Source organism: Tamandua tetradactyla, chromosome 11 (genome assembly GCF_023851605.1).
Source record: "Tamandua tetradactyla isolate mTamTet1 chromosome 11, mTamTet1.pri, whole genome shotgun sequence".
Lineage (NCBI taxonomy): Eukaryota > Metazoa > Chordata > Mammalia > Pilosa > Myrmecophagidae > Tamandua > Tamandua tetradactyla.
In genome coordinates, this window is record NC_135337.1 from 75,522,588 (window position 1) to 75,659,191 (window position 136,604).

General features: G+C 49.9%; 9 protein-coding genes, 2 long non-coding RNA genes and 1 pseudogene across 27 annotated transcripts in view; 7 read left to right on the plus strand and 5 right to left on the minus strand.

Moving 5' to 3' along the window:
- Positions 1–18,994: 18,994 nt before the first annotated feature.
- On the minus strand, positions 18,995–22,645 carry TNFSF9 (TNF superfamily member 9). The gene is made up of 3 exons (XM_077119532.1): positions 22,385–22,645; positions 21,622–21,652; positions 18,995–20,929 (listed from the first exon to the last, which is right to left on the minus strand). Exons 1-3 carry the CDS (start codon positions 22,643–22,645, stop codon positions 20,421–20,423), a joined length of 801 nt encoding a protein of 266 aa, XP_076975647.1. The 3' UTR covers positions 18,995–20,420.
- Positions 22,646–32,768: 10,123 nt separating this feature from the next.
- Positions 32,769–36,201, plus strand: LOC143649594 (uncharacterized). Its single transcript, XM_077119533.1, has 4 exons — positions 32,769–32,823; positions 33,197–33,499; positions 35,389–35,633; positions 35,807–36,201. Exons 2-4 carry the CDS (start codon positions 33,275–33,277, stop codon positions 35,970–35,972), a joined length of 636 nt encoding a protein of 211 aa, XP_076975648.1. The 5' UTR covers positions 32,769–32,823; positions 33,197–33,274; the 3' UTR covers positions 35,973–36,201.
- An 859-nt stretch (positions 36,202–37,060) lies between these two features.
- Positions 37,061–42,915, plus strand: TUBB4A (tubulin beta 4A class IVa). 2 transcript variants are annotated; one of them, XM_077120939.1, is made up of 4 exons: positions 37,061–37,191; positions 37,722–37,830; positions 37,960–38,070; positions 41,288–42,915. In XM_077120939.1, exons 1-4 carry the CDS (start codon positions 37,135–37,137, stop codon positions 42,343–42,345), a joined length of 1,335 nt encoding a protein of 444 aa, XP_076977054.1. In that variant the 5' UTR covers positions 37,061–37,134; the 3' UTR covers positions 42,346–42,915. The 2 variants fall into 2 exon arrangements, with proteins under 2 accessions (XP_076977054.1, XP_076977053.1); XM_077120938.1 differs by having other exon boundaries at positions 37,075–37,191; positions 37,691–37,830.
- A 608-nt stretch (positions 42,916–43,523) lies between these two features.
- Positions 43,524–49,551, minus strand: LOC143650324 (uncharacterized). Its single transcript, XR_013159525.1, has 3 exons — positions 48,682–49,551; positions 48,312–48,399; positions 43,524–44,602 (listed from the first exon to the last, which is right to left on the minus strand). It is a non-coding gene; the product is annotated as an uncharacterized LOC143650324 (long non-coding RNA).
- DENND1C (DENN domain containing 1C) lies at positions 46,600–54,926 on the plus strand. Of its 3 annotated transcripts, none has more exons than XM_077120945.1 (23): positions 46,600–46,707; positions 47,703–47,767; positions 47,856–47,899; positions 48,017–48,066; positions 48,263–48,382; positions 48,472–48,541; positions 48,692–48,772; positions 48,868–48,939; positions 49,026–49,079; positions 49,202–49,312; positions 49,932–50,032; positions 50,140–50,185; positions 50,266–50,367; positions 50,459–50,584; positions 51,521–51,625; positions 51,917–52,007; positions 52,104–52,144; positions 52,362–52,433; positions 53,082–53,126; positions 53,201–53,308; positions 53,539–53,606; positions 53,743–53,950; positions 54,028–54,887. In XM_077120945.1, the coding sequence occupies exons 1-23, from the start codon at positions 46,691–46,693 to the stop codon at positions 54,646–54,648; spliced, it is 2,418 nt and encodes an 805-aa protein (XP_076977060.1). In that variant the 5' UTR covers positions 46,600–46,690; the 3' UTR covers positions 54,649–54,887. The 3 variants fall into 3 exon arrangements, with proteins under 3 accessions (XP_076977060.1, XP_076977059.1, XP_076977061.1); XM_077120946.1 differs by having other exon boundaries at positions 46,689–46,707; positions 53,743–53,974; positions 54,028–54,926; XM_077120944.1 differs by having other exon boundaries at positions 48,017–48,382; positions 54,028–54,924.
- Positions 52,165–57,294, minus strand: CRB3 (crumbs cell polarity complex component 3). Its single transcript, XM_077120961.1, has 5 exons — positions 57,107–57,294; positions 56,720–56,894; positions 55,876–55,943; positions 55,540–55,683; positions 52,165–55,200 (listed from the first exon to the last, which is right to left on the minus strand). The coding sequence occupies exons 2-5, from the start codon at positions 56,799–56,801 to the stop codon at positions 55,129–55,131; spliced, it is 366 nt and encodes a 121-aa protein (XP_076977076.1). The 5' UTR covers positions 56,802–56,894; positions 57,107–57,294; the 3' UTR covers positions 52,165–55,128.
- A 2,182-nt stretch (positions 57,295–59,476) lies between these two features.
- Positions 59,477–70,997, plus strand: SLC25A23 (solute carrier family 25 member 23). Of its 2 annotated transcripts, XM_077120947.1 has the most exons (12): positions 59,477–59,808; positions 60,944–61,070; positions 61,607–61,694; positions 62,040–62,151; positions 63,126–63,284; positions 63,373–63,525; positions 63,809–63,916; positions 64,933–65,100; positions 67,757–67,907; positions 68,489–68,621; positions 68,885–69,065; positions 69,593–70,997. In XM_077120947.1, exons 1-12 carry the CDS (start codon positions 59,653–59,655, stop codon positions 69,683–69,685), a joined length of 1,629 nt encoding a protein of 542 aa, XP_076977062.1. In that variant the 5' UTR covers positions 59,477–59,652; the 3' UTR covers positions 69,686–70,997. The 2 variants fall into 2 exon arrangements, with proteins under 2 accessions (XP_076977062.1, XP_076977063.1); XM_077120948.1 differs by lacking the exon at positions 68,489–68,621 and having other exon boundaries at positions 59,482–59,808.
- On the minus strand, positions 63,726–77,450 carry LOC143650323 (uncharacterized). Of its 4 annotated transcripts, XR_013159524.1 has the most exons (5): positions 77,086–77,450; positions 76,762–76,843; positions 68,073–68,215; positions 67,428–67,848; positions 63,726–67,171 (listed from the first exon to the last, which is right to left on the minus strand). It is a non-coding gene; the product is annotated as an uncharacterized LOC143650323 (long non-coding RNA). The 4 variants fall into 4 exon arrangements; XR_013159523.1 differs by lacking the exon at positions 68,073–68,215; XR_013159522.1 differs by lacking the exon at positions 76,762–76,843 and having other exon boundaries at positions 76,867–77,450.
- On the plus strand, positions 77,255–82,737 carry SLC25A41 (solute carrier family 25 member 41). 2 transcript variants are annotated; one of them, XM_077120956.1, is made up of 7 exons: positions 77,255–77,607; positions 77,810–77,965; positions 78,593–78,745; positions 79,403–79,510; positions 81,050–81,217; positions 81,329–81,476; positions 82,262–82,720. In XM_077120956.1, exons 1-7 carry the CDS (start codon positions 77,323–77,325, stop codon positions 82,444–82,446), a joined length of 1,203 nt encoding a protein of 400 aa, XP_076977071.1. In that variant the 5' UTR covers positions 77,255–77,322; the 3' UTR covers positions 82,447–82,720. The 2 variants fall into 2 exon arrangements, with proteins under 2 accessions (XP_076977071.1, XP_076977072.1); XM_077120957.1 differs by having other exon boundaries at positions 77,505–77,607; positions 82,593–82,737.
- A 1,240-nt stretch (positions 82,738–83,977) lies between these two features.
- KHSRP (KH-type splicing regulatory protein) lies at positions 83,978–101,425 on the plus strand. 3 transcript variants are annotated; one of them, XM_077120940.1, is made up of 20 exons: positions 83,978–84,347; positions 86,024–86,120; positions 86,766–86,804; positions 87,108–87,147; positions 87,974–88,023; positions 88,335–88,406; positions 89,178–89,235; positions 89,532–89,706; positions 89,892–89,990; positions 90,324–90,422; positions 90,523–90,625; positions 91,222–91,322; positions 91,445–91,589; positions 91,667–91,827; positions 91,913–92,022; positions 92,406–92,494; positions 92,604–92,804; positions 92,914–92,991; positions 93,083–93,243; positions 101,265–101,425. In XM_077120940.1, exons 1-20 carry the CDS (start codon positions 84,099–84,101, stop codon positions 101,385–101,387), a joined length of 2,250 nt encoding a protein of 749 aa, XP_076977055.1. In that variant the 5' UTR covers positions 83,978–84,098; the 3' UTR covers positions 101,388–101,425. The 3 variants fall into 3 exon arrangements, with proteins under 3 accessions (XP_076977055.1, XP_076977058.1, XP_076977057.1); XM_077120943.1 differs by lacking the exon at positions 101,265–101,425 and adding an exon at positions 94,323–95,105; XM_077120942.1 differs by lacking the exon at positions 101,265–101,425 and having other exon boundaries at positions 93,083–95,105.
- LOC143650318 (adenylate kinase isoenzyme 1-like) lies at positions 94,393–123,574 on the minus strand (annotated as a pseudogene). Its single transcript, XR_013159519.1, has 7 exons — positions 123,335–123,574; positions 122,784–122,882; positions 122,017–122,215; positions 121,384–121,497; positions 96,535–96,696; positions 96,152–96,196; positions 94,393–94,582 (listed from the first exon to the last, which is right to left on the minus strand). The product of XR_013159519.1 is annotated as an adenylate kinase isoenzyme 1-like (transcript).
- The window catches only part of GTF2F1 (general transcription factor IIF subunit 1), a 14,988-nt gene continuing 1,610 nt past the window's right edge, over positions 123,227–136,604 (plus strand). For 2 of the 6 annotated variants that reach the window (XM_077120949.1, XM_077120951.1), the window contains exons 1-7: positions 124,137–124,183; positions 124,268–124,422; positions 124,774–124,846; positions 129,613–129,806; positions 130,851–131,021; positions 136,253–136,437; positions 136,526–136,604. The exon at positions 136,526–136,604 is cut by the window's right edge and continues 75 nt beyond it. In XM_077120949.1, coding sequence (XP_076977064.1) covers positions 124,328–124,422; positions 124,774–124,846; positions 129,613–129,806; positions 130,851–131,021; positions 136,253–136,437; positions 136,526–136,604 — 797 coding nt within the window. In that variant the 5' untranslated portion in view covers positions 124,137–124,183; positions 124,268–124,327. Of the gene's footprint in view, positions 124,053–124,136; positions 124,184–124,267; positions 124,423–124,773; positions 124,847–129,612; positions 129,807–130,850; positions 131,022–136,252; positions 136,438–136,525 lie in introns of those variants that run through there. The other 4 variants (XM_077120952.1, XM_077120955.1, XM_077120953.1 and 1 more) reach the window with 4 other exon arrangements.

Below are 136,604 nucleotides of genomic sequence, written 5' to 3' on the forward strand. Positions count from 1 at the left end.
ATTTCTCTCTGCTAAGGGTGCTTAAATCCCATCAAAATGATCAGATATCATGCAAATGAATTATCAGTGCATCCTTATTTGGTTTCATTTGAAGCCATTGGGTGTTATTTACTTATTTTACGAACAAGCTATGAAAACCACCACTGTGCAATGTTATTTGGTAACAAGATTTTATGCAGAGCTCACATTGAGAATAATAAGTTATCTAAGTTATCAAAAGGAATGTTGCATCAAAATCTCTCATGTTGTGTGTCAGAAATGTTCAAAGTAATTGTAAATACAACAAAATCTAAATGGCACATTTCACAGGAAAATGGCACTAAAATTTCCTGCTTGACGTTCAGATAATAAGAGCTACTGCTAAGCCACTGTATTTCAGTTCTCCGTGTTGTAATGTTAGAAACACCCCAAAGTCATGGATTATTTATAAAACACAGATCAAAAATGTGAAGAACGAAGTTACACTTTTTCATCTTTTTTTACCAAAAAAAATAATTAATGAGTTATTGCTACACCCAACATAGATGCACCTCAAAAACATTGGCATGGTTTCATTTATAAGACATTCAGGAACAGGTTGTCATATAAAAGTAAGAACATTGGTTAGATTTGGGGGTGGTATATAAGGAGAACAAAGGAACTTGCTGGAGTAATGGAAATGTCTACATCTTGATAAGAATCTGGGCTACCAGGTGAATGCATTGAGCTGTGCCTCATACTGTATGTAAATTACATCTCAATTTTTTTTAATCTTTGTGGTTTGGGTTCTGCAGTTAGTTTCATTTCTCTCACATGCACTCACTTAGCTTTCCAACACTTCAAATATGTTTCTTCTAAAGTATTGGAAGCCATATGGTCCCCCATGCAAAATGGGGGGTGCTCAAAGAGAAAAATAATACCTGAAACCCCAAATGCTAAGCTGCTGGGTTTGAAGAATAACAAAACATCCTGCTGGAAGGTAGTCAGATAAAGTGCCAAGTGGGTGGGGGAAAACCCTTCTTAAGGCCAGGGATCCTGCATTTCAGAAAGTGGTCTGTGCTCAGAACCCACAATCGATACATCGATACCTGCCACCAAATATCTCAGCTCCCAGTCATTCAAAACGACTGCAATCGTTTGAGTCTTACCAGTGAACCCTAGTTGTCATAGAGGAGAAAATGAGTCATCCCACTGTACCTGTCCACTTCCTGACCACTGAATCTATGAGAATAAAGAAGATAGTGTTTGTTTTATACCACTATGTTTAGGGGAATGGTGGGGTTGTTTCACAGGCTTGGATAACTGGTGCATGCCTCCAAGAAACTAAAACAGCAATAAATACTGAATTAATAGAGAAGGGCTCTTGGCGTGTGTGTGCGCTGGAATTCTCATGCGTGGACTGTACTGAGCTAGAAATCCAAGGGGCAAATCCCTATTCTACCCTTTTTATGGTCAACTGATTTTTTTTTTATTGAGATATATTCACACACCATAAAATCCAGTCAAAGTATATGGTCAGTGATTCACGGTATCACATAATTGTGCATTCATCACCACAGTCAATTTTACAACCTTTTCATTGTTCCGATAAAAAAAATTAAAAATAAGAAAAGAGAAAACGCAAAACATCCCATACCTCTTATCTCCCATGTTACTGATCCCTATTAAAGCTGTGGTACATTTGTTACTGCAGATGAAAGAATATTAAGATATTACTGTTAACTACAGTCCATACTTTGCAATAGGCACATTTTTTCCATATACCACTATAAACTCCTTGTAATAGTATCATTACTTTGTTCTAGTTCATGAAAGATCTTTTTGTATATTTGTCAATTAATCACAGACATTGTCCACCAACAAGACTCACTGTGTCCTACAGTCCCATGTGTTAATTTCTAGCTTTCCTTAGGATGACATACATGACTCTAAACTACCACTTTCAACCACATTCACACACAATTCAACACTGTTAGTCATACTCACAATACCGGGCTACCATCACCTCTATTCATTTTCAAACATTTAAATTAAACCTAGTTAAACATTCTGCACGTATTAAGCAAACACTGCCCATTCTCTAACCTCATTCTATCTTGTGGTAGCCTTTTCCACATTTTATGTCTATGAGTTTAAATACTGTAATTAACTCATCTAGTGGAATCATAAAATATCTGTCTTTTTGTGTCTGACTTATTCAACTCAACATAATGTCCTCAAGGTTCACCCATGTTGTCATATGCTTCAGGACTTCATTCTTTCTTCCTGCAGCATAATATTCCATCATATGAAGAGAGCACCCTCTGTGTATCCATTCCTCTGTTGATGGACATTTGGACTGTGTCCATCGTTTAGCAACTGTGAATAATGCCACTATGAACATCGGTGTGCAGATGTCTACTCATGTCCCTGCTTTCAGCTCTTTTGGGTATATACCGAGTAGCAGGATTGCCAATCATAAGGCAATTCTATACTTAACTTTCTGAGGAACAACCAAACCGTCCTCCATAGTGGCTGCACCATTTTAGATTCCCACCAGCAGTGAATAAGTGTTCCTATTTCTCCACATGCTCTCCAACACTTGGTGTTTCCTATTTGTTTAATATCATCCATTCTAGCAGGTATAAGATGATATCTTGTGGTTTTGATTTGCATTTCCCTAATAGCTGGTGAAGATGAACATGTTTTCATGTGCTTTTTAGTCATTTGTATTTCCTCTTTGGAAAAATGCCTACTCATGTCTTTTGTACATTTTTAATAGGGTTGTTGGTCTTTTTATTTGTTGAGTTGTAGGATTTCTTTATGTATTCTGGATATCAAACCCTTATGAGAAATTTGGTCTCCAAATATTTCCTCCCATCGAGTTGGCTGCCTTTTGACAAAGTCCTTTGAAGCACTGAAGTGTTCAACTTTTAGGAGCTTCCATTTATCTATTTTTCCTTTTGTTGCTTGTTCTTTGGATGTAAAGTCTAAGAAACTGCCATCTATTCCTAGATCTGAAGATGTTTGCCTACATTTTCTTCTAAGATTTTTATGGTACTGGCTCTTCTATTTAGGTCTTTGATCTATTTTGAGTTAACTTCTATATAGGGTGTGAGGTAGGGGTCCTCTTGCATTATTTTGGATATAGTTATCCAGTTCTCCCAGCACTATTTATTCCACACACTGTTCTGTCCCAGTTGAGTGGACTTAGGAGATGTGTCAATAATCAAATGACCTTACATCTGAAGGTCTAGTGCTGAACTCTCATTTCAATTCCATTAATAAATACATCTATCTTTATGCAAGTGTCATGCTGTTTGACCACTACAGACTTCTACTTTCAAGTCAGGACGCATGAGTCCTCCCACTTCATTCTTCTTTTTCAAGATCACTTTGGCTATTCGAGGGCCCTCACCCTTCAAGAAAAAACACTGATAGTTAGCTTTTCCATTCCTGCCAAGTGGGGCTGTTGGAATTTTGGTTGATATTGCATTGAATTTGTAGATCAATTTGAGTAGAATTGACATGTTAATGACGTTTAACCTTCCAATCTATGAAGGTCTTCTCTGATTTCTTTTAGTAATGTTTTGTAGTTTTCTGTGTACAGGTCTCATATATCCTTGGTTAAGTTTATTCTCAGATCTTTTATTATTATTATTATTATTATTATTTCAGTTGTTATGGTAAATGGAATTTTTTTCTTGATTTCCTGCTTGGATAGCTCATTAGTAGTGTATGGATACACTGTTGATTTTTGCATGTTGATTTTGTATCCCGCCACTTTGGTGAACTCATTTATTAGCTTTAGTAACTTTGTCGTAGCTTTTTCAGGGATTTCTAAATATAGGATAATGTTGAATGCAAATAGTGAAAGTTTTACTTCTTCCTTTCTTTTTTGGATACTTTTTATTTCTTTTTCTTGCATAATTGCTCTAGCTAGAACTGTAGCACAATGTTGAATAACAGTGGTGACAGCGGGCATCCTTGTCTTGTTCCTGATCTTAGAGGGAAGATTTCAGTCTCTCAACATTGAGTATGATGCTAGCAGTGGGGTTTTCTTATATGCCTTTTATCATGTTGAGAAAATTTCCTTCACTTCCTGCTTTTGAAGTGTTTTTATCAAGAAAGGATGCTGGATTTTGTCAGCATGACAAAATGTCAAATGCCTTCCTGCATCAATTAAGATATCACGTGTTTTTTTCCCTTTCAGTTTGTTAATGTGGTGTATTACAGTAATTGATTTTTTTGTGCTGAACCATCCTTACATACCTAGAATGAAATCTACTTGATCATTCTTTTCATGTGCTGTTGGATTCGATTTGCAAGTATTTTCTTGAGGATTTTTGCATCTGTATTCATTAGAGAGATTGGTATGTAGTTTTCTTGCAGCATCTTTTTTTTCTTGTAGTATCTTTAACAGCTTTGTTATTAGTGTAATGTTAGCTTCATAGAATGAGTTAGATAGTGTTCCCTCTTCAATTTTTCAGAAAAGTTGAAGAATGATTCATATTAATTGTCTTAGAATCCTTGGTAAAATTTGCTTGTGAAGCCAACTCATCCTGGGCTTAACTTTGTTGGGAGGTATGATGACTTATTCAATCTCATTACTTTTGATTTGTTGATTGAGGTCTTCTATTTCTTCTCAAGTCAGTGTAGGCTGTTTGTGTGCTTCTAGGTAATTGTCCATTTCATCTAAATTGTCTAATTTTTGGCACGTAGTTGTTCCTAGCATCCTCTTATGATCTTTTTTAAATTTTTATTTCTTCAGAGTCTGTGTTAATGACCTCCTTCTCATTTCTGATTTTATTTATTTGCATCTTCTCTCTTTTTTGTCTTTGTCAATCTAGCTGAAGTTTTGTCCATATTATTGATCTTCTCAAAGAACCAATTTTGGTTTCACTGATTTGTTCTATTGGTTTTTTGCTCTCCATTTCATTTATTTCTGCTCTAATCTTTGTTATTTCTTTTCTTATGCTTGCTTGGGGATTAGTCCACTGTTTTTTTGTCTCCACTTGGTCCATTAGGACTTTGATTTTAGGTCTTTCTTCCTTTTTAATGTGAGTGTTTAGGGTTATGAATTTTCCTCACAACACTATCTTTTCTGCATCCCATAAGTTTTAATACGTTGTGTTCTCATTTTCATTATCTCAAGAGATTTACTGATTTCTCTTGTAATTTCTGATTTGACCAATTAATTGCTTGAGAGTGTGTTTTTCCATTGATTTCACACTTTGGATATTTACATGGTTTGTGAATATATAATGTATATCAATAAAAAATTTTTAAAGTGTGTGTTTTGAACCTCCAAATATTTGTGAAATTTCCAATTTTCAAGCTGTTTGATTTCCAGCTTCATTCCATTGTGAAAAGAGAAAGCACTTTGTATAATTTCTATCTCTTTAAATGTATTAAGGCCTGATTTGCGCCACACGTGGTCTACCTTGGAGAATGTTTCATGAGCACTTAAGAGGAATGTATATCCTGCTGTTTTGGAGTGCAAAGTTCTATATAAGTCTATTAGGTCTAGTTTATTTATCATATTATTTAGATTCTGTTTCCTTATTGATCCTTTGTTTAGATTTTCTATCTATTGAAGAGAGTAATGTGCTGAATTATCCCACTATTAGTGTAGAGATATCTACTACTCCTTTCAGTTTTGTTAGTGTCTGGCACATACACTTTGGAGCACCTTGATAAGGTGAATAAATATTTATTATTGTTATTTCTTCTTGGTGACCTATCTCTTTTTTTAATTTATTTATTTATTAATTAAAAAAAATTAACAAACGAACTAAAACATTAACATGTGATCATTCCGTTCTACATATATAATCAGTAATTCACAACATCATCACTTAGTTGCATATTCATCATTTTTTAGAACATTTGCATCAATTCAGAAAAAGAAATAAAAAGAGACCAGAAAAAGAAATAAAATGAAAACAGAAAAAAAAAAGATTATACATACCATACCCCTTACCCCTCACTTTCATTGATCACTAGCATTTAAAACTAAATTTATTTTAACATTTGTTCCCCCTATTATTCATTTTTATTCCATATGTTCTACTCGTCTGTGACAAGGTAGATAAAAGGAGCATCAGACACAAGGTTTTCACAATCACACAGTCACATTGTAAAAGCCATATAGTCATCTTCAAGAATCAAGGCTACTGGAACACAGCTCAACAGTTTCAGGTACTTCCCTCCAGCCACTCCACTACATCATAAACTAAAAAGGGGTATCTATATAATACATAAGAATAACCTCCAGGATAATCTCTCAACTCTGTTTGAAATCTCTCAGCCATTGAACCTTTATTTTGTCTCATTTCTCTCTTCCCCTTTTTGGTCAAGAAGGTTTTCTCAGTCGCATGACCCTGGGTCCCTGCTCTTACCCGGGGTTCTGTCCCACATTGCCAGGGAGATTTACAACCCTGAGAGTCATGTCCCATGTAGGGGAGAGGGCAGAGGGTTCACCTGCCAACTTCGCTTAAAGAAAGAAACCACATCTGAGCAACCAAAGAGGTTCTCTGGGGGTGACTCTTAGGCATAAGCATAAGTAGGGTAAGCTTCTACTTTGCAGGAATAAGCTTCACAAGGGCAAGTCCCAAGATCGAGGGCTCAGCCCATCGAATTGGTTGTCCCCACTGCTTGGAAGAATATCAGAAATTCTCCAAATGGGGAGGTTTAATATTTCCTCCTTTCTCCCCAGCCCCCAAAGGGGACTTTGCAAATGCTTTCTTATTCTTTGGTCAAATTACTCTGGGATACAGGGGTGTGGAACTTCCTGGTAACGTGGGACAAAGATCCTGGAATGAGCTGAGACTCAGCATCAAGGGACTGAGAATAACCCTAGAATGAGCTGAGAATTAACATCAAGGGATTGAGAAAACCTTCTCGACCAAAAGGGAGAAGAGTGAAATGAGACCAAGTGTCAATGGCTGAGAGATTCCAAACAGAGTGGAGAGGTTATCCTGGAGGTTATTCTTACGCATTAAGTAGATATCACCTTGTTGTTCAAGATGTAATGGAGAGGCTGGAGGGAACTGCCTGAAAATGTAGAGCTGTGTTCCAGTAGCCATGTTTCTTGATGATGATTGAACAATGATGTAGCTTTCACAGTGTGACTCTGTGAATGTGAAAACCTTGTGGCTGATGCTCCTTTTATCTACCACATCAACAAAAGAGTAGAACATATGGAATAAAAATAAATAATAGAGGGAACAAATGTTAAAATAAATTTAGTTGGAAATGCTAGTGGTAAATGAAAGCGAGGGGTAAGGGGTATGGTATGTATAACTTTTTTTCTCTATTATCGTTTTATTTCTTTTTCTGTTGTCTTTTTATTTCTTTTTCTAAATCAATGCAGATGTTCTAAGAAATTATGAATATGCAACTATATGATGATATTAAGAATTACTGATTATCGGGGGACTTCCGGAGAAGATGGCGGCTTAGTAAGACGCGCCGGTCTTAGATCCTCCTCCAGAAAAGCAACTTAAGAAACAGAAACAATACGAAACAGCTCCCGGAGTCACGACAGAGACCAAAAAAGACAGCGTACCCCACTCTGGAACAGCTGAACGGGTAGGGAGAATCCACTGCTGTGAGATACCCGAGGGGTGCACGTTTTCCCGGCTGGGGTGGCTGGCGTCTGGGGTCCCCTCCACGCACGTGGCTCCCCGGTCTGACTGGGAACATTGGATAGCGGGGCCCTCCCGTCACGCTTGGCGTCTCGGGCCAGCTGGGCAATTTGGACCAGCACTCCCCCAAGCCACGGCCAGCGACCCCCGCCTCCACGCGCGGTTTCCCGGGCCGACTGCCCCGCAGACAAACGACCGCCACGAGCGCCACCTACTGGGCAGGAAAAGAAAAACAGAGCCCAGAGATTCCACAGAAAAACCTTTCAACCAGCTGGGTCCCACACCCAGGGAGATCTGATCAAATGCCCAGACACCAGCAGAAAATAATGGATGACGCTCGGAAAATTGAAGATATGGCCCAATCAAAGGAACAAACCAATAGTTCAAATGAGATACAGGAGCTGAGACAACTAATGCTGAATATACGAACAGAAATGGAAAAACTCTTCAAAAACCAAATCAATAAATTGAGGGAGGACATGAAGAAGATATGGGCTGAACAAAAAGAAGAAATAGAAAATCTGAAAAAACAAATCACAGAACTTGTGGGAGTGAAGGACAAAGAAGAAAAAATGGAAAAAACAATGGATACCTACAATGGTAGATCTAAAGAGACAGAAGCTACAATTAGTGAACTGGAGGAGGGAACAACTGAATTCCAAAAAGAAACAGAAACTATAGGGAAAAGAATGGAAAAACTTGAGCAGGGAATCAGGGAACTGAATGACAATATGAAGCGCACAAATATACGTGTTGTGGGTGTCCCAGAAGGAGAAGAGAAGGGAAAAGGAGGAGAAAAACTAATGGAAGAAATTATCACTGAAAATTTCCCAACTCTTATGAAAGACCTAAATATACAGATCCAAGAAGTGCAGCGCACCCCAAAGAGAATAGACCCAAATAGGCGTTCTCCAAGACACTTACTAGTTAGAATGTCAGAGGTCAAAGAGAAAGAGAGGATCTTGAAAGCAGCAAGAGAAAAACAATCTGTCACATACAAGGGAAACCCAATAAGACTATGTGTAGATTTCTCAGCAGAAACCATGGAAGCTAGAAGACAGTGGGATGATATATTTAAATCACTAAAAGAGAAAAACTGCCAACCAAGACTCCTATATCCAGCAAAATTGTCCTTCAAAAATGAAGGAGAAATTAAAACATTTATAGACAAAAAGTCACTGAGAGAATTTGTGACCAAGAGACCAGCTCTGCAAGAAATACTAAAGGGAGCACTAGAGTCAGATACGAAAAGACAGAAGAGAGAGGTATGGAGTAAAGTGTAGAAAGAAGGAAAATCAGATATGATATATATAATACAAAAGCCAAAATGGTAGAGGAAAATATTATCCAAACAGTAATAACACTAAAAGTTAATGGACTGAATTTCCCAATCAAAAGACATAGAATGGCAGAATGGATTACGACCCAGCAATACCACTGCTAGGTATCTACTCAAAGGACTTAAGGGCAAAGACACAGACGGACATTTGCACACCAGTGTTTATAGCAGCACTATCTACAACTTCAAAGAGATGGAAATAGCCAAAATGCCCATCAACAGACGAGTGGCTAAACAAACTGTGGCGTATACCTACGATGGAATATTATGCAGCTTTAAGACAGACTAAACTTATGAAGCATGTAATAACATAGATGGACCTAGAGAACATTATGCTGAGTGAGTCTAGCCAAAAACTAAAGGACAAATACTGTATGGTCCCACTGATGTGAACCGACATTCGAGAATCAGCTTGGACTATATCATTGGTAACAGAGACCAGCAGGAGTTAGAAAGAGGGTAAGATAATGGGTAATTGGAGCTGAAGGGATACAGACTGTGCAACAGGACTAGATACAAAAACTCAAAAATGGACAGCACAATAATACCTAAGTGTAATGTAACTAGGTTGGAACACTGAATGAAGCTGCACCTGAAATATGGTTTTTTGTTTGTTTGTTTGTGTGTTTGTATCTTTTGTTTTTGTTTTTTCTTTTTCCTTTTTATATATATATATATTATTAGTATTATTATTTTAATTCTCTTCTCTATATTAACATTCTATATCTTTTTCTGCTGTTTTGCTAGTTCTTTTCCTAAATCGATGCAAATGTACTAAGAAATGATGATCATACATCTATGTGATGATACTAAGAATTACTGAGTGCATGTGTAGAATGGAATGATTTCTAAATGTTGTGTTAATTTCTTTTCTTTTTTTGATTAATAAAAAAATTTAAAAAAAAAAAAAGAATTACTGATTATCTATGTAGAATGGAACGATTAAAAAAAATTACTCTGGGATACATCAGGGCATTACACTAACCTGTACAAGCCAACAAGATCTCACACCCTATTTAAGATTTCATGTAATTATGGTGTTCAAGTAAATCAACCATACAAGTTCAATTAGATAATGCGCTACCCAGAATATGAATTTTGCACCAAATAAACACTTCTCCCTTTGGTCTCATGCAGAATTTGAAGTTTGAAAATATGGCCATATCATCCTTGACCCTATATTCTGATTTACTTTAGTCCTATCCAGATCAACTTCATTCATATCTCTCATCAAAGTCTGATCACCTTCTCAGCTTTTTAAACCGTTGCTGAATAGGGTAATGCTGCAGAGTCCAAACTGTTTACACTGCGCCATGCAGTGTAGAGGACCACATATCTACCCCCTGCACCAATTCCTGGATGGGGAGAGGAGGAGAGGTTAACGCTTCCATTGGTCTCTCAGTCGTCCCATGAACGCCACGTGCTGACAGATAAGCATGGTAGCAGTGCCAGAGTTGGAAAATCACCATTTTACAACCATGCAAGTGAAAGCTGGATTGGGCAAGGATCATGAAAGGATGTCAGTTCCAGGAAGAAATTGTGATAAAGGGAAATGCATTCGCATGGCTTTCAAGGGTCTCCCCATTGCTTGCATGTTAGTTATATCTGGGGTAGTGGGGAGCACCGAAGACTTGGAAATAGGAAGACTGACCTTTCAGTGGGGCACTGAGAATTGTCTAGTGGCCTCTCAGAGTTCCAGGAGATTATCTGATTCTGTGGAGGTGTATGTGTTTGATTGTCTTTCCATTGTTTGGTTTTTAAGAACTCTAGAGGGGCAGAAGCTAACTTGTAATAGGTCATGTTCCTTGTTCATAGTATTGCAGAGGAATTTGTACAGTAGTGAACTGACTGATGCCTGCTATGAAGAAAAGATAATTCCAACATTATGTTTTATGGCTCTATAGGAACATATCAACCAACCTTGCATCTGTTGGAAAACTCAATTTGGCATCGCTATGATGTTGTATCCATTTCCTAAGGCAGCTGAAACTAATTTTCACAAACTGGGTGACTGAAAACAACAGAAATTTATTCCCTCACAGTTCTGCAGCCCAGAATTCCAAAATTAAAGTGCTGGCAGTGTTGGTTCCTTCTGTAAACTCAGAGGGACAGTCTGTTCCATTGCTCTCTCCTGGCTCCTTGTGGATGCCACCAATTCTTGGCACTCTTTGTGGTTGTATATCTCTGATCTCTTCCTCCATTTTCATATGATCTTCCTCTCTGTGTTTGTGTATCTTCTCTTCCTGTGATGACACTTGTCTTTGGCACCCTTTTTCCAAATAAGGTCACATTCACAGGAAGCAAGATTTAGGATTAGAACATGTCTTTTTAGGGACCACTATTCAATCTGCTTACATATGTGTGTGGGTGTGTGGGTGTGTGTGCTTCAGATTCTTCTTCTAATCAGTTCTAACACTTCACGTCACCAGTTAGTGAGTCAAATAAAATGTTCGATTTGTGTTTATTTTATTGTTGCATGAGAGTCATGAGGTTACATTTTAAAAATCCTATTTTTGCACTATACAGGGGAAAGCCTTTACTACATTAGTGGAAAAATTGAGCAACATCTTGACTGGATGACCAAAATTAATATCATGAAGAAGAGCCAGATGGAGAGTGCTTGCCTCCAGATGGTGATGCAAATTTACTGAACTGGTTAACTGCACTGGGTTATGTAAGAGACTACTCTTATTCTTAGGAAATACACTGTGTACACAAAGAAGTATTTATAGGTAAATGAAAGAGAAAGAGCATGCCACAAAGCAAATAGGACAAAATGTTAACAACTGGTGGATCTAGATAAAGTATATATAGTTGTTCTTTGCATTCTTTGGTTCATATAACTTTTCTTTAAAATTGAATTTATAGTGAAATGAGCCAGACACAAAAGGACAAACACTATATTTTTCCACTCATAGGAAATACCTAGAAGCGGCCAATTCTCAGAGACAGAATGCAGATTCAAGGTTACCAGGGACTGGGGACACAGGAAATGGAGAGATATTGCTTGAAGAGTGCACAGTTTCTGTTTGGGGTGATGAAAAAGTTTTGGTGATGGATACTGGTGATCTTAGCAGAATATTAATAATGTAATTAATATCACCGTATTGCACACACAAAAGGGGCTCAAGTGGGAAATTTTGTTGTTTACATTTACCACCAAAAAAAAATTCTTTTTCAGTTGAAATTATTTTTAGAAAAAAAAATAGAGGCTGTCTATAAAAGCCGTGTCGAATTCTGCACTTCTCACTAATTCCTCAGGCCACACTGATGCAAGTTGATCCATCACCACCAAAAAAATAACCTTTGTAAAACCACCGGTGAACCTAATGATTCAAAATCCGGTAAGTGTTTTCACTTCTGATGTTAACTGATTCTGGGCAAAATTAGACGCTGCTGACCACTACTTCCTTCTTGAAACACTTTCCTTGGAAACTTCATTTTCCTTGTTGCCGTCTGGCCACTCCTCGGCCTTTTCTTGCACTTAATTTCCTGCACTGAACCATACTCCATCAGAGTTCCTCAATGCATGATCTTAGCTCTCTTTTCCTCTACTTTTTTTTTCTCTTAGATCTCTCATCCTTGCCCAAAACTAGTTCCAATACACACACACACCAACTCTCAAATTTACATCCCAGACAAAGAACTCACCTATAGCTACAAAAGCCACTCGACATCTTCACTCGGCCATTCTCAAAGGTACCTGGGATCCAATATACTCCAACGTGCTCCATGGTCTCCCAGCACCCGTATATACAAATATATATATAAATGCCTCCACCATTTAATTCAGTTGCACAAACCAAAAGTCATGACTTCTCCTTTTCCTCCATCTCATCCATATTCAGAGGGAAAGGGTTACCAACTCTTATTCCTTTTAATATCTATCTCATTATAATTATTTATATTTTGGTCACATATGTATCAACACAAAACTTCCCATTTTAACCATTTTTAAGTTCACTATTCAGCAGTATCAATTACCTCCAATGGATAGTGGTGATGTTGTGCTACCATCACCACTATCCATTACCAAAACTGTTTCATCACCCCTAACAGAAACTCTGCACTCATTAAGCAATAGCTCTCAATTCCCCTTGCCCCAGCTCTTGATAACCTCAAGTCTGCTGTCTCTGTGAATGTGCATATTCCAGGTATTTCATAGAAGTGAGAGCATTTCATAATTAACTTTTTTTTGTCTGTATCATTGAACGTGATGATTTCAAAGTTCATCACTGCTGTGGCAAGTATCAGCCCTTCAATTCTTTTTAACGGCTGACTGATACCCCATTGCACATGTATGCCTATCGTGTAACTATCTGTTGTATCCATTCATCATCTCTCCATCTTCACAGGCACCACTCCAGCCCAACCCTCCCACATTCTCACCTGGGTGGTTTACACTAGCCTTCTTGCTAATCTCTCTGTGTGTCCAATCCAAACTTTACTCTCCCGCCAGAGTGGTCTTCTGACAAGCTCGTCTGACCACTCTTCTACCTACTACTCCACTGCCTTCAGGATAAAGTTTTGGCCTGGTATCCACGAGCTGGCACAGTCCAGCCCTTGGGGCCCATCTCATCCTTATCTCAAGCCACTGCAGCACCCTTCTACCACAGGCCCTTTGCACATGTTCTCTCCCTTAATAAAACTCTCTTTCCCATCTCCCTCTTTATCTGATGCACTTCTCCCCAAAATTCATGTCCACCCAGCAGCTGGAAATGTGACCTTATTTGGAAATAGGGGCTTTGTAAGTTGTGATCAATTAAGAGGAGGTCACACTGGACTAGTGTGGAACTTAATTCAGTATGACTGGCTTCTTATAAGAAAAGGAAATTCAGGCACCAAGACCCAGACATGGAGAGACAATGTCCTTGGAAAGATGGAGGAAGAGACTGGAGAGATGCACCACCAACCAAGGAACCCCTGGGGCCTCCAGAAGCTGGAGGAAGCAAGGAATGGTTCTTCTTTAGGGCCTTTGAGGGGGAGGGCATGGCCCCCATTTGCAATGCTTTGTTACAGCAACCACAGGAAACTAATAGAGATGTCATCTCCTCTTGTAACCATCGCTGACTCCTCACGATGCAACTGATAAAATAACAACAGCTTTCACATACTGAATCAAGAGCCAGGCGCCATGCTATTCAACCCAACAGTTCAGTTAAAACTCCCAAGAGACCATGAGATACATATCATTTTCAGGTTTTACAAGTGAAGACACCAGACCTAGAACGGCCCATATTCTGCAAAGCCACCCTGACCATGTCCACTCCTTCCTTACCAGACTGACCCCAGCACACCCACCTGCCCAGGAGCAGCTGGTTGGAAGATTAGGGTCTTTCCACTCTGCCATCATTGGAGAGTCTTACCCTACAGGGAGGCTGCAGTGAGAAGAGCTCAGGACCTCATTTTAGTGGCCTCAGATCCACCCCCGTATTAGCTGCCGGGGGTTTCCCGAGCAAACCAAGTCAGAGTCTGCTGGCAGCAAGAGAACTGAAAAGCAACTTCGGGCCTCCATTGAAAGGCTGGAAAGAGAAACTTGAGAGAAGGAATGAAGTTCTGATGCATATGACAACAAGGATGAACTCTGATGACATTACGCTGGGTGGAATAAGCCAGACACGAAAGGACAAATATTGTATGGCTTCACTAACACGAAGTAATTATAATAAGCAAACTCTTGGAGTTAAAATCTAGTGTATAGGTTGCCATCTCCAGGTGGGTCCCTGGACCAGAGAAGTCCTGAAGCCTAGAGGGCCCAGCCTCTCCAGAACATCAGATAGTTCCATCTCCCTACCCTATATTATTGACAGCCCCTTCCAACATGAAAATTAGAATGGCCACAGCCCAAATACCCCTAAAAAGAGGGATAGAAAGATCAAAGGTGATTGTGGAGTTATACAGAGAAGGTAGGGTTTAACAAACAAATATGATTGCTGAATTATTACATTGATAATTCTTTTAGTCTCCAATACCTTAGAGCAACTAGAAGTAAAAAGCTAAAATTGTGGAACTGTACCCCATACCAAACTCTGAAATCTGATGTACATCTAATTGTTGGGCTGTGCTTTGAAAGTTATTGCTTTTTCTTATATATGTAATTTTTCACACAAAAAAAATGTCGATTGTGATAATAAAAAATTATTTATTCCTTCTAGCCTCCTATATTCTGGATCAGCTAGACGGAGAAATCTGAGAGAATGGTATGGTAGCCCATGACAAACTCTGGGATCTGTCCTGTAACTACTTGTTGAAGAGTGCTTTGAAAACTATTGCTTTTTTTTTTGTATATATGTTTTTTGTACAATTTTATAAAATTTTCTTTGTATATATGTCATATTATACAATTTTAAAAGTTTTTTAAACCATCTAGTATATAATTACCAGGAGACAGAATAAGAGTAGAGGAGGGGGGGCGGGCCGCGGTGGCTCAGCGGGCAAAGTGCTTGCCTGCTATGCCGGAGGACCTCGGTTCGATTCCCGGCCCCAGCCCATGTAACAAAAACGGAGAAACAGAATACAAGAAAATGTTTAAAAATGTTTCCCTTTCTTCCTTCCTTCCTTCCTTCTCTCTGTCTTTCCTTTAAAAAAAAAAAAAAAAAAAAGAGTAGAGGAGGGGAACGGGTCTTAATTTGTACACGTTGACTGTGAACACATGGAAACGGATAGAGGTGATGGGAATACACTGTAAGTGTAATTAACAGTGCTGAATCATGGGCGTGATTATGGTTGAAAGGGGAAGTTTAGGGCCCTGGATGTCGCTAAAAGGAAAGTTCGAGGATAAAACACGGAGCTGTATAACATATGAACCCTGTTGTAGATGCTGATTGTGGGAAAAATCCAACTGAATGCAAACTATGGGCTACAGTTAACACTGAGATTGTAATATTCTTTCCTCAGTTGTAGCAAAGGCACTATGCCAATGCTAAGTGTCAACAATAGGGGAGGATAAGGGGTTGGGGATTTTTCTTTTTGGAACAATTAGAATGTTCTCAAGTTGATTGTGGTCATGAATGCACAATGCCATGGTTATACTGAGAGCTATTGATCCTACACTTTGCATGGATTGTATGGCATGTGAATAAAACTGTTCAAAACGGAGAGAGACTTCAAACTCCACCCTCAGAAACCTCAAACTGAAAAGTTCTCCTACCTCTTGATGGCAAAATCCACTTCTTATAAATGGTCATGGAACACATCCTAATCCTACAAACAGATCCACACTCCCTTATTCCAACTATGTTTTGGAATCCAGAATTTAGAAAGGTAAGATAATGTATGTTCACCACCCTCCCCCTGTCTACGTGGAACATGACTCCCAGGTGTGTGGACCTTCCTGGCAAAGTGGGACAGAAATCCTAGAATGAGCTGAAACCGAGCATCAAGTGATTGAGAAAACCTTCTGGACGAAAAGGGGGAAGAGTGAAATGAGACAAAATATTAATGGTTGAGAGATTCCAAACACAGTTGAGAGGTTATCCTGGAGGTTATTCTTATGCATTAAGTAGATATCACCTTGTTATTCAAGATGTAATGGAGAGGCTAGAGGGAACTGCCTGAAAATGTAGAGCTGCGTTCCAGTAACCATGTTTCTTGAAGATGATTGAATGATGATACAGCTTTCACAATGTGAATGTGTGATTGTGAAAACCTTGTGTCTGATGCTCCTTTTATCTACCTTGTCAACAGACGAGTAGAACATATGGAATAAAAATAAATAATAGGGGGAACAAATGTTAAAATAAATTTAGTTTTAAATGCTAGTGATCAATGAAAACGAGGGTTAAGGGGTATGGTATGTATAATCTTTTTTTTTCTGTTTTTGTTTTATTTCTTTTCTATTGTCTTTTTATTTCTTTTTCTGAATGGACGCAAATGTTCTAAGAAATGATGATATGCAACTAAGTGATGATATTGTGAATTACTGATTATGTATGTTAATTTTTATTTCATTTGTTAATTTTTTTAATAAATAAATTTTTAAAAAAAGATAATGTATGTAGCATATATTATTCCCTCCAGGGGATTCCAATCTGGCTCTCAATAATCAAGCATACATGCCTCCCTGGAGGGAAATGTGTGACTATTCAGGCTCTGAGCATAAATAAAAATCCAAAACACATTCACCTGGGCTTGTGACCAGTTGGGCTGCCAAGTGATTGGTGAAAATCTTTCCACGCGGATTTGGGTGTTGTGGGTAAGGGATGTTGGACTTGTCCTTAACAATAGCCCATCTTTGTGTAATTGCCTTTGTAGCTTTCCACCCATCTCCGCAGCATCACCTTAAGCCCCACCCCTGACGTAAGTCTTTGTTCTCAACATGCCCAAGCATCCTTGCAGAATTCCATCTGTGCATGAGTATGTCGCGACTTGAGGATTCCGCCTTTATATTGTCTCATCATCGTTTTATCCTCTGTTGGCCTCATCTATCAGCTTTGAAACATCTCCCTCTTTTGTATCGCTGTGTTTTTGTAACATCGTTTCTGTTTGAGTGTCCTTCTAGTAGCAGCTGATATTTATTGCGCATGTATCAAGAGCCAGGGACTGTGCACTGAACATGTGTTAAATGTATCATCTGGCGTCATCCTAAATATTCTGAGTTCACCATGGAAGAGGTAGGTTCAGGGACTGGTTCTGGAACTTGCCCTCTCGCCCTTTATTAGCTGTACGACCTTGGGCAAACCTCCCTGGGCCTTAAGATGAAAATAAAAATAGAATAGTACCTTCCTCCTGGATTACTGCAAAGATGAAACGCGTTGATATTTAGGAAACAATTGGAGCCTGGGAGCAGTGAGCGCTACTAAATGTCAACAGCGGTGGTTGATGCTGTAGAGTTACATCTGCAAAGCCTTGGGGCCAAGACAGCCTGACTATGGGGCACCCCCAGAACCACTGTAACCCAGACAGCAAAATGATCTCTCTTATTCCAAGGACACTGTGAAGACGCTGAGGGGCCCTAGGGCTACAGCCTTGGGGGCTGCTGTCTTAGAGGCGAGCAGAATCTACTCCAGAAGGAAATTCACGGGAAAGCACCCAGTTGTGCCAGGGAAAGAGACCAGGTGTTTTTATGTTCTCATTGCTCAAGCCAGTACTATACAATGCGCTGGCTTTACGCAGTGGGAATTTATCGGCTCACAGTTTAAGGCTGGGAGAATTCCAACATTGAGGCATCAGTAAGGCGATGCTTTCTTTCTGAAGACTGGTGTTCCGGGACTCGTTGCTGGCAAGTCTTGGTTCTGAGGTCCTCCATTGGCAACGCAGATGGTGGCCTCTCCTGGCCTCTCCCTTGTCATCTAGGTCCTGCAGACTCTCAGCTTCTGGCTACTCCCTCTGTGGCTTTCCCTCTACCTGTCTGAATTTCATTCTATTTATAAAAGACTCCAGCAAGAAGATTAAGACCCATCCTGATGGAGTGAGGCAACACCTTAATCTAAATAATTTCATCAGAAAGTTTGGCTTACAATGGGTTCATGCGCACAAGAACGGGGTAAGTTTGAGAACATGTATTTCTGGGGTACCTAGCTCCAAGCCACCATACTGGGGTGTTCCATGACATAAGAAGGGGCAGGTAGGAAACCAAGGTCACCCCTGTGTCTCTCTGGAGGTCTTTGGACTCATCTGAATACTGTCTTCCTTCCCCCTCCCCTTCTCTCTGTGCACATGGGCCTTTCCAGCCTAACACAGCCTTGAGCCAGACACACCCACCTTTCTGGAGAGGAGATTGGGTTGGTCCAGTGTGAGTCAGGTATCCACCAAGGCTCAGTCCAGCCCAGGTACTCAATCATATCTGATTCTGGGGGCCCCTCCCAACCTCTGTGCACCTGGTACCATCCCAGGGTTCTTAAAGGAAGCTTCTGGGCATCTGAGGGTGGTACTCACGGAACTTGGGGCAATACCAATTTACCAATTAATATGGAATTATTTCAATAATCTAATGTCCCCTCAATGACCCTCTGCCCACCCACTCAGGTCTTGGGGACGAGTTCTTCACTGCCCACCCCGACCCGCCTCTCCTGTCTGACCAGACCCTCCCACCTCCTGCCTCGCACAATTTCCCATCCCGTCTTAGTTCCCATCAAGGCCACGTCCTCCAAAGAGACTTCTCTGTTCATTCCATCCCCTTTTGTTCTATGTCCATAGAAACCAAGACCCGGCTGGTTTATATGGACCAGTAGGAAGATCTGCACAGAGGGGAAATTATGGGCATGGGAGACCAAACAGGACAGGTTAGAAATGAAAGTGGTTTATGCTGTTGGATGTTTAACAATCAACTGTCCAGAGAAAAAAGATGAGTATATACATGTGTACATGTGTTTGTTATAACTGCTACTGGTATAAACAATGTGGCACAATTTGAAAATGTTTATGAAATATAAAATACTCTTCACTGCAAATTCCACAGTCAATGGACTTTAGAATACCTTCCCTGGTTTTACACAAACTCTCCTATTGTAGTCAATGTACAGCTGCAACTGACAAACAAATGGAGTTCCAACATTGTGAATGAAGGTTGATACTCTCCTATTTTAAAAAGTAAACTGAAATGAAACAAAGACTCATAGCTTCGTTTCACTTGTTCGTCCATGATGCAACCCCTTGGCTAAATCATGTCGTGGTTTACAAATGCTGGAGGAATACTTCCTCAATTTGGGGGTGTTTGTTAGTCACAGTGTAACAGCTACAGCCAGGACATTTTTAAATTGAAGCTATATTTTTAGCATTATCATTTCCTCCACTTAAAGAATTATCATTTTCTTAAGTCTGGAAGACAATCCATCAAGTCCAGATTTAATTGTCGTATTTGCTGATTTCCCTCCCACTATGGCCAATTTCATGCTGGAGGAAGTCAGAGAAGAAGGAATTGGGAAGAGATGGGCAGCAAGAGGCCATGATACCTTCTCTTCACCACGCAGTTGCAATAGATGAAAAAAAACAAAAAAACCCTCAAGATCAGCTTTGTGAAATCTTGGAATTTTATTCCTCTTGCTCTCTGCTGTATCCTCAGCACCTAAAATAGTAGGTATTTAATAAATATGTGTTGGATGAATGAATGACACACGGTTACAAGTACACCAAAAACTAGCCCCACATGGGGGACTCTAGATGAGTCTATTTCTTTGATAATAACATAAATAAGGATTGGGGGGGAGGGGGGGCTTGGACTGTTTTGTTTGCTGAGGTGTCCCCATCACCTGCCCAGTACCTGGTACAGAGCTGGGGGTCAATAAATATAAATTGAAAGAATTCATATAAAGTACACCATCTGAGCTCGAGCCCAGTATAAATACCAAAAGTTCCAGCTGGAGCAGGGATAGGTGGAGAGACGGAATCGGAATTCCTGACCCTCCTTGAGGCCAGGCGAGCAGCAGGGACGCCCTGCCCAGCCCGGTGAGGTAGAGCGCCGGGCCCCAGCACCAGGGGCCCGAACAAAATGAAGGCAGGATCCAGTCTCTGTACAGGGGACAAGGGGGGATGCTTCAGGTGGGCCGCGGTGAGGGGAGTACAGAGGGGTCTTCTGCTGCCACTCGGAAGAGTCCCAAGGTCGTGGCACCCTGGGTGAGCTGCCAGGCTTCTCTGGCCGCAGCCGTGGCCAAGGCGCTCAGGTGGACGCTCAGGCGCTGACCGGCGCCCAGGTGCAGCAGGCGGTCCCGGGAGCCAACCGCCAAGTTCGCAGCCTCCGAGGCGGAGGCGGAGGTGGAGGAGAGGGAGGAAGAGGAGGGCGGCAGGGCCACTGTCAGCACCAGCGCTGCGGCGTCGGAAGGCGGCTGCTGCAAGTGCAGGGCGAGGGACACCGAGCCCGCGTCCGTGTCCACGCCGTCGCTGACCACCACGCGCTGCAGCTCCAGGCGCAAGAAGACATAGTAGACGCCGGCCGCGGCTACCACCAGCTCCTGGGTGTCCGCGTCGTAGCGCAGGCCCTGCGCCAGGGACACGCCTGCCAGGCCCAAGTCGCTGTACCAGTGCAGGGGGCCATCGGTCAGCCGCACTGCGGAGAAAGGGGATGAGGGGGGCTTCGGTCAGGGCGGCGGGACCCAGACACCTCCCGGAATGGGGTGGTGGGCGGGGACTCAGACTGGGGGGGAGGGGTGAAAGAAGGATAGTCCTAGGGGAGCGCAGGGGGTGGGGGTGGGGGTGGGGGCCGGGGAGTGGACCGGACCGAAGAGAGAGGCGGAGGGGAAGCCTGTCCGGACGCGGGTTAGATCTGAGAGGTAAGGGGAAGGGAAGAGAGGGCGCGTCTGGGGGTGGGGGGGGTGGCGATGCCAGAAGACTTCGAGGAACGGAGAAGGTGAAAGGCCGCGGAGGAGAAGGAAGCTGGATGGGGGGCGGGGGGAGGCGAGGAGACCGGAACTCCGAGGGCAGAAGAGGGGACGGGAGCACCGTGTGACAAGGAGGGTTTTCGTAAGAGGGAAGGGAGGAGGAGCATGGGAAGGAGGGTCCGGCTGGGGGCTGGGGGTCGGGAAGGGGGAAGGAGAGGAATGTCTCAGCCCTGGGAGGATAAGGACCTGAGGTGGGCAACAGGTGTGGACTGGGATGGGGAGGAGAGGGCGACCCAGGAAGAGCAGGTGAAAACCAGGAAGAGGGCCAGGTGGAATGCAGGGAGGTGAGGGGATGCCTTTCAGAGAGGGGAAGGGGGATGGGCCAGATTGGGGGTGGTCAGACAGGGCGCGGGACACTCACCATCTCTGGCCACAAGTTGCGCGAACCCGCCCTGCGGAGAGAGGGAAGGAAGGAGGTGGGTGGGGGGTCCCCGCGCGCCCGCAGCTCCCCCGGAAAGTGCGAGGCTCTGCCCCCACCCACACGGGTCGTCCGGGTCCATGCCTCGAGCCTAAAGACACACACACACACACACACACACACACACACACACACACACACACACGCTGCTCCAAAGGAACACACAAACAGCCCTTCACACACAATCACGGCGTTGGTGGCTCAATCCTCCCCACGCCGGTTTTCCCGCAAGGACCGAGCACTCGAGGATTCGGGAGGCAAAAGTGGCGAGACCCCCGAGGGGCCCGGAAGCCCGATAGGGTCCCCTGGAGGTCCCAGTAGGGAAATGGGGAGCCTCCGAGGATGCGGGAGGAAAGCGGTTTTCGGGGATGGGAAAGGGAAGTGGGTCTCTTCAGGAGTTCGAGATCAAGAAGAAACGTCCCCTCGGGGTCTCGGATGGAGAAAGCCTGCCCCCCCCCACTCCCACCCCCGTCCTCCGGGACCCGGGAAATAAGCGCGGTCTCCCCGGGGGTGCCCCTCGGGAGCCCTGGATGGAGAAGGGGTCCCCTCGAGGGCCGCTGGAGCCTCTTCCCCTCGCCCAGGAGGCAGAGAGGTTCTCCCCGTGGGGGTGCGGGATAGGGGATCGGGTGCCCCAGGGAGAGGAGAGGAGAGGCGAGGAGGGGTCTGTCCCGGGGACCCGCGGGGCCCAGCTCGGGCCGCGTCTCACCTGCGGGAGGCCGGGGAGGCGGGCGCGGCCGTCGGGCGGGAGCTGGGGCAGCTCGCGGAGCCTGGGGCTGGACGCGGGAGCCGGCGGGGCGGCTGCCGGGGGCGCGGTCCAGAAGCGGGCGACGCAGATGGCGGCGCAGGCCCCGGCCAGCAGCATCAGCACGGTGCCCAAGGCCCAGCCGAGCCGGCGAAGGGCGCAGCCGGGGGACGCGGGGGGCCGCGGGGCCTCGGGGTCCGGGGTGGCGTCGCTGCTGGGGCGCATGGCCGGCGGGCTGGGGCGCTGCAGCCGGGGCCCGCGGGCAGCCGCTTTATAGCCGAGTCCGGAAGCTCAGGTTTCCGGGGCGGGGAAGGCGGGGATCCCTGGCGACGCGCCGGGAGGTGACCTCCACGGCCAAAGGGGACCCGGCGCGCTTCCCCTACTCCACCCCTCCCCCACCCCACCTTGTCTCTCTCCCTCTCCCTCTCTCTTTCTCTGAACTTGCCGTCTCCAACTTTCTCCTCGCTGGCTCCTTCCGTCGCTCTGTCTCCTTGACTCTGTTTCTCCACTTGCCGGGCCCCAGCTTTTCCTCTGCCATACTCTTTGCTTTTTTTTCTCCATATTCTCGCTCCTGTGTCTCTCGCTCCATCTTTCTCTGTGTCTCTGGGCATCTGTCTCTAACTCTCTAGCTCTGGCGGTGTTTCTCACTCTTTGTCTTTCTCTGTCTCTGTTCACTGTCCCTGCCTGTCCCTCTGCAGTGGGTCAAAAGGACCTTTCCACCTCTCTGTGGCCTGTTTTTACTCTCCCTCTCTGTCTTTCCCTGTCCCGGTGTCTCTCTGTCTTTCTTTCCTTCTTTCTCTCCGCCTAGGTCTCTGTCTCTTGCTCTGTCTCTGATTCTCTTTGTCTCTTTCTCCTCCTAGTCACTCCGCCAGCCTCTCCCATCACAGCCCACTCCCCACCCCCACCCCACCCCCAAGCAGACACTCATAATGCAGAAGGATGGGGGGGTCAGCCTGACCTTGGCCCCCTTCTCCCCTGGAGCTTCTCCCCTGGAGCACTCCCCCCCCCCTTCCCGGAAGGCCCGGGAACCCTGAGTGCCTTGCTCAGCCCTCCCCCCACCCTGCTGCCCCTCCCCCAGGTTCCCGGGCCTTCCATGGCCTGCCCCCACCCACCCATCTGGACACTTCCCGCCAGAAGCCCCTCAGGACCCTCCAAGCAGAAGACTGGAGAGTCCAGGCAGAGAAATCCCCGATAGGATGGGGACAACCAGTCGGAGGAAACTCAAATTTCCCGTTTGCTCTGGCCTCTTGGAGGCGGGGGTTGGGAGGAGAAGCCCAGGGGGAAGCTGCTCCTGAGAGAGATGTGGGCGGTCCGGGGAAAGCCCTGGACTCACGTGGAAGCCCTGCCCCTACCCCAACGGCTGGGTGGACAGAGGCCAACTCTCTCTGCCCCTCTGGAGCCCCCACCATCCCCCCGAGAAAGGGGAGGGTGGACAGGACAAGAGATCTCTTTGCACACCTCCCAGAGTCAATGCCCATTGCACGGGGATTTTGGTTCAACTGAACAAATACCTTCTGATGCCAGTTCTGGGTTTACTCCTTGATGGCCCTTGCTGGGGAATTACAGAGAAAACGATAACGATACTGGCAAGTTTTGACAGAACGTTGCAAGGTGCTAGGTGCTTCCGTTATACCAGAGGCTCTCAAAGTGCAGGGCCCCAACCAGCAGCAGCCGCTTGACCTGGGAACTTGTCAGCAAGTTCTACAACCCCAGCCCAGACCTACAGGCACTCTAGGAGTGAGGGACCAGCAATCTGTGTTCTCGGGGACCTCCAGAAGATAGTGCATTCATAAAGCAGACATCAGTGCTTCTCCCAAGCAGGGCAGCAAGCCAGTGATGGTCTTTGTTTGTGTGTGTTTGTCTTTCCAGGGAGCAGAAATGGCAGCGTTTCTCGATAAGAGGCTCAGGATGATTCTGCAAACCTGAGCATGTAAATGCTAAAGCTGACACCATACCAATCCTCATCTCCACTCACCCCAGTACCCAGAAGAGAGGAGGAGCCTGAAGAGAGATTCAAAGATGTTTTTGTTTGTTTTTGGGTGCATGGTCCGGGATTTGAACCCGGGTCTCCACATGGAAGAGGAGCATTCTACCACTGAACCACCCATGCACCCAAGATGGAAAGATGTTGGTGCAAACTGCAGTGTTATAACCCTGCAGAGAAGCTCACAGGCCACAGGCAATTCAGAGTTGTCTCTAACATCTTCACCCTAAAGCGTGTGAGCAAACACCCAGGGACCACCGGTGTGAACTGGCAAAAGGACAGAATGAGGAATTCTGAGGAATCTGAAGTGAGGTCACTTCCTCGGACAACTTTCCCTCAGTGCCCATTGTTTCATCTGCCCATCCGACTTGCATTCTAGCACTCTCCACCCTTCGAAATGTTTCTGTTCATTTGTAATGTTTACTTGCTTAGAACTGTTTCCCAAGTAGACTGTGAGTGCTTTAGAGGCAGCAATTTAATCTGCAGGGTCAGAGTGGGGAAGAGACGGCATCCAAGGACAGTGAGAGGAAGGCCAGAAAGAGGGAAGGAGAGGATTGAAAGAGGTGATGGGGAGGCCAGTGTATTGGTGGCTCAGCAGCAGAATTCTCACCTGCCATGCCAGAGACTCTGGTTCAATTCCCTGAGCCTTCCCATGCCAAAGAAAAAAGGACACCTTTCAAGAGAGAGGAGAGGAGAAGGGTCAGATTGCGGGGTCGGAGAGGCACAGGCTGGGAGCCTAAATGGTTCTCCTCCCTCTCCTGGGGCTCCCCCTCCCCAGTGCTGCCCACCCCACCCCACCCCACCCCCAGAGGAGGGGTAGGGCAAATGGGGTGCCTTGTTTCCATTGTATCTCCATGCCTAGAATCTTGCAGGCATATTGAAGGAAGGAATCAATGAATAAATGAATTGTAGCAAGACCTTGATTTTGAACTTCAAGCTTCCAAAACCATGAGACGATAAATCCTGTTCTTTAAACCAGCCCCTGGAAGGTATCTCTCATAGCAGACCGGGATAAACCAAGACATTCTAGAACCAGGGCCAGTAAACTATGGCATCCAGCCTAATCCAGACTGCCACCCGTTTTTGTACTGCCCATGAGCTGAGAATAGTTTGGGGGGAGTTTGTTTTATAACGGTTGGATAAAATTCAAAAGAATACTATCATGTGATATTCAAATTTCGATGTCCGTCAAATTGTTTTTTTTTTTTTTTTTTTTTACATGGGCAGGCACTGGGAAACAAACCTGGGTCCTCTGGCATTGCAGGCAAGCAAGCATTCCTGCCTGCTGAGCCACCGTGGCCCACCCTCCATCAAGTTTTATTAGCACACAGCCATGCTCATTCCTTTGCGAGTCATCTGTGGTTGCTTTTGTGCTACCACAGCAGGGTTCAACAGAGACCGTCTGGCCTGCGAACTTGGAAATATGGACTCTCTGACCTTTTTCAGAAGCAGTTTACCACCTGTGCCCTAGAGGCTTGAATTCTAGCCCTTCTATTTTCTTGCTGTGAGACCTTGGACAAGTTGCTTCACCTCTCTGAACCTCATTTTACACATCTGTCAAATGGGACTATCAGTGGATCCCAAAGGGTGGTTGAAAGCTTGCTGTGAACCCAATTCCCAACTCAGAAGAATGCCCAGTAATTGTTTCTACATCTCTCTGGCACACCATCAAACCCATTATGCAGGAGAAACAGAGACTCCAAAAGATGAAGTCACCCGGCCAGCATCTCCCCATAACTGCTCTGAAGTTCTCTCTACACTGGGGGGCTTAGCAGAGTTCTTACACCCCTGCTAGAAAGGGGAAACAAGGCCTTGTAGCTCGGAGGAGACTCAGGCCTCAGCTGGGGTGCCCCGTGACGTGCTGTGGTTGGGACATCTGAGCCAGGCAGCCCCGCCCCACTGCGGGGCTCTCAGCACCCCACAATCAAGTCGCACGTCTGGACTCAGCTATCTCCCGTGGTGAGTGTGGGCCCTACTTTTCCTCTTCTACCAGGGGAAGGCCTCAATCCGCAACCCCACTGTTGCGGGCCTCAGTAATATTTAGTAATGGCACGAATGACATACAGCGTAGAAGTTAAGAGCAAGGGTAAGCAAAATCAAGGGCTCAAGGGAGGGATTGGGCAGGAAGCAGCTAGGGAGGGCACCTCAGTTCCTATCTGGGGACCCTCCTTCCCACCTCTGAGGCCCAGTAAACAAACACTTCCTCCAGGAGGCACACCTTAATTTTTCCTGGCAAAAATACCTTTCCTCCTCTCAGGGTTCCATGTCACCCCCATCCCCAGCCAGTGACCTCCCCCCAGGTCAGCTATTTAATTGGGCTGGATCCTCTGTCTCCCCCTGGGCAGAGCTAAATCCTAACAGAGGACATTTATGAGGTTTGCTGAGTAAGTGAGCATGGCAAAGAGCAAGGGCATAAGGGGCGAAGAGGTATGTAAACAGAGAAAGGAGACAGAGAAGAAAAGAAACAAGTGGCATTGGTTTGACATGTGTCAAAAAAGGAAAGAGACACAAGAAAAGAGGACTGCGTCATCCAAGTTGGTTGAGTAGATCTGGAAAAACCAAGTCAGGCACGTGGTATAATGTAAGTGTTGCAAAGTTTGCTTGTGCCAAGCAATTATGCTTTGCAGTGTTGCAGTGCACACCCAGATACTGCAGGGTTGTGATGTTGTATCCTCGGGGGTACAGGATTGGGGAGGTCTTGGCGTGTGTTTCTAGTTGAAGAACAACACAGCATAGGATCCAAACCGCTTGCCTTCAAATCCCAGCTCTGCCCCTGGCAAGCTGAAGACCTTGGGGAAATTGCTTTGCATCTGTGGGCCTCAGTTTCCCCCTCTGTGAAGGGGGTGTCTAATACCAGTGACCGCTTTGCAGGGTTTTGTCCATAATCAAGGGGTCAGAGTGGTGCCTGGCACACAGTCGGCGCTCAATAGGGCCAGCCATCATGGCTGCCGGACGTCTCTACATGACAATCTATGTTCGAGCATCTATCTCCTAGACAAATCCCCAGGGTTCAAAATGAATGCAAACATCGGGGGCCAAACGACCGATGGGTCACATCTGTTGCAAAAGTGTTCAGAATGGAAACGAGGTGAATCAGAATCGGTTTGGGGACCAGGAAGGGTGAGTCAACTCGATAGAGATCTTCAAGGGATAACAAAACAAAGCAACATGCAGGATGTACAGAACACTGGGTTTTGTCTCAGGGCAGAGACAGACTTGCGTAGAATATTTCTGGAAGGTATACTGAAAGCTGTGGGTCACTGGTGAGAGATGCGAGGCTTTCACTGTACTAGTGTCTGTTTGTTCCACTTGCATTTTCCGGGCACGGGCCATTTTCAAAACTATGCATTCAGCACCAGAACTGTAGTCACATGTGCACACACAGAGAAAAAAACCAGGGCCCAGAGGTGTTTGGAAGAAGGGAAACTTTAGCGCCACTGACATCAAGGGCAGGAAATGGCATATCTCAGCTGAGGATAGTGGAAGGCCAGGTTTGCGGTCACTGGGGACAAAGAAAGCCCCAGTCTGCCCAAGAGGAAAACATAAGAGGGCCACCATTTGGCAGCGACTTTCCGAATCACCCGGGGAGGTGCCTTCAGGCACCGCAACCGTCACACACAAAGTCACAATCACACAAACCGAGACAGACACACAACAAACATGCAAACACACGTCCACATTCACAGAAGCAGGCACCTTGGGCAGCCACCAAAGCCAATCGCACATGAGGGTGCACGGGAGATGCACTTTCATGGCACACACAATCACACAAACCAAGACAGACACACAGACACAACACACACACACACACAGACATGCAATCGCACACACAGAAACAGATGGCTGGGGTCAGCCACCCAAGACGGGCACAAGCGCAGGGACACAAGACACATACATTCAGGGCGCATGTAATCATGCGCACCGAGACAGATGAACACACAATCACACCCACTGACACAGAACCCAGAGGCGCAATCATAGATACACACAGGGGCAGCCGCAGAAACAACCCACAGGCACACACAAGGACACACGTGAAGGATACACACAACTGCACACACATAGGGAGACCCAGGGACACGCACTTCAGGCACGCACAAAATCACTCATGCCAATAGACCCCCCGACACACAATCATGGTGGGCTAGGGACAGTCCTGAGAGCTACATGGTTCTGTGTGGCACCTCGCAGGGTATAGACACAAAATCACAGCAGAGAAAGTCATGGAGAGAGTCCCTGTCACTTGCCCAGATCCAGGACGCGTGGGAGTCGGGGGCAGCCACGGTCACACGTCCCCACCAACTCATGCCCACTAATAAACAGTCCCACAGAGACTCAGGGACTCTGGGAAAACGCAGAAGCGCGAAGATGCCGCACGCACCCACGGTCGCACTCTGACTCCGGCAGGCCTGGAGAGGCGAAAAGACAAAGGTAGCGCAACCCAAAGGGGCCCAGAAAGACACGCAGGCCTGCCTCCACTGTTGTCCGGGTCACCCAGGCGCCACCCCAATCTCGAGAGAGTACCGAGGCTCCCCTTTCTGAGGGATCCCTCCCATCCTCCCTCTTCGGGGCACCGGGACGTCCACCTCTGGGCCTCTTCTCTTCGCAGCTCCACTGCGCGCAGGCGGTGCGCGCCCCCTGGCCGGCCAGCAGCCGCGGTGCAGGAGCCTGGGGCCCTGGGGCAGGTTGCCATTGGCCCTGGGGCGGGTCCCCTTCGGCGTGCGGCCACCAAAGAGGGACGCCCGGGGCGTCCAGAGGGGACGGCGGCCGTAGGACCCAGAACACAAACACCTTGCGCGGCCCAGCCATGGCTCTCAGCCAGAAAGAGACCCGACAGAGCCCGCCCCAGACGGAGATCCGATGACCCGCATATTGGAAACGGCTGCGTCGTACTCGGCCACCAATAGGGTGAGCTCGCCCCGCCCCATGCCCGACTGCGGGGCCCTGCCCATGCCCCACCCCGCCCACCTCCCTGCCCTTCTCCTTGGCCTCCTCCCAGCCACCCTCCTCACAGGTTCTGCTCACACCCGCCCCGCCCACTTCCCTTGTCATTCTCCTTGGGCTCCTCCCACTTCCCTGCCACCCGCCTCCTGGCTCTGCCCACACCCCGCCCCGCCCACTTTACTTGTCATTCTCCCCCGACCCCGCCCACTCCCGGGCTCATTCACTTTTCTGGCTTTCTTAGCCCCGCCCCATTGCCTCTGGAGGCTCCGCCCCATTCTGGATTCTTTCCAGATCCCTGTGCACCCTTCCCAATCGAATCCTGGATCCATCTCCATCCCTCTCCTGACTTCTCTAGGGACTTTTCTTCGTCCTGGTCTTATTTCTTTAGGCCTCGCCCCCTTTATTCTGCCCCACCTTCTTCCAGGCCCCACCCACACCACCAAGACCCCGCCCCAAAGCGGCCAAAAGCCACGTGCGTGTGTGGGGGGAACTGCGAACCTCGCTGAGAAAGACCCAGGGGCCTCACCTTCGCGGCCTCTGCCCGCGGTGGTCTTCGCCCTCCAGGCCCGCCTCTCTCGAGCTGGGACCCGGCTCGGGAGCTCTAACCCCAGGCCCGGTGGGCGCGCCCATCCCGTCACATCACCCCCGCAGTGGACAAACTCGCCACATACGGCCATGGCCCTGCCCAAGCTGGTGGTCCGGCAGCGGTGCCTGTGACCTGGGGACCCGCGCAGGACGCCCCCGCCCCCGCTGCCGCGTTCCGGGCCCGCCAGGATGTTGGTGGCTTTAGACGTGCTCTGTCTGCTGCTGGGTGAGCCCCCTCCCCCATACAGATCCCCGATGGGTGGCGAGGGTGTCGGTCTGTCTGTCTGTCTTTATCCGAGGGTCACCAACCGGGGAGCTAACCGCCTGCCCTAGCCAGTGTCCTTAGGTGGTGGGTCTCTGCACCCCCGCGTGGGTCGGTGTGTTTCTGGGGTGTCCGTGTGAGTGGAAGAGAAAAGGACCCCCACAAACGAGGCTTTTGTGTCCAGAGCACTTCAGACCCCCCTTCCTGGGTCTGTGTGCTGGGTTCAGTCTGGTTGTATGTATTTTGGGGTGTGGATATCTTTGAAGGGGGTGCTGCCTGGTGGCTGGACAGGGTCGGGGGTGTGTCAGGTTGTGTTGCATATCTCAGCACACTGTGTGTCTTTGTTGGTATGTGTGTACTTGGGTTTCGCTGCATGTCTTTGTTGTACTTGTATCTGTGTGTCTGTCTTTGTATCTATGTCTGGCTGAATTGGTATCAGGAACTGGTTGTCAAGGATATTCGTGTGTATGTGTGTGTACGTAGCAGGGCTCTGGCTGTGTGTTACACTGGGTTGGGGAAAGTGTGGTGCTTGCTCTGCATCTGTGCGGGTGACTCCTATGTATATACCTGGTCCATTGACGCATGTGTGTTTCTGGGTCTGTTCCAGCCTCTGCACAATGTTTGTCTGTCGATACATTGTGTGTCCATGTGTGTCTATCTGATCCGTGCCCAAGTCTGACTGCATGGTTGTATTGTGTAGCTATGTGTGTCAGACTCTTATGTGTGTACATCTGGGTTCTTTGAAGCTGAACTTGCCTGGGGTCTCGAAGCATGGCTGCCATACGCAGCCTCCCATTCCCCAGTGGAGAGAGCCAGTGACCAAAGCCCCCTCTGTAGAGGGAAAGCCAGGCTGGGACCCTAGCTTTGCTCTCCCAGTCCAGGAAAGGAGCTGAGACTGCAGGAAGCTGGATTCCACCAAGCTTCAGTGGGCAGCAGAAAGGGCTGGGTCTCGGAGGGGGTGACAAGCAGAGATTCCCTTGCCTGGCCACTCATGCGGCATGAGACTCACACGCACCCACAATGGTCACATCAGTAGCCCCCAGCTAAGTTAGGCACAGTGCCACATACAGTGGCATAAACTCACACACAGGCCCCAGACAGAACCAAGCATGCGCATGCACGTGCCAGCACAACTCAGGGACACACACCTAGCTCACAGACAAGAGGACACACACTTGGTTGTGACACCTGCACTACAGACACACACCAAAACACACATCTGGACTCATGCATATCCGTTAGCACACAGCAGTGTGTACCACACATACACACACACTTCCATAGACACACACAGCCACAAACAAGAAAGACTTCACACACACCAAGAAAGACACACATTCATATCCACAGTGTCACAGCTCCATAGAAACATACAGACCAGGAAACACACATCCACAGATTCACAGAGACATATGTATATGGAAGTAGATATCCACAAATGCGCACACACACACACACACATTCACAGATGCAAAAACATACAGAGCCACAGATATGCATATATACAAAGACACAAACATAGTCACACCCACTCCAGAAAAGGCAAGCCCTCCTACCTTTACCCCCTCAATAACCTGAGCCCCTTACACAACCCAAGGGTGCCATATCTGCCCACCCCTCCCACACCCCCATCATCTCCTACAACCAGGAAAGGATGTTGACTGCAGGGGATAGAGGACCCCACTCAGAGATGGGTCCCTGGGACTCTGTCCTTCCCCAGCTTCCGACCGCACTACTATCCCTGAACACGTTTCCCAACTTCTCACCCTCCAACTGTCACCCAGGTCCAGGGCTGCAGGGAGGACAGTCTGGAGAGGGCCTGAGGGTACCAAGCCTCAGGTGACCTGTGCCTGGATGGGGTCTTCTCTGCCCCTGCAATCAGCACCCCCACCATCCTGTGTGAGAGCAGTTCGATGGTGCCTCACATCCAGGGCTTCTTTTGTGATGACACCTCCATCAGATACCCCCGGGTGGCTTGTTTCAGCCCTCATTACCACAGGCTTCTTGATCTCCATTTTCACAGTATGGGGCTGGCCACCGTCACCCCACGCAGTGGGGACAGGCCTCAGCAAGCTGCGCTTCTTTACCTGGTGACCCCAGAAGCCCCGCCCCTTGTAGGGCAGGAGGGAGTCCCACCTCTTTTCCTCATCACGTGGGCAGAACGTTCCTTGAGGAAAAAGCCATTGTGGGCACAGGACGGAGGAAATGTCTGCCTCTCTGCCTCTGGGCTGCAGCAAGGAAGGAAGTTCAGCCCCTTTCCCTTGTAGATGGGGAATCTCCACCCCTTATATGCACAAAGCAGGAAATCCTATCCCTTTTCTGGTGAGTAGGAAATCTCCCCTTTCCAAACCTAAGGGGAAAGCCCTGCCTCTTCCTCCTGGTGAAAAAAGAAGTCCCACCATTTCCAGGCATTTAAAAGGAAGTCCCACCCCTTTTCCTGGTGTAATAGGAAGTCCCACCCCTTTCAGGATAGGGGACAGGAAATCCTGCCATGGTCTGACATAAAATAGGAGGATGGACCAACCGTTTTCTTGGTACAGCAGGAAGTCCCACCCCTTTCAGGTAACGGGACAGGAAACCCTGCCCATGTCTGACATAAAGTAGGAGGACGGCCCACCCCTTTTCTTGGTACAGCAGGAAGTCCCACCCCTTTCAGATAACAGGACAGGAAATCCTGCCAGTGTTTGATGAAGGGGGGGGGGTTCCCACCCCTTTTCCTTGTGAAATGGGAAGCCATGCTTCTTCCCCCAGCAAAATGGGAAGTCTTGCCCCTTCTAGGCACAGGGATGGGAGAAGTCTTCCATTTTCTCATAGTGAAATTGAGAAACTGCCCCCCCCACACACACACACACAGGTTTTTGTGGGTTGAGTGGAAAGCTACTCTCTTTTCCCTGAGAAATGGGAAGTACAACCTGTCTGAGACAATGAGTAGAGGGACTTACACACTTTTACTGCCAATCGTCCCCCAAAAAAGAACACCCACCCATTATTGGCCCCGCAGATCAGCCTGGGAGAGGTGCTGCACGTCCAGAGGCTGCAGCTGAACTCATGGGCCTTCACAGACAGCACCTACGTGATCATGGTCTACAAGCAGCTGCGCTCCTTCATCTCCGGTGGCATGGTCAACTGCTCCCTGGCCAACATCACCAAGATGACCAGGGGACACCTGCGGCCCCACTTCCTGGCTGTGTGCCAGCCAGACACGACCTCCTTCAACCATGACAGCGGCTTTATCTCCAACTACACCTGCACTGGAGACCCCGCCGAGGTCCTCGAAGCCTGGCTGGTCCTCGAAGCCAGCCAGGTGGGTAGATGGGGAGGGGGTAGCATCCCCACTCCAGCCCCCACTGATCTCGACCTCCTTCCTGTTCACATCCCCGGGAAGTCTTGTTCAGAACACACCGCCTTTGGAATGTACTCCATGTTGTATCTGATGTACAGAGGCTGTATCAGCTGCAGCCTCTGGACGTGCAGCACCTCTCCCAGGCTGACCTGCGGGGCCGATAACGGGTGGGTGTTCTTTTTTGGGGGACGATTGGCAGTAAAAGTGTGTAAGTCCCTCTACTCATTGTCTCAGACAGGTGTATCATACACCTGGCTGGGCCACAGGCCACTCCATTGTACCCCTACACACACACACACACACACACACACACACACACACAGGCTTGGTGCTGGCAATGCCAGGCACCGCTTAAACAGAGCTTGTGTGTGCTCCTGGAGTTGCGGAGGTGGGGCAACAGTGGGCAGGACCTCTTTCTTCTTAGGGCTCATTCAACATTGCAGCCCTGGAACAGCAGCTTCCAGAACCCTCTGTCTGCCTTCCCCGCAGCTGGAGAGGGCCCGTGCCAGGCTGTGTGCATGTCCAGGGCTGGCTCTGCTGAGAGGGAAGGGAAACCAGATATAGCTGAGGTGCAAATCTAAGGTCTTGGCTGTGGGTGGGGAGGAAAGAGGTATAGGGGGTACCCCTGGAAAGGAGCCAGTGATCCTTGGACCCAGGGGACCAGAACTGGAAGCTGAGTGCACACAGTGGAATCAGCCCAGAGCACCAGGGCACTGGGGTGGGCAGGCCCCACCCCCAACCCCAGGAGCGTCATGTGATGGTCACACAGCTGCCTTGACACCAGCTGCATTTTTTGCCTGAAAGATGCCTATTCCGCAGCCAGGCTTTTTTTTTTTTTTTTTTTTTTAAAGACCAAGGAACAACGTAACTATAGCATCCTGTAGTGATAAAAAGCAAGGGCTTGGGGGCCAGTATGTACAGATTCTATTCCTAGCCTCAACAGTGGATGACCTGGGGTGAGACACTTACCCTACTTGGGCCTCCATTTCCGCATCTGTAAAACGAATGCGCAGATAGCACCTACATCCGCAGGTGCTGTAGGTAAAATGTAAAATGTAAATGAGCCAACTCATGTAAAGCTCTTGAAACAGGGTCTGGCCATAGGATCTAACCTAAATGTCACTGCTATTATTAATAGTGGACAAAACAGACTCCTTGGTCCCCTGGGGTGGATGGGGGCCCGGGAGGGATGTGAACAGTGCTCGAGGCTCCCAGGTGGGATGGAAATGTGTTCCCCACCCCCTCCACCCCAGATGGATTCAAGTCACACACACCGGGAGGCAGGTGTGTGAGATCTTTCTGAGGTCTTGTGGGCCATTTTGTGAGCAAAATGTTCTGGCTCTCTGGAATGTCCCAGCATTTTGAAAGCTCCTCAGCTGCTGACGCTGGATTTCTCCCTGAAAACCCATGACAGCCGGTTTCCCTTTCTGCTATTGTCAAGGAAGCAGATTAAATGGGTGTTTCAAATGGGCTGGGTTTGGGTTTGTTTCCTTTGCAAAATCAGGAGCTCAGCCCTTTCACTTCATGGGTGCCACGAGGCCCACCTGGTTTGATTTGGAGACCCAGTGCCTGCAGGGGATGGAGGTGGGAGTACTGGGGACACAGGATGAGCCCACATGTGCGTTCTCAGCAGAGGACCTGGGAAGTCCTCAAGCAAATATCCAGCCATGCTCTTGATGCCAGCATAGAGCTCATGGCACAAGACTCTCATGGGGTGCAATGGGCTATACCCTCTTTAGGCGTTGGATGCCGCCCTCCACTTGTAAATGGCAAGGTGGAGCGTCCTGCCTTGCCACATGGCCGCCCAGGATGAGGCAGGCAGGTGGGAGCAAAAAAAAATGTATTTCCAGGGCCCAGCCCGGCTGGAAACGCCCCACGCAGTCTTCCAAGGCGCCGTCCCCACCTGCTCGCTCCCCAGATCTACGTACAGGCTCGCTACCGCGGATGCAAGACCAAGCTCTTATGGCCCACAGTACAGCCCTTTTTCTTGGCCCTGGCACTGTGTGCCAGCTACATCTGCACCCTGGATTACTGGCATCACCCCCACGACATGGCTATCAGATTCCTGCAGGGCATCTTGGTGGCCGTCTGGGCGGTAGGTGCTATTGGTGGCCACGTGGGTCCCAGGGACCATCTGCTGGCCCCAGGGTCGTGAGCACACCTGACAGCCCTTACCTCCCAGGGGTGGAGCCCAGGAGAGGCCAGAGCTGGGCAGGGCAGCCACGGGATCAGCCCATCCCAAACCCCTCTCCCCTTCATCTGCCACAGGCTTTCTATATCGCCAGCCTCTTTGGCCCTCAAAAGGAGCTGCACTGCCAGATCCCAGCAGCTCCAGGTGCTGGACAGCGACCCGCTACTTTCAAGCCCCTGCCTCCTTCCCCTCACAGCTGAATCGTCCCCTGCCGAACACCAAGATGCCCAAAGGATGTCCTGACGTGTGAAAAGGTAGAGGGCCCAGCAGGGTCTGCACTATCCAGGAAGCTGCCCCCTTCCAGGTGTGTCCACTCACACAGCGCCACCTCTCTGGGGGCTGATTCCATACCCCAAATCAGCCCTACCCTGCTGGCTTGACGCAAGCAACCCCATTTTTCTGAAGCTTAAACCTATGCCCCAAATCAGCCCCTTCCCACTACGCCACTTCCACTTTTTTTTTCATTTTTTATTTTAAGACGTATTAAAAAATTAAGAAACGTCAACACGGAGTTACAGATTCTTGATGTACAATAACACAGTTTGGTGGCCCTCCTATTTCCACCCGGACATGGCGTCTCGTGGCTAGAGGGTTCTAACAACTCATTCAGCCATAGCCTCAAAAGCCTAAATCAGGGTTTCTCCACTGCGGCACCCCTGACATTTGGAGCAGGATAATTCTTGGTGGTGGGGAATCGTCCAGAGCATTGTCGGACCTTTAGCAGCATCCCTGGCCTCTACCCACCAGAAGCCAGGAGCACTTCCCCGATTCGAAATGATCCAAAAGGTCTCCAGATGTTGCCAAGTTGTCTCTGGGCGGGGGGAGTGTGCGATGCGGGGCTGGGGTGGTGGTGCAGAATCACCTCTAGTTGAGAACCCCCGGCTAAACCTGGGGGCCACTGGAGCACGTGAAGGTGAAGTCCAAGCCACTCGGCCACCCTGGTTGGCCCTTCCCCACCCCCACCCCCAGGCCCTCCCAGGAGGCCCTCTCAGTTTACGCAGGCAAGGACGCACGAAGGAGTCCTACAGAAGTGAAGAGGGAGGCAGACTGCGGACAGAGAAACTGAGGCGGGACGCAGATGACGGTGGGGGGGTGGGGAGGGAAGCGGGGGTGCCAGACCTAGATGGGGGCTGAGGGTGGCGGCTTGGGGGGGGGGGCGGTGAACGGAATGGAGCCCCAGGCCTCGGAGGCCGCTGGGGAAGGAGCCGCGCCTCCACCCCCGCACCCTGCGTCCCGGGGCGGGGCCGGGGGCGGGGCGGGCAGTGACCGGCCGTGACGCGGGCGCCGCCCGGCTCTTATAGAGGAGCCCCAGGGAGCGCAGGGACCGAGCGCCGCCGCCGCCACCGCCACCGCCGCCGCCGCCGCGTCCGCCGCCGCAGCTCCCAGCGTCCGCGCCGCCACCACCATGCGGGAAATCGTGCACCTGCAGGCGGGCCAGTGCGGCAACCAGATCGGGGCCAAGGTGCGAGGAGGTGGCCCAGGGGCGCGCGGCAGGGGTCCCGCAGCTCCCACCCCCCAACGCCGGGCACCCCGCCCTTCGCCCTCCCGGGAATGGGGTCCCCAGGAGGCCAGCGCCCCAGGCACCGGGGGCCGGGCTGGAAACAAAGAGGCCGATGGGGGGTGGGGCCGGGCCTTCGGTCCCGCCTGCCTCAGCTGGCTGCACAGCTGGCTGACTGCCCCCTCGGCGCGCACAAAGAGACGCGCCCCTCCCCCGGGCTGCAACGGGGCGCTGACACCCGCTGGGGATGGGGGGAGGGGCGGGGAGACCTACGCGCCCCGCCCGCGCCTCATCTTTCCTGCTGCCTCATCCTTCTCGCACCACCAGACCTCGGGGACCCTCATGCACCTGGCTGGGGGGTGGGGGTGGGGACAGGTGGCAGGCTAGGCAGGTGTTTGGGGATCCTGGGCTCGGAAGGTGGAGGGCAGGGGCAGGCCCGGCAGCCTGCTCCCCTCCCCCGCAGTCCTTACCCTCCACCACCACCGTGCCTGCAGTTCTGGGAGGTGATCAGCGATGAACATGGCATCGACCCCACGGGAACGTACCATGGGGACAGCGACCTGCAGCTGGAAAGGATCAACGTGTACTACAATGAGGCCACAGGTAGGACCTGGGGAGTGGAGGGGGACCTGTAGGGTGAGGGGAAGGGACAGGGAGCCAACCCACACACACACACACACAGCCCTGGCTCCTGGCGCCCACCCAAGCCACCTTCCATCTGCTTCCATGCAGGAGGGAATTACGTCCCGCGGGCCGTGCTGGTGGACCTGGAGCCTGGCACCATGGACTCCGTGCGCTCTGGCCCCTTTGGCCAGATCTTCCGGCCAGACAATTTTGTGTTCGGTGAGTCCTAGGCCAGGAGCGCAGGCAGAGAAACCCCGCTTTTTCCTTTCACTTCTAAAGGCTTGATGGATTCTCTACCTAGCACCTAACGAGGGCTATCACAGGCCCCAAAGAGCAGTAGGGAATGGGGAGAGGGTGGACAGGGCAACCAGGGAGGTGATGGGGGAAGGGCGTACAGGCTGCTGTGGAAGCGCAGGGGTTAGGGAGGGCTTCCTGGAGGAGGTGACATTTTAATTTAACACTGTGGACTGGAGGCAAACTGCCTGGGTGCCAACCTCAGCTCTGCCCCTTCATGCCTTCAACAAATATTTATTGGGCACCTACTGCATGCCAGGTCCTGTTACAGAAACAGGGGGGCGGGGGCGGGGGAGGACAGCAGGCAAGGAAACAGACAAAACTCCCCACCCTGGGGAGCTGACATCCTGGTGGAGGCAGACAGACACTGGAGAAGGTACGTAGGTTAAAAATCAGCCACCAATTGAATCAGCTCGGTGATTTTGAATGGGCTCCATAACATGTCTGTACCTCAGTCTCCTCCTTTCTACAACAGGAATTATAAAAATACCTACTTTTCAGGACCGCCAAGAGTAAAGTAGTTAATACGTATAAAACAATGTAGAACAGCGCTTGGCACAAAGGAAGAGCTAAATAAGCATGAGGTGTCATTGTTTAATTGTTGTTATCTGTAGCAGCACCCCAAAGGGTAAAGGGATTCAGTAAGACCAAGACGCATTCAGGGGAGGAAGGGCATATAACAAGAAGGAACAGCATGTGTGTACAAAATGAGTACATCTGAGACACTCATATGCAAGGGAGAGTGCATGCTCTGTGCGTCTTGGAAACTTCTCCTGGTACCCCCTGGGCCAGGCTGGGTGCACACCCCAACCGTGACCTCAGACCCCAGGCTCCATGCTCCCCCGGCCCCCCTCCTCCTCAAACCATATAGTAGTCTGGTGTCTGGGGACAGACGTGTTCAATTCCTGGCTCCAGCACAGAGAAGCTATGTGACCTCAGGCAGGTGACTATCCCCCTCTGGTCTATGTAAGGATGCAGCAACAATGATGCACGCTTGTAGGCACAGCACACATGAGGTTCTCAGGAAATGGCTCTGGAAGACGACGTGAGTTTGGCCATAGGACAGGAGGGATTCTAGGATGACCTGAGCTGCTCCAGTTGGGCCAAGGGATCCTGTGGCCTTTGGGAGGCCAGGAGGGGAGGGAGACAGTGTGGACTCAGGACCCAGGCCTCCCGGTTCTAATCGTGGCTGTTCCACGTAATAGCAGTGTGACTCCCGGCACGCAATCTAACCTTGCCGTGCCTCTGTGTTCTCACCTGTAAAATGGGAATGCCTTGTCTCGTCCCCTCCCTGAACTCCCCTCCTCCCGCTCACTCCCTCTGTTCCAGCCACACGGGCCTCCCTGCTGCTTCTCCAGCTGGCCAGGCCCAGTCCTGCCTCAGGTCCTTTGCATAGGCTCATCCTCTATTCAGCGTATCTTTGGTGCTCAAAGAAGTAAGCCATTCAAAAAGGTCTCAGCACCTGCTTGTACCAGACACTGTCCTGGATGCTGGGGATGCAGTGGTAACCAAGAGAATATCCTTGCCCTCCTGGAGGTTATAGTCCAGGAAGGGGAGACAGAATAGCAGAAAAGCAAAAGATTTCAGATATAGAAGGCTGTGTAGTGACAGATGCTGTGCAGAAACACTAAACAAGGTAGTAGGGTTAGAGAAATGAGGGGGTCCATTATAATGGGGGAGAGTGATGGGAAGGTTTCATAGTACATGGGGGAGAGTGAAAAGGGAGACCCCTTAAGATGCAGGGGGAAGAAATGAGTGAGGCCCATTATAGACAGGGGTGGGGACAGTGAAAAGAGTTGAGCAAAGCCCATTAAGATAGGGATGTGGAAACTGTTCATTATTGATGGCGAGGAGAGTGATGAGGGTGGCCCATTATAGATGGGGGGGGTGGTATGGGTTTCCATCAGGCATGATGAAGAAGAGTAGTGAGGGGGTCCATTATATACGGGGGAGAGAGTAATGAGAAGGATCATTCTGGATGATGGAGAGTGTCGAGGAGGGCATTATAGATGGGGGAGTGAGAGATATTCTGAGATGGTGACACTGAGCAGAGACCTGAAGGAAGTCACACAGCCAGCCATATATGAGTACCTGAGAGAAGAATGTTCCAGGCAACGTGAACAGCCTGTGCAAAGGCCCTGAGGCAGGACCTGGCCTGGGATACTGGAGGCCTGGGTTGTTGGAGCAGAGGGAGCGAGGGGAGAGTGGGCAGAAGGGACGGGGCAGGGTGTGCAGAGCCTGGTAGGCTGCGGGGAGGACTTGGGCTTTCCCCTTCAATAAAGTGGGAGCCATGGAGAGCTGTAGGCAGAGGAGGGCCAGGTCCTGACTCAGGTGCTCACAGGCGCCCTCTGGCTGCTGCAGGTGGAACAGACTGTAGGGGGAGTGGGCGGAGCCAGGAACAGGGGCGCGGAGCCAGGGACCCGGGGCGGAGGTGTCTGCCGTCAACCAGGGGAGCGATGGTGGGGCCAGATGAGGTGGAGGCAGAGAAGGGGACAAGAGTAAACGTTCACCGTTCGCGGTAATACCAGCCACTCCCCTAATCGTAATCCTCGCCCTCCTGTATCTCGCTTTCCACTGTGAGTTTACAGACAAGCATGATTTGTCAGTGCTAAGGAGAAAAATAAAGCAAGGAAAAGGAGCAGGCAGTGGGGAGTATTGCAGTTTCAGATAGAGTGATGGGGGTGTCAGCCTCACTGAGATAACAAAAGACCTGAGGGAAGAGTGTTCCAGGCAGTGGGAACAGCCCATGCAAAGGACCTGAGGCAGGACTGGGCCTGGCCAGCTGGAGAAGCAGCAGGGAGGCCCGTGTGGCTGGAACAGAGGGAGTGAACGGGAGGAGGGGAGTTCAGGGAGGGGACGAGACAAGGCATGCAGGGCCTGGGGAGCTGTGTGGAGGACTTGGGCTTTTCCCCAGGCTCGGATGATTTTGAGGCAAGGAAGAGAATGATTGGGTTTCGGTTTTGCCAGGATCCTTTTGGCTGCTGGGCAAAGGGCAGCCAAGACAAAGCATCCTCCTCGTCCTCTGGATGATGATGATGAGACAACTACAGGGGGCCCACCAGGTGGCCGGGGGTGGGGTTGAGGGTGGGGGGCTTCCCCATAACGGCCTGCCCTTCCCCCCTACCCCCACTTCCCTCTTCAGGCCAGTCCGGAGCCGGTAACAACTGGGCCAAGGGCCACTATACGGAGGGCGCCGAGCTGGTGGACGCCGTCCTGGACGTGGTCCGGAAGGAGGCGGAGAGCTGCGACTGCCTGCAGGGCTTCCAGCTGACCCACTCGCTGGGGGGAGGCACGGGCTCCGGGATGGGCACGCTGCTCATCAGCAAGATCCGCGAGGAGTTCCCAGACCGCATCATGAACACCTTCAGCGTAGTGCCCTCCCCTAAGGTGTCGGACACGGTGGTGGAGCCCTACAACGCCACCCTCTCCGTCCACCAGCTGGTGGAGAACACAGACGAAACCTACTGCATCGACAACGAGGCCCTGTACGACATCTGCTTCCGCACGCTCAAGCTGACCACGCCCACCTACGGGGACCTCAACCACCTGGTGTCGGCCACCATGAGCGGCGTCACCACCTGCCTGCGCTTCCCGGGCCAGCTCAACGCCGACCTGCGCAAGCTGGCCGTCAACATGGTGCCCTTCCCCCGCCTGCACTTCTTCATGCCGGGCTTCGCGCCGCTGACCAGCCGGGGCAGCCAGCAGTACCGGGCGCTGACCGTGCCCGAGCTCACCCAGCAGATGTTCGACGCCAAGAACATGATGGCCGCCTGCGACCCCCGCCACGGCCGCTACCTGACGGTGGCCGCCGTCTTCCGCGGCCGCATGTCCATGAAGGAGGTGGACGAGCAGATGCTGAGCGTGCAGAGCAAGAACAGCAGCTACTTCGTGGAGTGGATCCCCAACAACGTGAAGACGGCCGTGTGCGACATCCCGCCCCGCGGCCTGAAGATGGCGGCCACCTTCATCGGCAACAGCACGGCCATCCAGGAGCTCTTCAAGCGCATCTCCGAGCAGTTCACCGCCATGTTCCGGCGCAAGGCCTTCCTGCACTGGTACACGGGCGAGGGCATGGACGAGATGGAGTTCACCGAGGCCGAGAGCAACATGAACGACCTGGTGTCCGAGTACCAGCAGTACCAGGACGCCACGGCCGAGGAGGGCGAGTTCGAGGAGGAGGCGGAGGAGGAGGTGGCCTAGGAGGGGGGGGGGGTGCTTGGCCCCGCATCTGACCTTTGACCCCCGGAACCCCACGTCACTGCCCCCGACCCCGCCCACCTCTGACTCCGCAGAGCCCAGCATCACCTCTGACCCAAGGAACATCGCTTCACCCTGACCATACCTCTGAGCCCCGAGCCTTGCCTTAACCTCTGACCCTGGTCCACCTTTGACCCTAGAGTGCCCCCGTCACTTTAACTCCAACCCCCATGAAGACTGCTTCACTTCTGACTCCGTAAACCCCACTTTACCCTCAGTGCCATAAGTTCAGCTTCACTCCCAACCTCCCTGGCACCCTTGACCCCTCCCCATGAGCCCCATTTCACCTCTGATCCTATGAACCCCACCTCCCTTTTGACCCTTTCTTTTTCCTGTCCCCCATTTCCTCTGCCACCTCACCCCCCTCAGCTTCTGCTTAACTTAGCCGACCCGGGGTGGTAGAGCCTGTTGTTGGAGAAGAAAGAAGGCCCGGTGCGTCTGGGGAGAAGAGGCTGTCCCCACCACCCCAGCCCTCCCCACCCTCCTCGCCCCTGACCCACCCCTAACAAATAAATTAATTGTCATCTTATTTCTGTTGGGTTCATTTTTCATCTCTGCATGGAGGGCAAGCAACCTCCTACCTACAGGCCAGGGGTGAGTGCTGATGGTAGAAGGCGGCAGGTAGGAGACAGGTAGAGATTTTGGAATTAGACAGACAAGGCTATTAATTGCGTGGTCTTGGACAAGCCACTTGCCCTTTCTGAGCCTTAGTTTCCCTACCTATAAAACATTTTCCCCCATTTTCCCCATATGTCCTGATCAGGAATGTTTGCCAGGATTGAGGGAGACCTCAGGGGTGCAGAGCCTGGCAGAGTGTGGGTGCTTGGTGGTGGAGCTGCATCCCAGAAGTATGGAAAGCAGGAGGAGGGGTCCCCAGGTAAGGCCACTGGAGAGATGGCAGCCTGGGGGAAGTACCTGAGTGTCAATCCTGATAGAATACCAAAATAGCTAATGCATGTTGAGTGCTTCAACATACCTGGCACATGAATGATCTCATATAAGCCTCATGAAAACCCTGCAAGGTATCAGTGAGACAAAGTGTATCAGCTAGCCATTGCTGCGTAACAAACCATCCAAAAAATTCAGTGACTTAAAACAATGATAATTTATTTTGCCCCCAAACCTGCTATTTGGCCTTGGCAGGGCAGGTCATCTCTGCTTCTTGTGGTATCAGACAGAGTGTCTCAACTCAGGGGGAGGGTGGCTCACTCATGGCTGGCAAGTTGGTGCTATCAGCCCATGGTTCACTAGAGACAGGTAGGATGAGGGAGGCAGTACCACTCCACATGGGCTTTCTGAAGACATGGCAGTTGGGTTCCCCAACAGCAAATATCCCAAAAGAGCAAGACAGAAGGGCATGACATCTTGATGGCCTCATTTTAGAAGTTGCATAGGTCATTTCTGCCATATGCCCAGTTGAGGCAGACAGAGTCCTGTCCAAGTTCAAGGAGATGAGGTATAACTCCACATCTTGATGGTAGAGTGGCAAGGTTCTAGAAGAGTGTGTGGGACAAGACATATAGCTGTAGTTATCTTTGGAAAATACCACAACCACACATAATTACATGCCCCGGGTCGCATGGCATTGAGCTGACAGTTTAATTCTAGAACTCAGATGCCTCTTTGACAAAGTTCAATGCAGGGATCATTCTAGGTATATTGAGCAGAAAGGGATTTAATCAAGGATTTGGGGATTGTCAACATTGTAGGAGGGACTGGGAGAGTGGGCTCTAGGCCAATGCTTCTTCAACTTTAGTATGCAAAACACAAATCACCAGGAAAACAATAAAACAAAGATTTCTGAGTCCCACTCTCAGAGTTTCTGATTCAGTAGGTCTGGGATGGAGCCAAAGTCTTTGCTCCCAGGTAATGCCCATACTGCCAGCAAGACCACATTTTGTGTAGCACCGGGAATAGGTGGTGCTTCCAAGAACGACTTTTGGGACATCACCAAGGGAGCTGCTACTTCCGTGCAGCAAGGAAGGTGGAGAATCAGAAGGCTGCCACCAGAACTACTGAGTTCAGGATCACATGACCACAGCACCCCCACAAAGCTGGGGACGGGTCCACCAGAGACAGCTTCTGCTTCGCTTCTACCTTCAGATCTCTCCCGAGCATTTCTAATTGCAGAATCTGACCTGCCTCCAGACCCAGGGCCACGAAGGAATCTAGGAAATGTAGTTTTCAGCTTTTCTGGTTCCTGCAGTACAAAGAGAAGGCAAAGTAGGAGGAAAGAGGGAAGGATTTAGGGAACCCATGATGTGCTCTGCCTCAGCCATTTCGTGAGTTTCTCTCATCTGTCTGTCTGTCTGTATCCAATTCTCCCGTTCTTATAGGCATATATGGGATGAGGGCCCAACTGAGTCTGGTTTGGTCTCATCTTGACTAATCACACCTTTAAAGGTCCTATTTCCAAATATATTCCCATTCATGGGATCAGGAGTTAGGACTTGAACATATGTCTTTTGGAGACACATTCAACCCAGAATAGGTCACACATCAGGGATGTGAACAATATATAAATAAATCTGGGACTACTCACCCATCCACCCACACAGGCGGTGTGCCATTTGGTGTTTGTTCTGAATTGTGGTGAAGTTCTAGACACAAGTAGGTCTCTTTAGTCTCCAGGCCCAAGAGCATGAGAAGGAGTGAGGAAAGCCCCAGGCATTCTGAAGACCCCCAGCCCCGGCCCTGGTAGGTGCCCACATCTCCTAATCCACCCCAGGGAGAAAGTGGTCCCTGAGCTCTGGTCACCTCTTCCCTCTGTGTTCTGGCCAGGGGTTTGGGGTGTGTGTGTGAGTGCATCTGTGTAACTGTTCACTGCCTTCCTCAGTTTCCTGCAAGATATTGGCAATGTCTTACAGGAGTGTGTGTTTGCACAAGTCTGCGTGCCTGGCGTGTCTCAGGGTCCCTGGGAGAAGCATAGGTGTGTCATTGCACATGTGGGATTTGTGTCTGGCCCACCCTGTTGTGTGTGGAGGTGGATAAGCCTGGTCTGGACTGGGGATTCTGATTCTATGAGTGTCCCCAGGACACTCATAGAAGGGGAGGCATTCCCACCCCTTGCATCTGGACTCTGAATCTCCCTGGGGAATCGTGTGTGTTCATGTGGCCAGAGGCACCTGCACCTTGTCAGTGGGCTTGCAAGCCTCTGCATCCCTGTCTGTCGATGGGATTACATCTGCCCGCCCGTGAGCCTGCACCACACTCAGCTGGCCTCTCTGCTTTGGGGTGGGGGGGTCAGCTGTAGCCCATGTGGCTGCATCTGACTGTGGGTCTGTCCGTCATGTCTGTGCTGTGTATATGTCTGTCTAATGTCTGGGTCCATTTCTCCATTATTCTGACTGTGTCTGGCTGCCTGGCTGTTGTCTCAGCATCGAAGCTGTTTTCGGGCTGTGTCTCTCTGCTCTCTCTCTGTCCACAATCATTGCCCTGGTCCAGGACTACTCTGACTGTGTCTGTGAGTCCTGGTGCCTGCCCTGGCTCTGTGCACATCTGCCGTCTGTCTGCCTGTGCCATGCTATGACTGTGCCTGTCAGTCTCAGCAGCTCCCCTGGCTCCGTGTGTGTGTCTGTTTGTCTGTCTGTGCCATGTTCTGGCTGTATCTAACTCTCAGTGTCTGCCCTGGCCATGTGTGCCTGTTGTCCCTCTGTCTGTACCACACTCTAACTGTGCCTATGAATCTCAGAGCCTGCCCTGGCTGTGTGTGTGTCTGCTGTCTGTCTGCTCATTCCATGTTCTGTGTCTGAGTCTCAGTGCCTGCCGTGGCCGTGGGTGTGTGGCCATTGTCCATCTGTCTCTCCCTGCACTCTCTGTCCTCATTGCCATGGCCCCTGAGCCTGACCACTCTCTGGCCTGGTTCCTTCTGGTGGTCCTACAGCAAATGGCCAGCACGAGTAGACCAACAGACAGAAGAACTGAAGGAAGGGGAAGCCCTGAAGGCAGATGAGAATCCTTGGCTGCCCCAAGGCAGGGACAGAGGAATCAGGGCCCAAGTCTGTTGGCAGAGATCAGACATGGTCCAGTCCCGGAAGACTGAGCTGGGGGCCCAACCCCATACCTGTGCCTCCAACTGCCCATCCGAGCCGGGGCAGCCTGGGAGCCAGGATGCCTGGGTCTCTCGCGATGGGTGGGGGCAGGGGCCTCCCTCTAGGGACGTCACCCTGCAAACTTCCTCTCTCAGCCACACAGGAAGCTGAGCCGGCCCTGGGCCCAGCCCCGCGCAAGCACCGGCCCCCAGGACCCCCTGGGGAAAGGGCCCAGTCAGGCCAGCTCTGCAGAGGCCATGGGATCCAAAGCTGAGTAAGAGCTCCCCCCCTCCCCCACCCTCTGGACCAAGATCCTCAGCCCCAGCCTGGGTTGGAGCTGGGACTGGGGTAGGGCTGGGAGGTTCCTTGATCCACGGGGGCAAAGGGCAGGTGGCCAGAGCCAAGCCAGGACCCTTTGCTGGCCTATGCCGTGGACTCTGCTCTTGAATGCACTGGGGTCCTCTCGGTCCCTCCTCTCTCTCTACTTCCTGCTCTGTGTCACTCCGTGAGTGAGAGAATCACTGAGTGTGTGTGCTTCTTGGTATAGCCGAGTGATGGTGAGCTGGGTTTTGGGGGGTGTCAGTGGGATTGGGGGATGGTATGTGTGATTGTATCAGCATGAGATACAGCACTGGGAGACCCCACATCAGGGATTGGGCCTGGGAGGGGATGGGGAGGAGGGTCTGCAATTTGGCTCCACCCTCCTCTCTCTGTCTCTCTCCTTGGGCCCAAATCACCACCTCTGGTTGGTGGGGAGGGGGGAGCAGGGGCAGAAGGCAGAGACTGTAGGGGCACAGCCAATGAGAAATTGGGGGGGAGGCTCACAAAGTCTCCAGACCACAGAGATGCTTGCACATCTACCCAACAAGACACAGCCATGCACGCAGACCCAGCCCCATTCACCCTCACACTTGCTCAATCACGGACACTCTGGCACACCCAACCAATGCTGGAGAGTCTCATCCTTTCAGGCAGACACCAGCTAGAATCACAACCATCTGCTCACACAAGTTGCACACCCATTTACACACACACTGTCTCTCTCAAGTAACTTGCACTCACAACACTCACCATCATGCACACACAGCCTCACACGAGCACACACTGTCCACCACTGACCTTGGAGAAATGTGACCACAATTGCATACAGCCACCCCCACACGCCCACAATCTCACACACATACAGCCTGCACAAGGAGAGCCACTGACACCACCACAAAACAACAGAAGCACATCCCTGAAATGACCAAACCCTTTCATATTGCACAGAGAGGATCCCCCTGCCGTGTTCGACTGGTTTTTCCATGCAGCCTGCCCCGCCTCCGCCCAGGAGGGTGAGTCAGGGGGGCACCAGATGGGGCTGGACCTATGGAAGGGGTAACCTGGGGGTGCCCTGAGCTTAGAGACCTGCCCTCCCTACAGATCCCCCCATCCTGCGGCAGTTCCCCCCAGACTTCAGGGACCAGGTATGGAGGCTGGCTCCTCCCTCCCCAGGGCCAAGGCCAGTCCATCTTGGGGGGCAGGGGTGGGACAGAAGGCCCAATTTAGGCGGCCATGCAGTCTGTGCTTCTTTCCTGCCTCAGGAAGCTATGCAGATGGTACCTAAATTCTGCTTCCCTTTTGATGTGGAAAGGTACGGAAGGGAGCGGCCTCTGGAATCCAGGGATTCAGATCACCAAGAACTTGGCACCCAAGATCCAACGGGACCCTGACCCCTGGGTGCCCAAGAAACCTACCCTGGTCAAAATAATACTAGGGACATTGTTGGGGGAGGGGGGTTGTCAGGAGGCGGGGTGCACAGGTGTCTCTGAGAGCCTTTCCCCCTCCAGGGAGCCCCCCTGCCCCGCCGTCCAGCATTTCACCTTCGCCCTCACCGACCTGGCTGGCAACCGCAGGTTTGGTTTCTGCCGCCTGCGGGCTGGTGCCCAGAGCTGTCTCTGCATCCTCAGGTGGGGGACATGGGGGCCTGGAGGAGAGGAGGCCGGAAAGGCCTGAGCCTGGAGATATTTGGTGGAGCCTCTGCCTCCTCTCTCCACAGCCGCCTGCCTTGGTTTGAGGTCTTCTACAAGCTGTTGAATAATGTAGGGGACCTCCTGGCCCAGAACCAGGTGAGACCCACCAGAGTCCCAGCCCCTCCGGGACCAAGCCTCCAGTGCCTCTCAGAACCCCCAGGCCCGACTCGAGTCCCTTGGCTCCTCCTACTCCACCCACCAGGTCTGAACCCAGCCCTTCAAGACCTCCAACCCACCTCTCCACAGGTATCGGAGGCCGAGGAACTTCTTCTAAATCTGCTACAGCAACCCCTGCCGGAGGCCCAGGCCTCAGGGCCACTGGAACTGGTGAGTAGCCCCCAACTCCCGGCCGGGTGGTCGCAGGTGGATAGGGAGGCTGTGCCCCTGCCAGGACCACCGCACAACTCCACCTCTCCCCCCAGGGTGGCGGAGTGAAGACCTCGGTGGCACAGGGTCCCAAGCTCCCACCCCCTGCCCCCGGGGACAACAGACCGGTGAGCGGGGCTTGGGGACCCTGAAACGGTTGGGCACTCGACTGAGGCCGGCTACTGACCCGTCTCCCCGCGGATCCCCCCACCAGCTTTCCTGTTTCGTGGCCCCCGACTCCGGCCGCCTGCCATCCATCCCTGAGAACGTGAGTAGGGTCTTAGCTCAGGAGAGGGTTCCCGGGGAGGGAAGAGATGTCCCGAAACCCGGACGCGGCTGCGAGGTCCCTGGTGGCGTCCGTCCGCGCCCATGCGTCCCTCTGCTCCTCAGAGGAACCTAACGGAGCTGGTGGTAGCTGTGACCGACGAGAACATAGTGGGGCTGTTCGCCGCTCTCCTGGCAGAGAGGAGAGTCCTGCTCACCGCCAGCAAGCTCAGCACCGTGAGGCGGGGCCTGCCGGGCAGGGGCGGGGTTACGCCTAGCCCCGCCCCTGGGCGGGGGCATCGGGGCTGATTGAGGGCAAAGCCTAGGCTCCGCCTCCTAGAGGTTCAAGGCGAATTGAATCCCGGAGGGGTGGGATCAGGTGGGCTGCTAGGTAGCTCCTCCTCTCAGGAAGACTGTTTCACCCACCCATGGGTAAGAATAGCCCCGACCCCTGAAGGCTTATAGCGGTATGCCTTCTAGCTCCGCCCACGTGGGCGGGGCCAATGCGGGCTGGGTCCTGGCTCCGCCCCTAATGGGCGGGATCAAAGCGGCTGGGCTATAGCTCCGCCTTTTTGGGGGTGAGGTCAGTGAGAGAGGAGTCTGGCCTCCCCTTCCCCCTTCCCCCAAGCGCAGTAATCAGCCGAATTCTTGGTTTCAAGGTTTAATTCTCCTACCTGGTTCCTACAGGGGTCTGAGTTTTCGCCCCTTATTCCGTTGTAATCGGGCGGGGTGTAGCGTCAGAAGCCTGAGGTCGAGGGACCTGGAGCTGGGAGAGCGACTGTCTCACAGTCTTAGAGAGGGGTGCCTGAAGCTGGGGGTCCAGGCACTGACTCCACAGCCCCCCACTTGTCCCCAGCTGACATCGTGCGTCTACGCGTCCTGCGCCCTCTTGTACCCCATGCGCTGGGAGCACGTGCTAATCCCCACGCTGCCCCCGCACCTGCTGGACTATTGCTGGTGAGGAGGTGGGGGCGGGGTGGGGCTGGGGAGGAGCGGAGCCTGGGGAAGAAGCCTGGGAGCCCGGGGGCGGCGCCTGCGTGATGCGCCCCCCACCTCGTCCGCAGCGCACCCATGCCCTACCTCATCGGAGTGCACGCCAGTCTCGCGGAGGTGAGGACCGGGGCGGTGGGGTACCCCACCCCCACTCCATCCCCTGATAACCTCTGAGCGGCGGCTCCCTTCGCTTGCAGAGAGTGCAGGAGAAAGCTCTGGAGGACGTCGTGACCATGAACGTGGACTCCAATACCTTGGACACTCCCTTCGACGACGTGCGGGCGCTGCCCCCGGACGTGGTCAGTATCACCTCCTCCTCCCCGACCTCCGGCCGCGGCCAGAGGTGGAAGCCCCAACGCACGCATCCTCCCTCGTTCTATCCTCCTCCAGGTGTCGCTGCTGCGGCTGAGGCTGCGGAAAGTCGCGCTAGCGCCCGGGGAAGGGGTGTCCCGTCTCTTCCTCAAAGTCCAGGCCCTGCTCTTCGGGGGGTACCGGGACGCGCTTGTCTGCAGCCCGGTGAGCCTCGGGGACGTCGGGTGGTGGAGCGGGGGGAGCCTCAGGGGTCCCTGCAGGACTCACAAGGATAAAGATGCCCAGCGTTTACTGAGGGCTGACTCGCTGTGCCTCCGTTTGCTTCTCTGTGAAATGGGATCCCAGGGATACCCACCCCAAAACTCTGGTCGTGCAGTCAGTAAAGCAGCGAATGCAAAGCGCTTGGAATAGTGCCTCACATAAAGTGAGCGCTCGATAAATGCCAGGTATTGCATTTAGGAATTTAGTAGGTGTAGCTGCTGCTATCATCTCATTCGATGCTCACAATATTATGAGATGGATTCTATGGCGGTCCGGTTTTACATGAGGAGGCGGAGGCTTGGAGAAGTCCCACAGCGGCTGAGTGTCAAAGGCGGGATCCCGACCCTGATCTACTGACACTCAAGTCCCCCGCCCCGCACCCCTCTCACAACTCTTCTATTAAAAACTTTGAGGGTTCCAGGATCATTTGAGCATCTGACGTTCTTGTCAGCTTCACCATTAAAACACATCCCGAATCCGCTCACTTCTCCCCCCTCCTCTGCCTCCACCCGGTCCGGAAGCCTCCCCCCGCCCCCCGCCCTCGCCCCCGACGCCCCCATTATCGCCGGCCTGGACCAGTTACCTCGGCCCTGGTCCCCCCGCCCCCCGCCTCCCGCCCTTGCCCCCCACAGCTGCCAGAGGGCGCCCGTGAGCCATCGAGTCAGATCCGGTCCCTCCTCTGCCCTCAGCCCCCCGTGACTCCCGCCTCCCTCGGGGGTGAAAGCCCAATTCCTTTCCCTCGGCCCACGGGGCCCTGCCCAGGACCAGGCACACAGGCGCTCAATCAGTTGTTTGCCACGTAGTCACATGGCAGAATGACAGAGGCAGCCGGGGGGCATGAGAGCCGCGGGGGGCTCAAGGCGCGGGTCCTGCTTGCAGGGCCAGCCGGTAACCTTCAGTGAGGAAGCCTTCCTGGCTCAGAAGCCCGGGGCGCCCCTGCAGGCCTTCCACCGGCGGGCGGTGCACCTGCAGCTGTTCAAACAGGTGCGCCAGGGCCCTGGGGGCGGGGGGCGGGGCTGTGCGGGGGAGCCGAGCTGGGCGGGCTCCTGGGTCCCTGGGGGCGGGGCTGGGCCGGGTTCCTGGGTTCTCTGCGCAGAGCTGGAGCTCCTGCGTCCCTGGAAGGGCAGAGGCTCAACTCTTGGGTCCCTGGGAGTGGGGGAGAGTGGACAGGGATGGCTTCTGGGTCTCGAGGGCGGGAGACTCCCGAGTCCTTGCATTCCGACGATATCAGTGGCAGCCCCGCCTCTACTTTCTCACCCTCTCCCCCACCCCCAGTTCATCGAAGGCCGACTGGAGAAGCTCAACGGAGGGGAAGGCTTCTCCGATCTCTTTGAGCAGGAAATCACTTGCAACGGGACCTCCTCAGGTGAGGCCCTGCCTGAGACCGGCCTGGGAGTCCCCACCCGGTCAGCGGTCCCAACCTAAGTCTGCCTGCCGTGACCACACTCTCTCCCCATCCCAGGCATCCTCCGCTCCTACCAGCTCTGGGCAGACAACCTCAAGGTAATGATACCAAACACTGGTTAAATGCTAATTATTGAATTAATTTAATCCCGCAACAAGCTCGAGGTAGGTTTTCAATATGCTTATTTATCCAGGTGAGGACGTTGAGGCTCAGAGAGGGAGTGGGCTTGTCCAGTACCACACAGCCTAGAGTGAGAAGGCCAAGTCTGGCCCTGGGGACCCCAGGCTTCTCTCCCTTGGTGTCTTGTCTCCCCAGAAAGGTGGCGGTGCTTTCCTGCACTCGGTGAAGACCAAAACCCAGCCAGCCATGAGGAACATGTACCGATCGGTGAGGCTAGACTGAACCAGACAGGTCATGCTTGCTGGGGTGACGAGGACAAGGCGACACAGGGCATTCCAGCTACTCATGGGGACCAGACATTTTGAACCCACACACATTCCAAAAGTGCAAATTTTTTTTCAGCAAACCCGTACCAGCATCTAACCCGTTAACAGTTCATTCCGCTTATTTCCCATTTTACCATCCGCATTCTTCTGGGTTTTTTTTTTTTTCTATTGAAAATTCATAACCAGGATGCACTGGTGAACATCTTTTGTGCTCAGATCCTACAATCTCAGCTTCTGTCCTTGTGTGTGTTTGTTTTCCCAAGCCTGAATTTCCTCTGGGCCTCTTTTGTAGCTCAACATTTTCCATTTGATTCTTCTTCTTTCAACTTTTAGACTTGGACAAGTCTTGAAATGTTGTTTCTGCTACACCCAGCTTCACATAGGGGTCATTTCATCCAGAAAGGGATGAAAGTTTGTATTGGCTTCTTAGGTGATGCTTAGGGAATTGTGAGCCAATTCGTGAGACACAGAGATGGGGGCGTGGCAGGATGGACAGGCTGCAGCTGTCTTAGGGAACACAAGGTTTAGCCCCCAAAAGTGCATAGGTTCAAATCACCCTGAATCAAATTCTCTTTTGGCTTCCCCATAGGCTAAGAGTGGCCTGAAGGGTATGCAGAACCTTCTGATGTACAAGGTAAGACCAACGGCCAGAGGCTTGGAGGCAGTGGGGGAAGAGGCTCCCTGGTCACCCATCCACCCTCCCCCTAGGATGGGGAGTCTGGTCTGCAGAGAGGGGGCTCCCTGAGGGCCCTCAGCCTTGCCAGCCGCTCGGAGCGCCTACAGCAGCGCCTGCCCATCACCCAGCACTTTGGACAGGTAAAAAGACCCTCATCCCCACCCCTACTCACACACCTGCAACTATCACTGAACCCTCCTTCTATCCTGGGTCTCCTTCTAGACACCTCTCAGCCCTCTTCCGCACCCACTCTGTTATTCATTGTCCCCTTCAGACTCACCCTCTGTAGAAAGACCCAGGTCTCTGACATTGCATCTCGTGGGCCCATTCCCTCTCCTCCCCATTTCCCCACCCCATCTGTCCTTTGCAGAGCCGGCCCCTTCGCCCCAGTAGGAGACTCCAGCTGGAAGAGGGACTATCTAAGCCCCCAGGGGAGGGGTAAGTCTCAACGTTAGGGGTAGGAGGCCAGGACTGATGGGGGGTGGGGGTGGAGCGTCAGGCTCCTAACTTCAGGGCTGCAGGATGGGGGCTGGGAGGTTGGGGCAGATACCTGAGGCTGCCCACCCTCATCCAGGACATCCCCTCTGAGCCCTGAGGAGGCTGGGAGCCCCTGGGCAGAGGAAGCTCTGGACAACAGCTTCCTGGAATCTGGGGAAGAACTGGATTTGCTGAGCGAGATTTTGGACAGTCTGAGCATGGGAGCCAAAAATGCAGGAAGCCTGCGGCCCAGCCAGAGCTTAGACTGCTGTCACCGAGGGGACCCGGATGGCTGCTTCAGCCTGGTGAGAGTCCCCCTCCTTTCCAGTGCCCCCCCACCCCCACCTAAAGATGAGCAACCCACCTGCCCCCTCCCCTTCAGCCCGCTCGATGGCGACCATGTGATGAGAAAATGCCAGAATCTCAGCCCCTTTCTCTGCTTGCCAACCTGCCGTCTCTGCAAGAGCCCCACCAGCCCTCCGATGCCACAGATATCTCAAAGAACCCCAATTCCCAGCTGCCTTTGGACACCAACCAAGAAATCACCTCTACAACCCAGCCCTCAGCTGCTTCTGCAGACCCAGGCAGGCACGGAGACCCCAAATCTTCTCCTCACACAGAGCACCACTCCCCCATCCGACATCTCTCCCCTCTCCCAAGGGTAGCTGAAGACCCTAGGGCCCAGGAAAGCCCCTGCTCCCAGCTTACCACAGAGCTGACCCCGCCCAGCCCCCCAGAAAGCCGATTTCTGGCCCCCCCAAAGTCCGACCCCGATATTGCCTGGCCATCCCAGGCCACCGATACTTCCTCACAGTCCAGTTCACCCAAAGAGAACCCCAGAGCCCAGTCTTCCCAGGTCCTGCTGGTACAGCCTGCCCATCTCCAGCCCCTCAAAGGCCCAGGGGCCCCCAAAGCCTCAGCTACACCCTCCAGCAACTGGCAGGAGCCCCAGGTCAACAGCCAGCCCAGCGTAGCTGAGCTGAAGAAATGTTTTGAGGCCTAAGGATGAGAGGTCTGGAGGAGACCCAGTCCCTCAATAAAGCCATTAAGAACCCAAAGCCAGTTTTCTCTGGTGAGTTTATATGAATCCCTCTCTCTGTTCAGAAACCTGCCTCCCACCGGTCACACTCCTTTTGTGGGACAGCTTCTTGCTGGCCCCTGCATGCAGCTAAAAGCCTGTAGCTCCAGGAAGCTCTCCCAGCCCCTAGGCTCTTCACAACCTAGAGCCCTGGCTTTATCCTCTCTATCAGGACTAATTCCTGCCCCTGCCAACTAAAAAAAAACTGAGGTTTAATTATATCTCTTGATCGATTAAAAAAAAATTAGCAGCCCTGCCCTCTCTTGCCCTCAGGGGCAGAAACTTTCAGCCTTCCGAAGCACCTTCAATCCTTCTATTCTTTGACACTAGGTGAGTCTGATTGCCCAGAGAGGGCTCTGCCTGCCCTAAGGTCACACAGCAAGGAAGGGGCAAGGATGGGGGGACCTAGATGGGCAGACAGCCCTGCACCGTCTCCTTCGAATCCTGGGGGGCCCGGGCCTCAGCTGCGTGGGACAACTGAAAGGAAAGGAGAGGTGGGCTGTAGGGCCAGTGTGGCCACAGGACAGATGGCATGGAAGCCAAGGCAGCAAGCAGGGAGGCAGACCCCAAGCCCCGGCACCCCCAGCTCCCCCACCAGGCAGAGTCAAGCAGAGGCCGCACACTGCACAGAGCCCACTGTCCCCGGCCCCCCACCCCAAAGTCCTTCTGAGGTCTCAGAGACCGGCCTCTTGGTGGCAGTGGCTGTGTGTGAGTGAGCTCAGGGCAGTCCTGAGCAGCGGTGGCCCCCAGCGTTCAGATGAGCCGTTCCTCGGGTGGCAGCTTGAGGTTGGGGGGTGGTGGTGCACGGGCACCCACCTGCTCCTCGCTGCTGGGGCGGTAGGTGCCCTCTGTCTGCCGCTTCTCTCGCAGCTTCCGTACCACCAGGGCCACCCCTCCAGCCAGGAGCAGGGCGGCCAGGATGGAGAAGACCACAATGATGGCAGTGATGGCCTCCTGGGACTGCACGAGAGGGGACAGGTGTCACTCAACAGAATCCCAGGCTCATACCTCCTGCTTTTGAGTATTCAGGTTTCCTGATCCCTATCTGTCTTGTCTGGAGCCCCCAGGTTGCCCCCACCTGCCATATCTGGGCTGCCACTCCCCCACAACAAACACACACCTACCTGCCCTCTTCCCATCTCCCCAACTCACCAGGCCTCCATCAGAGCCAGGGCTGGTGGGTGTGATGGTGCTGTTTCCAATTTCAAGGGGGCCCAGCGCTGGGAGAAAGTGGGCAAGGGAGTGCAAAGTATAAGTTAACCCCCTTCTTTGCTTCCCACCTCAGCCCATACTTGGGCATTCCTGCCCAGCAAGGCCCAGTTAAGCATTCAGCCCCTGAGTCTTCCCCCTCACGGGTAAGGAATGCAGATGCCATCCCCAGTCGGCAGAGCCCAGCAGAGAGGAATCTGTGGAGGGGGTTTGTGCTGAGTGGGGGGCTATTGGCAAAAGCCTGTCTGAAAACCCAACACCCCCACCTCTCCAGCCTAGGACCTCTCGGATCAGGTCAGGTCCTGAGCTCCCCTGGAGCATCTGACTCATGCCTTTCCCCCAGGCTTCCCAAACTGGAATCTAAGGGCTGAAAGGCTGAAGCCACACCGACAGCCAGCCTGCCCTGTCACCTGGGATCGGGGCCCCAGGCCAGCCTCCCCTCACCCCCCACTCGCAGTCCTTCCAAGACACACGGTGGACACCCAGGCTGTGGAACACAGGCCCCCCAGCTCCCAACTCCCTGGAGAGTCCAGCACCCCAGCCCACAAATGCTGCCTCTCTCAGGAGTTCTTATAAACCAACTCCAACCTTCCAAGGAAGGAACCAGAAAATTTCAAACCCGGACCCCAGACCCCTGGAGACTTCCCTCCCAAGATATCCCATGCCCACTCCCCAATTCTCGACCCTTTCAGCGCCCCAGGTACCCAGCACTTTGAAGGCCCCAGCAGAGACCCAGGAGTCCCGGCTCCACTCCCCAGAGCCCTCCTCCCCATCGGTCGGTACCTACTTTGCCCCCAGGCCCGGCCCAGGCTGGCGGTCAGCAGCGACAGGCCGAGCGCCAGGGGCAGCCCCAAGCCAGGGCTCGCCATGGGCCGGGCGACGGGTGGGTGGCGCCGTGGACCGGGCTGCTCGTGCGCTCAGTTCCTACCGCATCTCGGGTCGGGGGTCCCGGCAGCCTGCACCTGGGGGCGGGAAGAGGAGAGAGGCCGGGACGTGGGGGAAGGGGCTGGCCCTGGGCGTGGGTCTAACGAAGAGGCGACGGGCGCCAGGGCACCCCGGAGACCCGCCCCGCCGCCGGAGGTCAGAGATTAAAGATTAACTTCGGGCTCCCCGCGTCCCTGGGCTGGGGAAGCGAAGGGGGCGCCGGGCGGACCCGTGCGTCTTGCCTTCCTACCTGGCCCGGGTGTTTTCGACCTGGGCTGAGGTTCCTGGTCCGGGTCCGTCGCTCGAACCCTCGGTCCGTCGGTCTGTCGCTAGGTCCGATTCCAGCCGGCTCCGCCCGCTCACGTGACCCGGAAAGTTTAGTCACTCACCTGGGCGGGGAGCGCACTTCCGGCCGGTGCACCTGAGCCTAGCTGAGGGGGCGGGGCCAAGTCGGGGGCGGGGGCGCACAGCAGGCGCACCTGTAACGGGAACTCTATCCCTTAATAGGGAGACGTAGAAAGGCGCGGAAGAGCGCAGGTGTAAGTTGGCCGTCACACCTGTATTGTGTGGACACGCCTGTAGAAATGCTCAGGCTTGGAGGCCCAAGGGGCATGTAGACACCTGTATTTGAGGCACTCCTACCTGGGACAGGCGCGGATGGGAAGGCTCAGTGAAAAAAACACCTGCATGGTTCACACCTGTTTGGGAGCAAGTCTGTCTAGGGCACACTTGCATGGATGTTCACATGTATAAAGAACACCTGTGCGGTACATCTGCACTGGTTCACACCTATAAAGGGTATAGCTGAATGAAAGCATACCTGTATGGAAATCATCTACATAGAATACGCTTGCATTATAACACCTGACTTAATTACACTCGTGTGGTATGCACCTGTTTGGAAAACGCATCTTCACAGCTCCCCAAGGAAATAAACAAAACTTACATGAGAAATTCTTGTGTGGAAGCTCACCTGTATCAGAAGCACCTGCATGAGACACCTGCATTTAAGCACACCTATGTGGGACCCAGTTATAGGGAAACATACCAATAGGGGTGTATACTTAATTGGAACATACCTGTATGGGAGGCGGGACTATATAACACACTCCTGGGGGGGGAGAACACCTGTTGAGAAATGCACCTGTGAGGCGAAAGGAGCCACTTTGCCTGAGGACATCTGTATAGAAGTGAGCTCAAGCGACGGGAAGACATCTGCAAAAGGCACATCTGTGGCAGGGATAGCAAGACAGGCTACTGTGTATTGAAGTCCACCTGTCAGGGAGGGATCTGTGAGCAAACACCTGTTTGGGGCATCTCCATGGGAAAATATCTGAAGGCCCTCCCTCCATGTCGTAAGGCACTTCCAAGGATCACCTATGAATGTAAACGTCTTTTGGGGACCCTCTCTAGAGATCTGCCATACACGTGTTGGAGCACATCTCCTGGTCATGTTTGGATAAAGAACGATGATCACAAGACCAGCTTTCCGCGAGTACAACCACTCCCTTCTAGGATAGAGGGCGATGGTCAAGAATCTCAGGTCGGGTTGAATCCCTGCTTTGTCCCTTACTGGGCACGTGGACTGGGAAAGGCGGCTTCGCCCCCGTGAGCCTGTTTCCCCTTCTACAAAGTGGGAAAGGCAGCTCCACCGCCCTTATAGGGTCTTGGCGAGGACGATGAGATGTGAGTAAAAGGCCTGGCATGTGGAAAGCACTCAATAAATGTGAGCACTTGCTATTTTTCTTATTCGCTGTCAAGTGGCCTGGCCGCCCCTCCCCCTAAGGGCGAGTCGAGAAACTGCACCCGAAACTAGTGGGAGGGATATTTGGCAGGTGCAGCGAGCGCGGCAGGCAGGGCCATCCAGAGCCTCCAGAGCTCGGCCATCCACTCCCACGAGACTCTCAGGCCGGGCGGGAGAGGACACCCGGCCCGGCTTCCGGACCCGGCCGCGGCCCCTTTAAGGCTGCCTAGCGGGCAAATGGGCCCTGGGGGCCCCAGACAGCCCTGGTTCAGCAGGGAGGCCCCGCCCAGGTGGGAGGGCGATGTCGCGCGGGCGGGCGCAGCCCAGGCAGCTCTAGCCAATAACAAGCCGCCTTTGCCGCTGCGCGTTGATCTTGCGTTTCCTAGGCTGAGTGGGACCTGGAAAGAAGTCGAGCGGGCGAGTTGAAGGGATTGCTGTAGCGCAAGAGTCTTGAGCTTCTGTTTCTGCGGCCGAATAGGGAATGCGAAATGCGCGGGTGGTCAGACGTAGAGCTGGATTGCGCGGGGTTCTGGCGTACGTCTAGGAAAGGCCAGAACTTTAGTTCATGAAGATTAGTCGAGGGGAGAGGTCAAGTTGAAAGGGATTACAAAACTCAGTCTCTGACGTCTCCCTACACCGCCCCCTGGGGGAAGAGACCAAAGGGGTAAACTGAGGCACTCAACGGAGGAACTCTGAGATCAGAAATGAGATCATTGATCTACCTAGCCCCTGTTCCCAGAAGAATCCCAGGTCCTCCCTCGGCAGTGCAACACATAGCATCCCAAACATCCTTTCCCACGCCCCCCGCTCCGCCCCCGGCCCCCTTCCCCCAATGCAGGTGCGGAAGGAGACGCAAAATTCTGGAGCGGGCGGCGACGGCTAGCAGCCACCGCCTCCTGCCTGCTGCTGAAGCCGGGCCGACTGCGCCGAGGCTTAGGTGGCTGTGGCCGCGGAGCTGGCCCTGCGGGGCTCCGAGGGGGGAGGGGGAGCCGCGAAGCCCCCGCCGAGGCCGCCGCCGCCGGGCCTCCCCTCCCCCCTCCCGGACGGGCACCATGCGGGGGGGCCCGGGTGACGCGGAGCGGCGGCAGCGCTGGGGTCGCCTGTTCGAGGAACTGGACACTAACAAGGATGGCCGCGTGGACGTGCACGAGTTGCGCCAGGGACTGGCCCGGCTGGGCGGAGGCGACCCGGCCGGTGGCGCCCGACAGGTACCCCCACCGGGACCCCTACCTGGCCCTCCGCACCCCGACCCGGCTCCCCGGTAACCCGAGCCGCTGAATGGAGTGCCCTGAGACGCCAGGGACTGCCTGTGGCTGGACTCCAAGGACATGTGTCCAGCCTGGGCATCTCTGTCCTCTCCCCCCTGCACACCAACCCTCCACCCCCAACTCATGCGTGTCTGGGCCTCCCCGGCTTGTTCAAGCCGGGCCCACCGCAGGCCCCGGGGCTGCCTGAGGCCCCAGCCTGCACAGTTGGGCTGTCAGCATGCCGTGGGGATGTCTGCCAGAAAATGGAGCAGGGGTCCGGTTTCCTGCCCACTGCCAGGGAGACACCTTCTGGATAGTCTGCACAGGCCAAGGCATTTCCTGCCCCCACCTCTAGGAGACACACCCTCCATATCCTCCTCCAAACCTTCTGGGCACCCACTCTCCTCCCCACTCTCGGTTTACATTCCCTCACCTGCCCTTTCCCAGTCCTGGCTCAATGCCCCTAGACTTGCCCACTCAGGGACCCAGCCCTGTCTGAGGCTACCCCCAGCTGGGGATGCTGCTATAAGGGCAGGAACCCTCCCTGCCCACACAGGTGTCTTACACACCTGTAGCCCCAGATGCCCCTTGAATGTCTTCACAGCCTCCAAAGACATCCAAGCCAACCTCCCACTTTACAGATGGGAACATAGAGAGCCCTGGTGGCTCAGCTTGGATCTGCCATGCTCCACGATACCCAAAGCTATCTCTAATGTCTCTAACGAGCTCCCCACCGAGTCTGCCATGTGGACAGGTTTTTATACGAGACAGCTTAGAGGACGGGTTCTAGAGACGAGAGCCCGAGGCTGCCACTTCCCGGCTCTGTGTCCTTGACCATGTTCCTTGACCTCGCTGTGTTTCACTTTGCTCACCAGGGACACAGGGCAAACGCTACCCCCTTCACTGGGCCAGTTGTGGCCTTGAGCATCTTGCTGAGAGGTGGGGTGAGGGGGGCAGGGGTGGGGAGATTCCCTGCTCCTTTCCCCGGGGTGCTGGGGGCCCTGGGTGGCCAGTGATGGGACCCCACTCCCACCCCCACCTCCCAGGTTGGGGAGCAGCCTCCCAGAGCCTCCTCTGTTGCCCTCCCCACGGCCAGGGACTCTCCCCAGAAGGCAACACAGACCCTGATGGTGGCTTTGACCTGGAGGAGTTTACTCGCTACCTGCAGGAGCGAGAACAGCGTCTGCTGCTTATGTTCCACAGCTTGGACCGGAATCAGGACGGTAGGGCCAGGCGGGGGGGGGGGGGGGGGGGGGGGGGGGGAGGGCACCCGGGAGATGCCAATGGGGGCAGAACTGGCAGCGCTGGGAGGAGGAGGAGGAGGAGGGCGCTTCTCCCTGATGACTCATAGGCTATTTTGGGAGCTCTCCCCACCCCCAGCTAGGTGGTTCGAGGCCCAGCCAACCCATCTCGCCTCCTTTTCCCTTCTGGGGCAGAACCCCCTAATTATTACCCTTAGACTTACCCTAGAGAAAAGATCTCCAATTTGCTCCTGGATTCCCTATGGGACAGAGACCACTGTTCCCCCTCCCCCAATAACATGGGACCCCCATTATTGCTCATGGATTCATTTTGGAACAGCAGACCCCTCTACTTCTGTGATCCCAGCAAGGCAGGAAAACCCCTTCCCCAACCCAGCTTCAAACCTCACTGGGTGGTCTCACATAGGCAATGTGCATCCCAAACCTTTCTACTCCTGAGCCTGGGGTCCCTCAGGTTCATGCACACATCCCCCCTCCACCTCGGATACCCTCCCCAGGTCATATTGATGTCTCAGAGATCCAGCAGAGTTTCCGGGCTCTGGGCATTTCCATCTCGCTGAAGCAGGCAGAGAAGATTCTGCACAGGTAAAGATCTGGGGAGCCAGAACCCCGGGTATCTCAGGCTCCCACCTCAGTCTTCCAGGCCCCAGACCCTGTCCCTGGGTAGGGTGGAGCTGAGTTGGGGTTTGGAGTCAGGCAGCTCTGGAGCTCATCCCCTTGAGCCTCACTTTCTTCCTCTGTAAAATGGGGGTAATAATATCGCCCACCCTATGGAGTTGCTAGGAGGAATGAAAACAGACCCTCTGTGGAGTATTCAGTGCACAAAGCTCCTCCTGCCTCCAAACCTGCCCCTAGCAGCGCTTCACCCCTGGCACTGACCAGGCACCCCCCCAACCCCTGGCACTGACCCTGTCCCCACCCCACCCCCAGCATGGATCGTGACGGCACGATGACCATTGATTGGCAGGAATGGCGAGACCACTTCCTGTTACACTCGCTGGAGAATGTGGAAGATGTGCTCTATTTCTGGAAGCATTCCACGGTGAGGTGGGGGTGACTTTCCCAGCCTAGTGGCTATGTCCCCTTTTCCCCTGGGAGCCTGGGGCCCTCCCTGCTTTGCTCGGGGTCCAAGATTCCAGAGGGAAGAGCCACTGTGGGCAGCCGAGGGGTGAGGCTTCTCTCTTCCCTTCCTCTCTTTGGTTTTCAAGGGATGGGGAGCCCACTTTGAGAGACCTCTGATATCAGATTGGAGCCCTTGGGATTTATATGGAATGTTCAATACGGGGGTCTGGGGGCTGGCTATGGGGGTTGGGGTGCAAGGAAGAAGGAGCTCAAGAGATAGGGCGTCAGGCCTCTCCCCCTCAACCCACACAGCTCCTCTCTGCCTGGTTTCTGTACTTCCGAATAAAGGATTCCGCCGCTAAAGAGAAAAGTTAGAAGGTTACTGGCTTCGGGGCCAGGGTAGGTCCAGTGGCAGCTGCTGGAGAGGAAGGGCTCCAGGGTGCCAATTCCTAGGTGGAAATCCATGATGACATCTGGAGGGAATTGGATCTGTTGAGATCCTTTTGGGAGATCCAGTGTAACCTCCCCCTCAATTGGGAATTCAAGGCGTGGACCCTGTGTGCATGTGTGTGCGGGGGGGGGGGGGGTGTCCCGGCCGGAACATCTGCAATTCCTGATGTGGGGGAGCCTTGGGTGGGCAGAATCCTTGGGAGAGGTCTGGTTGGCTCTGGGGAAGTCTTGGTATGGCAGATGCTTGGGCAGGATCCTTTGATGGGATTTGGTGGGGGTCCCCAGGAGGGATGCTAGGATCTCTGGATAGGACACTGCCGGGTTGGAAGCTTCGGGGACACCTGGTAAGGAGTCCAAGAGGGATATCTGAGCTCTCTAAGCAAGATTCTTTGGTGGACTCTCTGGGGTCCTGGGATTCCTAGGGGAGACCCCCCCCCCTTTTGGGACTGGGTCCCATCCCTCCACCACCCCTTTAGCGTGACACCCCCACCTCTGCTTCCCCAGGTCCTAGACATCGGTGAGTGCCTGACTGTGCCGGATGAGTTCTCGGAGCAGGAGAAGCTGACGGGCATGTGGTGGAAACAGCTGGTGGCGGGGGCTGTGGCGGGGGCCGTGTCACGGACAGGCACAGCCCCCCTGGACCGCCTCAAGGTCTTCATGCAGGTGAGGGGCCCTGGAGAGACCGCCCCCCTCTGCCCCAGGCTGAAGTCCTGGGAGTGGACCCTAAAAGCTACCTGGTCTCCCTGCCTAGGTCCACGCCTCCAAGACCAACCGGCTGAATGTCCTAGGGGGACTGAGGAGCATGATCCGCGAGGGGGGTGTCCGCTCCCTTTGGCGCGGCAACGGTATCAACGTGCTCAAGATTGCACCCGAGTCGGCGATCAAGTTCATGGCCTATGAGCAGGTGGGATAGGCGAGGGGAATCTTGGCTGGACGTGAGGACTGTAGGGTGGGCTGGGGCTGGAGGCTGGAGGCTGGGGGCTGGGGCTGGGGGCTGAGGGCTGGGGCCTGGGATGGGGGCTGGGGGCTGGGGCCTGGGATGGGGGCTGGGGGCTGGGGCCTGGGATGGGGGCTGGGGGCTGGGGCTGATGCCGATGCCCCTAGAAGCCTGGGAGGACTGCAGAGCCTGTGTGCAAGGCAGGCGCAGCTCCTGAGGCTCTGCCCTCCCCTCTGTCTCCCACCCTTAGATCAAGCGGGCCATCCGGGGGCAGCAGGAGATGCTGCACGTGCAGGAGCGCTTCGTGGCTGGCTCCCTGGCTGGTGCCACAGCCCAAACCATCATTTACCCCATGGAGGTAAGAAGGGGACACCCCAGCAGGGTGAAGGGTCTGCAACAACCATTCCATTTCGTGGGGTGACATGCACTGGAATCGTAACTTTGCCTCTCCCTGATTCCAACCATAACTCATTTCATCGTAACTTTGCCTCTCCCTGATTCCAACCATAACTCATTTCATCCCCATTGAACCATGTGTAGCTTTTCGGGGATTATAATTTAAGGGACCGCTGAAATCTGGAGGCAGCAGTGTTGATTATAACTGTTGGGGATGATAGTCATGGGGTCCGGATGGTTAGGGATATGCCCCTTCTAAAGATTCTGGCTTTCAGGACAGCTGTTCCTAGGGGAATCATTTCTTGGTGTAGCTGTTTCCCAAGAAATCATTTCAGTTTCAGGTTGGACAGTTAGGATCCTGAAAGTCACATAAAACCCAAACCATGTAAATACATGCCATGTAAATATGAGCAGTTCAGGGCTGGTACTGTGTTAGAGACCCAGGTTCCTCCTGTCTATCTCCTTCCCTCACCTCAATATATAGCTTCCACTTCATGGACCAAGATGACTGCTTGTGCTCCAGCCATCTCATCCACAATCCTGAGAGCAAGAAGGAAAAGGAGACAAAAGAGAGAATGCGCCCAGGCCTTTAAGGATTCTTTCTGAAAGTTACACATACATTCTCCTATTTCATTGGCCAGGACTTAGTCACCTGGCTGCACGCCTCGGCAATCTAAATAGCGTGATCTTTATTTCTGTAATAAGACAGGGCTTATTATTAAGGAAGAAGAGAGCAAAATATCAGGGAACGCTTAGCATAAGCAACTCTGGTAGGCATGACCATTTCTAGTATAGAGATCTGGGGGTAGCAGAAGGTTCTAAAATCAGCGGCTTTTTAAAGTGAATTATTCACAGGATCCTGCTTCCAGGAGGAACTGTTTCTAGGTATCTCTATTCCTGGGTGCAGCAATTCTGGGATTAGCTTTTTCTGGGGGTGCCTTTTCCAGGAATAACCATTGCCCTGGTTCTCTCCCCCAGGTGCTGAAGACGCGGCTGACCCTGCGCCGGACAGGCCAATACAAGGGGTTGCTGGACTGTGCAAGGCTGATACTGCAGAGAGAAGGGCCCCTCGCCTTCTATCGCGGCTACCTGCCCAACGTGCTGGGGATCATTCCCTATGCCGGTATTGATCTGGCCGTCTATGAGGTCTGTGACCTGCCTACTCTTCCCTCCCTCCCTTCTCCTCTTCTCTGGGATTTGTCCTACGCCATACCCCCTTTCCCTGGGGCTGACTCAGCTGCCCTCTTATAGCTGGGGGAGGACGATTCCAGGCTGAAGGAGCATCACAGTTCCTGAATCCTTAGGAAACCCTCTAAGTATTGGACGCCCCAACCCCTCCACAGCCCCCTGCCGGCATCTTCCCTTTGCAGCTCAGTCTTCCTGGGGCTCAGGATAACATGAAAAGTCAGGGACCACTCTAATCATGGAATCATGGAGGCAGGCAAAGGTGAGCCTCAAGGAGGCCTGTCTTCCCCAAAATGTGTACTGGACCCAGCCTCAGTCTCCAAGGCTGATGTCTGCTCCTGGGTCTGTTCATTTGAGTGTCCGCCACTGCCATAAAGCCCCCGCCCTGTGACCAGGCCTTTGTCCGGAGAGGCAGGAATGGGGAGTTTTTTTTTCAGTTTTTCTTCCAGGGGTCTCATCCATTAGTTTTACCTGCTCCCAATTTAGCACAGCCCAGATGCCCCCCAGAATCTTTATATCCAAGACAGACAGGGCCCCCTTCTTGGGAGGGCAACCTGTCTAGCTGAAGAGGCCCTCCCCAAGCTCAGGAGGGCTGTTTAATGCTCTGTGTTGCCGTCCTGAAATTCTTTATTTTTGGACAAGCCCCCTCTCCCATTTTTATTTTGCACCCGGCCCCTGTCTTGATCCAACATGCCCCATCCCTCCTATTGATACCTTCCCAACTCCCAGCAATTATACAGCCAAAGGAAACAAGACTATCATTCATTCATTCATTCATTCACTCATTCAGCAGGTATTTCCTCAGTATCCGCTGAGTGCCAGGCTCTGTGCTGGTTGTTGCAGGTACAGCACTCAACAAAACCAACACAACCCCTGGCCTCCTGGCGCACCCACTCCAGTAGCTATGAGATAAACAGCCAGCAAATATGATCCTTTCAGACCTGATAAGTTCTCAGAAGATACTAAAACAGGATGTGTAACTGAAAGTGGGTGACAGGGTGCAGAAAGCCTCTGAGGAGGTGACATTGGAGTTGAAGCCCAGGCTATGAAGAGTACATCTATATGAAGAGAGTGAGGAAGGCAGAGTGCATGGTATGTGTAAAGGTCCGGTGGCAGGAATGAATTTGCCCTACTGGAAGAGTGGAAGGCTAGACTGGTTAGGGAGAAATCAGGGTTGAAGATGGGGTCAGAAGAATCAGAAGGACTCAATGGGTTTATCCTAAGTGCAATAGGAAGCCCTATTGGGGCCCTATTTGGGGCAGAAATAAGAAGCAACCTTACCGATAGATTTCTTCGCCAAAATAAGGGAATTTGGAGGTCAAGAAGTTTGAGAAACTCTGCATGCTCTCAGAGTTTCAAAATGTATGTTAGTCCCTTAAAGACTCTGAGAAGTCCTGCAGTAAAGTAATTCATGAACTTTGCTTTTAGCCTTGTTTGCTACACTTACCCAATGATCAGAACCTCTTTTCAACAGAGCAGCTCTTAAAACTCATGAAACACCTATTTGGCAAATACTGCTTCAGACACGGAAGGAAGCTACTGAGATTGTGAAAGCAATCACAATAAAACCTACCTTCTTGTCTGTGCCATACCCAGGTCAGACATCACTAATCGATCTCCAGAGAAACAGAATCAACAGGAGAGGTGGATGGATGGAAGAGTGGATGAATAGATTAGACAGATAGATTAGATTGACATATAAACATATTATGAGGAATTGGCTTGTGCAGTTTTGGCACATCCAAACTCCATGGGGCAGGCTGAAAATTCCTATAAAGGTGATGCTGAAGTGTTGAGTCAAAACTCCTTAGGGGAAGCTGGTGGGCTGGAAATTCCAATAAGAGAAGATGTTCCAGTCCTGAGGCAGAGATTCTTCTGACCTCTGGAACCTTCCTTTCTTGCTGCCATCACCTCCAGCTGATGGGTGAGGTCCACCTTCGTCGCTGAGAGTTATCTCCTATACTTGAACTCGACTGATTGTAGATGCTAATTCCACTTACGGCAGTGACCAGGCCAGGGTTTGACCAAACAACTGGATACCATAATTTAGCCAAGAGGAAACATGCAATTAACCATCACACTTGCTTGCCCATCTTCCAGGGACCATTTGCAATCCCTGACTTGTGGCCTCTTCCCACAACTTGAAAACCAGCAGTGTAGCATCTTCCAACATCTCCCCTTCCCCTACCCCTCCCCTCCCTCTCCCCTCCCCCGCCCCCTCCCTCTCCCCTCCCCCGCCCCTCCCCCTCCCCCTCTCCCCTCCCCCTCCCCCTCTCCCTCTCTCTTACCTCTGCTTCCATCATCACGTCTCCTTCTCTGACTCTGACCTTCCTGCCTCCCTCTTATAAAGGGCCCCTGGGATTTCACTGGGCCCATCTCAGATGTCTTTCGCAGTGTCTGCCTTCTAAGGTGACATACTCACAGGTTCCAGGGGGCTGTTATTTTCCCACCCATAGGGGTCAAGGTGAGAACTGAGCTAAGGGTATGCAGGTAAAGTGCTCACACGGTACCTGACAGGTACTAAGGATCAGCTGTCTTGGGATACAGAGCTCTGTAGCCAGGGTCCTGCTGTCACCACCCTCAACCCACCCCAGTCCCTTTTCTTCACTCCTGCCAGACCCTCAAGAACCAGTGGCTCCAGCAGTCCAACCACGACTCAGCAGATCCCGGCATCCTTGTGCTCCTGGCGTGCGGTACCATCTCCAGCACCTGCGGCCAGATAGCCAGTTACCCCCTGGCCCTGGTCCGGACCCGCATGCAGGCCCAAGGTGAGGCCTGGGCGGGAGGGTGGGTCCCACCCCCTCTTTCCACCACGGGGTTCCCAGTAGAGTTGCAGTTGTGATCCTCCTGGATTTGGATGGCCTTGACTACATCCTGACCCTTCCCCGGGCCTCGGTTTACCCATGTGTTATATTGGAGTAGGAGTCCTTTACCCTTATAGAGCTGAAGATTAAATAGAAGAACAGGTACTGTGAGCCCAGGAGAGTGTCCTAGCAATCTTAGCTGGAAGGCTAGCATTTCCCGGCTGGTAACTTGAGCTTCTAATTTGCAAGGCTGGGTCAGCGCAAGGGAAAGGCTGGGAATAGGGTTAAGGAAGAATGGCAGGGCAACGCTGCTTATTGTTTTCCAAGTATTTTCCTTTTGTGGCTTTTTTTTTTAATTTGATTTTTTTCCCCACTCTCCCTGGATCTTTTTTTTGCAACTTTCCTTGGGAATTTGAGCTTTTTTGTGACTTTCACTGGGGATGTATCAGCGCATGAGACAGACATGGCCCTTACCCTCAGAACTCAGAGGCTGGAGGGGCAGAAAGATGCTAAATAAATCATTCCACAATTAACTATTGATTTAGGGTTGAATAAAATGGAGAATGAGCCTGGCTTAGACTGGGGCGCCAGGTGGGCTTCCCTGAGGAGACAGCTCTGGAATGGAGATCGAAAGACTAAGGAGTTAGCTGGGAGAAGAGGGAGAGAATCAAGTTTCAGGTAGAGGAAATTTCTGCCCCTCTCTGGACACACACACACATCTGCTCTGTTTCTAATCCTCCCCGAACTTGGGACCAGGGGATTGGGTGCACAGGGAGGCAGCCAGTTCCAAGGGGAGTAGAACTCTGACTCTGAGTGACAGGTCCCACTGTTAGTCTGACCCTCTTCCCTCCTGCTGCAACCTTTCCTGCCCCACCCTGGGGGTTGGGAGGGGATGTGAGAGGAGAGCCTCCGGTCTTATGCCCCTCCCCGCCTCCTCCCAGCCTCCATCGAGGGCGCCCCCCAGATCTCCATGTTGGGTCTGCTCCGTCACATCCTGTCCCAGGAAGGTGTGCGGGGTCTCTACCGGGGCATTGCCCCCAACTTCATGAAGGTTATCCCGGCCGTGAGCATCTCCTATGTGGTCTACGAGAACATGAAGCAGGCCTTGGGGGTCACATCCAGGTGAGGGGCCCACAGCCTGCCCACCCCAAGGACCCCTCGCCCCAGTCGTGACGCCCGTCCAGACCTCCAGTCCTTGGGGACTGATAGCCCAACCACTGGATCCCAGATCCCCTCACCCGCCCAGACCACTGGATCCCCACATTTAGCCCCTGGATCCTACTTCCCCAACTCTGGATCCTGGATTCCATACCCTACCCTGCTGGATTCCACACTTCAGCAGCTCAAGTCTGACATCCTCACCACGAGATCCAAGAGTCTTCACACCCCCACCCTTGCATCCCTAACCAAACCACCAGACTCTGCACCCCATATCCTGGCGACTGGATCCACATTTCCCTGCCCCACTCACTGGGTCCTGTGGATCTCCAGGTTCTAGCCACTCAAGTCCCCACTTAGCCCATGGATCCTGGTACCCAATCCCAGGAGTGCATATTCCCATACCTCAACACCCAGACCTGAGCTCCTGCAGGCACTGCATCCAGTGCAACACTGGATCCTTGATCCCCCACCCCATTACCGAATCCCAGATCCCAATACTTCAAGCCCCGGATCTCGAAGCTCTGCCACTGGATTCTGGGTATCAAGGAAACCTCAGTCACTGGATCCTGACAATGCTATGACTAGATCCTGGGGCCCTAGCCACTGGATCCCAGATTTCCTCCTCCCAACCACTGGATTCCTGAATTACTACACCTCAGCCACTGAATCCCAGATCTCTACGCTTCAACCACTACACCCTCACCACACCCTCCCCCCCAACTACTGGATCCCAGATTCCCAAGTTCTAACCCACTGGATTCTGGCTTCTAAAGACATAAGCACAAGAGCCCAACAGCACAGCAATGAGATACTGGCACTGTGGGATCTGCTGGATCCCAGATTCTGGATCCTGAATCCCTTTACCCCTGTTGCGAGATTCTAAAAACAAATCTCATCCAATAGAAGTCACACCCTGATGCCTCCAACCACTGGATCCCAAACCCTCAGACCCCAAGAGCTAGATCCCAGTAGCCCAGCCCAAGGATTCTGGATCCCTTGTACCCCCATCCCAGACACACCGTAGAGCCCAGGGCTCACTCCCCAGACCACGAAATCCCATGCTCTTGGGAGCCTGTGGGGAGGCGCAGGCCCTGGCTTCCTGGTTCTGGAACACCCCAGAGGATTTGTCTGATGGGCCAGGCCTGGCTCATTTCCAGGCAGCAAGGGCAGGGCACGTACTTCCCACCCCCTGCAGGGGCACAGGACACCCTATCCGGACACACCCTCACCCCCTCCCAACCTCCTCAGCATGACCGCCCCTCTGGGCCCTGGGGAGGGGGTGGGGGCAGACTGCTCCCTCAAACCTCCTCGAGGCCCCCACCCCAACTCCACAGGTGCTCGTTCTCAGCTGCTGGTGAGGAGAACATCTGAGGCCGGGGACACATTCAGAGGGGACCCCCACCCCAGCACTGCCAGCCCCTCCCCATGCTGTGTCCCTCAGGCCTCAAAGAGAGTTGGAAGCCAGTAGCAAGTCTACACAGACCACTTTTCCCTGAACCCGAGCTTCCAATTATGCAAAAAACTAATTGTAATTAAGTCCAACCCCCAAACCCTTTCCAGGTCTGTTTTTCTATCAGAGAGAGGAGCAGACTCCCCAACCCACCAACCCAGCCCCCACCCCCCACCCCAGCACTCCCTTCCCACCCCATGCTGTGAAATCTTCTGCACTTTATAGTTTGGGTTCTGAGGCTTAGGGTAATTGAGGGGGGGAGGCCTTCCCTCTGCTCCCCGCTCCTTGGGGAACTCTGCTGAGGGACTGTGACAAAGGAACTTGAATTTGGGGGACTGGAGAGCCCCCCCCCCCATGGCTTTCCACCTCCCTTCATGCCCACCCCCCGCCTGTGTGTGTTATTTCAAAGGAAAAGGAGACAATGAATAAATTTTCTAAGCTCTTTCATTGTGGTTTTTGCTGAAGTGGGGGTAGACATTGGACCAATCTCAAACTGTGGAGATAATGGGGCCATCTCCTTACACACAGTTTCAAGAGACCAGGAAATGACTTGACTTCTTTGAGCCTCAGTTTGTACATCCGTAAAGTGGGGGCAGGAGGGACATGGGTCCTTCTGACTTTTCCTAATGTTACAAGTATGTAGAGAAATGGAACATCCGAGGACAAAGCCCCTGGACAAGCACTGTTAAAGTATTAATTCCCACTTTTTCCCACGTGGATTGAGAGCTACCTTCTGAGACGGTCCCCAATGACTCTGCTTCCAAGTTTTCCCACTCCTGTGTGGTCCCCTCCCTCACTGACCCAGGTGGGTCTAGGTGACTAATTAAATACAACAGATATGTCACTTCCAAGATTAGGTTATAAAAGATACTGGAGCTTTCATTTTGATTGAGCAGGCCTGCTCTCTCTTTCTCATCATTTGCTGGGAAGAAATCTTGGTGCAATGGGCTGAGCAGCTTTACAGAGAGGCATACACACTGAGGAACTTCCACCCTTGGCCATGTGAGTGAGTTTAGAAGATGATCTGATGGTCCTAACTGACCTCCTGACTGTGAACTCATGGGAAACCCTGGATAGCCCAGCCATCGCACATTCTTTCACCCAAACCACTGGATCCCCACACTTCAATCACTGCAGCCCAGTACTGAATCCTGGACCCTGGACCCTGATGCCCCAATTGGCTCACAGGACCACCCAGCTAAGGTATCTGCTCCTGAATACCCAAGCCTTCAAGAACTGAGTGAGATGATAAATGTTTGTTGTTTGAAGCTGCTAAATTTGCAGGATAATTTGTTATGCACCAGTAGCTGACTAGTACATATACACATATATCTACATGTTTTTTTCACACATTCCAACAAGAGAATGAAGTTTGCTAACTATTTTGCATTTTTACTTCCTTGGTATTATGCCCTTGGGATCAATACCAGGAGGGAGGTTACTAGGTCAAAGGATATAGCTGTCCCAGGATCATGCCATTCAGAAGAACTGTACACAATTATCACAATGAGGGTTCAGCATTACCAACTTTACTGCAGCCACACCAGCCTCGAGTGTTATACCATTATATATTTTTTTAGTTGGGCCAGATATCCATTTTCTTGTCTACATTCTTATATTTCATTACACTATGGCTGGAATTTAGGAGCCTCTGCTAACTGACATTGTGACCTTTCTAAGGCTCGATTTCCCCACGGACAAAAGAAGGGGTGACAGCTTTAAATGGAAAGTAACTTATTTATGCAGTGGAGAAGCTAAGCCTACCTATAGTTATGCCTACAAGTCATTTCCGGAGGACCTCTTTAGTTGCTCAGATGTGGCCTCTCTCTCTCTCTCTCTAAGCCCAACTCTGCAAATGAAATCATTACCCTCCCCCCTACGTGGGACAGGACATCCAGGGGTGTAAATCTCCTTGGCACTGTGGGATCAACAATGCCTTCCTGACCAAAAAGGGGGAAAGAAGTATAACAAATAAGGTATCAGTGGCTGAGAGAGTTCAAATAGAGTTGAGAGGCTGCTCTGGAAGCTACTTTTATGCAAGCTCCAGCTAAATATTGCTATTTATCATGGTTTGCCAAACCCCAATCCAAACCATTCCTGCTAACCCTAAAGAACACCTAGGGCTGGATTTGAGATTCTACAAAAGTTCCATGCACTAGGATTACTTTCCAGAAACCTATGACCTCCAGATGGGTTCCTAGGCCACATAAGTCCTGAAACCAGAGGGCCCCGCCTCTCCAGAATATCAACTCGTTCCATTCCCTTACCCTGTATTATCAACAACACTCTCCGAAATGAAAAAATTAGAATGGACATAGCCAAATATCCCTAAAGATTGGGAGAAAGATCAAAGGAGAAAGTGGAGCATAACAGAGAAGATAGGCTTTAACAAATGAGTATGACTGCTGAATCATTACATTGATATTTCCTTTAGTCTCCAGTGTCTCGGAGCTGCTAGAAGGAAAAACCTAAAATTGTGAAACTGCAACCCCTACCAAACTCTGAAATCTGTTCTATAACTAACTGCTGTGGTGTGCTTTGAAATTTGTTGCTTTTTTGTATATATGTTGTCTTTCACAGTAAAATATAAGACTTAAAGTGTCAGCTGCTGTCGGCTATCCGGCACTGCATCTAGTACCACTTTCAGAGCATTTTATGCTCTTTGTCAGCCACCTCGCGCAATATCAAAGCAAACACTACTTGTGTTAAAAAGCATTATTTTTTTTTCGCTTTCCAGAGCCTGCCCATGCCAAAAATAAAGCACTATTTTATGAATTCAAAATAATTGTGCTTTTTAAAGATCAAATATACTGCATTATATGTACATATGCGTGTCTAGTGAACTATATGTGGGATAATAACAGTATTGTACCAATGTCAGTTTCCCGGCTGATTCTTTACTATGGGTACATAAGATGCCGCAAGCGAATGAAGCTGGGTGAAGGATCCATGGGCTTCTATGTACTATTTTTGCATATTCTTGTGAGTCTATACTCGTTTCGAAATAAAAAGTTAAAAAAAATTAAAATAAAGGAAAGCACTTACATATATTTTGTACAGTGTTCCCTTGCTTTGTGTATTACCCTTTAAAGTAGTATCTCGTTCACTTATTCATTATGTATTTATTATTTCTTAAACATGCCAGACCCAATTTTAGACACAGGAAATGGACATGAACAAAACAGACAAAAATCTCTCGTAGACCCTACATTCCAGTGGGAAGAGATGGACAGTAAACAAAATAAGTATATCTGTAGCATAGTAGAAAGCAAAGGTGCTACGGAACAAAAATAAAGTAGGAAGGGGGGTTAAGAAACACTCCAAGGTGGAGCTTACATTTTTAAAAAACTTTTATTGATAAATCTTCACACACATACATTCCATTCATGGTGTACAATCAGTGGCTCAAAATATCATCACATGGGTGTGTATTCATCACCATGATCATTTTTTAGAACATTTGCATCACTCCAGAAAAAGAAATAAAAAGGAAGACAAAAAAAACACTCATACATACCATACCCCTTACCCCTCCCTCTCCCTGAGTACTTGTATTTCCACCTTCCCAATTTATCCTTTGTCCCACCCTGTTATTTATTCTTTACCTGTATATTTTTACTCATCGGTACATACCCTGGATAAAAGGAGCAACAGATACAAGTTTTACACAATGCCACAGTCACATTGTGAAAGTCTATCATTTTACAATCATCTTCAAGAATCAAGGCTACTGGAACACAGCTCAACATTTTCGGGGACTTCCCTCCAGCCACTCCAATACACCATAAAATAAAAGGGATATCTACATAATGCATAAGAATAACCTTCAGGATAACCTCTCAACACCGAACTCTCTCAGGCACTGAGACTCTACTTTGTCTCATTTTGGAGCTAAAAATTTAAACAAGGTGGTCAGGAAAGGCCTCATGGAGGAGGTGACATTTGATAAAGTTCTAAAGCAGGTGAGGGAGAAATGGGGAGATGGAATCCAGGCAGAAGGAAAAGCTCAGGCAAAGACCCTGAAGAGGGACTATGCCTGGGAGGTTCCAGGAGCAGCGAGGAGTTCCCTACAGCTGGGGTGGGTGGAGGGATGGAGGGGGAGAGTGGGAGGAGGGTGTACAGGGCCTTGGGGGTCACGGGTAGGACCCGAGGGAGGTGGGAGCCATGGAGTGCTGTAGGAGGTGGGACCACCCCTGACTCAGGTGTTCACAGGCCCCCTCTGGTGGCTGCGGGTGGAACAGAATGTAGGGGCGGGTGCGGAGGCAGGAATGGGGGTGGGGCCAGGAATAGGGGCGGAGGCAGGGATGGGGCGGGGCCAGGAATGGGGGCAGGGCCAGGAATGGGAGCGGAGGCAGGAATGGGGCGAGGCCAGGGACCGAAGGCGGAGCGCTTTCCCTGGTCTAGGCAGGTGATAGAGAGGGCGAGCAACGTGCTGACCCTGGCCATGTTAAGAAACCAATTCTGGATAGATTTTGAAGGTTAAGCCAACAGGATTGGGTGGCAGGACGTGGAGGGTAGAAAAAGAGAGGAATCAGGGCAGGGACAAGGTGTTGTTGTTTTTTAATTATGATCATTCCGTTCTACATATATAATCAGTAATTCATAATATCATCCCATAGTTGTATATTCATCATCATGATCATTTCTTAGAACATTTGTATCAATTCAGAAAAAAGAAATACAAAGAAAACAAAAAAATTCATACATACCATAACCCTTACCTCTTCCTTTCATTGATCACTAGCCTTTCAATCTAAATTTATTTTAACATTTGTTCCCCTATTATTCATTTTTATTCCATATGTTTTACTCATCTGTTTACAAGGTAGATAAAAGGAGCATCAGACACAAGGTTTTCACAATCACACAGTCACACTGTGAAAGCTATATCATTATACAATCATTTTCAAGAAACATGGCTACTGGAACACAGCTCTACATTTTCAGGCAATTCCCCCCAGCCTCTCTGTTACTCCTTAACTAAACAGGTCATATCTATTTAATGCGTCAGCCTAACCTCCAGGATAACCTCTCGACTCTGTTTGGAATCTCTCAGCCATTGACACTTTATTTTGTCTCATTTCACTCTTCCCCCTTTTGGTCGAGAAGGTTTTTTCAATACCTTGATGCTGAGTCTCAGTTCATTCTAGGGGTTTTTCAATCCCTTGATGCTGAGTCCCAGCTCATTCTAGGATTTCTGTCCCACTTTGCAAGGAAGGTCCACACCCCTGGGAGTCAGGTCCCACGTAGACAGGGGAGGGTAGTGAGTTTGCTTGCTGTGTTGGCTTAGAGAGAGGCTATCTGAGCAACAAAAGAGGTTCTCTTGGGGGTGACTCTTAGGCCTTATTTTAAGTAGACTTGACCTATCTTTTGAGGGGTTAAGTTTCATATGAACAAACCCCAAGTTTGGGGGCTCAGTCTATTGCTTTGGTTGTCCCCACTGCTTGTGAGAATATCAAGAATTAGACTTAGGGAAGTTGAATTTTCCTCCTTTCTCACCACTCCCCTAAGGGGACTTTACAAATACTTTTTTATTCACTTTTCAAATCACTCTGGGATTTATCGGGGCATTACTCTAGACAAACCAACAAAATCTCATGTCCTACTCAAGGTTCCATGTACTTATGGTGTTCAATTAAGCTGTCTACATAAGTTATATTAGGAAATGAGCTAGTCAAAATGTAAATTTGGTACCAAATGAACATTTTTTGCTTTAGTCTTACACATAAGTTAAAATTTTTAAATATTAATTACCATCTATTTTCAACACCCTGCAGTAATGACATTCCTATGTTCTTTCTCATGCAGGGGACAAGGTTTTTGACCTAAACAACTCTGAGGATGGAGGGACCCTGGCCAAGATGTTCCCTGGCTCCTGTTGGCTACACCATGTGAAAGAGTTTATCATTATCTCCGTTTCACAGATGGGGAAACTGAACCGAAGCTCAAAGAAGCAAAGTGAGTTTCCCAAGGCCATACAGCAAGAAGTTCAGGATGGGATTCAAAACCAGGTCCACCTGACTCTTGACCATGACTGCCCGCGTGTCTCTCTCCCAGAGCTCAGGAGCCTTCCCTCCCCCCTCATTCTCCCTCATTTCCATCTCCAGTTGCCATAATAGTGAACCCCAGAGTGTGAGTCTCCAATGGCCGGTGGAGCAGACAACCTCAACCGTGCTGGCTTAAAACAACACAAATGTATTATCTTACAGTCTGGAAGTCAGAAATCCAAAACGTGTGTCATGGTGGGCTCCAATCAAGATGCTGGCAGAGCCGGTCCCTTCTGGAGGCACTAGGGGAGAATCCATCCCTTACCTTTCCCAGCTTCTAGAGGTCGCCTGCATTCCTTGGCTTGTAGTCCCTTCTTCCATCTTCAAAGCCAGCAACAGCTGGTGGAATCTTTCTTAGGTCATATCTTCCTGACACTGAGTCTCCTGCTTCTCCCTTCCCCATCTAAGGACTGCACTGATTACCTTGAGCCCACCTGGCTAATCCAGACTAATTTCCCCATCTACCCAGTAACTGATTTGTAACCTTAATTCCATCTGTGAGCTTAGTTCCCTCTTGTCTGTAATATAACATATTTACAGGTTTTGCTGGAGACCAGGATGTCTTTTCCTGGGGGGCGGGTAGGGGGGTAGGGTGACCATTATTTTGCCTGCCACACCCAGTGAGGTCACAAGGGACTCTCTGAGCTCATCGATCCCTGGGACCCCAAATTTCAAGGCACTGCTCCCACTGGCCACTCCCACGCAGTGGCCAGATAGACACATGTCTCCCCGGGGATTGGAACCCAGGCATCCTGGCCCTCCAGGTTCCATGGCAGCCCACCCCAAGGAACCTCAGAAGCCTTGTTCCAGGGTGCAGACACTGTTTAACAGGATCAAGGCCTTACTCTGCAAAGCCCAGCCCCCGCCCCCGCCCCCACCCCCGCCTCCACCCCTGCCCCCACCCCTGCCCCCACCCCCCTTCCGGAACTTGGGCTGTGCCCATGTGTACGGGTATGTGTTTGGGCACGTGCATGAAAATGACCATGAGCACCACTCGTCACAGCAGGTAAGCTGGGGGACCAGGCGTATTCCAGCACCTCCAGCTTGAACTGTAGGAGGAAAAAGCTCCTCATAGGGTCTTCTCCCCTCCAAGCTGGCCCAGAAGCCCACCTTGAAGCAGTAGGGGCCAGGGTGGGCCTCTCGGTCAGGAGGCTGTCCTGGAGAAGGCACTGAGGGCCGACTGAGTGGGGGCTGGGTCTGCCCTGCAGGTGCTGGACACGGGAGAGCAGCTGATGGTGCCCGTGGAGGTCCTGGAAGTGGACAGCGAGGGAACCTGGTGGAAGTTTCTGCTCTCAGGGGCCGTGGCGGGGGCTGTGTCTCGCACGGGCACGGCTCCTCTGGACCGAGCCAAGGTGTACATGCAGGTGTGCGGGGCGAGGGGAGGGGCACAGCCCTGGAGTCACGGAGGGGGGGACAGCATGGGGAGGGGACGGGTGAGAATATGAAGCTAGAGTTCAGGACGGGGATGGGGATGTGACTGGAAATGGATTTGAGGGTGGCATTGAGACGAGGGTTGGAGTTGGAAACGAGACTGAACAGAGATGGGGAGGGGGTTGGATGTCGTACAAGGTGGTGTTGGGATTGGAGCCGTGGATGACAATGGAGAAGATGGGGATGGGGCTCAGAGTTGAGTTGCAGAGGGAGTTGGGAGAACAGTTCCAGGGACAGGGCTCAGCACTGGGCAAGGCTTGGGCACGGGGATCAGGGAATTGGGGGTGGGTTCCCTCAGATGGGTTTGAAGATAAAACCGAGAGGAGACAGAGATGAGGGATGAGATAGGAATGTGGGTCAGAGTTGGTTCTGGGATGAGAAAAATAAGAGGATTGGGCTAGAGGATTCTATGAATAGCCAGGGAAAGAGTTGTACATGGGACAGAGATGGGGTTGGCCTTGGGCTAGCTGGGGACAGGGTGGGATTGAGCTCCAGGCTGAAATGGGGAGGGAGATGGGGCTGGGGGCTCCTCTTAGGGTCAGGGTCCTCTCCACCCCTAGGTCTACTCCTCCAAGACCAACCTCATGAATCTGCTGGGGGGGCTAAGGAGCATGGTCCAGGAAGGGGGCGTCCACTCCCTATGGCGGGGCAATGGTATCAACGTTCTCAAAATTGCACCTGAGTACGCCATCAAGTTCTCCGTCTTTGAGCAGGTAGGACATGGTCTGTTTTCCCAGCCCCACCTGTTTTTAGTTTTCCTAGCTGAAAAGACAAATACCATACAATAGGTTGGATTAACCACAGGAATATATTGGCTCATAGTTTCAGAAGATAGAAGGCTTGCTTCCTCCCGGGGTCAATATCCTCAGGCTGGCAGGCATTCTTGGGGTTCCTTGGCTTTTCCATCACATGGTGGTATCTTCTCCTTTCTCTTTCGAGTTCAGTTGACTTGCAGCTTTTGACTGCTCCCTGTGGCTGCTGCTGCTTCTGTGTCCAATCTCCTTTTTTTTTGGCATGGGCAGGCACTGGGAATCGAACCCGGGTCTCCACCCAATCTCCTTTTCTTATAAGGATTTCAGTCATGAAGGATGAAGGCTTACCCTCATTCAATCCCGGCACATCTTAACTAATAACATCTTCAAAGGCCCCACTGACAAAAGCGTTCATACCCACAGGGACAGAGGTTGGGACCTGAACATGCCTTTCCTGGGGGATGTGATTCTATGGCCAACACCCCCATTCCCCTGACAAGTCCAGGACCTCTTCCAAGACATACTTTTCTCTCCAGGTCCCAGACCTCTCCCCCTGGATGGGTTTCAGATAGGAAAAATGGTCAGCTTCTCTCTTTTCTCTCCTTTCCCTTGCCCCAGTGCAAGAATTACTTCTGCAGTGAAAATGGCTCCCCACCCTTCCAGGAACGCCTTCTCGCTGGTTCCCTCGCTGTCGCCATCTCCCAGACACTCATTAACCCAATGGAGGTAAGACAGCACCTGCCCCACAGGTGATGAAAATAAAAGTGATCACAGCCACCATTCATCAACCTTCAACCACCCACTATAAGCAGGCACTGCACTGAACAATTTGCATACACGGCTTTGATACACCCTCTGAAGAATCCCACAAGCCTCTGTTATTATCTCCCTTTTACAGATTTGGAAACTGAGGGCACTATATCAATTAGGACAGGTTAAACTGCTGTCAACAGACCCAAAACAGTGTGGCTCAACACCAGAGAAGTTTATCTCTTGCTCAGGTTAGGGGGCAAAGTTAAGTTCTTTGCCACATAATTATTCAAGGACCCAGGCTCCTTCTGTCTTGTATTTTGCTGTTATCAAGGTCAGGCCCCCTGTCTGTCTTGTCAATAAAGCTTTACTGGAGTATGGTCATGCTCATCCATTTACTTACAATCCAGGCTGTTTTCACACTATAAGGAGAGTTGAATAGTTGAGACAGAGAATGTGCAGCCCAAAAGCTCAAAATACATACCATCTGGCCCTTTACAGAAAAAGTTTCCTGATTTCTGCCCTTGAGTCTTATCACTGTCTGCGGTGAGCGGGCAGAAACAAAAAGAGCATGGAGGAACTCAGTGAGGGGTTTTATGGGCCAGTTGGGAAGCGGGATGCAGGATTTTCCATCACATTCCAGTGGCTAAAATGAGTCACAAGGCCAGACTCAAACTGCAAGGGAGGCTGGGAGATGTAGTCCAGCTGGATGCCCCAGAGAAGGGGCAGAATAGATTTAGGAGGACAGCTAGCACTGTCCACAGGTTCGGAGGGCTTAAGCAACTTGCTCAAGGTTGCACAGGGAGAGATGAAGCTGAAATGTGAGCCCACCCAGTCCACATCCAAGGTCAAAGCTTAGGCACAAAACAGTGTTGCCTCCAAATTTGCACTTAACACATTCCTGGTATATACTGGGTGCTAAATAAATGCATGCTGGGCATGGCCAGAAGCCCAAGTCTATAATCCCAAATTCCCTTCCCAACCAACCTGATGGTTAGCATACATCACAGACGGAAATGACCACCTGGTGGGATCTGGACTGCAGATACGATATACTTGACCCTACATGCTCTTTTGTAAAATAAGTTGCTAGATTCCTCTTCCTTTTTTATTACGAGATTCATACCAAACTTTTATTCCAGATGACTACTTAGCTGTCTCCACTGATTGACCACTGAATGTCCATCCTTTTCCTACAATGAGCCAAGATGGCACCTCTGTACTTTACTAAATTCCTGTATATATTTGGGACTATCACTGGCTTCTCTCTTCTTGTTGTGCTGAGGTCTGTTCATGTACTTCTGTCTTAATTCTTGAGGCTCGATAGCATGTTTTATCATCCCCCCTTCACTGCTCTTCTTTAAAAGCTGCCCAAATTATTTTTCTAGGCTGATCTCCCAGCTGAACTTTAGAAACAACTTGCCTAGTTACGACAAAAAAAAAAGAGCCCTGTTGTTATTATATATCTTTGCACTGATACACAATAACACCTCCCCTTCCCCCAATGCTCCCCAGGTGCTGAAGACGCGGCTGACCCTGCGCTGGACGGGCCAGTATGAGGGGCTTCTGGATTGTGCTCGGCAGATCCTGGAGCGGGAGGGCACTCGCGCCCTCTACCGCGGCTACCTCCCCAACATGCTGGGGATCATCCCCTACGCCTGCACTGACCTGGCCGTCTACGAGGTGTGAGTCCACGGGGGGAGGGGGGAAGGAAGGGGAGGGGGAGGGGCTAGGCCCCCGGTCCAGAGTGAGCTTTCTCCCGCTTCCCACCCCCTCCTACCCCCACCCATGCAGATGCTCCGGCGCTTCTGGCTGAGGTCGGGCAGAGACATGGAGGACCCCAGTGGCATGGTCAGTCTGTCCTCCGTGACGCTGTCCACCACCTGTGGCCAGATGGCAAGTTACCCGCTGACCCTCGTGCGCACAAGGATGCAAGCCCAAGGTCAGCAGCCTGGTCGCGGAAGCTACCCCGCCCCTGCCCCGTCCCCAAGCTGGCTCCCAGAAGTTCTCCATCTGATTCTGGCCATCTTCACTGACCGCCCCCACACCCACCAACACTTACACTCACCCTCACCTCGGATGTCAGCCCCTCGAATTACCCCTAAATGTCACCGAAACTAACATTCATACCCCCCAACGGACCCCAACGAGGCTCCCTTTCCCAAGAGAACCCCTTCCTCCAATGACTTTCCAACTTAGATTCAGCCCTTTAAAAACCCCGAAAGGCAAAATGGTTCCCAAACTCTACACATCTGATTCTCAGAATCCCCCAAAATTCATATCCACTCCTCCTGATATTTTGAGAACTCCCCAAATAGGACCCACTCTCCCGGCCATGGACATCAGTCCCCAAACCAATCTACGAACCTCAAAACTGCCCTTTAGTCCACCACCTGATCTTGAAAATGTCCCCAAACCAGCCCTGAATGCTCTCCAAATTCTCCAACCAATCTCAGGTATTCTCTCTGAAATAAGCTCTCACATTTTCTAAGTGGGTTCCTAAATAAATCCTGAAAAGTCCTTTCCAAATTGATCCAGCCCCCTCCCCCCCCCCCCCGTCCCCCAAAAGAAACCTGATCAATTTCCTCCAAAAATCTTCCAAATGCCTTTCCAGCTAACCTCTTTGGACCCCTGGCTTCACCCCCACTCCCCACCGCCACCCCATAACATTCCAGCCTCCAGGAAGCGGGGTCTTCCCTGGCCAAGGCTCTGATCTTGCTCCCACAGACACCGTGGAGGGTTCAAGGCCCACCATGCGTGGTGTCTTTAGGCGGATCCTGGCCCAGCAGGGCTTGCCGGGGCTGTACCGAGGCATTACCCCCACGTTACTGAAGGTGTTGCCAGCAGGTGGCATCAGCTATGTGGTGTATGAAGCCATGAAGAAAACCCTAGGTGTATCGGCAGTGAGCTAAGGGACACGCTCTGGGCAGACAAAGACAGAGGGATGGGTGTCCTCTGGCTCCAAAGAGCTCTCCAGAGTGAGGACCTGGGGCAATTTTTGGAAGGAGTGCAGGCTGAGGGCCTGGGTCAGAAGATTCCTGGGACGCCTCCTCCCTAGGGTGCAGCCCACGGCAGGAGTTGGGACTCTCCAGCCTGGCTCCTTCTGGCTAGTCCTGGTACAAGGCAACATGGTGACAGTGAAAATAATCAGAAATAAAAGGAATGATTTCTGTTGGATTTGTCCAGATACCTGGGTGCAGGAAGGGAGCTGGGGGTCTAGGATACAGCTGGGTGCAGGAGGGGAGCTGGAGGTCTGGGACACAGCTGGCTGCAGGAGGGGAGCCGAGGTCTTTGGGTCCCTGGATCCTGAAGGGGAATGGGGAATTGGGAGCCTAGATGATGCTTAGGTCCTGGACAGAAGCTGAGGGCCTGGGTTACGAGTTTGGGGTTCCCATTCAGGGGCCTAAAAGGAAGAGGGTGGTGGTGGTGGTGGTGGCGGCGGCGGCGGCGGCGGGGATTAGGAGACTGGGATCCCTCCGACCAAAATTGACCGCTCTTGGATTCCTGAGTTCTGGAAGGGAAGTGAGAGGAGTGAGAGGCTCCAGGAATCCCCAAGTTTCCTCCCGCCCTCGGGCCATCCCATCCCAGGCCTTTCCAGAAGCACCCTAGCGCCGAGGCCTCAAGCAGACCACGTGCCAGGCTCGCCCAGCCAGGCTCCCGGGACGGTAATCCAAACGTCAGGCCAGAACTCGGGCATCCCGTGACAACTGCCCACGTGGGCTGCCATTCACACCAGCTCCGGCCAATCCTCACCAGCAGTCTGGGGCCGGCTCCGCCCCCACGCTGCTGGGCTTCTACTGGCTCCCACCAAAACTGGGCCCCTTTATTTTTCCCATTGCCACTGGCCCGGAGGGACGTCAGTCACCTAAGGCCCGCCCCTCCACCTCGCAGCCATTGGTTTGGTTTGGAAGTCCGCACTAGAAAAGGATTCTGGTTAACAGGGAAAGCAATCAAGCCCAATCAACCCCATCACCCAGAGCCCGTTGGGGATTGGGTCCAATCGACTGGCAATCTGTACAAGGACCGCCTCCCACGCGTGTTCATTGGCTTACGTGCACGATCATCACACCCGGTGCCCACCCCACCCGTTCAAAGGGACCTTTCGCTCGGCCCATCTTCCCAGTCTGCTTACCTCTTCAGGGACTTCGATTCGGCCTCGAAGCCGCCCCGCGATTCTGGAACTCCCGCTTCATTGGGTCTCCCACTTTCTCGAATCGCCTCGATTTGCCCGCCTAGCGCGGACAGCTTGCAACCCATTGCCTCCAACAACTGTCGGTCACCTGACGCCTCCCGCCCACTGGCCTCTTGCGGTACTCCGATTGGTCGCTCGCCTCCAGAGCCCACGATTGGTGTCAGGACCGCGGCGGCCGCCTGCCATTGGCCGGGCACCACCGTCCGTCACGCCGGCGGCGGGAGGGGGCGTCCCCCTCCCCCGTCGTCGTCTTCCCAGCCGCTGGGTTCCCAGAGTGCTCCGCGGCGGTGTGGAGCGAGGCCTTGTTCCCGCGTTGAGCCGCCGCCGCCTCCTCAGCTTCAGCCTCCGCGCCAGGCCCGGCCCCGCCGCGCCATGTCGGACTACAGCACAGGAGGACCCCCGCCCGGGCCGCCGCCGCCCGCTGGCGGGGGCGGGGGTGCCGGGGGCGCCGGGGGAGGCCCTCCGCCGGGCCCGCCGGGCGCGGGGGACCGGGGCGGCGGCGGCCCCGGCGGCGGCGGCCCCGGCGGGGGGTCGGCCGGGGGTCCCTCTCAGCCGCCCGGCGGGGGCGGCCCGGGGATCCGCAAAGACGCCTTCGCAGACGCCGTGCAGCGGGCCCGCCAGGTGAGGAGGCCGCGGGCCCGAGGGGCGCGCGCGCGGGGGGGAGGGGGCGGGGGTCACGTGCGCGCGCGCGGGGTCGCGGGGGAGGGGGGTCGGGGCCCCTGCAGGGTCACGTGGGGCGGCTGCCGAGGGTCTCGGCGGGCTTGTGGCGCCTTGAGTGGGCTTCCCCGCGGGTGAGCGGGGCAGGGGGCGTGCGTGGGGCCTCCGAGAGCGGCCCCGGGGTGGTGGAGCTTGAGGACCCACTTTGGGAACCTCTTTTAGGACAAACGGGCATTTTGCGCTCTACTGGAAGCAAAAGGAGAGTCTTGCTTCTCCTCCCCCGCTATCAGGACCCTGGGCTACATTTGCCCCCAACCTAATCCCATCTCTGTCCTGTCCCTAGAAAGAAATGATTTGGGCGGGGTGGGGTTGGTGACGGTGGTGGCCAAAAGTCATGAGTCTGGAGAGTGGAGTGGGTATCTTTTTTCTGCCAAAAGTGGCCAAGCATTTAGGGAGAAACGGGATTCTCTTTGGATGTTTTAGGTGTCTTGAAAGCGGTGGTCTCTTTGGGGGCGAAGGAGGGAGGGTCCCAGCGCAGTATTTTGAGACTTTGAGGTGTCTGTCATATACTGGTGTGGTTGACCTCCCCAGCTCCATTCCCCGGGTAGAACTGGAGGACTTTGCCGCCCTTTCAGGAAGCAGACCAGGACTCAGACAGAGAGTGCTCCCGGGCTGTCCGAATGCCTCCAGGGCCGGACTGGCTCCTCCCAAGGTGGGAGGTTCCGTTAGCTTAACGCCCGGGTTCTTGCCCTGGGTGGCCTGTGAGTGCCCTACCTCTGGAGTGGGGCAAGGTGCTAATGGGCCTTTGATCTGGGTCACTTGTCTTGGTTCTGAAGTGGCTTTAGCTGCCCTTGTATGTTTTGTGCTGTCTTTTGGATGGTTTAAGACCTCCTCTGGGCATCCCAAGAGCCATGTCTCAAGGTAAGCATTAAAGAAAAAAAAATGAGTGAAGTGTAAAGGTAGATCCTTAGTTCATGTTCTGTGTTTCTTTGGAAAATTTGTGCCATCTTACAAACAAATCCTGTTCTTAGTCTGCTGGATTGGGGTTTGTTCAACTTTAATGTGTCTAGTGTGTAATGTGTTCAAAAAAGGGCTTTTGTTTTTGACCCAGGTGAGGGTGTCAGATGTCTTGGAGCATAAGTGTCCCTAGGAGTTGTTAAGTAAATCCAGATTTTGAGGGTGAGGGAGATAAAGGCAAGTTATATGCTCTTCGACATTGCAGAAGAACCATACTTTCTTGTCCTTTGTGCTGGGGCTGCTCTAGTGAGGGATTAAAATATCTGGAAGCTCCCCCTCATACAGATGGCCCGAGGACCCTCCTGCACCAACGCCTCTGTTCCTTTCGCTGTCACCCCCTCTAGAGTCAAATCAGTGTGGCTAAGAGTCAGACCACAGACAGAATTTAGGCACAAATCCCTCAGAGACTGGGAAGAAGGGAATTTTGAAATTCCTAGGTGATTCCTGAACCTTGAAGCTCTGGGTAAAAACTCCTAGATTGTCTTAATCAACAAGCTTGTTCCCTAAGTTGGCAGGGGAAGCCGACAGGTTTCCTAAATGGCAGACGTTGATGAGGTGACCTGAGTGCTGAGGAGGGTTATTTCTGGTGGTGCTGCTGCTATCCCTAACCCCTTTATTTCTAGATTGCAGCCAAAATTGGAGGCGATGCTGCTACAACAGTGAATAACAGCACTCCTGATTTTGGTTTTGGGGGCCAAAAGAGACAGTTGGAAGATGGAGGTAACCACCTGCTGCTCCTGTTAGATTGGGAAGAGGGGTAGGGGTAGAGTGAGGTGCCTTTGTTTGAGTGTGGTTCGGAGTGAGGAAAAAAAAATCCTGCTGCTGTTTGGTCTTTTAAACCTCAGCAATCCCAGCTTTGTTAATTCTTTTTGTTCTGTTCAGCCATCCTGAGGTATCAGGTGGCTGAGAGGCGGGCACATTGATCATGACTGGGTCTGCTTGTAAGTTCCCAAGATCCTTCCTCTCCTCCTGGTTGGCTTGGGGAAGCATGGGTGGTTTTATGGCCCAATCTAAAGTTTGGCTGGCTCTGGGGCCTGCAGGTAGCCAAAGTGATCAGACTCTGGCTTCTTTCATCCAGACCTCCCCTTCCTTCCCCAGACAAGGCAGGTCTGGTCCTAGGCTGGAAGGCTCGGTTGCCACCTTCATTGTTCACTTGTTATAAAGGGCTTTTTCACTCTGGGTGTTGGTGGCAGGATTGATTGAGTCTGGTTCCAGGCTCTGGGTTTGGTCTCTTCTGATCTCTTAGCTCTGATGTTGGAGATGGGGGAAAGAGGGGATTGTTTGCCCAGGACATGTACCAGCGTTTGAGGCTGAGGCAGCTGTGGGTGGGGAAATACTGCATCTGACATCTACTCTCTTTCACAGACCAACCAGAGAGCAAGAAGCTGGCTGCCCAGGGAGACTGTAAGTCCACTGGGTGACATTCAGGGTCTTCGGAAGTTTTATGAGTCAGGAGTTAGAAACCCTGAGTAGGAGGCAGCTTTCCCTCATGGGGGTTCCGGTGATCCATGCTTTTTAGGGGTCCCAGAACCCCCCCAGATTGGAGCAGAAATGCTCTGTGCATGGAGGATGTTTATAGAGTCCTCAAGTGCTCAGGAACATTTAGAACCACTATAACAAGTACTCAGCAGCACCTCTTGTGGGAAGGGTTTTCAGGTTCCCAGAGAGAAGTTAGCTCAGCCATTCCTTTGAATTTTCTCTTTGCAGCAATCAGTTCTCAACTTGGACCCATCCATCCTCCCCCGAGGTAAGTTGTGATCTGGAAAACATATTGGTTACCAGCTGGCCTTTATTACTGTGTTTGGGGAGTTTTTCTTTCTGGGGCTGCACTGTTTCAGGGGCTGGTGAACCAGAGGACTGAAAGCAGAGGGAACCATACTGATTCCTTATATTCATTTCTCAGATTATGAAGGGAAGAGGGTGGTGTCAGTTAGCTGTTATGAGGGCAGGGTGGTCTCAACTCTATTGATTTCTCTCTAGGGGTAGGGACACTCAGAACCACACACATCTATCTTCTTAGAAAAGGCTGGAGAGGGCCTTTTTCTCTCATCCATCTTCTGCAAATGCTTTTCCACTGAGTTTTGGTTGAGCCTGGGAGTCTTTTCTACTTTTTTGCTGCTTCCTTCACATAGATTCAGATGAACCTGACATAGGGTTGTTGGTAAAGGACCACTTTTCTCTTCTTTATAAAATGGGCTGATGGTTTTGTAAAATAGATTTATAAGAAAAATGAAATTTAAAAGACTGCCAAATCGACTCTGAAGTCCACAGATGCAGAATTAAAATCAGATTGCCTTAGAAGTGTCTGAGTCTTGCTCTTGGTCTCTGTATCGGTGAAACAGTGGTCCACGGACCACATTGTACCGCATGTGGGACAGGTGGGAAAACCAAGGCCACAAGCTGTGAGAGAAAGGGAGCCTGTGCTGTTGTCAGACTCTGCTGCAGCCTGTGGGGAAGAAAGTCCAAGGCTTCCCAGGGCCAGGGCCTTGGCCTTTAGGAGACCCTCAGAAGGTCTCATTAGCTCTTCCCCTTCTTTCCCACTCAAGACTGACTCTCAGTGTCTCTGTTTGCAGGACATCAATGACAGAAGAGTACAGGGTCCCTGACGGCATGGTGGGACTAAGTGAGTGTGGCTTGGTGGGCCCATTTGCCCTCACCCAGATTGGCACTGCCAGCTGTTTCTCATTCTCAGGGACAGTGTCCTGTGAGCTCCTGCCAGCCCAGAAACCTTTGGTCTGAAAGAGCCTCTTATGTGCCACTCTTGTTGGTTTCTCCACTGTCCTGTCTGGACAGTGGTATACCGGAGCTCTTGAAGTTACTACTACCGTCCTTGATGTCAGTGGGGCTGGAGACCCCTGCCACAGTCCTGAGCTTTAGATTCCCTCCGTCATTCCATCATCATCATCTGCTGTTCTTTTTTCTTCTCCCCCTTAGTCATTGGCAGAGGAGGCGAACAGATTAACAAAATCCAGCAGGATTCAGGCTGCAAAGTACAGATCTCTCCAGGTATGGGAGAACTGGGTTCATGGCACAGTGGAGGCTGAAAGATGGGGGTTTGAGCAACTCTTGCAGTGCCTGTATAGAAGTGGAATGAGCTGATGTTTATTGAGTGCTTATTGTGTACCAGGCTTGGTGCAGTATCTCAACTGACGTAGTTCAATGAAGTATAGCTATGGCTAATTTTTTTTTTTTTTTAACATTTTACATGGGTGTGGTGGTGTGGACTGGGGGAGAAGCTCTCTAAAACTGAACATAGAGGGCCTCATTCCAGATACTGTGCTCTGAACCCTTTGTTGCCACTTAAATTAAAAACCTCTTGGAAGACAAGTGGAAGGAGTTAAGGCAGGTTGGGGTCTTAAAGAGAATAGTAATGGCCTTGATGTCAGGCCTGGCTTTAAATCCCAACTCTGTCTTGTTGCTCATCTTGAGAATTGGCTCTTACACAGGTGAAGCTCCTCATCTATAGAGGATGTTCTTAAGCTCAGTGATAGTGAGGGCACAGAGGCTCAGTTGTTTGATCATCTGGGTTGTATTTCTCCCTCTATTCCTCTTTTCCCCTAAAAATTCCACTTATCTTACTGGATGTTAAGTGTATTGGCCTCACATAGCAGCCTCCCAGGTATTGGGGAGGTCTGTTGATTTGCCAGGCTGCTGAATAGCAGCACAAGTGGCCATTTGGCCACTGGTCATTCTGGTAGGTTTCCTTATCTCCATGGGGGGCCTTGCTAGCATCCACAGGCCACAGTGAGCACTGACCCTTTCTACTCTCCTCTCCAGATAGTGGCGGCCTCCCTGAGCGCAGTGTGTCCTTGACTGGAGCCCCAGAATCTGTGCAGTAAGTCTCTATGGCTGGTCCTGTCTTTGTGACAAAGGGATGGACAGAAGCCATATCCTTGGGCTTTTGAGGACATACCATGTCCCTCGGCTCCTGACTATATTGACATTGATTTCCCTGAATCTTGAGACCTGGCAGGTCTGTCAGATTGAATAGTCCCAGTGGAGGGTCCGCCCTCGTCCGGGTCATCTGTTATAGTTACCTGCATTGGAGTCAGTTTCTTCCCTTGGATCTGTGTAGGTTCACCAGACCAGCATCTTTTTCATGTGTTGGTACCCCATTCTCCTCCTTCCCAGGAAAGCGAAGATGATGCTGGACGATATTGTCTCCCGGGGTCGTGGTGGCCCTCCAGGACAGTTCCATGACAACGCCAATGGGGGGCAGAATGGCACTGTGCAGGAGATCATGATCCCTGCAGGGAAGGCTGGCTTGGTCATTGGCAAAGGCGGGGAGACAATTAAGCAGCTGCAGGTGAGGGGGTGGGACAGGGCAGAAGGCTCCTTGCATCCCAAAAGTGTTACCTTTATTTGTCTGCGCACATGCACCAGTTTCTTTGCCTGTGTCTTATCCTTTCTGATCGTGCCTGCCCTCTGCCTGCATAACCCCGCAAAACTTGTATGAAAGCTCAGCACTAACAGTTACTCTTGGTTGTAAAGGAACGAGCTGGGGTGAAAATGATTTTAATTCAAGACGGTTCCCAGAACACAAATGTGGATAAACCTCTCCGGATCATCGGGGATCCTTATAAAGTGCAGGTGAGTGTACCATGAGGCGATAGATGATTTGAGAAAAGGTAATTCTGGTTGGGGGCCTGGAGCCTGCACTGCTGAGTGTAAAGGGGAATGGTTTTCAAGAGAACTGACTCCAAAGGATTCCTGTTCTGACACTGAAGCACATTCCTACTGCTCATACTTGAGCAAGTGGCCTACACTCTCTGGTCTTCCATTTTCTCATCTGGAAAGTAGGGCTGCTTGTAGTACGGTTTCAGCAGGCTCAGTGCAGTTCTCTGTTGGCCAAGGCTGGGGCCTGTGGGGGTGTGTCCAGGGGCATAGTGTGCCCACACAGATTTTGCCCATGTGTGTTTTCAGCAAGCCTGTGAGATGGTGATGGATATTCTCCGGGAGCGTGACCAAGGTGGCTTTGGGGACCGAAATGAGTATGGATCCCGGATTGGTGGAGGCATCGACGTGAGTGGGGTCTTCTCTGGGGTGGAAAGTGGCCCTGTCCTTTGTGGCAGAGCTATGGAGACTGAACTGGGGCTGACCCAAGGGCTCCATGCCTCCTCAGGTGCCAGTGCCCAGGCATTCAGTTGGGGTGGTCATTGGCCGCAGCGGAGAGATGATCAAGAAGATCCAGAACGATGCCGGTGTGCGGATACAGTTCAAACAAGGTTAGGTGCCTCTCCCAAGAGAGAGATTGGCCGGGCTCATCCCCTGCCACTCACCCAGCACTTCGTCAGCCATCAGAATCTGCCTTGTCTCCTCCTTCCTCCCTTTGACAGCCACTTGAGAGATTTGGTGATTGGGGTTTTCCCAAAGATTTCTCCCCATCAGCTCTTACCCTTTTCTCTCCCCCACCAGACAGGGCATCCATGGACTGGATCAGATCCCTCCTCCAGTGCTGGGCTTGGGCTCTTGCCAGCCTCAGTGAAGGGCCTCTGAGTAGCGAATCTGAGGGGAGGAGGATCCCCTTTTGTTCAGAGATGTCTTACTGTTCTTAGTTCTTTAAAACCCATCAGTTAGTTCTGACGGTGCCAAATGCAGGTGCCACCCTCCGTTAACTAGTAAATTTCCTTCTGTAGGAACGTGGTCCACCTCCTTCCCAGCTCGTCAGTGAATTAAGTGCAGTGAGCTGCACTTTGAGCCTGGGAAATTTCATATCCCTTGGTTGGCACAGGGTCTGCCCTGCAGAGGCAGTGTTTACAAGGGGTTGGAGTTTTGCTTTTCTTTTTAATTGGTCTCTCTGCTTTCTTGATGTTGTCTCAAGATGATGGTACGGGTCCCGAGAAGATAGCGCACATAATGGGGCCCCCAGACAGATGTGAGCATGCAGCCCGGATTATCAGTGACCTCCTTCAGAGCCTCAGGGTAAGTGGCAGTGGGCTCACTGCCGAGGGCTGGTGAGGGAGAAAGGGTCCACCACTAGCTGAGGGCTGGCCTGGTCTTCCAGGGAAGTCCCTGTGTTTATCCTGCCCCATCTTGTCTTGCAGAGTGGTCCTCCAGGCCCTCCAGGTGGCCCTGGCATGCCTCCAGGGGGCCGGGGTCGGGGCAGAGGTCAAGGCAACTGGGGACCGCCTGGTGGGGAAATGACTTTCTCCATCCCCACCCACAAGTGTGGGCTGGTCATTGGGCGAGGTGAGTATAACTGCTCTCCCCCACCACTCCACCCTACCCCACTCCCGCACTCCTTTCACTGTGTGTCACTCCTGCAGGGGGTGAGAACGTGAAAGCCATAAACCAGCAGACAGGCGCCTTTGTTGAGATCTCACGGCAACTGCCACCCAACGGGGACCCCAACTTCAAATTGTTCATCATCCGAGGCTCACCCCAGCAGATTGACCACGCCAAGCAGCTCATTGAGGAGAAGATTGAGGTGGGCTTGGGGAGGGGCACTGGGGAGCTCAGGTCCACACTCTTGTCTCCCTCCCCACTTACCTTGAATTTGTTCTTCTCTCCAGGGTCCTCTCTGCCCTGTCGGACCAGGTCCGGGGGGACCAGGCCCTGCCGGCCCAATGGGGCCCTTCAACCCCGGGCCATTCAATCAGGGGCCACCAGGAGCTCCCCCTCAGTGAGTATTCCTCAGCCCCTGGAACTTGGGGCATGGGGACAGACAGCAGGCTCCTGGGAGACCTGGTCCTACCTTTCACCTGAAAGACTGTCCTGTCTAGCCTCCTGTTTTTATTGGCTCCACCAAAAAGTAAAACTTAGAGGCAACACAATTTCTACCTCATAAGCTTGCACATAGAGATGTTAATTTTGAGCTCACACAGCTTTTGTGAACTCGTATTGAGTGTGAGCTCAATTTTGAGTTGCCTCAGGCTATTCTCTAGCAACCTGAGTCTGGTGATCTAGGCCTGGGCCCCCACCCGTCACTACCCTGACGATGGAGAGGCTCAGCTTTTAGAGTATCTGAGCTCACCTGTTCCCTCCTCTTTCTTATCCATCCTGCAGTGCCGGGGGCCCCCCTCCTCACCAGTACCCACCCCAGGGCTGGGGCAATACCTACCCCCAGTGGCAACCACCTGCTCCTCATGACCCAAGTAAGTAACGGACTGCTTTGGTTGGTAGGGAGCCTGGGGACTTATGTGGGGAGGGTGGGCCTGGCCCCACGGGATCCCCCTGAGTGAGCTCTTCCTCTCCATTCTGCAGATAAAGCAGCTGCAGCAGCAGCCGACCCTAATGCAGCCTGGGCTGCCTACTACTCGCACTACTACCAGCAGCCCCCGGGCCCTGTGCCAGGCCCCGCACCTGCCCCTGCAGCTCCGCCCACTCAGGGCGAACCCCCTCAGCCCCCACCCACCGGACAGTCGGACTACACCAAGGCCTGGGAAGAGTATTACAAAAAGATTGGTGAGTACAGTGCAGCTGGAGGGGGCATTCAAGTTTTATCAGGGGAAGGGTGGGACTGCACTGCAGCCAGCAAGCTGCCTTTTGACCTTTCTCCCCTGCCTTCCCGCAGGCCAGCAGCCCCAACAACCTGGAGCACCCCCACAGCAGGACTACACGAAAGCCTGGGAGGAATACTACAAAAAGCAGGGTGAGCTGGCCTGGTCAGGGTATGGCAGTGGGAGGATGGCCAAGTCAGGCTGTTCCTGCAGCCCACTTACTTACTTCTGTTCCATCCTCAGCTCAAGTGGCCACTGGAGGGGGCCCGGGAGCACCCCCAGGCTCCCAGCCGGACTACAGCGCTGCCTGGGCTGAATATTACAGACAGCAGGCTGCTTACTACGGACAGACCCCAGGTCCTGGCGGCCCCCAGCCACCACCCACACAGCAGGGACAGCAGCAGGCAAGTGGGAATTGCCACCCTCCTCCTCCTCCTTTTTCCTTCCAACCCCCGGCTACCGTCCATCCTGCCTTAGTGGGTAGCGCCGGAAACCCCTTCCCCTGCGGGGTGTGTCCTTGATGCCTGCAGCGGGGGCCGTGTGGCCAGAGGTCTCCGGGAGTCCCCGCGAGCCAGGGGACGTGTGTGCTGGGTCCAGAGATTTAACGAAGAGGCCTCCCTCCGCCGGCCTGCTTGTTCCTGTGTAACACTGTCGTGATGTTGGGGGAGCACGAGAAAATGAAAGGTGGAACTTGTGAACTGGTGGGTAGTCCTGGGGGTGGGGGGTAGGCAAGTAGCTCAAACGTTGGTCGCAGTCCTGGCTGCTAACTCAACTCACTCAAAATCTGGCCACTTGGGGAAAGAAGTATATTTTTTCCCTCTGCATTATCTTCTTGGTTTTGTCTTTTTATTCTTTTGTTTTAAACCCACAATATTTTCCCCCGAGTCCAAGTGACTGTGTGTGTTGCAGGCAGCCCCATTGTGGGGTCAGCAGTGGTTTGGGGGGATGAGGGGAGCTCGCCAGGGGCCTGGCCCGGCTGCCCCCCACTGGCCGGGCTGTCTCTTCCGCTCGCGTTCGCCTCTGTCCTGGTCTTGTCTGTGAAGTGGGCATGACGATCGTTGCCACCTTCCAACCTACCTCACAGGGGTGTTGTGGGGACACCGTGATCTTTGGAAATTGTTTGTGTTGTGATGCGCCGGGAGCCGCCTGCCTTCCTCAAGACCTCTGGCACCCTCTTCTCCCTTCTCAACCCTCAGCGCTTCTCTTACTCTGCAGTCTGCTTCTCTTTCGCTCACTCGTGCCATTCTTTCTCCTCCTCCATCAAGGAGCCCAAGTCTTGACTTCAACAAGTCCCTGTGAGCACCTGCCTAGACAGTCATAAACACATCCTTCCAGCCTGAGCGAGCCGCAGCCTGGGAGAGGGGCTCCCTTGGCCCCCGCCCCCACTCCGGGGTGGCTCTGGCCCTTTTCATGCCCCCTCTAGTCTCCCACTCCCTCCCTCCCTCCCAGTAGTGACCAATTCCTATCTCTTCCCTCTCCGCAGGCTCAATGAATCGAATGAATGTGAACCTCTTCATCTGTGAAAATCTTTATTTTTTTTCCGTTTTGTTCTGTTTGGGGGCTTTTTTTTTTCCTCTTTTTTTGGTTTGGTGAGAGAGCGATGGCTCCAGAGGTCATGGCCCCAGCGGGTCCTGCTCTGTGCTCTCGTGCTCTTGTTCATTCTGTGTGTCTCACATACTTTTTCTTTCAAAATTGAGATCCTTCATGTTGAGCCAGCCATAGAAGATAGCGAGAACTAAATCTCTGCAAAAAGAAAGAAACAAAAAAAAACACAAAACACAAAAAAGTGAAACAAAACCTTAAAAATTATATATATATAAATATATATATAAATCTTTATACCCCCAGCCTTCCTGAAACTGCCTCTTTCAGGGTAATGCAATTCATTTTCTTCCTACCACCCTTGGCCCTCTTCTTGTTTTTAAAATAAACTTTTCAAAAGGAAAAAAAGTCACTCTTGCTATTTCTTTTTTTTAGTTAGAGTTGGAACATTCCTTGGACCAGGTGTTGGTATTGCAGGAACCCCCTGCCCTGCCCCCAGCGGTCGAGCCCCTCTGCCTCTCTTCTCTCTTGCTCCTCCTTGCACCCTAGCTCAGCTCCTTGCGGCCTCCCCTGTCCCTCTACTCCCAGGACTGGTCTGTCGTGTTTCATCTGTTCAGAGGAGATTGAAACTGAACACAAAATGAAAACAAAAAAAAAATTGTATGGCAGTTTTTACTTTTTATCGCTCGTTTTTAACTTCACAAATAAATGATAACAAAACCTCCCCATGTCTGCCGGGTGCCATCTGTCTGTCTCTCTCTGTCCATAGGAGTTTTGAAGGAGATGTTTGTTCTTGATTAGATGTTGTAAGCCTGATAATGGTGATTGGAAATTATAAGCTTTGTGGGTTTTTTCTTTTTCTTTTCTTTTCTTTTTTTTTTTTAAAGGAAAAACATGAGAAAATGGTTTTCTGGAGGTGCATTGTGCTCTTTTAATTTTTTTTCCTTTTTGTTAAATAAAGTGCTTTTTGTTTAAAAACTGCGTGCTGGCCGCAGTTTTGTTTGTAGAAGGAGGGGAACAAGGCTTAGCTGATGAGAATAGGTACAATCCCCCAAAACACTTTGCCTTTGTGGAAAGGGATAGTGGGCTGCACCCCTGAAACACCGTCTTCCCCGCACTGTTGTTCCCTCTGGAAACTTGAGAGCCAGGCAGCCAGGAGGACCCCCAGGGACAGGTGTTCCCATGGATGCAGCCTGCCACCACGGCAAACTCATGTGCCTCCTGGGAGGAGCGGCCGGCTTTGGTCTATTCTGTCAACACTCCGAGCCCTAAGGTAGGACCAGGGCTTGTTGGAGGAGTGGACCGTGTGATGCATGGCACACACTGGCCAGTCACCCAAGGCGAGGCGGGTGGACCGTGTGAGGATGGTCTGAGCGTCCATCTGAGCTGTCTGACTCTGAGGCCGTCTTCTTAAGACCCACTGTATATGGCTGGAGGTGTTCCTTTTAGAATTATCCTGGCGTGCCAGGGCTTAAAAATCAGGATTTACAGTCACGGTCTGGGTGCCTGGGCCAGTGGGCTTGAATGGCCACGGGCAGAAGGCAGTTCCGACTGGAGCCTCTAGGTGGGGCTGTTCACAGCACTCAGGGCTTCTTGCACCTGTTCCTGGGGACATGTATACCATGATTAACCCAACTCCTGGGGGATCCACCCAGGAAGGGGCACGCAAAGCAGCTGCCTCACCAGATGTTTTGCCTCCTCACAGGCACAGCAGTCCCTGGGTCCTGCACAGGTTCTGGGAGGGAACGGGCCAGAACCTCCAGCCCCTACCTGTCTTACTGCAGACTTTCAATGACAGAGCAGCACTGCCAAGGTCTAGAGAAAGAGCAGAAGCGGGTCAGTTCTGAGTCACAGCAGGAACATTGCACTCTACCACTCAGACAAGCCTGGGAAAGGAGTGGAGGTTCACCAAGTGCCAATTTTTTATTGGAGGTGCAATAATGGGGAACCTGAGTGAGGGGAAACATGAGCCGAGGAAGGATGGATGGACAAATAGAAGGTTTTATGATAGGCACAGCTGGTCAGTCACTCACCCACCTGGGATGCACCTGCACAAGCTGCACAGAAATGCTTTCCCTTGGAGTGGTTGTAGGAGGAAGGAGTGTGCAAGGAACTACTCGTGTGTGCTCCACAGGGCATTGCTGTCCCCACACCTTCCACATGCTTCCTCAGGTCCCTGCCGCGTCTCCAGGTGCTGGCGAATGGCTGACTCAGAGTCGTCTGCCTGCCGCTCCAGCTGACCCTGGCGCAGCGCTCTGGACCATTGTCTCCATGGAACAGTCAAACACGATCACAATGTTGGGGGACCGGCCCACCTAGGCACCCAACAGAGAGGGCTGGGTGAGGAAGAGGCTGGGAGGGGTGGCCCAGTGCCCCATCTCCCCACTCTGCCCCAAAGACGAACCTACGGTTGTGCAGGTTGGTGAAGAATAATTGGGAACCAGATCCATTATATTTTATTTTGACTTTTCATTTTGCATATGTAGATTTTGGGTAAGTGGGACATTCACATAGCTGAAAAGTCAAACCACCAAAATGTAATCAATGTTAAAGAAGAAAAAATGTCTAATTAAAAAATTCAGTCAGCCCCGGCCAGCCAGTTTCGTGCACCCTTGGGGCAGCCAAAGTTCCTTGTTTCTTGTGTCTTCTTCCGTACAAGCAAATATGGTCTGTTTCCTCTTTTCTTCTAGAAATGGTGAGAACTCTAATTAGCCCTTGACTTAACTCGTTCAGTATGTAGATGGAGATCATTCCATATTGCACACAAGGAATTTCCGGATTCTCTTTACCATATGCTATTCTGTTACATAGTTGCACCATAATTTAACTGCTTCCTCATTGATGGATGTTTAGATTGAAATCCTTATTTTATAATGGATTGAAGCAGTCGGTTTGCCTTCCTCTGGCCTTGACACCATGGACTTGGAGAGGTATGAGGACCTCAGCTCGCCAGCTGCACGTGATCCTGCTCTGCTCTCCCTGCTGGTCCCAGCTCCTTCCTTCCTCCCAGGATAGCCTCGCCACCCACTGTGAGAGCCACCACCTCTTGGTTCCTCCAGAATGCCCTTGTAAAATAGAATCAGCAGCACAGAATGAACCTGGGGTTAATTCCAGGAAACCAAAGGTGGCTTGATTAAACATTTAAAGAAGGAAAAACTTGTGATCATTTGCATAAACAGAGGAAGGTCAGTTGACAATTCAACATGCATTCCTGATTAAAAATGTAAAACAAAAACTGGGAATTGATAGATAATTCCTCAGCCAGCAACTTTTGTTTTCCCACTTAAGTCAGAAATAAGGGAAGATTGCCTGCTCTTGCCACTATGATTTAGATTGGTATGAGAGGATTGATAAAGTAATTAGATAAAAAGAAAGCAATTCAAGGAATCGGAACTGGAAGGGAAAGGAGACAAAACTATCTCTGCTGGCAGATGATGTAACTTTATGGAAAACCTAAGAAAATAAACTAATAGAGAATTTGATGAAGTAGTAGGATATAAAATTAAGATACTATAATCAATACATGTATACAAAAATCACTAATCAGAAAACAGAAATAGAAGGCCCCATTTTTAAAAGCAACAAAAGGTATAAAATAATGAAATACTCAGACAACGCTTTGAAAATGTGTAACGTCAGTGAGAATAAAATATTCTTATGGGTCTCAAAAGGGGATTGAAACAGGCGGGCAACGGTGGCTTAGTGACAGAGTTCTTGCCTGCCACAATTCCCGATGCCTGCCCATGAAAAAAAAGGGGGGGGATTGAAACAATGAATTTTTACATGTTTGTCGATTGGAAGATAATGTCATAAAGGGATTGAGTCTTTCTAAGCTAGATGGTAGCTTTCCCGTGATCCAAATGTTACAGGAACATGTTACAGTTAAGGTTGATTCAAATGTTCATATGTGAAAATAAGAAGGAGTGGCCAGTGGGACCCTGGAAAAGCAATGGATGGAATGGGGTAGGGGTGGGTGGGGTGGTGTTCGCAACCCTACTGGATATTAAAACAATAAAGCCTCTAATTAAACGGTTGGGGGGGTACAAGTGGGCAGACTCCTGGAACAGAATAGAAAGTCCAGAAGTAGACCCAAGTGAATTTGGCTAGGGTGGCATCTCAAATCCAGTGGAACAGGACAGTTTTAAATAATGTTGGGACAACTGGATTGCAACTTGGAAAGAGATGAAGTTGGAACTCACCTCATCCCCCAGATCAAGAAAAGCTCCAAATGGATCAGATGTAAGAAATAAAATCATACAAATACTAGAATAAAACATGACTTGCTTTTAAACCTAGGAGTGGGGAGAAAACTGTTTCAAAATCGATAAGCAGTAACAAATGGTAGAAACTTCTGATACAATTTACAAAATAACTTTTGTATGGCAAAAGCACACAGTAAGTTCAAAATAGTAGAAAGGGAAAAAATATTTGCAACCCATGTCACAGAGAAAGGGCTAATATCCCTAAAATAAAAAGAGCTGATAAAAATCAGGAAAAATACCCACATGTTAGAAAAACATAAGCAAAAAATATAAAAGAGGGGTTTCACAGAAGTGATAAAAGTGGGCCTTTGGCTTTGGAAAAGACGCTCAGCCTCACTCAAGAAATTTTTAAATTACATTTCTTGCCTAGATAGGATTAACAGAAGTTGGGTAGCATCCTCTGTTGGTGTGGCTATGGGGAAACGGGCACTTCCATACATTGCTGGAGGCAATGCAAAATATAGAAGAATTTGGGGATATCTAGTAAAAACATCTATGCATTTATTCTTAGATCCAGCAATTACCCTAGCCAAATTCACTCCTAGGAATCTATCCCAAAGATACTGGCAAAAATAATGAAATAGTGCATATAGATTACTTAATGTGTCATTGTAGTAGCAAAAGACTAGAAACAACTTATTGTCCATCAGTAGGGTGTGGGTTGGGTGCATGGGTGGTTCAGTGGTCGAATGCTCACCTGCCATGCAGGAGACCCAGATTTGATCAGTTTTGAATAAACGAAGGCACTGCTGCCCAGTGAGAACTATGCAGTTTTAACAAAGAATAAGGATGAGCGTGCTCCAGAAGTAGAGCCTACTCCAGAGCCATCTCTATTGCCATCTCCATAGTTACAGCCAGCTCATTCACTCACCCCAAAGCTAAAACTAGCACCAGGTAGAGAGCTAGAAACAACTCCAAAGTCACCTTCAGCACCCAGGACCCAAAGCTAGAACTAGGTCAGCACTGGCACTAATAACTTCAGTGTCAGTTTCTATACCACTCAGGAGCTAGAGCTGGCACAAGATAGAGCAAAAACTAGCACCAGGTCAAGGAGTAGAACTAGGTTCAGAGTCAGATACACAGCTAGAGTCTTCTCCAAGACCATTTGTAGAGCTACAACCAGCTTCAGCATAAGCTCCAGAGATGAAGTCAGCTCTAGCAACAACTCTAGCAGCAGCTCCAAAACTAGACTCAGACATAGCACAACCTCTGTCACGAGCTCCAAATCTTGAGCTAACTCCAGAGCCAGATCTGGCAATATCTACAGACCTAAAACCAGTCCTAGCTTCTGTAAGAGCTTCTATGCTGGCTCCAGCTCAAGCCCCAGCTTTTTTTTTTTTTCATGGCTAGGAATTTTACTTTTTAAAAATACATATTTTTATTGAGAAACCTTCACACATACAATCCATCCATAGTATACAATCAGTGGCTCACAATATCATCACCTAGTTGTGTATCATGATCACCATGATCATTTTTAGAACATTTGTATCACTCCAGAAAAAGAAAAAAATCTCATACATCTCATGCCCCTTACCCCTCCCTCTCAATTAACACTAGTATTTCAATCCGCCCAGTTTTTTAATCCCTTCCCCCCCCATTTATTTATTTTTTATCTTTTTGTTTTACTCATCTGTCCATACCCTGGATAAAAGAAGCATTGGACACAAGGTTTCACAATCACACAGTCACATTGTAAAAACTAGTTATACAATCGTCTTCAAAAATCAATAGCCCCAGCTTTTGCACCAATTCCAGTAGAGCCAATTCTAGCTACAGCGTCTATGGTAGGTCCACTGTCAGTTCTAATGCCAACTACAGAGCTGTAACCAGTTCTAATACCAATTCCCTTGTAACAATCAGTTCAGGATCTCCAACTCCAGAGGTAAAGTCAGCTCCAGTGCCAGCTGTGGGGCTAGAACCAGCTCCAGCACAAATTCCAAAATTATGACCTGTGACATCTACAGAGATACAGCCAGCTTCACCCTCAGCTCTAGTATCAAGTCCAGAACTAGAAGTAGCTTTAGCACCAGCTCTAACATCACCTATTTATCTATAGCCAGCTCCAGCACTAGCCATAAAGCCAGAGCTAGTGCTCTCTACAGAACTAGAGGCAACTGCAGCATCAACTCCAGCCCAAGAATTAGAACCACCTCCACCATGCAGCCCTACCCCCAGCTCCAAAACTACAGTCAGCTCCAGTTCCACTATCAGCTCCTTAACTAGAGCCAGCCCCAGCTCTAGTACTAGCTTTATGGCAAAATCCAGTGCTACAGTCAATGCTCCAGCGTTGGAACCTACTGCAGCACCAGATCCAGAGCTAGAGCTATCGCGACAGGCTCAGAGCTAGAACTAGCTCCAGCACCAGCTCTAGCACCTCCTTGAGAACTAGAGCCAGCTTCAGTTCCAGCTCAGAGCCTTCTTGTGAAGGCATCTTTTTTCTTTTTTTTTTTTGCAGTTTTTTTCCTTTTTATGTGATAAAATACACATCAAGTACATTTTATTCTTTTATTTATTTTAAAGTGTACAATTCAGTAGCACCAAGTACATTCCCATCAACACTATCTACTTCTGCAATATTTCCATAACCCTCATCACTCCCCGTTCTCTGCTCCCTTTAGCTCCTGGCGGTCACTAATGTGTCTTCTGTCTCAGTGGATTTACCTGTTCTGGAGTTTTCATACAAATGGAATCAGACAATTAAAAAAAAAAGGAACAAGGAAGACCTCTTGATGCTGATATGATCTTCAGGATATATTGTAAACTAAAAATAAAGCAAGCAAGGAACAGTATATACAGAATGCTAAATTTTGTGTGAGAATGAGGGGTGCACACACACACACACACACACAACACACTCTCCTTATACTGCAAAAAAAGACACGGATAGGGCAAACCGAACATTAAGAACAATGGCTGCCTACAGCGGGGAGGGAGGCAAAAGTTGGCATGGGGGCGGACAGGATGGTTGGAAAGGAGGTTTATATAAAAGGCTGGATATACCTTTTATATCTCTCTGGCCATAACTTTGGGACCATTAAATAATTCACAAATTAAAAAGTCAAATTAAAAAGCAGCAATCCCTAAAAAAGCAACAACAATAATAATAAAAAAAAAAAACAGCAATCTCTAAATCCTGAAAATCAAACTGCAATAAATAAACCCAACTGTGTATCGATTTCATCACATAATTAGAGAAATTAGTTATTTCAGGTGGCCTGGTATTGTTATTGTACATCCATAGCAGGATGTATTCTCTTTTTTTTTTGGCATGGGCAGGCACGGAGAATTGAAAGGATGTATCCTAAGGGAAACTAGAACTACAATCTTTTTTTTAATTTATGATACATAATCACATACAAACACAAACATTCTTTTTTTTTTTTACCCAACCCTGTTTTTGAACAGTGGCGGAATGAGGGGGGTCCACTGGGTATGAAGCTCCTGGTACTTGTCACACTGGGTCCTTTTTTTTTTTATTAACGGAAAGAAAAAAAAAGAAATTAACACAACATTTAGAAATCATACCATTCTACATATGCACTCAGTAATTCTTAACATCATCACATAGATGCATGATCATCGTTTCTTAGTACATTTGCATCGGTTTAGAGGAACTAGCAACACAACAGAAAAAGATATAAAATGCTAATATAGAGAAAAGAAATAAAAGTAGTAATAATAGTAAAACAAACAAACAAAAAGAAAACAAAAAAAACCCTATAGCTCAGATGCAGCTTCATTCAGTGTTTTAACATGATTAATTTACAATTAGGTATTATTGTGCTGTCCATTTCTGAGTTTTTGTATTTAGTCCTGTTGCACAGTCTGTATCCCTTCAGCTTCAATTACCCATTGTCTTACCCTGTTTCTAACTCCTGCTGGACTCTGTTACCAATGACATATTTCAAGTTTATTCTCGAATGTCCGTTCACATCAGTGGGACCATACAGTATTTGTCCTTTAGTTTTTGGCTGGACTCACTCAGCATAATGTTCTCTAGGTCCATCCATGTTATTACATGTTTCATAAGTTTATCTTGTCTTAAAGCTGCATAATATTCCATTGTACGTATATACCACAGTTTGTTTAGCCATTCTTCTGTTGATGGACATTTTGGCTGTTTCCATCTCTTTGCAATTGTAAATAACGCTGCTATAAACATTGGTGTGCAAATGTCCGTTTGTGTCTTTGCCCTTAAGTCCTTTGAGTAGATACCTAGCAATGGTATTGCTGGGTCGTATGGCAATTCTATATTCAGCTTTTTGAGGAACTGCCAAACTGCCTTCCACAGAGGTTGCACCATTTGACATTCCCACCAACAGTGGATAAGTGTGCCTCTTTCTCCGCATCCTCTCCAGCACTTGTCATTTTCTGTTTTGTTGATAATGGCCATTCTGGTGGGTGTGAGATGATATCTCATTGTGGTTTTGATTTGCATTTCTCTAATGGCCAGGGACATTGAGCATCTCTTCATGTGCCTCTTGGCCATCCGTATTTCCTCTTCTGGTAGGTGTCTGTTCAAGTTTTTTCCCATTTTGTAATTGGGTTGGCTGTCTTTTTGTTGTTGAGTTGAACAATCTCTTTATAAATTCTGGATATTAGACCTTTATCTGATATGTCATTTCCAAATATTATCTCCCATTGTGTAGGCTGTCTTTCTACTTTCTTGATGAAGTTCTTCGATGCACAAAAGTGTTTAATTTTGAGGAGCTCCCATTTATTTCTTTCTTTCTTCAGTGCTCTTGCTTTAGACAAACACAAACATTCTTATATTATGATCATTCCGTTCTACATATATAATCAGTAATTCACAATATCATCACATAGTTGCATATTCATCATCATGATCATTTCTTAGAACATACATTTGCATCAATTCAGAAAAAGAAATAAAAAGAAAACAGAAATTCATACATACCATACCCCCACCCCTCCCTTTCATTGATCACTAGTATTTCAATCTACTAAATTTATTTTAACATTTGTTCCCCTCATTATTTTTAATCCATATGTTTTACTCATGTCAATAAGGTAGATAAAAGGAGCATCAGACACAAGGTTTTCACAATCACCCAGTCACATTGCGAAAGCTATAGCATTATACAATCATCTTCAAGAAACATGGCTACTAGAACACAACTCCACATTTTCAGGCAGTTCCCTCCTGGCTCTCCATGACCCCTTAATTAAACAGGTGATACCTATTGTTCTAGTTTGCTAGCTGCCGGAATGCAATATACCAGAAACGGAATGGCTTCTTAAAAGGGGAATTTAATGAGTTGCTAGTTTACAGTTCTAAGGCCGAGAAAATGTCCCAATTAAAACAAGTCTATAGAAATGTCCAATCAAAGGCATCCAGGGAAAAGATACCTTGGTTCAAGAAGGCCGATGAAGTTCAGGGTTTCTCTCTCAAGTGAGAAGGCACATGGCGAATACGGCGTCATCTGCTAGCTTTCTCTCCTGGCTTCCTATTTCGTGAAGCTCCCTTCTTCATCTCCAAAGGTTGCTGGCTCATGGACTCTCTGCTTCATGGTGCTGCAGCATTCTCTGCTCTCTCTGAGTCTCTCTCTCCAAAATGTTTCCTCTTTTATAGGACTTCAGAAACTAATTGTATTAGTTAGGGTTCTCTAGAGAAACAGAATCAACAGGGAACACTTGCAAATATAAAATTTATGAAAGTGTCTCACGTGACCGTAGGAACGCAGAGTCCAAAATCCACAGGGCAGGCTGTGAAGCCGATGACTCCAATGGATGGCCTGGATGAACTCCACAGGAGAGGCTCACCAACCAAAGCAGGAATGCAACCTGTCTCCTCTGAGTCCTCCTTAAAAGGCTTCCCATGATTGGATTTAGCATCACTAATTGCAGAAGACACTCCCCTTTGGCTGATTACAAATGGAATCAGCTGTGGATGTAGCTGACGTGATCATGACCTAATCCTATGAAATGTCCTCATTGCAACAGACAGGCCAGCGCTTGCCCAATCAGATGAACAGGTACCATAACTTGGCCAAATTGACACCTGTCCCTAACCATGACAGTCCACCCCTTGTCAACTTGGCACATATATATATATATATATCACCTTAGACCATACTTAATTTCCAAATGAAAACAAATAAGCACACATTTTTTCTTTTACCTGACAATACTCAACTGTCCTGCATATAACTGGAAACACATTAAATCTCTCCAGAATAGCGTGCAAATCCTTGGGCAACATTCATTCTTAAACTTGATATCTTACAACTTAAATAGTATAACACAAACAAAACAGCATTACAGTCCTCGTTTCTGTAACTGATCATGTGGTCGAAGTTCATATTTATCACTACCTTCTTCCATTACCCATTCCATGTTCCCTTTCCCCTCAGCAAGCACTTCAGCTGGCCGTGGTTCTTTGCCTGGTGGGGTGACCCAAACCTTCATTCCTGAAGTCTCAGAGCCATTAGTGGTCCTGCCTCGATTGTGTTGTTGCAGTTTTCCATTGATTTTAATCACAGGGCATGGTAGTACTAATAGACACCCCAGGGGATCTCCTATATTCCAAGAAAACTCTTCTTTACCTCCATTATGTAGTTGCAGTCCTACTTCCTTCTGATAGTCAGGGTCAATTACCCCAGACAATAATGTAATCCCCTTCTTGGTGTGTTGATCCAGAGGCATAAGTAGCCCAAAGTGGCCAGGTGGCAATCTTAACTTCCAGTTCAGAGGTATCACTGTTGTTTCTCTTGGAGAAAGCACACCCCGTTTTGGAACTAAAACCTGTAGACCAGCAGAACTCAGGGTAGCAGGGACAGGAAGCAAAAATTTTCCTAGTGGATCACTAGGAGTAATAGTGAGTGGCACCACACCCATTTCCACCCCTTGGTTCCTGGACCCATGGATCCTGGCTATGGGAGAAACAGCACCATACAGTGGACGCTGATTCAGAGCATACACAGCTTCCTGGAGAACATTACCCCAGCCTTTCACGTTTTTGCCACCTAGTTGGCACCGTAATTGAGTTTTCAAAAGGCCATTCCACCATTCTATCAATCCAGCTGCTTCTGGATGATGGGGAACATGGTAAGACCAGAGAATTCCATGAGCATGTGCCCATTCCCGCACTTCATTTGCTGTGAAGTGTGTTCCTTGATCCGAAGCAATGCTATGCGGAATACCATGACGATGGATAAGGCATTCTGTAAGCCCACGGATAGTAGTTTTGGCAGAAGCATTGCGTGCAGGGAAAGCAAACCCATATCCAGAGTATGTGTCTATTCCAGTTAGAACAAATCGCTGCCCCTTCCATGAAGGGAGTGGTCCAATGTAATCAACCTGCCACCATGTAGCTGGCTTCGGGGAATGGTGCCATATCGGGGGCTGAGTGTGGGTCTCTGCTGCTGGCAGATTGGGCACTCAGCAGTGGCTGTAGCCAGGTCAGCCTTGGTGAGTGGAAGTCCATGTTGCTGAGCCCATGCATAACCTCCATCCCTACCACCATGACTACTTTGTTCATGAGCCCATTGGGCAATAACAGGAGTTGCTGGGGAAAGAGGCTGACTGGTATCCATAGAACGGGTCATCTTATCCACTTGATTATTAAAATCTTCCTCTGCTGAAGTCACCCTCTGGTGTGCATTCACATGGGACACAAATATCTTCAGGTTTTTAGCCCACTCAGAAAGGTCTATCCACATACTTCTTCCCCAGACCTCTTTGTCACCAATTTTCCAATTATGGTCTTTCCAAGTCCCTGACCATCCAGCCAAACCATTAGCAACAGCCCATGAGTCAGTATACAAACGCACCTCTGGCCAGTTTTCCTTCCAAGCAAAATGAACAACCAGGTGCATTGCTCGAAGTTCTGCCCATTGGGAGGATTTCCCCTCACCACTGTCCTTCAAGGACACCCCAGAAAGGGGTTGTAATGCTGCAGATGTCCACTTTCGGGTGGTACCTGCATATCGTGCTGAACCATCTGTAAACCAGGCCCGAGTTTTCTCTTCCTCAGTCAATTCACTGTAAGGAACTCCCCAAGAGGCCATAGCTCTGGTCTGGGAAAGAGAAGGTAATGTGGCAGCAGGAGTGGAAACCATGGGCATCTGTGCCACTTCTTCATGTAACTTACTTGTGCCTTCAGGACCTGCTCTGGCTCTATCTCGTATATACCATTTCCACTTTATAATAGAGTGCTGCTGTGCACGCCCAACTTTATGGCTTGGTGGGTCAGACAACACCCAACTCATGATAGGCAACTCAGGTCTCATGGTAACTTGGTGGCCCATGGTTAAGCGTTCAGTCTCTACTAAGGCCCAGTAGCAGGCCAAAAGCTGTTTCTCAAAAGGAGAGTAGTTATCTGCAGCAGATGGTAAGGCTTTGCTCCAAAATCCTAAGGGTCTGCGTTGTGATTCTCCTATTGGGGCCTGCCAAAGGCTCCAGACAGCATCTCTATTTGCCAATGACACTTCCAGCACCATTGGATCTGCTGGATCATATGGCCCAAGTGGCAGAGCAGCTTGCACAGCAGCCTGGACCTGTCGCAGAGCCTCCTCTTGTTCAGGTCCCCACTCAAAATTAGCAGCTTTTCGGGTCACTCGATAAATGGGCCGGAGTAGCACACCCAAATGAGGAATATGTTGTCACCAAAATCCAAAAAGACCAACTAGGCGTTGTGCCTCTTTTTTGGTTGTGGGAGGGGCCAGATGCAGCAATTTATCCTTCACCTTAGAAGGGATATCTCGACATGCCCCACACCACTGGACACCTAGAAATTTTACTGAGGTGGAAAGCCCCTGTATTTTTGTTGGATTTATCTCCCATCCTCTGACACGCAAATGCCTTACCAGTAAATCTAGAGTAGTTGCTACTTCTTGCTCACTAGGTCCAATCAACATGATATCATCAATATAATGGACCAGTGTGATGTCTTGTGGGAGAAGGAAACGATCAAGGTCTCTGCGAACAAGATTATGACATAGGGCTGGAGAGTTGATATACCCCTGAGGTAGGACAGTGAAAGTATATTGCTGACCTTGCCAGCTGAAAGCAAACTGTTTCTGGTGGTCCTTACTAATAGCTATTGAGAAAAAAGCATTTTCCAGATCAATAGCTGCATACCAGGTACCAGGGGATGTATTGATTTGCTCAAGCAATGATACTATATCTGGAACAGCAGCTGCAATTGGAGTTACCACCTGGTTGAGTTTACGATAATCCACTGTCATTCTCCAAGACCCATCTGTTTTCTGCACAGGCCAAATAGGAGAGTTGAATGGGGATGTGGTGGGAATCACCACCCCTGCATCTTTCAAGTCCTTAAGAGTGGCAGTAATCTCTGCAATCCCTCCAGGAATACGGTATTGCTTTTGATTTACTATTTTGCTTGGTAGGGGCAGTTCTAGTGGCTTCCACTTGTCCTTTCCCACCATAATAGCCCTCACTGCATGAGTTAGAGAACCAACGTGGGGATTCTGCCAGTTGCTCAGTATGTCTATGCCAATTATACATTCTGGAACTGGGGAAATAACTACAGGATGGGTCCGGGGGCCCACTGGACCCACTGTGAGACGGACCTGAGCTAAAACTCCATTGATCACCTGGCCTCCATAAGCCCCCACTCTGACTGGTGGTCCAGAGTGACGTTTTGGGTCCCCTGGAATTAATGTCACTTCTGAACCAGTGTCTAATAATCCCCGAAATATCTGATCATTTTCTTTTCCCCAATGCACAGTTACCCTGGTAAAAGGCCGTCGGTCTCCTTGGGGAAGACTTAGAGGAAGGTTAACAGTATAAATTTGTGGCAGTGTAACAGATTTCTCCCCCATAGGGACCTGGCCTCCCCTTCATTCAAGGGGCTCAGGGTCTGTAAACTGTTTCAAGTCTGGAAATTGGTTAAGGGGCCGTGACTCTGTGTTTTTGTAATTCAGGTTAGACTTCTGTTCCCTTGACCTAGAACTCTTTTGTTTATATAGCTCCAACAAGAATTTAGTAGACTGCCCTTCTATTGTATTTCTAGGCACCCCATGATTTACTAGCCAATGCCACAAATCTCTGCATGTCATATAATTTTGATGCCTCCTTTGAGTTTGTTGTCTATTATAATACCCGCGTCTACCCTGTCTTTGGTGATTAAGTGCTGCCACCTGGCTTCTGCCAACTCGGGATCCTGTATCCCCATTGTGTTTAAGGATTCCAGCTCAGTGACAGCAGTTCCTACAGTAATATCTGACCTACAGAGAAGTGCAACCACAGAGCTCTTGAGGGATGATGGTGCTAGTCTCACAAACTTATTTCTCACTGTTCTGGTAAAAGGTGCATCCTCTGGACATTCCTGGGGTGTAAGAGCAGGCTTTGCATGATAAATCCACTCTAACATCCCAATCTCTCTAAGCCTCTGGATCCCCTCATCTACATTATACCAGGGCAGTTCTTGCATTTCAGCCTCAGGTAATGTTGGCCACCTTTTGATCCATGTTTCAACCAACCACCCAAACAAGCTGTTAACACCTTTTCTAACTGCTCTAGCTATAACATTGAATGCAGAATCTCTGCTTAGTGCGCCCATATCAATAAATTCAGCCTGATCCAGCCTTATATTCCTCCCACCATTATCCCACACTCTTAAAATCCATTGCCACACATATTCCCCTGATTTCTGTCTATATAAATTGGAAAACTCACACAGTTCTTTTGGAGTATAACATACCTCCTCATGTGTGATACTTTGTACCTCACCTTTAGGGGCCTGTTGGGACTTTAGTCTAGTTATAGGTCTAGAAGAAATGAGGGGTGGTGGGGGTGGGTCATGAAAAGAATTAGAAATATCTTCCAAGCCATTTGCTTCAGGGCTTTCATTTGCAGTTTTATCTGGTGAAACAGGATTAATAACTCTAGGGCTAATCCCTTCAGGAGGAGGTTGGGTGGCCAATTCCTCAAGGCAGGCTGGAGGTGGGGCGGCTATGTCTTCAGGGCAGACTATTACAGGGTTATCTAAAGAAGGCTCAGCATGGTCTAGGGTTTCAACCTCACCCCCAACATCATTATCAATCCATATGTCACCATCCCATTTTTCATGGTCCCACTCCTTTCCAATCAATGCCCTCACTTTAACGGCAGACACCATGCAAGACTGAGATTTCAGTTTACGTTGTAAAGTTGCTACTCTAACAATAAGATTCTGAGTCTGATTTTCAGAGATCTCAAGTCTACGGCTACAGGAAATAAAATTTTCCTTCAGGATACTCATAGAAACCTCTACATCTTTCAGACGGCACTTAAGCTTCTTGTTTGAAGCCTTAAGCCCATCCCTTTCACCCTTTAATGTAGACAGTGTATCTAACAACAACCAACCAACATCTCTATAACTCTTATTTCTACAAAACTCTGTAAAGGTGTCAAAAACATTATCCCCCAGAGTCTGGCTTCGTACAAGCGAAGCATTAGGAGAATCGAATGATGATATTTTGACTATCTCCTTTGCCAACTCAATCCATGGATTGGGAGTGTCATTCTGATTATGGGAATCAGAGTCCTTAGTGTCTCTGAGCCCAGTCAGAGTAGAAAACCATTCATAAAAACCCATTTTTAAGATTCTGTTCCTTAAGAACCACTCCTGGTACCAAGATGTATTAGTTAGGGTTCTCTAGAGAAACAGAATCAACAGGGAACACTTGCAAATATAAAATTTATGAAAGTGTCTCACGTGACCGTAGGAACGCAGAGTCCAAAATCCACAGGGCAGGCTGTGAAGCCGATGACTCCAATGGATGGCCTGGATGAACTCCACAGGAGAGGCTCACCAGCCAAAGCAGGAATGCAACCTGTCTCCTCTGAGTCCTCCTTAAAAGGCTTCCCATGATTGGATTTAGCATCACTAATTGCAGAAGACACTCCCCTTTGACTGATTACAAATGGAATCAGCTGTGGATGTAGCTGACGTGATCATGACCTAATCCTATGAAATGTCCTCATTGCAACAGACAGGCCAGCGCTTGCCCAATCAGATGAACAGGTACCATAACTTGGCCAAGTTGACACCTGTCCCTAACCATGACACTAATCAAAACCCACTCAAATGGGTGGAGACATGTCATCCCCTAATCCAGTTGACAACCGTTCTTAACTAAATCACATCAACCAGGGAGATGATCTCATTACAGTTTCAAATCTACAGTATTGAATAGGGATTATTCTACCTTATGAAATGGGACTTCTATTAAAACATGGCTTTTCTTTAGGGGGCACACTTCCTTTCAAACCAGCACACCTATTTAATGCGTAAGCATACCCTCCAGGGTAACCTCTCAACTCTGTTTGGAATCTCAGCCATTGACACTTTATTTTGTCTCATTTCACTCTTCCCCCTTTTAGTTGAGAAGGTTTTCTAAATCCCTTGGTGCTGAGTCTCAGCTCATTCTAGGATTTCTGTCCCACACTGCCAGGAAGGTTCACACCCCTAGGAGTCATGTCCCACATAGACGGGGAGGGTGGTGAGTTTGCATGTCGCGTTGGCTGCCACATCTGAGCAACAGAAGAGGTAGAACTACAGTCTTAAACTCCAATTGGAAGTTTTATTTTTAGTAGTGATATTAGTTTGTTGTTTTTAAACTGTTTTGTATCTAATGGGATAATGCAGATGAATATGTTAAATATAAGGTATCAAAATTTCCAGGGAAAGTGAAAAGAGAAGTAAAAATACTTATGTTAAGTGTAAACTGGGAAATATTAGTATGCACTTACGATTTTTTTTTTCCTTTCAAAAGTAGATATTTCATAGTTCTGTACACTGGAAAGGCCTAGAAACAATCAGTACCTCTCGCACCCAGATTTGCACCACTAAAACAGGTTTTCTTGGAAAAAAAAGGCCAATTCTGGGTCCAGGCAAGAAATGCAAAAGGTTCTCAAGAGTAGGAAGTCTTGTACTAGAAAGCAAGGGAAGCAGTCATTACGAAATGGGGCAGGGTCAAAGGGACAGAGGTATTAAGGGAAGAGGCTCTGTTCTAGTTTGCTAGCTGCTGGAATGCAACACACCAGAGACGGATTGGCTTTTAATGAAAAGGAATTAATTTTGTTAATTCTTCAGAGGAAAGGCAGCCTACTTTCCACTGAGGTTCTTTCTTACATGGAAGGCACAGGATGATCTCCCCTGGCCTTCTCTCCAGGCCTTTGGGTTCCAATCAAGTTTCCCTGGGGTGATTCCTTTCTGCATCTCCAAAGTCCTGGGCTGAGCTGCGAGTGCTAAGATGAGGAATGCCGAGCTGCTTGGGCTGTGCTACGTTGTGCTCTCTCATTTAAGCACCAGCCAATTAAGTCAAACGTCATTCATTGCAGTAGGCACACCTCCTAACCGACTGCAGATGTAATCAGCAACAGATGAGGTTCACATGCCATTGGTCATGTCCACAGCAACAGAACTAGGTGCCTTCACGTGACCAAGTTGACAACTGAATCTAACTGCCACAGGAGCCTCTTGGCTAAAGATGTGACAATTTGAGCATCAAAAAGAATAATGACAGCAATTGATTGAAACAATAAATTTATCAACCCTTGCACTCACAATGATATGAGAAAGAGAAAGAGTATGAAACAGAGACACAGAAGAAAACAAAATAACAAACCACTGGAGGTGCCAAGGGCGCCAACTCCTTAGTCTGAAAGTTGGCTATTAGTGGGGAAGAATTAAGCATTTACCCCACCTTTCTTAGAGAAACTGTATTTCAGGATAACCAATGTTCTAGCTTGCCAAAGCTGCCAGAATGCAACACACCAGAGATGGATTGGCTTTTAATAAAAGGGGATTTATTTAGATAAAAATGTATAGTTCTTCAGAGGAAAGGCAGCTAATTTTTATCTGACATTCTTTCTCTCTTACACAGGAAGGCACAGGGTGATCTCTGCTGGCCTTCTCTCCAGGCTTCTGGGTTCCAACAACTTTCCCCGGGGTGCTTCCTTTCTCCATTTCCCAAGGCCTGGGCTGAGCTGCGAGTGCTGAGATGAGGTATGCTGAGCTGCTTGGGCTGTTCTGCGTTGAGCTCTCTCATCTAGCATCCAGCCAATTAAATCAAATGTCAGTCATTACAGCAGACACTTCCCCTAATCGACTCCAGATGTAATCAGCGACAGATGAACTTCACATGCCGTTGGCTCATGTCCACAGCAACAAAACTAGGCACCTTCACCTGGCCAAGTTGACACCTGAACCTAACTACCACAACCAAATAGCCCTAGATGACTAAGGCAATTTCTTTTTTTTTTTTTTTTTTTTTTTTAACTTTTTTTATTGTATAGTATAACAAAAATACAAAGCAAAGAAATAAAAAAGCAATCATTTTCAAAGCACTCTTCAAGTGGTCACAGGACAGATCTCAGAGTTTGTCATGGGCTACCATACGATCTGCTCATATTTTTCCCTCTAGCTGCTCCAGAATAGAGGAGGCTAGAGGGCTTAAATATTTTTTTTATCATCACAATCGACTTTTTTTTATTTTTTGTGAAAAATAACATATATACAAAAAAGCTATAAATTTCAAAGCACAGCACCACAATTAGTTGTAGAACATATTTCAGACTTTGTCATGGGTTACAATTTCACGATTTTAGGTTTTTACTTCTAGCTGTTCTAAAATACTAAAAGAGGTATCAGTTTAATGATTTAGTATTCATATTCATTTGTTAAATCCTATCTTCTATGTATAACTCCACCATCACCTTTGCTCTTTACATACCTCTCTTTAGGGTTGTTTGGGCTATGGCAATTCTAAATTTTTTATATTGGAAGGGCCTGTCACTAATATGGGCTAGGGAGATGGAAATATCTGATGTCTGGAAAGGGTGGGCTAGGTTTCAGGACTTATCTAGACCAGGAACCCATCTGGGGGTTGTAGGTTTCTGGAAAGTTACTCTAGTGCCTGGAACCCTTGTGGAATCTTATATATTGCCCTAGGTGTTCTTTAGGATTGGCTGGAATGGTCCTGGTTGGGGATTGGCAGGTTATGATACCTGAAGCTTGCGTAAAAGCAACCTCCAGAGCAACCTCTTAACTCTATTTGAACTCTCTCTGCCACTGATACTTCTTTTCCCCCATTAGGTCAGGATATAGTTGTTGATCCCGTGGTACCAGGTCTGGATTCATCCCTGGGTGTCTTCTCCCACGTTGCCAGGGAGAATTTCACCCCTGGATGTCATGTCCCACGTAGAGGGGAGGGCAGTGATTTCACTTGCAGAGTTGGGCTTAGAGAGACTGATGCCACATCTGAACAATAACAGAGGTCCTCCAGAAGTAACTCTGAGGCATGCCTATAGGTAGTCTAAGTTTCTATGCTACCTACAAAAGCTTCACAAGAGTAAGCCTCATGATCAAGGGCATGACCTATTGATTTGGGTGTCCCTAAAGTTTGACACAGTATCAGGGGATTCCCTGATGGTAAGGTTTAATAATTCCATATTCTTTCTCCCCTCCCTCAGGGACTTTGCCAATACTTTTTTATTATCTGCTTAATCTACTCTAGGATGTTTCCAGGTATTACAATGATCTATACAGGATTAAAGGCCCTCTTTCTTATTCTGTGCTCCCTGTGTTTCAGTTGTTCAAATGAGCTATACAGATAGGCTGAATTAGATTATGCCCTACAGAAAATGTCGTGCCCAACTTGTCACGTATCCTTGTGTCTAAATCAAATCAAATAAACTTTTCTTCCACAGGTCTCAATGAGTATGTGTGGTTCTAAAATATACACACTGTCTTCTTACCCCTATGTTCTGAATTACTTTAACCCTAACCTGTTTAGCTTCGTTCTTATCTCTAAATATCAGGTTATATATATAAAACAGCCTCTCAAAATCCAGAAATAATAATCGCCACTCTGGAATTAATGTGTCTGCTCTAAAAGCTTACAATCTAGGCCCCTGCTTTCTTATAAGCATTTTCCAAAGGTGACCATACCATTCTTGTTATTTTGTTTCTGGCTTATTTTGTCTCACCAAATGTCCCACAGGTTCATTCACATCATTATGTAGCAGCACAAACTCATTCATAAATAAACACCATCATTTGCCAATCTACTTCTCCATCGGTGCATCCTTCAGCCACCTGCATTCATCAGGCATCATGTAGAGGGCCCAAAGTCCACCGTCCATCAACGCTCTCAATTTTAGCTAATTTCATTGTTCCAAAGAGAAAGGAAACCAATACGCACACCCTCACCAAACAGGAAATCTAAACCTCCTCTTAACTCTTGTCCCTTCCCCCCATTATTTACTTCTGCTGTTGCTGTGGTAGTGCTGATGGTTTCCTTTGAACATAGCTCATAGCATGCAATAGCATTTTTCCCCCTGCACCCTTGGACTTAAATACTCTTTATATAAGAATCATATCTTTGAAGTAATTCTTACGAGAACTCATTCATATTTCTAGTGTGAATCAGTGGGATACGTAGGTCTATACAACCCCTTTCAATCTTGTTCATCTTCAATATGGTAATATTACTTCTAGACCCACTAGAGAACCACCTTCACTCCTATCTATTCCCTTACATTGGAGTTCAACCCCATTAGCTAACAGTTCACCCCTCTCTGGTTTCTATGTATCTCTAAGTCACTTATATTCTGTATTATAGGCCTCTGATTTTACCTTTATGCTGGTCATAAAAGGAGAGCCAGCAGTATCTATCCTTCTGTGTCTGGCTAATTTCGCTCAGCATTATGTCCTCAAGGCTCACCCAACTTGTCACGTATCCTTGTGTCTAAAATGAGTGTCTTGTAACCAGCATATAGCTGGATTATGTTTCTTAATCCATTCTGCCAATCTGTATCTTTTAATTGGTAAATTTAGTCCGTTAACATTCAGAGTTATTTCTGAAAATGCGTTTTTTGATTCCACTATTTATCTTTTTAATTTTATTTGTCAGATCTATATATTCTTTTCCCTCTTTCTTTTTGTATTCTTTAAATTACCCTTAGTGGTTCTCTTCAATTCTGTGCCCTCCTCTAGACCTCCCTCTCCTGTCTTTTTTTTTTTTTTTCACCCGGCAGAACTCCTTTTAGTATTTCTTATAGGGCTGGTCTCTTGTTGTCAAATTCTTTTAGGACTTCTTTATCTGTAAAGACTTTAATCTCTCCCAAATTTTGGAGGACAATTGGGCTGGGTACAGAATTCTTGGCTGGAAGTCTTTCTCTTTCAGGATCTTGAATATATCACATCACTGCCTTCTTGCCTCCAGGGTGCTAGCTGAGTAGTCTGAATTCAGTCTTATTTGATTTCCCTTGTATGTAGTAGATTGTTTTTCTCTTGTCGCTTTCAGGATTTTCTGCTTCTCTTCAACATTTGACAGACTGATTAGTATGTGCCTTGAAGAAGGCCTATTTGGATTTATTCTGTTTGGAGTTCTTTGGGTTTCTCTGACTTGTATATTTATGTCTTTTATGAGGGCTAGGAAGTTTTCCCCCATTATATCCTTAACTACACTTCCCAGCCCCTTCTCCCTCTGGACACCAATGATTCTTATATCAGTGTGCTTTGTTTTGTCTATCATTTCTCTGAGTTCCCATTCCATTTTTTCCATCTTTTTTGCCATTTGCTGTTTTAAAAGTTTTTGAAGTCAATTATCCTGTCTTCTATATCACTTATTCTTTCTTCTTCAAATCTGGTGTTGTGTGCCTCTAGTATGCTTTTTATTTGGTCAACAGAGTCTTTAATCTCTGTGATATCTGCTATTTTTCTATTTATTCTTTCAAATTCTTCATTATGCTCTTCTGCTGTCTTCCTTAGCTCCTTTATGTCATTTGCTATCCCACTTATTTTATTAAGTAGAGTTGTGTGAACATCCTTGATTAGTTGTTCCAATATCTGTGTCTCCTCTGGGGTTTTAATTTGGTTATTAGTCAGGGCTATATCTGTCTGCATTGTGATATGCCTAGTGATCTGCTGCTGTCTTCATCACATGTAGATATCTTGATTGATTTATTTTGGGAGTTGATTTCTTTCAGTAGTCTAAGGCCTTGTGTTTGCGGGATGGTTGTACATCAGGGCACAGGGCACGGGGTGGGCACTCAGTGTGGTGATTTGTTTCAGGGCAGGTATGGGTACAGGTTGGGGATGTTACACTGATGCTTGTGAACGTGGGTGCCCAGTGGCCAGGGAGGATGTAGCTGTGCAGGTGCACCGGTCTGGGGGTGTAACCCTGGTATGCACTGGTCTAAGGCACGGGGCCCTTTGCGTGCATGCGTACGGCTACGACAGCAGGTCGGCATTACGTCTTTGTGAACTGGGGGCAGATGTGACCAGGCTGCACAGGTCAGCACTTTCTTGGAGCTGGGAAATGAGTCTGAGGGCCGTGCACATACATGGTTCTAGGACTGCTGTACAGTACGGTTCCCAGAGCTTGAATGACGTGACTGGGGGCCTGTGGGCATGCATGGGCCTGGGAGTGCTGTAAACTGATGCGCTGAGCTGGGGGGGTGGGGGGGATGGGGGGTGGGGTGAGGCTGTGGGACACTATGGGCAGGAGGCGGGGATAGCCTAGGCATGGAGGTCAGTGTCCGCAGCTTTATGCACCAGCAACAGCCTGTAGAGAACAGGGAGACGGGGTAGTGCTCGGGAGGGGTGCAGGAGAGGTGGGCTGGGCTGCACTTGGGGTGGGGGTGGGGGGTAGGTACGTGCACTTGGGCCTGGTAGGGTGGGGGCATCTCGAGCAGGGAATGGGAGTGGATAACGGGGTTTGGGTGCGTGGGATGTAGAGTGAGTCGTTGGTCACAGGGCTGCGCTAGTGAGGGTTGTGCGTCCAAGGAACGTGGCCTGGCTTACTTCCTGGTCCCCGGCGCCTGTCGGCCCACAGGCTCCACGACTCTGTGCCAGGCTCCAGCCTTCTGCCTCTCAGTTCCTGGGCCTCTGCAACCAGGGCTGCCGCAGGTGGTGCAGAAGGCCTTCCCAGGTCAGCCGCACTCCCAAATCACTGCGCCTCTGTCACCCTCCTGTCCCTTCTCTAACTTTTCCGTGGAGCAGGGCTAAGCTTGAGCTAGTCTATTCTGGCAAGTTCTTTTTTTAGGGAAGAATTCCAGCTAATAAATGTAGAGGGAAAAAGACCAAAATAGAAAATTACAATTCAGCAACGTCTCCTGAAATAACTGATTCATATCAGCCACAAATGAAAGCATTAGATAAGAGACAGAGGGGACATTTTACAGCAGTCACCACCTGACATCTTACTAAGAGTGGGGTATCCCAGCACTGAGGAACCTCCGGTGATGAGGCAATCCCCAAACGCACGAAACTGGAATCTAATTAAGCCTGCACAGTGTACAGGGAAAACAAGGGGTGGAGAGGGACAAGTCAAATAATACCACAAGGAAAGGGGTGGATAAATCCCAAGCGTGGGACTTCACACAGGACAACCGACCCAGGTCCTTCAATGGGTCCAAGGGCAGGAGAAAAGCAAGCTAAGGAGTCTTCTGCATTGGATTGAGAAAGAGAGAAAAGATGACCGCCACGTGGAAAACGTTTTACTCCTATGTCTGACAAAACGATTTTATGCTTTCAAACACATGATCCACAGTAACAACCTCAAAACGTTCTGGCACAGAGAGAGGCAAAACCATGATGATGGTTCGGTCTGGATATGTGGGACTTCCTTATATTGTTCCGCTCTTGTGTATGTCTGGAATTTTTCACTACGAAAGTACTGACAATTACCTCACTAGTTATTCCACTGAATAAACACTGAACAAACAGATACAGCACAAACATTTCTCTTTCTTAGTGAGGACAGCAACAATGACTTAGCCTCTACTGTGCCTACTGCAAAGCTTTTCTGCATAAATATTCATGGATTGGCTTCAGTCAGTGCTCCCCAAACCATGTAAACTTGCTGGTACTATATTTTAAGATGGTGCATTCCATCAACTTCCTTTTTTGTGTAACTGTTTTTTTTTAGGGAAACAAGATCACTCTGGTAAATGGAAAATTAGTGTCACTTGCCATGGAGGTAGCTGTAAAAATAAATACATACCAATGTCAACTGTCTGGTTTTGATATTGTACGACAGTCAAACAAGACATCAACACTGAAGAAAGATGGTGAAGTGTCCATACAACTTCTCTGCAATTTCCTGGGAGTTTAAGTTACTTCAAAAATAAAAAGTTAAAAAAGTACATAATCACTGAAAAACATTCTTCCTTGAACTCCTTAAAATCATTTTGTCCCACAAAACCTGTCACACTTTGGGAAACTTTGATCCAGTTTAAGGGACCTTTTAGACCTCTCCAATGTAGTCCAAGCTAACTAGTAATTGGAGCTATACGGGTGTTCTTTCAGCTCATCCTTCCTGTGTCCCGTGAGCAAAGTGCTTCTTGGAGGTTTGAGTGATTCATTCAGCTGCGCTTGTCCGCAGCCTGCCACGAGTGGGACCACGCTCCTTGGGGCTTTGCATTCTCATGGCAGATGCAATCATGGAGACAGGTGGACACCTGCAGCTGCAACAAGCCTCTCTTTGAGAAGACACTTGTAGTACATCTGTTCACATGTGCTGCCCGAGGCTCGGGGAATGGAGTCATTTGCTGGAACTTCATGTGCAGGAAGTGGCAGAGGGTGACCTGAGCCCAAGTATGGCTCCCCTCAGGGCAATGTCAAGACAGGGCATCCGGAGACCTGAGTTCTGACCTGTGCTCCCCACCTGGGTAAGTTTTCCTTCTTGGGTCTCAATTTCTCCCTCTGAAAAATAAGGTTGTCAGTCTCCCTGGAACAGAGATCATGTCCAACCTTGGCTTTCTATGAATCTTCCTCTGATGAGGTCTTCAGTGTACAGTGAGAGCAAGAATCGTGAACAGAATAAGCGCACACTTCTAAGCATTGTGTTCTTAAGTGACGAGATTTCTATCTGGACATCCATCTTCAAGCCAGGCCAGCATACTGCACCAAACAAAGTCAGCCTTAAAACAGCAGCTGCGTGAACCAAGCGGGATCAGCGATGGTGCTTCCCAGTTTGTGCAGCTGGATTGAAGGGCCGAGCTGGATGGCTCCAGGGATGCTTTCCTGCTTAGAACCTGTCCAGTCTGATGACCCTTAGGTAGAGGGGCCAGGCCGACGATGGAGACCTAGAAAGTTCTCCACGTCCACAAAGCAAACGCTAGCAGAATGGACAGCCCTGTTCATCTCTGGTCTTCTCACTTTGGCAGCCACACATTCCTCTTTCAATTGAAACAAGCCTGCATGATAGTAAGTGAACAGGTGACCCCTGGGCTCGGTGCTCGAGTGAGAGCTGGGAGGGGGTCACCGTGGCAAAGGGAGAAGGCCCAGCCTGTGCACGGCTGCTTGGGGGTGTGGTTAAGAGCATGTAATTGGGAACTGGACTGCTTGGGCTTCCATTCCGCCTTCACAAACACTTAGACTGTGTGACCCTGGACACGGTCCGAGATCCTCTTGTGGAAAGGCAGTATGGGGACTAGAGCCATCCCTGACGGTGACAATTCAGCCATGCCAAGCGTAGAGAACAGTGCCGGCCCAGCCAGCACTCAAGACGCGTCCCCGTCCCTGTTGCCAGGGGGACGCATTGCCAAGTCAGCCGGCTTTTTTTCAAGAAATGTGATCTGAGATCTCCCAGTTTCTGAAGGTTCACTAAGAATTCAAGAACAAGGCTGTCTAGTCCCAAATGGATGCATCTGTGGATCAAATGGGTAGGTTGTAGGTTCTGTCTAGACTCTGCAGCCACTGTGGGGTCCATGCAGCTGGCAATTATGATGGGAAACCTATTTAAGGCCAGAACTTGGCCCTGAGGCCATGGAGGGCAGAAAATGGCTCAGCCAGCCCTGTGCTCTCCTGGAGTCTCCATCCAGGAGGGAGGGAGCCCAAGATCTGCCCTTTAACTTCATCACAAGTCGTCTGGTGTAACTGCTTGAATGGAGACAGGGACACAGGGCAGCACCCCACTGCTCTGTGACCTTTGATTGCATCAACACATCCAGACCACTTTGAAGGGAATTTAACCAGAATCGACACCCGCTGTAGTTTCCCTCTTCCTGCTACCCATTTCCAAATGGAATCAGAACAATCCCAGATGCTCCTGCCCTCAGCCTCCCCGTTCAGAGGCTCAGATGGATCCTTTCATGGAGTCAGTGTCCACAGGTAAAATTAACCTGAAGAAATCCACTCCAATGTCCTCTGTCCCTTCCCTTCCCCGCCTCTGCCTGGGTCGCTATTCCACCACCTCTGGGGCTGCTTCCAACTCCATCCCTCCACTCCTGGGCACCCCCCAGACCACCTAAACTTAGAGAGCCCACTCCCATCCCTCCAGGATTCATTCTGCTTTCTGTTCCCCACTGCCCTCATCCCTTCCAGAAGTTTCTTTGTTTTGTTTTGCACGTATTGCTGGGCGCCTGATGTCCCCACTGGAATGGCAGCATCTTAAAAGCAGGGCCCATGTTCCTCCTCTTGGCCTTTGTCCCCAGGCCCGAGGACAGCACCTGTTCTCAAGAACTATTTGGGAATGGGTGGTTGAATAGATGAAGGAGTGGTGATTTACATCCCATCCTGTGCCCTAAAGATGATACAAACTCAGTGGGGAACTATTTTATCTACTGGGTTCCAGGAGCTCTGGAGGAAAACAGTGAGAGGCCCTCAGAGAGCTCACTCAGGTTCTAGAAACTTCCCCACAACCTGACTGTCCCTTGATAACACATTTCCCTTCGGTCTCCTCTGCCGAGTCTCACTCTGTTGCCCTCGGCTTGCCCTCACACACACATACACGTGCTTTTGGGGTCACTCACAATGCACTCAAACTCCTTGGCCTGCTGCAGTTCCCGAAGGAAGCCATCAATGAGGAAGCCCTGGCTGTCCGGGCAGGACAGCAAGTTGTCGCTGACCATGTCCAGGATGATGCCCTGCGAAGGAAGCAGGTGGATCTGGTGTTTGGGGTGGGGCAGGGGGGCCCTTCCCTGCACCCACCACCCTGGGAGAACTTTTTTTATATGATCACTTTGATGGGGTGACACCTACCCTGCCCAGTGGCCTCTGAAACCCACTTCTGAGGATGGGCACCCCCCCCACACTGTTGACTGGGTGGGTGTCAGTCCAGGTGTGCTGGGTCCCATATGATTGAAATAACAATATCTCGAGGTGGGTCCTGGTGTTACAGAGGGGGTCCGGGGTCCACCCAAGGCCACAGAGGGAATAAGGCCCAGATGATTTTATGGAAAGCTTCCTAAGTGCCAGGAACTTCTGCTCAGTGCTTCAGAGGAGTGACCCACGCCTTCGGACATGGGTCCAGTCGGTCAAACCTGTCTCCCAGATGAGGAAACGGAGGCTCAAGGCAGGCCAAGCAAGGGCTGGGAGCCACGGCCACCTGGGAGGTCTGCCTGGTGCACCCCCTCCTGCCCTGACCCTTGCCCATGAGCTCTCACCGTGGGCACCAAGAGCCCCTGCAACATGATGTCACGGATCTGCCGGCCCCGCTGAGTGCCCCGCTGCGCCTCCTGCCGCAGCAGCTGGCCCAGCCCCACGTGGCAGAAGCTATATCTGTTTGCCATATTCTTGCACTGCGTCCCTTTGCCACAGCCGGGGCCGCCCATGAAGAAGACGATGAGGGGGTCTTGAGGACACCTGTGGTGCCCAAGGAAGAGGGAGGAAGACGATTTGGGGTCTGATGGGCTGGTGAGCACCAGTGTAGCTGTGTTCACAGTTAGGGCGTGCTCTTGGGTGGCAGTGCACACAGGTCTCCTGGCATACCCTCTTTTGCCCTAGGATGGCCTCTGGGGTCCCTGGACATATCCAGGAGTATACCCAGGCACGTTATGAGTTGCTACTGCCATGGGCGGCTGTCCACGAGCAAATGAACTCGAGCAGGCCAAGCTCTTCACAGCATCTCCTTGAATCAGCCCACCAGCTCTATCATCGCATTTCACAGTTGAGGAAACTGAGGCTTGTAGAGGAGCAGGGACTCTCCCATGTCCCCAGACTCATTCCATCCTCCCCTGCCCCATCCCAGTGCCCATTTTTCTGTTCCTTTGAACATGCTGAACTCATTCCTCCCCAGGGACCTCCACCTGGAACACTGCTCCAGCTCCTTCAGGCCACACATCAGCCCAATCCTCCCCCTCTCATCCCCAGTCTCAGGACACCATTTCCTCCACAGCAGAGACCATGGCCACTAATTATTTTGCCCATTTACTTGTTCTTGTTTGTCTCCCCAGCCGGACTCTGTCCTCCATGGAGGCAAGGACTCTTTCTGTCTCGCTTATCCCTATATTTCGAGCGCTTGGCACAGTTCCTGATATATAGTCATCAGAGAGGAATAAAGTAATGCCCAAGGCTACCAGGCACATCTACGGAGCCTGTAGTTTACAGTTGCATTTTTGTGTCTTGCTCCCCTCTCCCTTTGCTTGGTAACTCTTCTGCATCCCTCGGGGCCCAGCTGAAACCTCCCATCTCTCCTGAGCAGGGAGTTGGTTTTGCTCAGTCCCCCAAACAGCGCAGCACACAGTCGGAGCAGGTGGACCAACGAATGAATGGCTGCGTGGTGAGCATGCGCGGTCGGCGGAGGCGGGGAGACCGCGCATCTGCACTTCCCTCCTCAGTTCCCTTCCCCTGCCCCCAGAAAGCTAACCACCCCAGCTGTTACCCTTCTCCTGGGGCCTCAGGGTCCTGCCCATTTTGGGCAGCTTGGACTTGCACAGACCCATCCCGTCAGCCGCCAGAGGGGTGGTCGCTACCCATCCCTACCCAGGGCCTGACCCCTCCTGGCTAGGCTCGACGTCACAAGGGCTCCCTGGTCCGACCATCTTCCGGGATGAGGGGGTTCCCCGGGGGCAGGAGGAGGAAATGAACCCCAAACAAGCCCTGGTGGAGCCGCAGTGGCTCTGCGGGATGAGTAGGCCTCGGCTGCTATGGTAACAAGGATTCGATGGATTCACTTCCGGAGATGACGCGTGCGCAAGGCGCCTGGGACTCAGCGAGGAGGGAGACCCCCTTTCCCTACCCAGAATGCCCCGCGGCCATTAAGGGGTGACGTCGATGGGGAGGGCGTTCCCAGCCGCAGTGATTGAATCAGTCGCGCCTCTTTCTATATATAGATAGTGGAAAACCAGAGCGCGAGCGGCAGAAGGTGCTGCATTGAGTTCAACTCGGTCTAGAAAGAGAAGGGATAAGTGTCAGCAAGTGTAGGGGCCCGCGAACCAGGAGGCGGTTGCCATCGCGACACGGGGCCACGGAAAGTTTCGCTTCCAGGTCAGGCGGCGGCGCAGGCGCAGACGGGCGGGAGTGGGCCGGCGGCGCTGAGGACTTGGGGTCTTCTGTCAGCGACCGCTTCCCGCGACTAAGAGGACTGCTTCCCCGAAGGCTGAAGGACGCGAACCTCGGGGGAGGCAAGAAGGAGGAGGCCCCGACAACTTGACTGGGTCGGACGGCACCCGGACCACTGACTGTTCCCATGGCGGCCTTAGTAAGTATGCGGCGGCTTTAGGGAGTCCCGACCCGGGTCTCTTAGCAGCCCGCCCGCTCGTCATCCCACTTCCTCTCTCCACAGGGCCCCAGCAGCCAGAATGTCACTGAGTATGTCGTCCGAGTTCCTAAGTAAGTCCCAACCCCACATCCCATCTGCCTCCAGACGGGAATTACGACCTCTACGAGCTTCTAGGCGTGTCTGATTCCTTTTAGATCGGGAGCCTTTGAGGGCAGGTTGAACTGAGGTCTCTCCAGGGGCTTCTGTTGTTTTGAATGAATAAGCGGGCGATCATCACTGCACAGCATGATTCAGGCTCCTGGCCTAGCATTGGAGGCCTGTATGCTTCTCTATTCCCCGCATTCTTGCTGTAAGGACATATTTTTATCCTTTCTCCACTGGTCTGGCTTTCATTCATGTCCAGGACCTCCAGGAAGCACTCCCTGCTTGCCTCCAGCTCTGCCCCCTCCCTTGCTCACCCTACTCTCCAGAGCCAAATTCCCCCAGGTCTTTGTCCTTATTTCTGCTGTACTTTTGCCTGTGGTTGGGAGAGTGTGGATCTGGCTTCCTTGACAGACTGGAAAACCCTTAAGTCTTTTATGAGTCCCTAGCATTGCCCTGCCCAGAGGGTCAGCCCAGAAGGGTTTGTTGAATGAACAAATGTATGAATGAATGAACACTGCCTTTTTTTTTTTTTTTTTTTTTTTTTTGCCCACTCAAGAAACACAACCAAAAGGTATAATATCATGGCCTTTAATGCAGCTGATAAAGTCAACTTTGCTACTTGGAATCAGGTAAGTCCTTTGTTTGGGGGTGGGAGTAGGTGGATGAGGGAATGAGAGAACCTGATTCTAATAGCTTGGAAAGGAAGGCTGTCCTGGAGTGGAAATAAAGTGATGACTAAGGCCCAGGCAGAGCTGCTGGATGTCCGCTTAGGGGATTTGGCAGACCCTTCAGAAAGCCTTCTTCAAGGAGAATGTTTAGGAGTCATGCCCACTAATGGGCATTTTGGGCCCAGATTGTCAGGGCCAGGAAGGGACTCTGCTCTGGGCTGCCTCCTACACGTGGCTCCAGAGCCCCCTGCAGGAGAGCTTCTAGAAATGACCTTGGAAGCCATGAAAGGGTTTTTCAAACAGGCAAGTCACAGAGTTATCTAGCTGCTGGGGCTAGGGAGGCAGCACTGCGTCTGGTGAGCAAGGCTGGGAGAAAATGGAGGTGATGAGCAGTGGTTGGACTCTGATATGTTTCGGAAATAGAGCCTACAGGGTTTATTGATGGATTGCGTATTGGCCAGTGAGGGAAAGTGAGGAATCACAGATGTTTCCATTTACTAAGATAGAGAAACCTGGAGAAAGTGCAGTTTGGATGGAATATTCCAGAACTCCATTCTGGAAATTTGTATTTGTTAGATACCAAAGAGAAGATGAGAAGTTAAGCAAGCAGTTGGATATATGAGTTGGAGTTTGGGTGTGAGTGGGAGTCGGGGTGTTTAGGGTGCCACCGAGACTGGGCAGTTGAGCAGGGAGTTGGTGGAAGGTTTATAGCATTGGCAGCTTCAGGCCCTCCCACAGTTGGGCAGCTCTGATTGCATATATTGTGAGCATGGTTCTCTTTCAGCTGTTTTCAAATATTGTTTCATCCAATTGAAATAATGAAACTATATGTTCAAGATGGCTCTGAGTGATTGATTGCCCTAGAGAGCGTGTTCCAGAGAGATATGCCGTGCCTGCATCCCGGGATCTCTAGCTACAGATCTCTAGCTACCTACTTACGTACAAACTAACAAGGTCAAACTAACATGCTTTCCACCCCCTACCTGGTCCATTCCCCCCATCCCAGCCTAGTCTGTCATCTGATACAGTGTTTCTAAATCCCTTATCACTGGGGGAGGGGGGCTTCTGCACTAATCATCCAGGAGAGAGATGTAGGGGCACCCTTCTCCCAAATCCCTAATCACCAAGAGGAAGTCCTCACTGGTTACCTGGGAACATTACCCTTAGTCCTTCATCAACCAGAGGGCTGCCCTTCCCTACCCCCATCCCCGAGCACCTAGAGAACTTTACACCTTTGGAGGAGCTGTGCTCCTAAACACCAGTCACTTTGAGGAGGTGCTACCCCAACACTGATCTTTCAGGGACAGCACTTGAGAAGTCAGCATTATGCAAGGTGCATGACCTCCCGACCACTAGAAACTCGGGGTTCTGCGTACCCCATTCATTGATCGCCATGGAGAAGCATGCCCCCACCACTGATTGCCCTGGAGGACTCCTTGTTTCTAATCTGGGAGATGAGGCACCACCACCCCCCCCCCAAAATCTAATCATTCCATTGCCGAGGGTACTGCTTCTAAAGAAATATCATTGTTCAGGGTACCCTCCTCTAAAAAAACTAATGAGGAGTGGGCAAAACTGCACCCCTTGGAAGAAACCAATCTCCTGGAGTAGATGCCCCCTTAATCACTGTTTTAGTTTGCTAAAACTGCCAAAGGCAATGTACCAGAAATGAGTTCGGTTTTACAATGGGGATTTATTAATTTACAAGTTTAAAGTATGAAAATGTCCAAATCATGATGTTTTCTCCCCATTGACTGATGATCCTCAGTTCCTCTGTCACATGGCGAGGCATGTGGCTGGCATCTGCTGGCCCTTCTTTTTCAGGTTTCCTTGCTTTCAGTTACTGTCTGCTCAGACTGTGGCTTTCTTTCTGAGTTTCTGTGTGCTTCTCTTTTAGCTTCTGTCCCTCTTAGCTTGTGTCTGATTCTGAATGTCATTTCTTATGTAGGACTCCAGTAAGAAGTTTTCAGACCCACTTGGGGCATACCTCAACTAAAATAACCTACTCACAAGGCCCCCACCTGCAATAGGTCTACACCCATGGAAATAAATTAGCTTTAAAAACGTGATCTTTTCTGGGATATGTACCATCACATTCACTCATCACCCCAAGAATGGGGTGGTTACAGCTCTCCAAATGCTGTCAGCCACAAGGGACAGCCCCTTTCCTGACACTTAACCACCCCCAGGCAACACTGGGGTAGAAACTACCCCCAGACACATTCATTCAGCAATAGTTCCTTGAAACTGTCTTCTAGGCTGATGCTGAACAAACCAGGTGGAGTCCCTGCCCTCCAAGGGCTTATCACCTTCAGGTAATCAGGCATTTAGTATTCCCACACCCAGTGGCTTTGAGAGCCACCCCCCAATCAGGTGACCACTCACTGCCCATTCCCCCTCCCCTCCATCTTCATAAGAGAATTACGTGGCCAACTTGAAGTCGATAATTCAGTTTTCCGTAGAGTTAGTAACTGTGCTTTTATGTTTATGACATTTTCTATGTACTTAGCACCAATTCCATCCCAGCCTCTCCCCTAGTTTGTAAATCTCAGTACATTGGAGAACATTAGATATTTTCCCAATTTATTCCCTTGGATGTATCTCCTTGGGGGTAGGGGGGCACTTCCAGTCTGCACAGGGTGGTCTCAGCTGTGCTGGTCTCTAGGAAGGGTTGTTTCCTTCCTTTATTCTGGGTGTTCCCACTGCACTTCTGTCTTGCATTGACGTCATTTCTTGGATCCCACCTTTTTATCTTGCTTTAATGAAGCACCTCCTAGGGTAGCTCCCTGGAAAGGAGCGGCAGAAAATACGTTTGAAGTGCTTAGAGCCCTCAAGTTTTCTTTAGTCTATTCTCACAGTGGATTGAGAGCTTTGGGGGTAGAATGCGAGGTTGGTGATAATTTTCCCTTGCAGTTTTGAAGACTTAGCTCCATTGTCATCTGGCTTCCTCTTGGGGTTGCTGTTGAGGATTTATGTGGTGCTCATTCTCAGCCTTTTTGTATCAGAAGTCAGCAAACCTTTTCTTAAGGGGCCAATTAATAAATATGGTAGGCTTTGTGGGCCATACTATCTCTGTCAAAGCGGGAACAGAGGTTGTGGTAGATGCTATATGAATGGATGGGCATGGCTGTATTCCAGTAAAACTTTATTTACAAAAATAGGTGCCTAGCCTTGTAGTTTGTAGACCCCTGATGTATATGTAACCTATTTTTTCCTTTCACTGGACCTTTTTGGCCCCCATATCTGAAATCTCATGATGATGGAAAGTGCTATTTTTGTCTTCTTGCCTTTTTGAGTTAATGTCTCTCTTTTCGGCTGCAGAGTATTCCATTACTGGAGGAACCCCAGTGTATTTAACCATTCCTTTGGTGATGTGCATTTATTTAGGTTTGCTTCCAATCCTGTTGCAGTCAGCAATGCTTCAATGAATAATAGCCTTGTGTGTCTGTCATTTCATCCTAAGATATCTGAGGGAAGAATCCCAAGGACAAAAGAGTATTTCATTATAAATTTTTTTAAAATTTATTTATTAATTAAAAAATAAACAAAATAAAACAACATACATAATCAGTAATTCACAATATCATCACTTAGTTGCATATTCATTATTTCTTAGAACATTTGCATTAATTCAGAAAAAGAAATAAAAAGACAATAGGAAAAGAAAACGAACACAGGAAAGAAAAAAAAAAAAAGATTATACCTGCCATACCCCTTACCCCTTGCTTTCATTGATCACTAGCATTTAACTAAATTTATTTTAGCATTTGTTCCCCCTATTATTTATTTTTATTCCATATATTCTACTCTTTTGTTGACAAGTCATTATAAATTTTAATGCAGACTGCTAAAATGCCCAGAGATTGATACTTGGAAAAGCTCTTTCTTCAGTGGCATCTAAATTCAGGGGGCAGTCCAGAGTGGAATGCAGAGAGAGAGGGGAAGGAAAGAGGGCTAGCTCCAAGTTGCTCATTTTTATTGTTGGTTTCAGTTTTGTTTTACTGCTACAGTGATCTTTTTTTTTTTCTTTTACTAACTTTTAATTTGGAAATCATTTTAAACTTAGATAAGAAGTTGTAAAAATAAACATAATGCTAAGGCAGTTTCATGGGTAAGGTCCTTAGTCTTAGGAAATGTACGTGGAGGCATTAAGCCTCAGAGAAACGTGGTGTATCCCACCTACTTTCACAAGTTTAGAGGATGGATAATGGATGGATGTGTGGATGGATGGATGGATAGATATCTAGATAGATACAGATCGGTTGGCAGATGGACAGATGGATGCATGGATAGAGAGACAGATACCCAGATAGGTGGACTGATGGATGGATGATGGATGGATAGATAGACTTGATAGAAAGAGGGAAGGGTGGTTAGATAGGTAGAGTGATGTAACAAATGTAGCAAAATGCTACAGCTGGTAAATTTGGGTATCCGGATTAGGGGGTATATGTTGGAGTTCTCTCTATATTTTTTATATTATTTTTGCAACTTTCCTGTAAGTTTGACGTTATTTTGAAATAAAAAGGAAAAAAAAGGCATTATGAGGCTTACATGTACTCCCTCTACCTGGTTCACTGAAAGTTAGGATTGTTTCCCCCTTTTGCCAAGCAGTTTGTTGGCTCTGAGAATCTGGGTCTTACTTGGGAAGTATAAAGGGTGTTCCTGGTGGGACATAACCTGAGCACAGACAGGGTCCCTGAGAGTTCTGTTTCCTGGCCCCCCAGGCTCGGCTAGAGCGGGACTTGAGCAACAAGAAGATTTACCAAGAGGAGGAGATGCCCGAGTCGGGCGCTGGCAGTGAGTTCAACCGCAAGCTTAGGGAGGAGGCTCGGAGGAAAAAATATGGCATTGTCCTCAAGGAGTTCCGACCAGAGGACCAACCCTGGCTGCTTCGGGTCAATGGCAAAGCCGGCAGGAAGTAAGTGGTGGCAGCTTTGAGGTGCCAGTCAAGAGACCACGTCCCCTCCACATGCACACTGTGCTGGGGACCTCAGTTCCCGGATGTCCAGTGGGCTGGTGACACTTCCCTTACAGGGTTTCAGTTTTGAAGACTTAACTGAGTTGACATTTGTAGCTGGCTCTGCAACAGCTCTCCCTGGGCCATGACGCAGGACGTGCCCCTACCCCAGCCCTACCTAAGCCCACCTACAGCTCCACTGCATCCTGGAGTCTGCTGTCCCACACAGTCTAGCCCCATCCACCCCTCCATCCCACACTTCCAGCACTGCACTGAGCTGGGCCCTAGAGTCCAGAGGGCTACTTCACACCTCTGTGCTCACTGTCCTGCCTAGAACTCCCATCCCCTATTTCTCAGCCTTACTCATCACTGTGCAGCTACAGGCCACCCTCTGGGGTGGTCTCATGCCCAGATCCCCTCCCAGCCCCAAGCCTGGGGCAGCCCCTTTCTCTGCACAAACAGAACAGCTGCCCAGAGGGTTGTAGATAGGAAAGGGGCACTGAGAGAAGCGTTATCCGGCTTTTAGGTGGCAGAGGGTGAGGGTGGAGGTCAGGGAGGAGGCTGGGCTCAAGTGATGGTGACCTGGATCAGTTCTCACTTCAGATTCAGCCATACCTTCCAGTCCCCTTTGAGTTGCCCCCATCCAGCTCCTGAAGCACCCAGCTGCCACCCTTGGGTGGTGGAGATGGAGGCACATCCTGATGGGTTGGGCTCCTTGGCTGGTATTCTCAGCAGCTAATTTCACACCATCTTCAGAAGTCAACCAGGTACACAGAATGTCAGCCATGAGCCAACCCATTCTGCAAGGCAGGGGGTGCTACCCATTTTCCAGATGCAGAAACTGAGGCTCAGACAGTTGAGAGGACTGCTGGAAGCCCCCACAGTACATTCGCAAACCATCCCAGAGGCGGGCTGACTCAGGGAACCTGGTGTGGAGCTGGGGTTGGGGCGAGGGTGGGTCTGGCCCCACTCCCTGTGTCAGGCCATGCCTGTGGCTCCTTGCAGGTTCAAGGGGGTGAAGAAGGGAGGCGTGACGGAGAACACATCCTACTACATCTTTACCCAGTGCCCTGATGGAGCCTTTGAGGCCTTCCCCGTCCATAACTGGTACAACTTCACGCCGCTGGCACGACACCGCACACTTACTGCTGAGGAGGCCGAAGAGGAGTGGGAGAGGTGAGTGAGCCTGGGCTGCAGCTGGGTTGGGGATGCTTCTGTTTGCTAACGCTGCTGGAATGCAGTATATCAGAAATGGTGGGCTTTTACAAGCCTGCAGTTTTGAGGCCATGAGAATGTCCAAATCAAGGCAATAGCAGGTGTTGCTCTCTCCCTGAAGAAAGGCTGGTGGTGATCCAAGGCTCCTCTCACAGCCAGGCACAGCCAGCATCTGCTGGTCCGTCTCTCCCAGGTTTCATTGCTTTCAGCTTCTGGCGCATCTCTCTCTCAAGCTTCTCTTTTTATAAAGGACTCCAGTAAGAGGATTAAGACACCTGGGGCATGCCTCAACTGAAATAACTCAGTCAAAAGGCCCCACCCACAATAGGTCTTCACCCACAGGAATGGATTAGCTTCAAGAATGTGATCTTTTCTGGAGTCCATAAAACCTCCAGACCATCACAAGGAAGGAGTATGCAGCCTTGTGGAGCCCCCGGTTTCACCAGCGAGGGGCTCAGTCAGGGGCACAAGTAAAACATTTGGAAATGGATTCCGTTACCCTGGGTGACTTTGCTGGGAGCCAAGAACTGGGGTGTGTGTGTGTGTGTGTGTGTGTGTGTGTGTGTGTGTGTGTGTGTGTGACCAGCCACACCCCACCCACAGAGCCCCACAGCATTCACAGTCCAATTAGGAGACAGACATGACGCAAGCAGTGAGGGGCACCTGGGGTGCTTGCTGGGAGAGCCAGAGGAGGCGGCGACTAAGCTGGGCCCTGCTGCATGGGCTGGCATAGCTGAGTGGGGAACCGCAGTCATCCCCTCTGTGGCCCCGAGCACCGTGTGCAGAACAGTCTCCTGTGCAAGTGGTATTGGGAGGGTCTTCTGAGGCAGGGCCTAAGGGAGGGGAGGGAACAGTGAAGGTCACCACCGGCAGAGGGAGGTGGTGCCTGAGGCTGGAGCAGAGTGATTGTGGGGAGGGGCATGAGGCTGGGAGGCTGCAGGGTGGAGCCCCACCGGCCCCCTGGGTGTGGGAGGGAAGCCCAGACACCTTGGCAAAACTGGGGGTTTGTGCACATCACAAGTGAGCAGACTCTTAGAAGAGCCCATGGCTCCCTAAAGGTTAAAGACTCAGCCCCCTTTGCGTATCCATTTTAATTTTCAAATGAGTCCGACATTAGCTCAGTTCCCACAGCAGTTCCTAGAAAAGGTCTTCAGGGAAGTGTTGCCCCCGCCCTATCACGGGGGATGTTTGGATCTCCTTCCATTTCTCTGGCCTTGTTGCCTGCTTCACTCTGTGAGTGTCCGAGGGTTTATTGTACGATGGGTACCTGCTTTGCTCCTCTGTTCCAGAACTCATGTGGCTGGTCTTGCTTTTCTCGTTTTCTGTGAAATCTCCTTAAGTTTGGCAGAGAAAACCTTGGCGTTTTGTTAACTCACATTCATTTGTGCATTAAACTGGGGAGAAATGGTATCTTTTTATGAGAGGTTGCGTCTACTGAATGTGAAATGTTTCCCGCTCTTCTCAGGCCAGGGTCTCTGCATTTTTAACTCAGCTGTCCACGTGGTTCGGCATGTGACCAGACCCACTGGAAGAAGAATTTCCCACAAGTCGTTTGATCACCACTGATAAAGTTGTGTGTTGCTGTGTTAATTCTAACATTTTTGATTGAATGCAACCACATCTTCTTTAAGCTTATACAATCCCCATCCCAACTTTCCTTGCTTTTTTTTTTTCAGTGAAGCAAGAATTTTATTTTCTATTAGAGAGTAAAAGCTATAGGTTGGAAGGTGTTGTAAATATGTTCAAAATAATGGCTATGGATATTTGTCCACACTAAGGCTGCTATAGGATTGAATGTGTCTTTAGTGGTACTTTTAAGAAATAACACAAAAAATACAAGCTAAATTGAAAGACTTCATATATACATACATAGATACTCAATTGAAAGGATAACTTCTTATTCATTAGAAGGCCTATGCAGAAGATAAAACAATTGAGAAATTATTTTTCATTTGGTATAAGATCACTGCATTGAATGATTTTTTAAACTTTTTTATTGTAGAGTATAACATATGTACAAGGCAAAGAAATAAAAAAGCAATAGTTTTCAAAGCACTCTTCAACAGGTAGTTATAGGACCAATCCCAGACTCCGTCATGGGCTACCACACCATCCTCTCAGATTTTTCCTTCCAGCTCCTCCAGAATATAGGAGGCTAGAAGGCTTAAATATATTTTTATTATTTTATTTTATTTTTATTTTTTATTTTTATTTGTGATACATAACCACATACAAACACAAACATTCTTACCATATGATCATTCTGTTCTTGTTATATAATCAGTAACTCACAGTATCATTACATAGTTGTATATTCATCATCATGATCATTTGTTAGAACATTTGCATCAATTCAGAAAAAGAAATAAGAAAACAGAAAAAAATTCATACATACCAACACCTTATACTTTCATTGATCACTAGCATTTCAGTCTACTAAATTTAATATTTGTTCCCCATATTATTTATTTATTTTTAATCCATATGTTTTACTTGTCTGTCGATAAAGTAGATATGAGGAACATCAAACACAAGTCTGATTTCACACAGTCACATTGTGAAAGCTATATCATTATACAATCATCTTCAAGAAACATGGCTACTGGAAATCAGCTCTACACTTTCAGGCACTTCCCTCCAGCCTCTCCATTACATCTTGATTAAACAGGTGATATCTATTTAATGCATAAGACCAACCTCCGGGATAACCTCTTGACTCTGTTTGGAATCTCTCAGCCATTGACACTTTATTTTGTCTCATTTCACTCTTCCCTCTTTTGGTCGAGAAGGTTTTCTCTATCCCTTGATGCTGAGTCCCAGCTCATTCTAGGATTTCTGTCCCACACTGCCAGGAAGGTCCACACCCCTGGGAGTCATGTCCCATGTAGACAGGGGGAGGGCAGTGAGTTTGCTTGTCCTGTTGGCTGAGAGAGAAGCCACATCTGAGCAACAGAAGAGGTCTCTTGGGGGTGACTCTTAGGCCTAATTTTAAGTAGGCTTAGCCTTACCTTTGTGGGGTTAAGTTTCATGTATACAAACCCCAAGATTGGGGGCTCAGCCTATTACTTTGGTTGTTCCCACTGCTTGTGAGAATATCAAGAATTCTCCACTTGGGGAAGTTGAATTTTCCCCCTTTCTCACCATTCCCCCAAGGGGACTTTGCAAATACTTTTTTATTCACTGTTCAAATCACTCTGGGATTTATTGGGGGATCACCCTGGACAAACCTACAGAATCTCATGCCCTTCTCAAGGTTCCAAGTACTATGGTGTTCGATTAAGCTGTCCACATAAGTTATATTAGGAAATGTACTAGTCAAAATATAAATTTTGTACCAAATATTTTTTTGCTTTAGTCTCACACATAAGTTAAAGTTTTAAAATATTAATTACCATTTTCAATACCCTGCATTATTGACATTCCTATATTCTTCCTCATGCAAAAACATTTTTAAATTTGCACATTTAGTCACTATCATTATTCATTCTAGGCATTCCTAGATTACACCATCTCAGTCTTTATTGTCTATCTTGCCTTCTAATTTCATTTGTGCCCCCAGGCCTCCTCCATCATTCTCACATTCAGCTTCATTCAGTGTTCTAATATTATTGTATTACAGTTAGGTAGTACTGTGTTATCCATTTCTGAATATTTACAATTAGTCCTGTTGTACAATCTGTATCCCTTCAGCTCCAATTACCCAATATCTACCCTGTTTCTATTTCCTGATGGTCTCTGTTACCAACTGAAATTCTCCAAGTTCATTCGCTAATGTCAGTTCATATCAGTGAGACCGTACAGTATTTGTCCTTTTGTTTCTGGCTAATCTCACTCAGCACAATGTCCTTAAGGTCCATTCATGTTGTTACATACTTCATGACTTCATTTTGTCTTACAGCTGCATAATATTCCATCATATGTATATACCTGTATACCACAGCTTGTTTAGCCACTTGTCTGTTGATGGAAATTGTGGCTGTTTGGCAATTGTAAATAATGCTGCTATAAACATTGGTGTGCAAATGTCCGTTTGTGTTCTTGCCCTCATGTCCTCTGAGTAGATTCCTAACAATGGTATTGACAGGTCATATGGTAATTCTATACTTAGCTTCCTGAGGAACCACCATACTGCCTAGAAGGCTTAAATATTTTTTTATCACCGCAATTGATTTTTTTCTTTCTTTTTTTGTGAAAAATAACATATATACAAAAAAGCAATAAATTTCAAAGCGCAGCACTGCAGTTATTTGTAGAACATATTTCAGAGTTTGACATGGGTTACAATTTTAGATTTTTATTTGTAGCTTCTCTAAGATCCTGGAAACTAAAAGAGATATCAATTTAATGATTCAGCATTCGTATTCCTCTGTTAAATCCTATCTTCTCTGTGTAACTCCACCATCACCTTTGATCTTTCCATCCCTCTCTTTAGGGGTGTTTGGGCTATGGCAATTCTAAATTTTTCATATTGGAAGAGACTGTCACTAATATAGGGTAGGGGGATGAATCTAGTTGATGTTCTGGAGAGGCTGGGCCCTCTAGGTTTCAGGACTTATCTGGACCACGGACCCATCTGGAGGTTGTAGGTTTCCAGAAAGTTACTGTAGTACCTGGAACCCTTGTGGAATCTTATATATTGTCCTAGGTGTTCTTTAGGATTGGCTGGAATGGTCTGATTGGGGGCTGGCAGGTTATGATAGGTAGTAAGGTCTACCTGAAGCTTGTGTAAGCGCAACCTCCAGAGTAGCCTCTCCATTTTATTTGAACTCTCTCTGCCACTGCTTTCCTTGCTTTTTGCAAAGGCAAAGGCATTCATAAACTTCAATAAAAACCAAATGATGCTGATCTGTCCTGGCCGAGTATGTTGCCTGAGAGAGACCTTGAAGCTGCAGAAAGGTTACACAGCAGGTGACCCAACACAGCGAATATAATTAACACCACTGAACTGTATGATTGAAAGTAGCTATAATGGGAAATTTCATTGTGTTATGTTACTACAGTAAAAAGGGCAAACTCTTCTGGATATCTCCTGCCATCTACTTGAGTCTCTCTCAGGAGTGGCAGGCAGAGGTATGGGCTGCTGGGTGGGAGGGGCACAAGCATATGCAAAGGCCCAGCGCCAGACGCCTCCTGGAGGAGGGAGCGGCCGTTCTCAGCCCTGCTACCCACCCCCACCCTGACCTGCCCTGCAGGAGGAACAAGGTCCTGAACCACTTCAGCATCATGCAGCAGCGGCGGCTCAAGGACCAGGGCCAGGACGAGGAAGAGGAGGAGAAGGAGAAGCGCAGCCGCAAGAAGGCCAGTGAGCTGCGCATCCACGACCTTGAGGACGACCTGGAGATGTCGTCCGATGACAGCGATGCCAGCGGCGAGGAGGGTGAGGCCTGGGTGGGGTGTGCTGGGTGGCCGGGGTGGCAGGAGAAGTCGGCCCGAGTCCCACCCCATGCCCCACCTTCTCTATGCAGGTGGCAGAGCCCCCAGGGCCAAGAAGAAGGCACCGCCGGCCAAGGGGGGCAAGAAGAAGAAGAAGAAGAAGGGTTCAGA

Bases quoted from the DNA above. Each gene is read 5' to 3' on its own strand.
- TNFSF9 (XM_077119532.1), bottom strand. From the start codon at position 22,645: ATGCGCCCCAGCAGCGACGCCACCCCGGACCCCGAGGCCCCGCGGCCC. The intron at 21,653-22,384 runs GTGAGACGCGGC...CTCTCTCCGCAG, and splicing joins GCCTCCCCGGCCTCCCGCAG to GGCGGGTTCGCGCAACTTGT. The intron at 20,930-21,621 runs GTGAGTGTCCCG...CTTTCTCCGCAG, and splicing joins GCAACTTGTGGCCAGAGATG to TGCGGCTGACCGATGGCCCC.
- LOC143649594 (XM_077119533.1), top strand. From the start codon at position 33,275: ATGGTCTACAAGCAGCTGCGCTCCTTCATCTCCGGTGGCATGGTCAAC. The intron at 33,500-35,388 runs GTGGGTAGATGG...ATGTATTTCCAG, and splicing joins TGGTCCTCGAAGCCAGCCAG to GGCCCAGCCCGGCTGGAAAC. The intron at 35,634-35,806 runs GTAGGTGCTATT...CATCTGCCACAG, and splicing joins TCTTGGTGGCCGTCTGGGCG to GCTTTCTATATCGCCAGCCT.
- TUBB4A (XM_077120939.1), top strand. From the start codon at position 37,135: ATGCGGGAAATCGTGCACCTGCAGGCGGGCCAGTGCGGCAACCAGATC. The intron at 37,192-37,721 runs GTGCGAGGAGGT...CCGTGCCTGCAG, and splicing joins GCAACCAGATCGGGGCCAAG to TTCTGGGAGGTGATCAGCGA. The intron at 37,831-37,959 runs GTAGGACCTGGG...GCTTCCATGCAG, and splicing joins GTACTACAATGAGGCCACAG to GAGGGAATTACGTCCCGCGG.
- DENND1C (XM_077120944.1), top strand. From the start codon at position 47,738: ATGCAGCCTGCCCCGCCTCCGCCCAGGAGG. The intron at 48,542-48,691 runs GTGAGACCCACC...ACCTCTCCACAG, and splicing joins ACCTCCTGGCCCAGAACCAG to GTATCGGAGGCCGAGGAACT. The intron at 50,186-50,265 runs GTGAGGACCGGG...CTTCGCTTGCAG, and splicing joins TGCACGCCAGTCTCGCGGAG to AGAGTGCAGGAGAAAGCTCT.
- CRB3 (XM_077120961.1), bottom strand. From the start codon at position 56,801: ATGGCGAGCCCTGGCTTGGGGCTGCCCCTGGCGCTCGGCCTGTCGCTG. The intron at 55,944-56,719 runs GTAGGTACCGAC...ACTTTCTCCCAG, and splicing joins GGGCCGGGCCTGGGGGCAAA to CGCTGGGCCCCCTTGAAATT. The intron at 55,684-55,875 runs GTGAGTTGGGGA...CCTCTCGTGCAG, and splicing joins CTGGCTCTGATGGAGGCCTG to TCCCAGGAGGCCATCACTGC.
- SLC25A23 (XM_077120947.1), top strand. From the start codon at position 59,653: ATGCGGGGGGGCCCGGGTGACGCGGAGCGGCGGCAGCGCTGGGGTCGC. The intron at 63,285-63,372 runs GTGAGGGGCCCT...CTCCCTGCCTAG, and splicing joins GCCTCAAGGTCTTCATGCAG to GTCCACGCCTCCAAGACCAA. The intron at 67,908-68,488 runs GTGAGGCCTGGG...CTATTGATTTAG, and splicing joins GACCCGCATGCAGGCCCAAG to GGTTGAATAAAATGGAGAAT.
- SLC25A41 (XM_077120956.1), top strand. From the start codon at position 77,323: ATGTCTCCCCGGGGATTGGAACCCAGGCATCCTGGCCCTCCAGGTTCC. The intron at 77,966-78,592 runs GTGTGCGGGGCG...CTCCACCCCTAG, and splicing joins GAGCCAAGGTGTACATGCAG to GTCTACTCCTCCAAGACCAA. The intron at 81,218-81,328 runs GTGTGAGTCCAC...CCACCCATGCAG, and splicing joins CTGACCTGGCCGTCTACGAG to ATGCTCCGGCGCTTCTGGCT.
- KHSRP (XM_077120940.1), top strand. From the start codon at position 84,099: ATGTCGGACTACAGCACAGGAGGACCCCCGCCCGGGCCGCCGCCGCCC. The intron at 89,707-89,891 runs GTGAGGGGGTGG...TTGGTTGTAAAG, and splicing joins AGACAATTAAGCAGCTGCAG to GAACGAGCTGGGGTGAAAAT. The intron at 92,805-92,913 runs GTGAGTACAGTG...GCCTTCCCGCAG, and splicing joins AGAGTATTACAAAAAGATTG to GCCAGCAGCCCCAACAACCT.